The sequence below is a fragment of the Myodes glareolus genome, chromosome 2 (assembly GCF_982192425.1).
Source record: "Myodes glareolus chromosome 2, mMyoGla1.1, whole genome shotgun sequence".
NCBI classification, from domain to species: Eukaryota; Metazoa; Chordata; class Mammalia; order Rodentia; family Cricetidae; genus Myodes; species Myodes glareolus.
Window position 1 is genome coordinate 133,083,556 of NC_142027.1, and position 140,713 is coordinate 133,224,268.

General features: G+C 45.6%; 8 protein-coding genes and 1 long non-coding RNA gene across 16 annotated transcripts; 4 read left to right on the forward strand and 5 right to left on the reverse strand.

Moving 5' to 3' along the window:
* The first annotated feature begins 10,964 nt into the window (after positions 1-10,964).
* On the forward strand, positions 10,965-13,017 carry Pop5 (POP5 ribonuclease P/MRP subunit). The gene is made up of 5 exons (XM_048449471.3): positions 10,965-11,041; positions 11,118-11,260; positions 12,051-12,200; positions 12,371-12,454; positions 12,537-13,017. Exons 1-5 carry the CDS (start codon positions 11,022-11,024, stop codon positions 12,647-12,649), a joined length of 510 nt encoding a protein of 169 aa, XP_048305428.1. The 5' UTR covers positions 10,965-11,021; the 3' UTR covers positions 12,650-13,017.
* A 1,788-nt stretch (positions 13,018-14,805) lies between these two features.
* On the reverse strand, positions 14,806-52,038 carry Rnf10 (ring finger protein 10). Of its 4 annotated transcripts, none has more exons than XM_048449421.3 (17): positions 51,434-52,038; positions 35,668-35,864; positions 32,015-32,214; positions 30,149-30,239; positions 28,030-28,214; positions 27,812-27,948; positions 26,386-26,546; positions 25,819-25,944; positions 25,302-25,578; positions 24,968-25,101; positions 22,876-22,993; positions 22,606-22,707; positions 21,330-21,485; positions 19,219-19,319; positions 15,666-15,723; positions 15,420-15,581; positions 14,806-15,094 (listed from the first exon to the last, which is right to left on the reverse strand). In XM_048449421.3, exons 1-17 carry the CDS (start codon positions 51,588-51,590, stop codon positions 15,021-15,023), a joined length of 2,436 nt encoding a protein of 811 aa, XP_048305378.3. In that variant the 5' UTR covers positions 51,591-52,038; the 3' UTR covers positions 14,806-15,020. The 4 variants fall into 4 exon arrangements, with proteins under 4 accessions (XP_048305378.3, XP_048305385.3, XP_048305362.3 ...); XM_048449428.3 differs by having other exon boundaries at positions 25,302-25,575; positions 51,434-52,037; XM_048449405.3 differs by having other exon boundaries at positions 14,806-15,097; positions 51,434-52,037.
* Positions 52,039-52,810: 772 nt separating this feature from the next.
* LOC146895412 (uncharacterized) lies at positions 52,811-57,069 on the reverse strand. Its single transcript, XR_014998541.2, has 3 exons — positions 56,976-57,069; positions 56,535-56,608; positions 52,811-53,348 (listed from the first exon to the last, which is right to left on the reverse strand). It is a non-coding gene; the product is annotated as an uncharacterized LOC146895412 (long non-coding RNA).
* Coq5 (coenzyme Q5, methyltransferase) lies at positions 57,070-76,330 on the forward strand. Its single transcript, XM_048449457.3, has 7 exons — positions 57,070-57,300; positions 60,786-60,935; positions 63,748-63,969; positions 68,450-68,556; positions 73,932-74,020; positions 75,410-75,521; positions 75,600-76,330. The coding sequence occupies exons 1-7, from the start codon at positions 57,099-57,101 to the stop codon at positions 75,699-75,701; spliced, it is 984 nt and encodes a 327-aa protein (XP_048305414.2). The 5' UTR covers positions 57,070-57,098; the 3' UTR covers positions 75,702-76,330.
* A 2,548-nt stretch (positions 76,331-78,878) lies between these two features.
* Dynll1 (dynein light chain LC8-type 1) lies at positions 78,879-81,284 on the reverse strand. The gene is made up of 3 exons (XM_087903739.1): positions 81,142-81,284; positions 80,847-80,984; positions 78,879-79,297 (listed from the first exon to the last, which is right to left on the reverse strand). Exons 2-3 carry the CDS (start codon positions 80,976-80,978, stop codon positions 79,160-79,162), a joined length of 270 nt encoding a protein of 89 aa, XP_087759865.1. The 5' UTR covers positions 80,979-80,984; positions 81,142-81,284; the 3' UTR covers positions 78,879-79,159.
* Positions 81,285-102,391: 21,107 nt separating this feature from the next.
* Positions 102,392-109,504, forward strand: Srsf9 (serine and arginine rich splicing factor 9). Its single transcript, XM_048449316.3, has 4 exons — positions 102,392-102,678; positions 106,704-106,864; positions 108,356-108,528; positions 108,989-109,504. The coding sequence occupies exons 1-4, from the start codon at positions 102,491-102,493 to the stop codon at positions 109,130-109,132; spliced, it is 666 nt and encodes a 221-aa protein (XP_048305273.1). The 5' UTR covers positions 102,392-102,490; the 3' UTR covers positions 109,133-109,504.
* A 730-nt stretch (positions 109,505-110,234) lies between these two features.
* On the reverse strand, positions 110,235-117,426 carry Gatc (glutamyl-tRNA amidotransferase subunit C). Its single transcript, XM_087903740.1, has 3 exons — positions 117,096-117,426; positions 112,034-112,137; positions 110,235-110,915 (listed from the first exon to the last, which is right to left on the reverse strand). Exons 1-3 carry the CDS (start codon positions 117,401-117,403, stop codon positions 110,860-110,862), a joined length of 468 nt encoding a protein of 155 aa, XP_087759866.1. The 5' UTR covers positions 117,404-117,426; the 3' UTR covers positions 110,235-110,859.
* A 30-nt stretch (positions 117,427-117,456) lies between these two features.
* Triap1 (TP53 regulated inhibitor of apoptosis 1) lies at positions 117,457-119,495 on the forward strand. 4 transcript variants are annotated; one of them, XM_048449363.3, is made up of 3 exons: positions 117,457-117,653; positions 118,642-118,750; positions 118,920-119,495. In XM_048449363.3, the coding sequence occupies exons 1-2, from the start codon at positions 117,507-117,509 to the stop codon at positions 118,723-118,725; spliced, it is 231 nt and encodes a 76-aa protein (XP_048305320.3). In that variant the 5' UTR covers positions 117,457-117,506; the 3' UTR covers positions 118,726-118,750; positions 118,920-119,495. The 4 variants fall into 4 exon arrangements, with proteins under 4 accessions (XP_048305320.3, XP_048305332.3, XP_048305310.3 ...); XM_048449375.3 differs by having other exon boundaries at positions 119,034-119,495; XM_048449353.3 differs by having other exon boundaries at positions 118,642-118,746.
* Positions 119,496-123,005: 3,510 nt separating this feature from the next.
* On the reverse strand, positions 123,006-125,835 carry Cox6a1 (cytochrome c oxidase subunit 6A1). Of its 2 annotated transcripts, XM_087903742.1 has the most exons (3): positions 125,679-125,835; positions 125,414-125,556; positions 123,006-123,268 (listed from the first exon to the last, which is right to left on the reverse strand). In XM_087903742.1, the coding sequence occupies exons 1-3, from the start codon at positions 125,782-125,784 to the stop codon at positions 123,185-123,187; spliced, it is 333 nt and encodes a 110-aa protein (XP_087759868.1). In that variant the 5' UTR covers positions 125,785-125,835; the 3' UTR covers positions 123,006-123,184. The 2 variants fall into 2 exon arrangements, with proteins under 2 accessions (XP_087759868.1, XP_087759867.1); XM_087903741.1 differs by lacking the exon at positions 123,006-123,268 and having other exon boundaries at positions 125,255-125,556.
* Between the last annotated feature and the right edge of the window lie 14,878 nt (positions 125,836-140,713).

Sequence of the window (140,713 nt, forward strand, 5' to 3'; positions counted from 1 at the left end):
AGTCTAGCCTAATCTACATAGCAAGCTCCAGGACAGTCAGGGCTACATAATAGAGAGACCCTTTTTCAAAAAAATAAAATTAAAAAAGAAAGAAAATGAAAAAAAGATACTGTAGTCTACAGACATACAATGAAACATTATTCAACCTCCCTGCCCCCTGCTGTGGGATAATCCTTCTGCATGCTGTGAATGTATTCCTTTCATTGGTTGATAATAAAGCTGATTTGGCCTATAGCAAGGCAGAATAAAGCTAGATGGGAGGGGGGGGGAAACCAAATGGAAATTCAGGGAGAAAGAAGGGTTGAGTCAGGAGAGATGTGAGCCAGCCGCCAGAGGAACAAGACGTGCTAGGGGACAGATAAAGCCATGAAGCTGCATGGCAAAACGTAGAGGAATAGAAACGGGTTAATTTAAGCTGTAAGAGCTAGTGAGTAATCAGCCTGGGCAACAGGCCAAACATTTGTAATTAATATTAAGCTTCTGTGTGATTATTTGGGACTGCATGGTTGAGACAGAACCGCTTACACCTCCCCCAAAAAAGTAATAATAGGTCAGGTGGTGGTGGCGCACGTCTTTAATCCCAGCACTCGGGAGGCAGAGGCAGGTGGATCTCAGTAAGTTCCAGACCAGTGTGGTCTTCAGAGTGAGTTCCAGGCCAGTCAGGACTGTTACACAGAGAAACCCTGTCTCCAAAAACAAACAAACAAAGGTAATAATCGTATGCCTTATAGCGTGGTTGAACCTTGTGAACCCTGAAGATACTAAACTAAGCGAGAGATGCCAGACACAGAAGATCACATAAGATTTCTTTTATATGAAATATTCAAAATAGGTAAAGCCATGGAGGCAGAAACTGGATTAGTGGTTGTGAGGGCCTGAACAGAGTGAAACAGAGTGATTGCTTCACGTGCATGTTGTTTTGAAACCAGGAAGGTGGTTGCTTAATTCCCCAAACCATTGCAAATGTACCAAATGTCATTTAGTGGACACAGTGATCAATGGATACACAGAACAATCATAGCAGAGAGCGTTTATGTCCCCTGCCTTGAGCCAGGTTGCTTTGGGGACTGTTGCTGGTGATTAGGCTACAGCAGAAGTGGTCTTCTGAGACCAGATTGGAAAAGACATGGTAGTTGTTTCTGGTGTGTGAGTGTAGGGGTGCATGTTGTAATACATGTGAGTGTGTGTCCATGTACACATGCAGAGGCCAGACTAGGGTGTCTGGATATTCTTTCCCTGAACTGGAAGTTCTCAGCTTTGACTAGTGTGTCTGACTCGTGAGATCTGCCTGTTTCTATCCCAAACGCTGGGGTTGCAGGAATGCAAGGCATGCCCATCTTCCTATGGGAGTACCGTGGATTTGAACTCAGGTCTTCAGCCAATCTTCCTATGGGGGTGCTGTGGATTTGAACTCAGGTTTTCATGTTTGCAGGATAAGTGCTTAACCCCTGAGACATCCTCAGCCCCTGCTTTGTTTTTGGTTTGAGGCAGGGTCTTGCTATGTAGCACAGGTTGGCTTTGAACTCTTGATCCTCCAGCCTCCACCTCCCAAGTGCCAGGTTGGCCAGCATGTGCCACAGTGCAGGCCCCATTGCTTCTGGGTTGGAGAGCTCACATGGAGGTGTACTGAGGCTGAACTGTCCCAACCAAGGGTCCAGCTCACAGGATGACTCGCCCTGCGAAGGGAGCCATTCCAGCTAGCCCAGCGTCCCACGAGACCACTGTGCAGATCCGCACTCGGTACACGCAAGAGAAGTTGCTGTTTTAAGTCACAAAGTTTCTGGGTAACCTTTGGTGCTGCAACACAGCTGTGCTAGCTATCCAAAAATCACTTGTGAGCTGGGCATAGTGGCACACACCTTTGATCCCAGCACTTGGGGGGCAGAGGCAGGCAGGTCTCTGGGAGTTCAAGGCCAGCTTGATCTACAGAGTGAGTTCTAAGTCAGCCAGAACTACATTGTGAGACCCTGTCTAGGAAAAAAAAACACAATAAATTACTTGTGTGTGTGTGTGTGTGTGTGTATGGGTGTGTATATGCGTGTCTGTGTGCATGTGGGGGGAGGTGTGTATATGGGTGTCTGTGGGGGGGGTGTCTGTGGGGGGGGTGTGGTTGTGTATTTGGGTGTGTATGTATGCAGGTGTGTATATGGGTGTGGGGTGTGTGTATGTGGGTGTAGGTGTGTGTGCATGCATGTGTGTATATGGGTGTCTGTGGGGGGTGTGGTTGTGTATATGGGTGTGTGTGCATGTATGTGTGTATATGGGTGTCTGTGTGTATGTGTATGTGTGTGTATGTGCATGCATGTGTGTATATGGGTGTGGGGTATGTGGGTATGTGTGCATGTATGTGTGTATATGGGTGTGTGTGTGTATGCATGTGTTGATGGAGGAGGGTTATCTGTCTATTGTGTTATTTTCATTGGTCAATAAAGAGACTGCCTTGGCCCCTTGATAGGACAGAAAGTTAGGTAGGCGGAGTAAACAGAACAGAATGCTGGGAAGAGGGAATTGAGGCAGACGCCATGGAGCCAGCCACCAGGTCAGACATGTTGAATCTTTCCCGGTAAGCCACACCTCGTGGTGCTACCACGAGATTATTAGAAATGGGTTAATATCAAGATATGAGAGTTAGTCAGTAACTAACTCTCTAGAGATAATGGGCCAGGCAGTGCTTAAATGAATACAATTTGTGTGTTGTTATTTCTGGGTCTAAGCTAGCCGTGCGGGAGCCGGGTGAGGCGAAAAGCAGGCCTGCCCGCAGCCCCTTACTACAATGTGTGTATATGGGTATCTGTGTGTGCATGCATGTGTGTATATGGATGTCTGTGTGTATGTGGGTGGGTGTGTGTGTCCATGCATGTGGGTATATGTGTGTATGGACCACAATGTATATGTGGGGCTCAGTTCCAAGAGTTGGTTCTCTCCTTCCACCATGTGGGTCCCAAGGATTGAACTCAGGTCTTCACACTTGGCAGCACACACCTTTGCCCACTGAGCCATCTCACTGGCCCCACCAGTGTGACCTCCAAACACTTTTCAGAGCCCCTGTTCCTGTCCCTACTTCCCTGGTCTGTCTCTCTTCTCCCGGCAGGCTGATGAGCTTTGCCACCAGGGCCCCATTCCTAACGCAGCGTCCTGAGCTCCGCCCTTCCCTGCAACTGGATGGAAACATCTAGACCCGTTCTCAGTCCTGCAAGCAAGAAGCAAGCTCCTTAGTGTGGGCAGCAAGGTTCTGAAGGCCTAACCGCTGGCCATCTTTGCGGCCTAGATGCCCTTTCCCGCTTCCACCCTATTACTCGGTTTCTGGACCGCGGTCCTGACCCTGCCTAGCAGATGCTGTTCCGCTACCCATGCCGCTCCTACCACCTTTCCTCAGCTGAGACACTGCCAGCCCCAGGAAGCCCGCTCTGATGTCGTAGGCTGATCCAGTCTCCAGACTTCTCAGCAGCCAGTCTCTTCCGCCACAGATGGGGCAGGGACAGTCATGGAGGCACCCGAGGGAGGCAGAGACTGGAGCTTCTGGCTGGGGCTACCTCATCCAGGACGCTGTGAGAGATGCGAGACTGGAGCTTCCAAGAGACTGCAGAGCACACAGACTTGGGCAGAGGTCTGAGAAGGCAGGGCAGAGCAGCAACAAGTGCGAGCCCTTCTCCATGCACCTGACACCTACCGCGAACTAACAACACTGTAACAAAGGAGCCGCTTGTCTGTCTCCCCACAAAGAGCGCTGGACAGGAAGGCTTTCGCTGTGTGGCTTGAGGTAAGGATTTCAGCTCTCTGATCCTTTCTCCCCACTTGTGTAAAAGGGAACTGTGGTAATGGCTCCTCAGGGGTGAATGTGAAGAATAAAATGAGGGAATGTGTCTAAGGAAAACATTGAGGATCCACATGATAACACAGGCCTTTAATCCCAGTCCTCAGGAGGCAGAGGCAGGGGCATCTCTGTGAGTTCTGGGTCAGCCTTATCTACCCTGTCTCGAAACACATCTAGCATAGTAGCTGATTCAGAAGAGGCTTCTGTGTGAGCTACATTAATACAGGCTTGGCAGTGGTACTCAGCACATAATAGATGCTCACCCAATGCCTTAAGATTGAGAAGTGTGCTAAGAAAACACCAATCCTAATGACATTACATGTCAACTCATCCGGCCATCACAACCGCTCTAGCAGGTAGGTGTTTCTTATGCTCAATATTTTAATGTTGTTTGGTATGGAAGGGATCGGGTCGTCCAGGCTAGCCTTGAACTCCACAGTTCTCCTGTCTCAGCCTCCCATGTGCTGGGATTATAGCCATCCATCACCACATCCAGATAATTCTACTCACTTTACAGGTCAGGAAATTGAGGCCCAAGGGCATGCAGGACACAGGATGTGGAGGCTGGAGATAGACCAGGCAGGCTGACTTCTCAGTATTCCACCTCTCTAAAGCCAGGAGGCTACCTCACCATTACTCTGGCCTCTGCCTGACCATGTGACCTTACTCATGTGACCCTGCATGTCTGCTACAAGAGGACTGGAGGAGGCAGTGGTAAAGGGCACTTCGAACCCACCAGGCTACGGCTGAGCCGTTGTCCGGCCAGTGCTAGTGACTGACCAGTTGAGACAGAGGAACACCTCTGACGCTTGGACTGTCACAGACAGGTTACCACATACTATGCTAGGGGAGGGGTCTGGCCTCTGCCTATTCCCAGCCCCCAAAGGCCCTGAGGGAGGCTGAGGCAGCCACCCCCAGATGTCTATTCCTGTCTCTGGCCTAGCGCCGGGCTGGGGAAGCAACAGCTATTTTGAGGCCCTTCTCCCTCCAAGCGTGAGCGGTGGGAAGGTGCTGGGAACATCCCGAACCCGGAGGCTGTCCATCACAGACGTGTCCTGGATGTTGGCCACCCCAGGCTTCCGTGACTCTGCCGCTTTTTCCAGCTGAGGCGATGGACCAGCTCTGAACACAGCATCATGCTGGGGTAAACAGAGAGGACAGACTCCAAGGAGGTTCTGCTGGAGTCTGGAGCAGTGTGACTGGCCCTGCCCTCTGGAGCAAGAATGGGAGTCACCTAGACTTGAGGTCTCCAAGGGCTGCTCTGAGCTTACACTCAGAAAAGATGCGATGGTGAGTCAGGGGCCTTCTCAGGGATGACAGAGACAGTGTAATCATCATAAAGGGGAAAAAAAAAACTAAAACAGATTCAGGGAAGACAAGGGAGCAGCAGGGTGTCTTGGCTCTGCTGTAATCCCAGCATTCCCTTTGCCAAACCAGTCAGGTCACCTCAGCTGAGGTGAATATTAATGACACTGTACTTTGGGGGACTGGGTCCAGCGACTTCTTTAACTTAGGAAACTGACCGACACATGTGTCTAGCCATCTGTTTAGATCATTGTGGCAAAATAACACCTTGTGGTTTAAACAACGAGCATTTGGGGAGGGGAGAGGCAGGGAGGGGAGCAGAGAAAAATGGAGCGCTCAATAAAAATTAATAAAAAATTAATCAACAGAAAAAAAACAATGAGCGTTTTTTTGTTGTTGTTGTTCACAATTCTGGCAAGTCCTACTTGGTATCTGATTAGGACCCACTTCCTGGTTTGTATGCAGCTGTCTTCCTGGGGTGTCCCCCCCCCTCCCGCACGGTAGGAAGGGTGAGAGAGCTCTCTGGATTCCTCTCATAGAGACATTATTTCCATTCATGAGGACCCCAACCTATTCATTTCCCAGTCACCTGCAAAGTCCCCCCACTCCGCCAGGCATCCTGAGAGGTTAGGACTCTAACAAAGGGAGACAACGACCACACAGTGCCCAGCATCAAGATAAAATAGTACAGAAGGTCATGGAGTTGAAGGTCATGGCTCCTAGTTTGAGGAGTTCCAGACCAGCCAGGACTATGCAATGAGACTCTGTATTAAAACACATACAGGTCAGCCTGAGCTACAGAGTGAGACCCTGTTTCAATCTAAGAGGGAGTTGGGGGACGCGGATAGAGATGTAGCTCACTTGGCAGAGTTCAATCCCCAGCCCTGCACAATGTGTGTGTGATGTCATACACTGTGACTCCTTCACTCAAGTGAAGGCAGAAAGATCACCTTCTGCTGCACAGCAAGTCAAGGACAGCCTGGGCTACACGAGTCAAGGACAGCCTGGGCTACACAGCAAATCAAGGACAGCCTGGGCTACACAGCAAATCAAGGACAGCCTGGGCTACAGGAGACTTTAAAAACAAATCACAGGATAAAAAGCGAATCTCTCTTCCTACTTAACACTTCTAATTCCTCTCTCCAGAGGCAGTCACCATCAGCAGCTTCCTGTGTCACCTTCTGGAAATTTTCCATGCAGATAAAGACAGAAAAGCTGTATGGATTGTAGTTAAACATGCTATCTGGAGTTGGATATGTCCATCCAGGGCTTTGATCCCAGGACTGGGGAGGCAGAAGCAGGCAGGTTGAGACCAGCCAACCCCCGAGTTCCAGGCCCTTTTCAACCATTCCCTTAAAACAAAACAAAAACCAAGCACACCTTCCACCAGACTATCTGGATCCAGCGTTGCTCCTAAGCCTGCCTGTGAGCAGGCGGACAGGTCACTGTTCTCCCTGTGCCCAGCCTCACTAAGTAAACTAGGATTGGTAACACCAAGAGCACACCTTGAGACAGCTATGATGGTTGGTGACTCAACCTGTTCAAAGTCTTTAGCCCATCCCTGGCCCACGGCTGCCCAATCACACACACACACACACACACACACACACACACACACACACTGGCTTTCCAGTAGACACTGAGGTGCCTTTTGCCAGGTCAAATAAGGAGTATAATAATCACTGTGTGGGGGCTGGAGAGTCCCCACTTACTCAGCACTTAAGAGCCCTGGCTGCTTTTCCAGGGGACCTGGTTCTGTTCCCAGCACCCACACAGTGGCTCACAACCATCTGTACTCCAGTTCCAGGAGAGCTAATGCCCTCTTATGGCTTCCCAAAATACTGCATGCATGTGGTACTCATACTCACAAAGGCAAAACACTCAAACACTTAGAAAGAAAGGAAGAAAGAAAGAAAGAAAGAAAGAAGGGAGGGAGGGAGGGAGGGAGGGAAGGAAGGAAGGAAGGAAGGAAGGAAGGAAGGAAGGAAGGAAGAAACTCTGTGCTATAAATTCCTGGTGGAGAAAGAACCAAATGAGAGTTCTGCACTTGGGACTTTACATTAATTTGGGGAGTGACTTGAAGTCCCCAAAGCCAGGAACTGGAACAATGAACGTCCACAGGGCAGTGAGAACTGGTTCCTCAGGTCCCTGGCCAAGCAAATGGGAACTATCTAAACTGTCCTCACACCGTTGTCTTTTTGTTTGTTTTGTTTTGTTTTACAGAAAATTGGTTGATAGGCTTAGAGGCAGGAAGCAGGTTCAAGCCTCCTGGGTCACCATCCTCCATGGTTTCATCTAGACTCTAAAGGGACTCCCTCGATACCAAAAGCACCCAAGAGTAACACTGGGGCTGGGGATGTACCTTGGCAGTGCAGATTTGCCTGGCACCCACAATGCATTCCCCAGCACCTCAAAACAAAAGCACCCTAAAGCTGAGTATAGTGGAGCATGCACTCCTAGCACCCAGGAGGCTGAGCCAGGTGGACCTCTGTGAATGTGAGGCTGATGTGATCTACACAGTGCATTCCTGGCCAGCCAGGGTCACACACTGACACCCTGTCTCAAAGAGGAAAAGGAGTAAAGGCTAGGGGCATGTGCATGCGCGCGCGCGCGCGCGCGCGCGCGCGCACACACACACACACACACACACACACACACACACGAACACTCTCCACTCTCACCCCCACACCTTTGTAGCTGCCTCCTCGCCTCCATCTAACTGTGCGATTTTTAAATTTATTTAGGGGAGGCACGTGCACACATTTGGAGGTCAGAGGACAACTTTCGGGAGTCCATTCCAGGACTTCCACTATGTGAGTTCCTAGGATTCTTCAGGCTTGGCAGCAAGCTCCTTTCTCTACTAAACCATCTCACCTGACCCCTAACCATCATTTTAGCAACTACCCCAAACACTTCCTAGGGAATTCTCCAGACTCATTTATGGGTTATGTGAGTGGTTTCAAAACAGGCTTTTAAAATGCATTGCTGGAGCTAACCTTCCGTCCTGTCGTTGATCAAAAGGGCCAACTTGGGAGTGGGGACCGTCAGACCCGAACGGGAGGGAACCCAAGCTCCACTCACCCTGATCCGATCCGATCCACGCGCATCTGACCATCTGACCTGGCTTTGGGGCCGGTCTCTCCAGGACAACTGTAATAATAGTAAGCGCCAGCACCCCACGGATGCAGGCGGTGGGTGATGAATGGGCTCCGCGCACAGGTTTGGGCTCAGCGGGGATTAGGCTCCAACCCTGCGTGAGTCATGCCTGTGTGCGTCCGCCTCTAAGCCTCAGCCCCTTCCTCGGCCTGACGCCGTCCCACGACTCCCGCCCCCGCGCGGCGGGGACCCGGGTGATTGCAAACAGCCGCCGGCCTCATTAGGAGACGTGTAATTATCGGCTGGCTGATCCGAGAGCGGGGGCTAATTACTACCGGGAGAGGCTGCGCCGCCGGCGGCCCACCGGGGGTGTCTGGCCCGCACGGTCCCGGCTGGCCGGGATCGAGGTGTTTTCTCCTGGTGTCAGTCATTCATCGCTATTTACTAATTCACTAGGAACTCACTGTGCCGGCCCGTGCCAGTGACTCCTACCTACGCCTCCATCGTAATAATTCCTAATAATCGGGACTAGAAAGGGAAGCTGAGCTCTGGGGACTTGGTATCCTCCCTAACGGCACCTGGCAGTTGTACCAAGACCGGGGATCTGAACCCAGGCCTACGGTTATGTTACACTAAGTGGGCAATGAGCATAGGAGCTCACCAGAGCTGGGACTTTGGAGGTGAATGATTCCAAGGTTGAATTCTGGGCCTGTTCAGTATTTGGTAGGAGACACTGATCTGGGTGCAGGGTTAGGATTGAGACTGACACCAGAAAGTGTCAGGGACGCTATTTTTAGGGAGGCAGAAGGGTAGTGAGGCTGTTGTTCCCGGGCTAGGTTGAACTCTGGCACACTGCGGGTCTCTGGCACTCCCTACTGGCCAAGGAGGACGCTGAATCACGGTGGTTCTGGATAGTTGGTGATTGCAGTGGGCGAAGATGGAGTTCTTTGGTTCCCTAAACCTGTGGAAGATTGCGAATTTATCACGGATATTGCAAAGAGCTGTGAAAGGTGTCTTGCTTTATGTTACCACATCCGGTCAGACGAGGCTTGGACAGATATACAAATAACCAAGGTCATAAAGGGCTGAGGGCTTTAGCTGCCAAGTCTGACCACCTGTGTTTGATCCCTGGGATGCACAAGGAAGAAGGACAGAACCAACTCTTAAAACTCCAGCCGTGGCACGTACATACCTACACACTTATACAACAAATAAATAAATCTATTGAAAAAATGATCTCGCTACAAAGTCAGGCACCAAGAACCTCCTGACAACAAGAAAAATCAGTAAAAAATGCGTATGTGGTCCACCAAAGAATACTGGCCGACTTAGCGGTGCATTTAAACACTACAGTACTGGGCAGATGAGGAATCAGTTTGTAGCAGAACAGATAAAATGAAAATATAGTCAAGAAGCAGACTTATAGCAACGTTGCATGAAACAGGCATACTGTAAAATATATCCATCGAGGCCAAGGTCCAGCAGCACCTATCCCTGAAGAAGTGGGAGCGGTGGCAGTCTCCCTAAGGGCTTTGCGAGGGTCTAGGACCTGACAGAGTACAGAGCTAAGTCAGTCGCACCCGAAGAACACTCGCTTTGCCTTTAATCTCAGGGCTCACAAAGGCAAACAGTCTCTGTGAGTTCGAGGTTAAGCTGATCTACAGAGTGAGTTCCAGGTCAGTTAGGCCCCTTACACAGAGCAACTCTGTCTCAAAAAACAAAAATAACAACAAAAAGAATATGCACTTTACATACAAGACAGCGAAGTGAACCAAGCAAGCATGGTGGTGCACCCGGGTAACCCCCGCCCTTGGGAGGCTGAGGCACAAGTGCTCTGAACTCCAAGCCAAACTGAAGTTAAAGACCCCGATTTAAACACACACACACACACACACAAAGATATTCAAATGAATAATACCCATCCCCCTCCTTTTGTTTCTCTGTGTAACCTTGGCTGTCTTGAGGTCACAGTCCCTATTCTTTTTTTTTTTTTTTTTTTTTTTTTTTTTTGGTGTTTGGTTTTTCTAGACAGGGTTTCTCTGTGGCTTTGGAGCCTGTCCTGGAACTAGATCCACCCACCTCTGCCTCCCGAGTGACAATTCCTATTCTTAAAAAAACAAAGGGCCTGGGTGTGGTGGCACACGTTGGAATTTCCCCAGCGCTTGGTAGGAAGAGACGTGGAGATCAGAAATTTGGGGCCATCCTTGGCTACACAGTCAGTCTGGGGTTATCTTGGGCAATATGGGACAAAGAAATTAAAAAAGGAAGGGAGGAGATTGACAAACCAATTGATAAAAAACTCCACACAACTGTCCAGGGCCCCTAAAAGAATTAGCGTATTTGGCTGTATGGAAAAACTTCTACTCTGACTTCTTTAAAGAAGTTAGAGACTTCTGCCCCAATTCCCGCGACAGTCTCGGGTTTTTGTTGTTGTTGTTTGTTTGTTTTTCGAGACAGGGTTTCTCTGTAGCTTTGGAGCCTGTCATGGAACTCACTTTGTAGACCAGGTTGGCCTCGAACTCACAGAGTTCCGCCAGCATCCGCCTTCCGCGTGCTGAGATTAAAGGCGTGTGCCACCACTGCCCGGCTAGTCTTGGGCTTTAAGTGCAGGACTGGCCTCAAAGTTCACCGATCAACGTTGGGGAATATCAATTCATCCAGACCTTCTGTGAGAAATCCCCAGCTCCCGCCTGAGGCGGACGCATGCGCTCTTACCCTCTCCGAGGGAGGCGGGGCGTGGAGATTGACAGGGCACTAGGCCTGTCGGGCCAAGTCCCGCCTTCCTCCCGGATCCGGCACGGACGCCATGGTGCGGTTCAAGCACAGGTAAGCAGTGCCTTCCCTGCGCCCTAGCGGCAGGGCTGCGTGCCCGGGTTGCGCTCACCGCTGCCGCCCGCCGCAGGTACCTTCTGTGCGAGCTGGTGTCAGAGGACGCGCGCTGCCGCCTGAGCCTGGACGACCGCGTGCTCGGCGGCCTCGTCCGCGACACGATCGCCCGGGTGCATGGGACTTTCGGCGCCGCCGCCTGCTCGGTGGGCTTTGCAGGTACAGGGGCCCTACGGCCGGGGCGAGGGAGTTGGAGTTACTAGGCTAGGTGAAGATGTAGAATCCTTGTAAGAGCTGTGATTTGACAGGTCACGTTAGCACGTTTTAAAATGTCAGATTTATCCCTTTTTAAAAGTTTAAAGCGCCTCTGACGGACGAGTGCAAAGGAATTCTCATATGGAAAAGCGGGATTAACTCGAAAGCCGTTTTTCTACGAATGCCACATTTCAGCACCCTTTACCGTACGCTTAAACTTGAATTCTGCAGATTAAACACGGTGGAGCTTCTCTCTCACTCCATTCATTGACCTGAGTGGCTACTTGACATTGGAAGGGCTATCCTAAAATTCCCTTTCAAGCTGCGCACCGTGGCCATGACTTTATCGTAGCACTCGGGAGGCAGAGAGTGGTTCTAGTCCAGCCAGGATGACATAACGGTGCTGTATCGAAGGGGGGAAAAAAAAAACCTTTCAAGTATGTTTTTTAGTAGAACTGGTGAGAGTGGAGAGGGTTCAGCGGTTAAGAACATTTGAGGTTTTCAGTGGACCAGGATTCCATTCCCAGCACCACATGGTGACTAACTCTGGTCCCAGAAGATGACACTCGGCTCATACGTGGTGCATATACACACATGCAGGCAAAACATCCCAAAATTAAAAAAATATTACTCAGCGATGCATACTCCCATAGACTTTTGTTTAAAACAGTCCTTGGCACGTACTAGGGTTTTCCTGTTTTTGTTTTTAATTCTGTGAATGGGGAGTTTTTCGATTTGTTCCTTCCTACCGTAGTTCGCTACCTCAATGCCTACACTGGAGTAATGCTACTTCGATGCCGAAAGGAGTTCTACCAGCTTTTGTGGTCAGCTCTCCCTTTCATCACGCATTTGGAGAGCAAAGGGCACCGGTACTCTTGTTTTCTCAACACACTGCACGTGGGAGGTAAGAGTGGCGGTAGCTTGTGTATGGCGGCTGTTTTCATAAGAAACAGTTCAGAGCTCAGTAGGGACAGCGGCCGAGTCTCCTGCTGTCCCACTGAGAACAAGATGTCCTTCCATCGCCCCTGCCCCCAAAAGACAGCGACTGTTTCACAAAAGCTCTTCATGTGCCAGGTACAATTAGAACCTGTCAGAAATTCCTGATTCAGTACAACCGGAGACAGCTGTTGATGTTGTTGCAGAATTGCACTGATGAAGGTAAGCAACAGTCGGCCAAAGCAAGCAATGACTGAGGCTCAGCAGATAAGATGATGCCCAAGGACATCTTTCTCTCCTCTAGGGGAGCGGGAAGCCATTAAGAAGTCTGTCTCGAGAAGCTGTCTACTGGAGAAAGAGCCGGCCGAAGAACTCTCAGACATTGCTGGTGAGGACACTGTGGAAGCAATAGAATGACCCTGTTTCCAGACCTACTTGAGGGACCAGGAAGCTGTTGGAGTTGGCAGCAGCACCCCAGTTCTCCAAACGAGCCAAAGCGCAGGTGACCCGTCATCAATGGTCCCAGAGGCTCTGTATAGACGTTTCCTATGTAACTACTGAGCTGAGTGGGAGGAATAAATATTCTTGGCTTCCAAAGCAACATTCCTAAACTACAAAAAGTATTTATATATGTTATTCCTTTGCGGTGCCTTTAAGGACTAACCACGCTCACTCTCACTCTCTCTCCTGGCGTGTGCATACGTGTCTTTCTCTGTCCTCTTTTCCATTTCTGCCTTTCTTTCTCTCCTTCTTCTTTAAGTAATAAATGTTTACCCTTATTCTTAGCCTTATGTCTATTTACTATGTCCTATGAGCCTTTTATCCGCCCTACCCGCTCACCTGACTCGCCCGGCCACATGGTGCTGCCACCCTGGAGATCTTACAGGGACCCACAGCCATCCTTGTCGGACTAGCGGCTGCGCCAGGGAACACACCCGCCCTTTTAAAGAACAGTCATGCTTGGCCAGATCTCTGTCCTCTATCACATTGGCCTTGAACGTGCTCCTCCTGCATGGTACTAGATGAATTTTAAATATTCCTAGTCCCTTAATGTAAGAATTCATGCAAACCTGGGCATGGTGGTACACGCCTTTAATTCCAACACTAGGCTGGCTGAGGCAAGCAGATCTGTTTTAGGCCAGCCTTGTCGACAGTGAGTTCCAGTTGGGGGTGAGGAAGACTCATGTGAAGCAGAAATATTGGTGACTAACTACCAACTACAATTACATAATCTAGGGTCGGCTCGGTGTATTTTGGGAGTGCAGATACCAGGATACCCACCTGACCACTGATCAGGCAGCTTGATAAGAAACGTAGCTTTCAGCTGGCCCAGTGAGGCAGGATAGAGTCCCAGCACTTGGGAGGTTTGCTGGCTTGAATGAGGCTGGTTCCCAGATGGCAGGACTGTTTGGGAAGGATTGGGGGGTGACCTTGTTGGAAGAGCCTACACTATTCCCACTTAGCTCTCTGCCTCCTGCTAATGGATGAAATGTGAGATGCCAGCTACTTCTCTAGTACCATGTCTGCCTGTCTACTACCACGCTTTCCGTGATGATTATGGACTCACCACCCTTTATGGTGGTTTGAATAGGTATGGCCCCGTAAACTCATGTGTTTGAATGCTTGGCCATAGGGAGTGTCACTACTAGGAGTTGTGGCCTTGACGGAGGAAGTGTGTCACTGCAGCGTCAGGCTTTGAGGTTCCTATGCCTCAACCTATACCTAGTATGGCTCATAGTTGCTTCTACTGCCTGTGGATCAAAATATAAAATCCACAGCACCATGTTTGTTGAAGCATTGCACTGCCATGCTTCTCACCATGAAGATAATAATGATGGATAAAACCTCTGAAACTGTAAACCAGCCCCAATTAAATGTTTTCTTTATAAAAGCTGCTGTGGTCATGGTGTGCCTTCACAGCAATAGGAACCCTAAGACACCCTTTATGCCTCCATTAAACCACTGTCACTTAAAAGAAGCTTGGGGACAGAAGCTGAGAGTACTGATCATTCTTCTTGAGGACCTGAGTTCAATTCCCAGCACACACTCATGTGAGGTAACTAACTCCAGTTTCAGGGGATCCAACACACAGACATGCCCAACAGCAATTTTTTTTTTTTTTTAAAGCCATTAAGGGGTGTGACAGGGTCTAGAGCTTTCTGGATGAGGCTTTTCTTAAAGAACCACCAGGCAAAACTCAAGACATCTAAGTGCAAAGGCTAAGTTACCCTGGGGCTGGCTGCCAGCTGCAATCTGGCCAGAGTAGCCACTTCCTACAAGAGAAACTTCCAATTCTTTTGCTTTTTTTCTACTGTAGCCACCCAGCCTTGAGCTCACAGCAGTTCCTAAGCCTAGGTGTTAAACCAGATATCCTAATTCTGCTTAATCCTAGTCCTCTGGATCTTTGACAAGGAGAATTTAACATAGGAGAGATTCAACTATTTTAACCAACCACAGAATTGTGCTGGCAAGCCAGGAAGCCCAAACAAGACCACACAGACTTTGGGTTGAGAAAATTAACATCTGAATCAAAAAGACTAACCTATAGATGAACTAAGTTTGGCAGGAAGGTGTCTCTTGTGAGTGTCAATACTTTATTTTGGTGTAAAGACTGGAAGCTGGAAAATACACTGTATTTAAAATTTTCTTGGTTTCCCTCACATTGTGGAACCCCCCCCTCCCGCCCCAAGCTAATCAATCTGTTCAAACTCAAATACTTAAAAATTACAGCAGCAAAACAAAAGCACAGAAAAGAAACCAGATGGAGAAGGTGCCTGGGTAAGTAGTGTCACTTGGTGTGGACAACCGAGGTGCTGAATAGGAGCTTCTGTTTCTGCTTCTTCCGTTTCTTTCCTCCTCTGTCTTCTGAAAGAAACATCAGTCTTAGCTCACACCATCACCCCACCCTGCTTCACTCACAGCTGAGCGAATGCAGGCTTTGGAATCTGACTGCCACCCCATCCCTGCCTAGCAAGCACAGGTGTCAGGTGAGCACCGAGGTTAATGTCTGCAATCACCGTCAACCAATTCAAGTTTCTACAGCCTAGGGGCTGGAGGGATGGCCCAGTGGTTAGGAGCACTTGTTGTTCTTACAGAACACACAAGACACTCGAAGCCTCAATACTGGCAGGAACGGCAGCATATGTGGCTAAGCTTGAGCCCAGTGCTGAGTGAGTTTCCCCCTTACCAGATAGGGGGTCTGAAGTAGCTGGTGTGTCCAACTTCATGAAGGCTGCTTCAATAGCTTGACTGAAGGAATTCTGGAAACTGGGCACAGGAACACGGTCAGAGTTATCACTCTCCCCATCGCTGTCCACAGGGGCAGGAGGAACCAAGCTATTATTCTCATCTAAAAAACAAAAGTTAAAATTCTAGAGCTCTTTCTTGTTGAAAGGAGTTTGTCCTAACTTGCCCTTTCCTGCCCAGCACTCACCTTTCTTTGGAGCGTTTTTGGGCCACACGTCTGCTTTTGCTTTCCCGACCCTCAGCATCTGCCAAGTGGGGACAAAAGGGAGAACATAAACGTCCGACCAATACCCTTTCCCAGCATCAACCTCCCCAGACTTTCAGCCCCTCTCTAAATGTCTTCTCTGCCATGACTAAAGAGACAGTGGTGTACCCCAAGGGACAGGCCCAAGGGACTTTTACTCCTGAGGAAATAGGCAAAGAATACTAAGGATAGCACAAAAGGTGCTTCCTCAGTTTTAAATCAGGAATACTATTTCTGATGTTCTTTCCTGTCATTCTGAAGGCACTTCAAATATACCTGAGCTGGCATTGTGGTTTATACCTGTAACTCCAGTATTTGAGTGGGCTGAGGTAGGAAAACTACCTACAATTCAAAACCAGTCAGGGCTATATGAGTTTAAGGGTTTAAGGCTAGTATGGAGCCTAGAGACCCTCACTCAAAAAAACAAACAAATTAAAAAACAAAATTTAGGGGGCTGGAGAGATGGCTCAGAGGTTAAGAGCACTGGGCTGCTCTTCCAGAGTTAAATTCCTAGCAATCACATGGTGGCTCACAACCATCTATAGTGAGATCTGGTGCTCTCTTCCGTGCAGGCAGAACACTGTATATATAATAAATGGATAAATCTTTAAAACAAAACAAAACAAAATTTAGGGTAAGTAGCATATACAATACACCTTCCAATTTATTTTTATTTTTTGGAGGTGGGTGGCGGCAGGTCTCCCTACAGAGCCCTGGCTGTCCTGTTCTGGAACTCACCGTGTAAACCAGGCTATCCTTAAACTCACAGAAATCTGCCTGACTCTGCTGGGATTAAAGGCATTTGCTATCACACCCAGCCTACCATCCAATTTAATGCAGCTACATGGATAACAGCCTCCTACTCTGTAAAAGCCCAACAGTGCTTTTTTTTAACCCTTTGTTACTTTCCAAATATCTCAATTATCACCGTTTAGATGCAGCCACAGACCAGTTTTTTCCTGTAAGTATAGTAAGTCACAACAGTCCCTCTGCCCTTAAGGAACTGTCTTCATTTTACATGGTAAGGCCAGCTCTAACTGTGGTTACTGTATGTATCTCATCTCCCAAATACACCCTGCAGCTCCTACCAGTATTTGTTCTTGTTTTTATAGCCTGGGCTGAGCTGGAACTTGTACTGGGATTATAGGCATGGGCTTCTGCACAGAGAAAACTACAGAGGATCTCTCTACCCCACTCCACCCACACCTGGCATAGGGTTCAAGCGAGCCTGCCTTAAGTTAAAGCTTGTGTCCCAAAGCGTGACACGAATATTCAGGATAAGCTGTGCTCTGCTAGCAGGTGCTGGTTTCCCTGGGTAATGTTTCTTGTTGTTGAGGGTCTTCTATACCCCAGGCTGGTCTTGAACCCTTGATCCTCCTGTCTACCTCCTAAGTGCTGGGATTTCAGGCATGCACTTAAGTAATCTTTTATCTTTTACTGTGGTGATCTTCCTAGAGTTCTATGATTTTTAAGTCTGAATATTATGGCATCTGATTCCATCTTTTTAAAAAATGGTTCGAAATGGGGTTCGAACCCAGGGCTGGACTCTTATTTTTAAAAGACAATTTGAATGCATCACCAATATTTATTCTCCAAGAAATATTTATGTGTTTAATCTTAAACTAGTCATGAGTAAACAGACAAATCCAAACTATAGGCCAGGAGTGGTGGTGCACACCTGCAATGCCAGCACTCAGAAGGCTGAGGCTTGAGAATCCAAAGTTCAAAGCCAGCCTGAGTTAGATGGCAAAACTACACAACTGGTCTGGATGTTTCAAAACCACTCATTCAAGGGGAACAAGACTATAATGGCCCAAAAGAGGCTAAAGATGCTTAAAAACTAGATGTGAGGAATCTCTGAGAGCATCCTGAACTGAGAATGAGGAAGGACACTGGAACAAGTGGGGAGAGAGAAATACCCTGGAGTATTAGACATGGTAACAACTGCATTTACTGGATGTGACATTGGTTGTTCAGAGAAAATACTATTGTCCTCAATATGCCTCTTCTGGGTATGGAATGAAATGCCACTGTGGTATCTGCAACACTCTACACAGAAAAGAGAAAGCGTCCTGGCTTAGGATCACTCAGAGACTGACCGGTAACCTGAGCTATGCTGTGAGTTACAGAATAGCCTGCGCTCCTATGTGAGACCTTTGCCAAACAAAACAAAAAACCCACAACCACAGGGGGAGAAAAAGGGGAAAAAGAAGAAAAAAAAAAAAAAAGAAGAAGAAGAAAAACCACAATTTGTGACTCCAGGTAAAATGTTTGTGATACTATTCTATCAACTTTTCAAAAGAAAGAAGAAAGAAGTAGAGTCAGTAAAACAGGTTCAACAACTTAGCTGGCTCACTAATAACCCCTCTGAGGCAGAAGGATTCAAAGTTCAAGGTCACTCTTGCTATGCTGAGCTAGTTTGAATGAGATCCCAGCTAAAGGAAGCATATAAAATAAAGGAAATGCCTATAATCCCAGTACCAAAGAGGTCATGATAGGAAAATACAAATTCAAACCTCAGTCTGGCTTACCACACCGTTTAATTCTGGCCTATGCCTCAGCACAGACTACCATTATCAAGCAGACAGTCTCCATCTTTTTCCTTTCAAAGCTGTACTCATAACCATCCTCCTCTTTACACCAATGCAGCAGCCAATGGCACGAGGCATTTACCATCCAATCTATCTTTTACTTACTTTCAACTTAGGAGTTTACCAGATGTAGCCTCATTGTGAACTGAGAAGCATCTAGACCAGTGGGTCCCAACCTTCCTAATGCTTCAACTCTTTAACACAGTTCCTCATGGTGTGGTGACCTCCAACCATAACATTATTTTTGCTGCTACTTCATAACCGTAATTTTGCTACTGTTGTGAATTATACTATAAATATCTGATCTGCAACCCCCAGGCTAAGAACTAATAATCTAGACTAAAGCATTATTATTAAAGATTGTAAGGTCTGGCTTCCTGTGACGCTGTCTACCCACCTATCTCAATTACCTGAGCACAGACAACGTGTTTACTTGTTGTCTTCCTACCTGACCACCAAGGGATGTGGTGGTGGCTAGTTACAGGGTAACCAGGATGACCTTTCCCTCTCAAGATGTAGAGGATTTAGTCCACATTATATAAATACTACTTACATCCAAGGTCCTAGAACCAGTTGAAATTAACTGATGCAGCCCCTCACTTAGGACACTGTCCACTTTCTAAGAATTTAATAATCTTAAATAATTAAAACTTGGATTCTCAATAACTAGTAAGAACTCTGTTCTTGAGAAAGTCCCCCACCACAGTGCATCTGACAAGCAATCCAACTGGTGGTTGGCTGCCCTCTCCATGCATCTGCCCTCAGCTACTTCTTGCTGCTTACACTAGGCAACAAGTTCTCACCCAGCAGGTGGCTCTCTGTCCACCTGTACTAGGCTGAGGCGCAACAATCCCTGGATGAGGTTCCCAGACAAGCAGCAGAGCTCATGTAGGCAAAAGATTTACCTGGGCAAAGGAAAGGAAGGGAGAGTCTTCTTCCAGACTCCCAACGCAGAAGGAGGGACTGCCCTGACTGGTAGTGGGTGACAAAGGGGTCAGCAGAAAGTCTGAAAGGGAATCAGAGACCTCATTACATGAGTTATGTTCCAAAGAATGAACAATAGCCTCTTAACAATAGCCATGAAAGCCAGGAATGGTGGCACATGCTTGTAACCCCACAACCCTGAAGGCTAAGGCAGGAGGGTGTTTGATGTCAGCTCCAACAATGTAGTGAGTTCCAGATCAGCCTGGCTTGAGGGCGCAACCTTATCTCAGAAAGGGAGGGAAAGAGAGAGAGAAGGAAAGATTAAGTAAGTCAGGGCTGGATAACGAAAGGTAATCCTTGATTCAAGTGGTTTTTTTTTTTAAATATTATTTATTATGTATAAGATCTTGTCTGCACATATGCCTGCAGGCCAGAAGACGGCACCAGATCTCATTACAGATGGTTGTGAGCCACCATGTGGTTGCTAGGAATTGAACTCAGGACCTCTGGAAGAGTAGTCAGTGCTCTTAACCTCTGAGCCATCTCTCCATTCAAGTGTTTTAATTCTGACATGTTCTTACACAACAAAAACACTGTACATCAACCTACACCATGAATAGACAAGGGGTTTCTTTACATCACTGCAACACTGGGATGCAGTCCTTCCCCAGAAAGTGTTACACCTTCCACACAGGCTGGCTCTCAAGCTAGGGCTGCTCCTGACTGTAATTATAGCACTTGGTAAATTGAGGCAGGTGCATCATGAGTTCAAAGTCAGTCTGGGCTACATAGCAAGCCTGTCCCAAAATATAAAAACAAAAGGCTGGCCCTCAAAGATTAGTTGTTTGCTATGGACTGGTTTTATGTGGGCAGACAACTTCAAGAAAAAAAACCCATCCAGATCCTCCTTTATGCCCGGCCACCATGACATGGAAATACTCAGGATTTAAGACACACACCAAATTAGTCTTCCTCTAAAGAGTCCTAAGTAATATTCTGTCCTTTCTCACACATCAGTCTCTCCACTGGCCCGGGACTGCTAGGCAAGTGTGCCATGTCTCTCCTAGGCTTCCACACTAACCCAACATTAGTTGACAGTTTCACTCTGAGGACCAAACTATTCTTCCTTCCCAGAATTGCAAAACAAAACCTGTCAGATGAAAACATCCTTTACCCTTCAGCTAGTGTAACCGGTGAGTCACAGCATTCTTTCATGTAGCAATTTCCTTCCCAGTTAACTGGAAAAGCACCATAGTTAGACTGTCCTCAAGAACCAAGTTCTAGCCCCAGTTCCTACCACTAAAGTTCCTGTACATTATTAGTCTCAGGATCTATGCTGGCTAGTTTTTATGTCAACTTTACACACACTAAGATCACCTAGGAAGTAGGAATCTTAACTCCATTGAGGCAATAGCTTCCTAAAATGGCCTATAGGTAAGTCTGTAGGACACTGATGGCTGATGTGGAAAGGTCCAGTGTACCACAGCAGGTGGCCCACATACGGCCCGTAAACAAGTTTTTAAATGAACCATTTCCTACTGTGCATTTAGTAATCTTATTTTTCCCCTAATTACCATCAATACTACAACAGAGACAGTAACAAACATGCTCAAACATGAAAACTAGGAGAAGAGAAAAATAAAACAAACAAACAAAAAAACAAAACCCAGAACAGACGGGTCCGAGGAAACAAACTGCTCTGAGGTTTTGAGGTCTAAGCTAGTATAACCAACAGGCAAGGGCAATAAAATAAGAATCAGTGTAACTCAGGACTAACTATCAAGTTTTTCACTTAAATGTCACATTATGCCAAGTTGGTCAAAGTTGTAAATTCAGACACTAGTTTAAGGTCTAGGGCATGGAGAGTTGGCTCAGGGGTTAAGAAGACCTGGGTTTGGCTTCCGGTAACCACATGGTGACAGATAACCATCTGTAACCCCAGTTCCAGGAGATCGGACATCCTCTTCTGACCTTTAGGGGCACCAGGCATGGCACATGGAAAACACACACACACACACACGCACGCACTTAAAAATTAAATCAAATTAAAGCTCTAGCCAGTAGCAGAATTCACTAAATATCAACTCTTTACCTGCATGAGAACCTGGACTTCTGCTAAGAGGAGAAAGGGAGAGGGCCCCATGGCCCTCTGTGCTGGTGGGACCCAAAGCAGAATCAGAGGAGCAGGTATAGGAATTGAAGGCAGGAAACTGCTGAAGGTTCTCTAGGGGAATGTGGACTTCAGGATCTGCAAAGCAAGGGTTAAATAAGTCCATTACACAACTGTTTGGAATTTTTCTAGAGAGGGGCAATCTGGAGGGCCTAAAGGATGCAAACAATTATGAATCTATATCTTTGCTTTCATACAATAATCCATGCTATGTGTAATCCAGCATAAGGAGGCTGAAACAGTAAGAGCAAATTTAAGGCCATCCTAGGCTATATAAAAAAGAACCTTACCCCCACTTCCTCAAAGAGAAGACTAGCTATGGTGCAAGCCTATACAGCTTCAGCCCTCAAGAGACAGCTCAAGGTCAGTCAGGTCTACACAGTAAGTAGGTTCAGGCTAAACAATGAGCTGTTATTTCAAAAACAAAACACAACAAAAAACTTTAAATGAAATAAGAAAGAAGAGAAAAAAGACAATAAAACTTTTTTTTGGAGACATTTGTTTTCTTAAGGTTTAGGGTGTGTACTTGCTACAAGGTACTAAAAGCCCAAGCATACACTCACTCCACTCTACCAAGCTAACTTTTATTTGCCATACTGGATGGAACTGAGAGAGCTTAATCCTTTCCCCAGTCCTCAGCTTGTCTGCCCACCCCCCCTTTTCTCTGAGGCAGGTCTTCTCTGTGTAACAGTCCTGCCTGTCCTGGAACTGACTCTGTAGACCAGGCTAGCCTCGAACTCATAGAAACCCACCTGCCTCTACCTCCTGAGTACTGGGATTAAAGGCATTTGCCACCACACCCAGCGTTTTCTTTTTACTTTATCTCTGCATCTAAGTTTTCAGTCTAAGTCACCAGACCCAGCTCTAGAGCTTGTTTTCTAGTGGATAACTAGGCCCTCAAGTCACATTAATCCCCTGGATTTAGTGACTTATTCTAGAGTCAAATCAGAAGACTGCATCCTGATCAACAGAGCTCTCACGCCCAAATCCTGCACATTTTCCACAGGTCTCACAGTGAGCATTGCCTTTCAACTGTCATGTCTAAGCCCCAGCACTCTGAACAGCACTCCAATTCCCTACCATGGAATGGTCTAAGAAAACAAATGGCAGAGCATAAGCAAGCAGCCTGGCTTCTGCAAGGAGCCGCACAGACTCACACACAGCAAAGCTAAGCAAACACAAGAGCTCTTGAACTTACACCTGCCCTGTCTCTTGTTCTCCTCCATTTCAATTCTGCGCTCTCGGCGACGCTCCTCTCGAGCCTTCTTTTGGCGCTGACGCTTTCTTTTCTCAATGTCATCTGTGGGTTGGTCAAGTTGTAAGAAAGCCAGATCACCCATCATTAACTCTTCCTAGATGACTGGGTCATCTGGCCTAGATGAATGCATCTTGTTTCAGGATATAGCTTAAGCCCCTCCTCCCATGCTAGGTTCCCAGTACAAAGAGAAGCAAAACAGTTCTTTCTCACCTGAGAACATCTCGAGAGTTTCCTTAGAGACCACAGGAGGCTGCAGAGCCAGTTCACAGATGCTGAACTCACAGGTGAGTGGCAAGTGAGAGAGATACCTATGGCGCTGTCGAACATCCTACATTGGAAACAGAACCAATGCTCAACAGCTCTTAAGAGCAAAGGATCCCAACCCAGCATCCCAACAGTATACACACTCAGTGCTGTGACTCAGAAGAAGAATGCTACTATTACTGCTCTTTTGAAAGGCAGATACTATGGGCAACCTACAGGGGGCGGGGATGATAGAGAGAAGACTGAGTGGTTAAGAGCACTGGTTGCTCTTCCAGAGGTCCTGAGTTCAATTCCCAGCACCCACACGGTGGCTCATAACCATCTGTAATGGAATTTGGTGCCCTCTTCTGGCCTGCAGAGCACTCATGCCTCCCACGCGCGCAAAGAAAAAAAAGAACATTCATCAATTCATCAGACTCAGGGTTCCTTGGATTGAGCTATAAGTGAGTAAATTGAGCCTGGTAACAAACTGATCTAAAGCTGGCCATTGTTTCTGTCTAGGGTCCACTATCAGAGAGCAAATAGGAAAAAGCAAAGTGTACGGTACTCAATGATAATGAAACAAAAAACAGCCTGGAACTGAAAACCACTGATAGAGTCAATGACAATGGAAAGGAGGAAGGGTAAAGCAAGACCTACTGAGTGGAACACAAAACCAAGGCCTGTTCACTTAAGTTTCTATTCTTTTTCTGCATTTATTTCATGCAAAGTTGATGGCACCCAAGTTTGTTTGTTTGTTTGTTTGCTTGTTTTTTGAGACAGGGTTTCTCTGTAGCTTTGGAGCCTGTCCTGGAACTAGCACTTGTAGACCAGGCTGGCCTTGAACTCACAGAGATCCACCTGCCTCTGCCTCCCAAGCGCTGGAATTATAGGCATGGGCCATCACTGCCTGTCACCCAAGGATCTTTTATTTTATGTCTACAATTCTATAATCAACACAGGAATATTTACTGAATGACAAAAAATTCACATATGTAAACCAAATCGTAATTCAAAGGTACCTTTCAAAACTAAAAACACACTCCTGTCTGTGTGACCAAGCATAAAACATTGAAGGACTTTGGGGTTTTGAACAATTCTCTCAACTGTAAAAGGAGAGAAAAGGCGAGGGTGTGGTGGTGCACACTTGGCCAGCCTGGTCTACACAGCAAGGTCTAAAATAGCCAGAGAGCTGCATAACAAGATCTTGCCTCAAAAATTAAATAAAAATCAATTTAAGCTGGGCGGTGGTGGCTCACGCCTTTAATCCAAGCACTCAGGAGGCAGAGGCAGGTGGATCTCTGAGTTTGAGACCAACGTAGTCTACAAGGGCTAGTTCCAGGACATGCTCCAAAGCTACAAAGAAACCCTGTCTTGAAAAACAAAAACAAAAAATCAATTTAAAGGGGGGTGGGTGGACAAGAACAAATGCATATGGAATGAAAAAGAAGATACCAATACTCCAATCGCAGAAAATGATCCTGAGAAGCAGGGCAGTACATCTGACACAATCTTAAAAAAACATCTAACATTTAACACAATTCGCTGCACCATCACTAACAAAGAGATGTAAATCAGGTCGCAGGACAGAGCTGTAGCTCAGTGACAGAATGCGCCAGCACACACACACACACTGAGTTGTTACCCAGGACTACAATAAGCTTAAACAAACAAACAAAAAACAATTAAAACAAACCATAGCACTTCTGCGATAGAGGTAGGAGGGACAGAAGTTCAGATATCTTAGATAGAGCCTAGGCTTCATGAGACACCCTCTCAAACTAGAAACAGTCAAGTGTGGTGGCACACACCTTTAAACCCAGCACTTGGTAGACAGAGGCAGGTGAATTTGAGCATAAGGCCAGTCTGTTCTAAATAGCAAGTTTCAGGACAGCCAGAGATATAGAAGAGAGACCCTGCCCCAAAAATAAATAAACAAATAAACCACACCAAACTTATTAAGGGCCCCAAAGGTCTGTAGTCTTACTCTAGTTAGGCCTACCCCAAAGAGATTAGGCTAATGTCACATCCTGCTATTCCCCTCTACAGAAAGCCTTACCTCAGACATGGAATACCCAGCAATCTCTACCACCGTCGCGGAGATCTTCTCTGGGCTTTGCTCCAGGCTGCCATACTCCCGCACAAGGCAGCGCACATTGACAGGGTGCAGGAACATGTGTTGTCCATCCTCCGCTAAAGACAAGAGCTCTATCACACAAGCCCAGGCCAGCCTTCAGCAGGGACCTCTCCCAGCTAGGCCTGCCTACTTGCTGCTGGAAAGCAGTCAGTCAACCCCCAAGACCTGGTAAAGACGCCTCCCCCTGTTCAGAGTGCCAGGTCATCCCTTTCAAATACCTCTTAAGGAAACCCAGCCCTCCTCCTGGGGTCCTCACCTTGGTAGAAGTAGTAACAAGGAGAGCTGCTCAGCTGGGTGAAGCCTGGTGTAGTGATGGGTTCCTCCTGGCTTGACTCAGTACAAATGGTCCCCTCCCCAAGATTGTCATCTGCTACCTCTGACTCCTCACAGGCTTCTGGCAACCCCTCAGGTTCTGGCTCAGACACTGCTTCCTCTTCTTCTACCAAAGGGAGAGCAAGAGGACGAGGGGAATCCAGAGAACAAACTTCTGCAGTTTCTTCATCGAAAGCAGACAGATATTCTAGCACACCCTGCTGGAACAAACCGTAGGTCAACAGAAAGTACTATGCCTGTTCCATGAAATGATGTGGTTAAAGATAGGCCTAGGATCCCTGGATGCTCATCTGAGCGCTCATGGACATCCCCATCCCTGGAAAAAGCTGACAGACCTGGTCACAAGGACACAGCCAACAGTCACCATCTCTTCCTCACACTAGCCCCACAGCTCACAGCAGTCTTAAGAACAGCCACTCAGTTCTAACAGGCACACTAACCTTCCTGGGTTGGAAAACAGACTCCTTTGCCAGGGGAGCCATCAGCACCAGTTGTTCCAGAGCAGCCACAACACCAGTGACCTCCCCTCTGCCTCCAGCTACTCCAGACAGAGCCTCTTCCCGAATCTAAGAACACCAGAGAAAAGACCAGAAACATATTCATTTTGAAGGCCAAGTAAGTGAGTGATTCCCACGGCTCAAGTTTAAGAATCCCTGTTTTAGAGGATACAGGAGCTACTGAATTCTTTCTTTGGCTAATTCAACTTACTCCAAATCTTAACAAGTGTTGCCAAGACCTGGCAGGCAAACCATAATACACTCTCCACAGTGTCTCCCAAAACACCTTCATAGCTCTAAGTATTTTCCTAGACAAGGAAAAAACTAACTTGCTTATTAACTGAGAATACAGCTCAAAAAGACAGTGAGTCACAAAATCATTCTGAACAGTTACTTTTAAAAGAGTCTGAAAGCTCTCAAAGTCAATCCTTCTTTCCTCTTACCACTTAAATAACGTTTTCAGTCTCCTGGATCTGCGGGAACTTGGTTTTCCATTCCCAATGTACTTACCTTAACCTCCTGGATAGCAGCCTCGATAAAGCAGGACTCAGGAGTGTGCTTCTCCTCTGCAAGCTGCTGCTCCAGCGCTACTTTCTCTTCCAGAACTACTCGGTGCAGCACCTGCTCCTTAGAGGCCAGCAGCAACTTGGAGTACTGGCTGTGCTGTTCATCTGCAAGAAAGGCAATGGCCAAAAACACAGCTCTCAGAGAGGTGCTGTGACTGAATAGAAACTGTCTCACACATACTTTTTCTGACCTAGAAAAAAAAAATGAGACTAAGTATAACTTCCTGAAAACATTAACAATAATCCTGAACTAAGTTAATTCAAGAAGTCTAAGAAACCAGAAAAAAGGGCTGGGGAGATGGCTCAGCGGTTAAGAGCACTGGCTGCTCTTCCAGAAGACCCGGGTTCAATTCCCAGTACCCACATGGCAGCTCACAACTGTCTGTAACTCCAAGATCTGACACCCTCACACAGACATAAATGCAGGTAAAACACCAATATATATAAGAATAAATAATTTAAAAAAAATCAGTCTAATATCTACTAATTAGAACATTAAGTCTAACCATAAGGAAATGTTTAGAAAGATGTTTTCTAAGAATGAAGCACTAGTGATATGAACAAGCATTGTATCGTCCACCTACTGTATAAGGGCTGGAGACAGCTCAGCAGTTAAAAGCATTTAAATTATTTTAAAAATAAAACACAATCTCTGTGTTTGAGGACAGCCTGTTTTACACAGTTACTTCCAGGACAGCTGGAGCTACATAATGAGATCCTGTCTTGAAAAAGCAAAATCCTAGAGCCACACAATACAACACAACAGTTGTCAAACTAGCATAGTTAATCCCAATCTCAAAAGAATGAGTGAACTGAAGAAGCCTAACATTTTGGGGGTATATTTAGGAAAAAGACTCATGGATGACTTATTTCCTTACTTCCCCAATACTTTGGGGTTTTTTTTGTTTGTTTGTTTGTTTTTTTTTGAGACAGTGTCCCATGAAGCTCAGTGTGGCTCCAACTTGCTATGTAGCCAAGGGTGATCTTGAACAAGTTTTGGTCCTTCAGTCTCAGCCTCCTAAGTGCTAGGATTACAAGTGTGCATCACTCTGGCTAGCTCTTCCCTTGTATTTCTGCTCTGTCAGTGCCGGGAGTTGAACCTACAGACTTGTGCATGCTAGGCAACCACACTGCCCTTGTGCTACATCCCGTTTAGGGACAGGTTCTTATTATATGGCTAAAATTGGTTTAGCCAAAGGATGGATTTTTATTGATGCTGTTGTTTTTGAAACAGGATTTCTCTGTCTAGCCCTGTCTGTCCTAAAACTCACTCTGTAGGCCAGAATGGCCTTGAACTTAGAGATCCTCCTGCCTCTGCCACCTGAGTGCTGGGATAAAAGGTGTACACTCTCTAAATGACTCATGCTCACCTCCTAGATGAATAGGCTGGTCTACATTCATCCACTTGGATTTAGGCAAGGCCACCAACACTCCTTTCTCTCTCTTCATCAGCTGCATTGTAATGGTATCACCCACAGCATACTGGCGTGACTCTGTGGCAACAACACTGAGACAAAGACGTTTAGCAGAGTAAGATGAAGCAGAGTAAGAAGGCAGCAGGCTAGGGTCTAATGACTCTCAGTCTTACCTCTTGAGATCCTTCTTATGCACAGAACTGTAGCAGATGGGACATTTACTCCAGGCTTTCTCACTGAGTGAAAGATAGTGCAGGATGCATGCCCAGCAGAAAATGTGTCCACAGCGGGTTATCTTGGCTGCAGTAGGTGGATAGAGGCATATTGGGCAAGATGGCACTTCATGGCTACAGATGCGCTGAAACACAATGACAGCGTAACATCACTGCTTTCAGAACTGACTATGGAGAGGCTGAGAAAGTCAGAAGCCTCTCCTCTCGTTCTCTTATATCTCACCACTTCTTTACAAGACTGTTTAACAGAAAAGTCAGCTGGAGAGCCAGCTCTGCAATCAGAGCACTTGCTGCTTGTGTGGTCTGAATGAGAATGGCCTCCATGCCATTCCCAGTTAGCCCTGTCTCAGCTTGCTGGTTGTCGTTTCAACATGTAAATTCTCAGCTAATGCTCTAGCACCATGCCCGCTGCCACATTCCCCTCCAGGATAGTCATGGATGTACCCTCTGAAACTGTAAGCAAGTGCTCAATTAAACAATTTCTTCTATACCTCTGTAACTCCAGTTCCAGGAGATCTAATGCCCCTTTCTGGCCTATACAAGTACCAAGGCTGTACACGGTGTACTTACAAATACATAGGCTCCAGGCAGTGGTGGCACACGCCTATAGTCCCGGCACTGGGGAGGCAGAGGCAGATGAATCTCTGTGAGTTCGAGGCCAGCCTGGTCTACAAGAGCTAGTTCCAGGACAGGCTCCAAAGCTACAGAGAAACGCTGTCTCAAAAAAGAAAAAAAGAATAAATAAAACCTGTTTAATAGTACAAGTGTAAGGATGCACAACACACTTTAAACAAATTAAGAAAGCCACAATCATGGGCTAATCAAATAGGACAGTTAACCAGACACTTGGAGGGTCTATATTACAGGGAAAATGACATAAATTACATCATTCCATTTACTTTTTTAGTTTTTCAAGACAGGGTTTCCTGTCTCTACTTCCAAGTGCTGGAATTAAAGGTGTGCAACACCACTGCCCGGCTACAATAATTTATTTTTATTTATGAGCAGTGACTAGTGTTTTGCCTGCATATATGTCTGTGTAAAGAAGTCAGATCCCCTGGAACTGGAGTTACAGACAGTTGTAAGCTGCCATATGGGTGTTGGGAATTGAACCCTGGTCCTTTGGAGGACAGCCACTGCTATCAATCACTAAGCCACCTCTCTACCCCTGGCTACAATTTTTAAATATATATTTAGCAGAGGCATAAAAGTTCACATTTAATTTACTGATCAACTTCCAATAGAGTAGTGAAGACCTTCACTTTACATGTGTCTGTTTTTTAACCAATGTATATAAAATGTTTTTTCTTCTAAGACATTCTATGTCATTCTTAGATGATTGTATAAATTTTTAAAGTAACAGGAGTCCAAATTTGTCAGAATAACATACATAAAAAGTAATAGCACTTATTATTTTAAAGTAACTAGATCATATACCATTAGGATCATCAAGGAGACACAAGTTCATAACCTCACTAGAAAAAAAAAATGCAGGCGTGGCTTTGCAGAAAATGCAACCACCTGATAATCTGATACTACTTACAACAAGGGGCTGCCAGTAAAGAAAAGTCTGTGTAGCTGAGCTCAGCCTGGGTAGGAAGGTAACGAGAGCTCCTCTAACAGATTCCTGGTTACGACTTCCTCGGTGAGTGACTGATAGAAAGGAATGCTTACGTGCCCTTGGAGCAGAGCCTTCCATATCCCAAGTCCACTTGGTAACAAAATAAACTCCAAGAGGAACAAGAAACTGACCTCAGGAAAATAATGTGCCATAAGGCTAGTCAAAAAATGGTATCCAAGCTAGACGGTGGTGGTGCACACCTTTAATCCCAGCACTTGGGAGGCAGAGGCAGGCGGATCTCTGAGTTTGAGGCCAGCCTGGTCTACAGAGTGAGTTCTAGGATAGCTAGGGCTTAGGGCAACACAGAGAAACCCTGCCTCAAAAAAAAATCAAAAAAAAAAAAAAAAAAAGATATCCAAAGTTTAACACTGCTTGCTAACAGCTTTTTTTTACTTCCCCCGCTGATGATTGCAAACTTGGTGAAGCTGCTCTACTCACCACTTGTTCCACAAAGTCCCAGTTGACTAAGGTGTCAGGGTCAGCAAAATGAGCTGTGTAGTCCTGGTCTTCAGACACCACAAACTGGCAGCTAAAAAGAACAGGAAAGGCAGAGGGTACGGAGACTGTCAGAATCACCAGGGCCTCAGCAGAAACTCATCGCCTCTCAGAGGCCATCATGATGCTGGTCAAGGGCAGCTGAGGCTGCCAGGCTGTGGCAGCATGACCCTGGACATTAGCCACAGCTCTGAGCCTTGGCTCCATGAGGAGTCTAGACTCAGTGGGCAGATGCCCAAATCCATCAACTATTTCTTCTGCTTCCAAGTCCAGCCAAGTTCCCTGCTGTTCTCCCTTGAACTAAAATTAGCTCAGACTGAGACTTCCTCCCTCAACCCTTGGACCCTATGAATACAGCTCATCTTCCAGGCAGTAGAAAGCTATTCTCAATCATTTGAGAGCAGTCTGCATTTAAGTACACAATGATGCTTCAGTTTATATCCAAGAGCCAATCTTCTATCTAATGACTCACAAAAGCGGAAGGGAGGGTTAGGGGCAGCTTTCCTGCCTACTCCATCTTTATCAGTTCCTAGCAATGAGCTTTCCTAGAACTTCCTAGAACGTAACAGTTGGCCTCCACATGTGCACAAGAAACACACACACACACACACACACACATATATATGCTGGAGAGATGTCACTTTAAGAGAAAATACTGCTCTTGCAGAGAACCTGAGTTCAGTTCCTAGCACTCATGTCAGGAGGCTCAAAGCTGTCTATAACTCCAGTTCTGGGGGAACTGAAAGCCTGTTCCATTTTGAACATCATCATTCATGTGCACACACAGTTTAAAATAAAATCTCTGGAAAAACAGGGTGCATACTTTTTTTGTTTGCTTATGTTTATTTAATAAAAATAAAGGTTAACATAAATGTGTGTATAGGTGTTTTGCTAGCCTGTGCCTGTGCACCAGCTGAATGTAGTGCCCTCAGGGCCAAAAGAATGCCCTGGAACAAGTTACAGATGGCTGTGAGCTGCTATATGGGTGCTGGGAAAAGAACCTGGGTCCCCCCCTTTTGATAACAGCGAATGCCTTTAATCCTAGCACTTGGGAGGCAGAGGCAAGTTTAAGGCCAATCAGGGTTATACAGAAAAACCCTGTGTCAAAAAATTAAACAACAACACAGGAGTCTGGGTCCTCTAGAACAGAAGCTAGTACTCTTAACCTTGGAGCCACCTCTTCGGCCCCCAGAGTGCTAACTCTGTGCAACCATTTGATCAAAACTGCCTGATAACTACAGTTAAAACCTTGAGAGAAAAAGCCAAGGCATGTTTCCCACTCACAATGGTGGCCCCAGCTAGAATCCACAGCCTAAGAAACATTGTATGAACGGCATAAGGGAAAGAACCACAGCACTCAAAGTCAAGTGTGTCCTGCAAAGCAGAGGGTCTGTCCAATTAGAACTGAGGAAACACGTGCTAAACCACACTGGCCTGTCCAGGAGAGCTCACCGTGGAAGATCTTTGCTTGTACCTTAGTTCTTCCTCTACTAAGCTAAGAACACAAACACTTAAGTCAAAAAACTGTTCTTCTATGGTCCCCACCCTCCCTGGACCCATGATTTCTTCCCAGTCCACTGCACAGCAAGGCTCAGACCACACACCATTCCTAGTCCCAGAAGTAACACCAAGCACTATGTTCTCTAAGTACTGAGAACATTCACTCAGAAAACATGACAGGAAAAAAAAAGACAACATCAATTTCTTTTCTATTTTTTCCCCGTAATTGTTTAGAGAAGTTTCCTTCAAAGAGTTCAACCATCTAAGTAGGTTTAATTTCATTTTTGCCCTAGGAGTGGAAATACTCACTTGGCCTGTAAAAAAAGTTCCTTGTTAAAAGGCTTATGTCCCCACTTGTTTCTTTTTCCCCAGCTGCCATGTCCACTGCCTTCAAAGTGACCTGCCTGGCCACGGGGTTCAAAGGTGAAATTCAACAAGTGGTTCAGGTTGATCTTCTTAGGGCCAGAGAACTGGGCAGGGCTAAACTCTGCCCGTTGAGCCTCTGCTACCTAGAAAGAATGACAATATTTTAGATTGAAAGAATTGATTTACCAACTGATAGCAGAAATCAGCACAATCCTGCTTCCACATGGCTGAAAACAGTAGAACACTGGTTTAAATGCTTGCCTAAGATATGTATGGAAGTGAAAAGAGGAAAAAGCCTTTAGTATGATTTGGGAGCTGATTGGTGGTCCCAAAAGAAAAAGCTTGGTATAGCTTGTCTTTCCACCTTGCTAACTTGACAACTAGAAAATCATGCTGCTGAAGCTGGGGACACAGTTCAGTGGTAAAACACTGACTAGTATGTACAAGGCCCTGGATTTAATTACTAGATCTGCTAAAGAAAATAATTCCCCAGGTATGGTGATACGTGCTTTTAATACCACTACATGTATAGGTGGATCTCAGTTCAAAGGCCAGCTCCTGGTCTACAAATCTCTAGGCCAGCCAAAGCTATAGAATGAGACCGTTTAAAAAAATAGTACTTGTTTCTGATGCAGAGGTTCAATTTCTAGCCACCATATAGCATTTTACAACAGATTGTAACTCTAGTTCCAGAGGATCTGACACCTTCTTTTGGCCTTTTCCAGTATCTGGCACAAGTACTGCACAGACATACATGCAGGCAGAGCACTCACGCACACACACTCACACACACAAAGAATAATAAACAAAAACATGGCTTTGGGGAGGGGGCATGCAGGAGCACTGCATCTGAGGCAGTCTTGCTGTAGAGCCTTAGATCCATGCTCCTGTTTCCCAAACGCTGGACCACAGGCCTGCAGCTTGCTTTCCACTAAACAGCACCACTCTACAGTTCAGACCATGCTGTATCTCTTCACTGTCATACCTGAGCGTCACTTGAACCAGAAACTCGCTGTGCTCACAATTTTGTTTGTGGGTTGTTTATGTTTGAGACAAGTCTCACTATGTAGTCCTGACTTGCTTGGAACTCACGTTAAAGACCTCAGTCCACCACCCCCACCACCTCCACCCCGACAAATCAGAATCAGAATCAGAGGTATGTTTAATTCCTGCTTAATTCCAATTTTTTACCTCTACCCTCAGGTCACTAAACCAATGATCCAATCTCCCAAATTCCCTTTCCTTATCTGTCTTATTAGTTCCTAGGGTTCCTTCTATCTGCTGAATTTAAACAAAAAACCTCCCTACCTCTCACCCCCAGCAGCTCCACTGCAGAAACATGAAGAATACAGACACACAAGGAAGTCTCAATAAAGTAGCCCCTTACATTGCTAGCAGCCATACTGCAATTACACTTCAGCCCATTCATCCTACTCTCCCAAAAAAACCCTTCACCCCTCAAGCTCCCAAACCCTCTCTCAGATCACCTTACATTGAGAAAAAAAAGCACCATGAGTTGAGAACACCACAGCCTGCTGTCACGCCCTCTCGTTACTGTGGCTCAATCAGCAAGGCTCTCATTTATGCCAACCCTGTTGCTTCTTCCTACAAGACTAAGTCAAGGGCACTGTGAAGCCCCCAACCATTTTCCTTGAGTGATTTTTTGCTCTCATCAGCCACCCTGTTAGGAGAAATATATTGTCACTTCCCTATCCCTAACTAGAAAATCTCTCCTGCACTCATGCTTTTTTTTAAAAAAAAAAAAAAAATTAAGACGGTTTCACTAAGCCAGTTGTGGTAGTTTACATGCCCATAATCCCAAGTACTCAGGAGATAGAGGTAGGCAGATCTCTGAGAGTCTAAGCCTAGTCTACATATAAGTCCCAGACCAATCAGACAGCTATCCAGTGAGACCTTGCCTCAAAACAAACAAATGAATTCTAGCAGGTAGTTGAATCTATTTGAGTTCAAGCCAGTCTGGTCTACCCAGAGTTCCAGGACTACACAATGAGACCCTATCTCAAAACAAAACAAAAAAACAAGGTCTCAATAATATTTTTTAAAATTACGTGTATATGTGTGTAATCCCTGGAGTTACAGGGATTGTGAGCTAACAAAGACAGTCTTCTGCTACAACAGAGCGCTCTTTCTGCTAAGCCATTCTTCTCCAGCTCCTCTCACACTTAAACCACCACCTCACCACTCTACTTCCCTTTATAGCACAGAGAGCAAATTACTGACCACGCTGCCATTTCTTCTGCCCATCCTCCCACTGTTCCACACGACTCTAGGCCAAGCACATTTTTGTCATCATTCCACCCAAATGACTCAAGGCTAATGACCTACTGACCAACCTTCACATTTTCTAGTCTAGTCTTACTCAACAGCAGTACTTGAGCAAAGTGACAAGCATCTCTCACTGGCTCTCAGTTCTTTGTACCCCTTATTTGGCTTCTTCCTGTTCAGAAATCAGTGCTTGAGTCTGAGCAACTTACAACACCCTGTAATGCTCCCTAGAACACGCTGTAGAGCTCCCTACCACACCCTGCGGAGCTCCCTACCACACCCTGCGGTGCTCCCAGTTTTAAAGTCTAGCAGTGTTCCCTTGCTTCATTCAGCTCTCTCTCAGAATCTACCTCTGCAGCTTTACTGATGGCACAGGCCTGTGATCCACAGCAGACTAGGTCATACAATGATACCTCTCAAAAGACACTATGAAAAAAAAAGGAAGAAAAAATAAAGTACCTCACAGAACAAGAGTTCCTCCAGCACTTATTTTTTTCTTATTCTTTCCCCTTCTCTCCCATCTACAGTGTTTAAATTCATCAGGTATATAGCATACTTGTGACTGACATGCCAGACTAGAGAATTATCCCCTAGAGGACAAAGAGTGAATACTTTGTCTAATGCTGCACTTCAAACTCCTCAGTTGTTCTTGGCACAATTCCAATAAGTAAGTAATCCTTTTACAAGTACATCTACTAAATCTGTCTTGTTCTGTAATGGCTACACAGCAGAAACAGTCGAACAACAGGACACTGAGCAGTGTCTTCTAGATTAGTACTCATGCTGCTTCCTAAATCCAGCAGCTAGAACACCCTCCATATCAAGAATCTTTACTCTCAACAACAAATCTAAGGAACTCCTAAAGACAGGTGTCTGGGACTAAGGACATCAGCATTTACTCTGTAAAGCAAATATCACTACAGTGAATCATTTCTTAAGTAGTCCAAAGGAGACATAAACGCAACAGTGATAATAAAGGGACAATACACATCTGCTTTCTTTCTCAAACGTGACTGTGAATCCCCCCCTTACCCCCCCCCGCCCCAGGAGGTTTTCATAGCCCCTAGGGGAGGAAAAGAGGCAAGGTTCCAGGTCTGTCTAACCTTCAGCTTCCAAGGACAGCTTGGATACCTGCTCGTGCTCGCGCGTTCTCTCTCTCTCTCTCTCTCTCTCTCTCTCTCTCTCTCTCTCTCTCTCTCTCCCTCCCTCCCTCCCTCCCTCTCTCTCCCTCTCTCTCTGATTCTTTCCTTCTGCGGAAGGAAAAACCAAACCGAAACAAAGCTCTGTAAGGCCATTCTTGGGTTCCATACCTCATCTCGTCTTCCACCATTAGAAGAAGAGCTAAAGGGTTTGCTGCTGCCACCACCTCTCTGAGGAGGCATCTTGTTAAAAGTTTTGCTTTTCTGTGAATTGGAGCGACGGGACTGGTTGCTAAAATTTTCATTTTTGGGGTAGGAAGGTTCACGCTTGCGACTGTAACGCTTGGATCCATTTGAGTTCTTTCCATCTGAAAGCAAAAAGAAACAGTAATAAGTTTTTATGTTTTTCTACCTGCATGGCTGATTTATCTTCTAGCAAAGTTATATTTACTAATAAATAAGGAAAATGTGCCTTACCACAACCTCTAAAAAAAGCTAAGCTTAGTCCAGAGCCTTGGTGCTTTGAGAAAACCAACCACAGTGAGGCAGGGCTTTGTTTGGTTTCAGGACAGTCATTCTGTACTAGAGGAATGGATCTGTTCTGGAGGCCTGACAGGAAGAAGGCAGACACTGCCCTTGAGTTTACTATAGTATAGAATTCTGTACGAACTCTATAGAAGGATGACCTAGGCTTTAGCAGATATATTCAATAAGCATAAAAAAAAAAAAGCCAGGCACTGAAAACAGCCTGGTATTGGCATACGAACAGACAGGAGTCTGTTCTATGGAACCGAATAGAAGATCCGGATATCAATCCACACATCTTCAAACACCTGATTTTTGACAAAGAAGCAAAAAATATCAAATGGAAAAAAGAAAGCATATTTAACAAGTGGTGCTGGCATAATTGGATATCAACATGTAGAAAAATGAAAATAGACCCATATCTATTACCATGCACAAAACTCAAGTCCAAACGGATCAAAGACCTCAACATAAAGCCAGCCACACTGAACTTCATAGAAGAGAAAGTGGGAAGTACACTTGAACACATTGGCACAGGGAACCACTTTCTAAATAGAACCCCAACAGCACAGACACTTGAGAGAAACAATTAATAAATGGGACCTCCTGAAACTGAAAAGCTTCTGTAAAGCAAAGGACACAGTCAAAACAAGGCCAGGCATGGTGTATTATGCCTTTAATACTATCACTCAGTAGGCAGAGGTAGGGGGATCTTGAGGCCAACAAGGTCTACAGTAAATTACAGGACAGCCAAGGCAAGAGACAGTTCGTCACAAAACAAGTTGACAGAACAAAAGCTGAGCTCTAGGAGAACATCAGTTCAGCTCTAATTACTTCCTCTCTTTTAGTTTCTGGCTTTTTTTCTTCAATTACATAAAAGAATTACATATTCATTAACATCAGAAGAATATACACCAAATTATAAAAATATAAAACAATTGAGAGTACCCATGAATTACTACTTCATTAAATGCTCAAATTTCCTTTGTCCCCTTTTTGCTCCATGAGCCAGGGCTTTACTCTACAGTCCAGACTGTCCTAGAACTCAACTTTCCTCCTGCCTCAGCCCCTGAGCACTGAGCCTGCAGGTACACCCTCACCATACCTGGCTTCTTTTTATATACTTGCCACATGTCGCATACAAAATATTCTTTTGTTGCTTTATGAGCAATTTCATATATCTCTAGTCTTCAGTCAGTCATGGTGGCTCACACCTATTGATTTACACATTTGGGAGGCTGAGGTAGGAAGATCATCCAAAAACTTAAGATCAGCTTGTGCTAGATGGTTAATTCCAGGCAAATTTTGGTTATATAGTTATACAATGAGATTCTGGATTAAATTTTATTACATGCTATTTATTCTGCATGTCTATATGTCTCTATGCACATGCCACAGCATACATGTAGAGTGAAGAAGGACAACTGTGGGAATGGGTTCTCTCCTACCACTGTGCAGGCTCTAGAGAAAAAGAAGTACAGTCATCAGGCTTGGCACCAGGTTGTTTTAGTGAGCCATCTCCCTAGACCAAGAATCAAAAAGGGGCTGAGGAGGTGATTCAGTAGATAAGAAGTGCTTCACTGAAAGCTCAGAAGGAGTTCCAATCCCCAGAATTCATGTAAAAGCTAGGCAAGTAATGACAACACCTATAATCCCAGGGAGAAAATGGCTGGCTAGACTAACTAGAAATCAGTAAGTTCCAGACCCTGCCTCAATCCATAAGCAGTAAAATTTATAAATGAGAGCGATCAAGGACGACATTTGACATCAACTTCACACCTGTGCGCATACATACAAACAAGCTTATACACTTGTATACATCACACACATGGAAAAGTAAAGAACAAAATAAACAGCCAAGAGCTGCGGCACCCCTTATAACCCTAGCACTTAGGAAGTAAAGGCAGGAAACTGATGTTCAAAGCCAGTCTGAGCTATACGAGACTATGTCTCAAAAGAAAGTTGGGTCTGGAGAGATAGGTCAATGTTAAAAAAGCACTTGTTGCTCTTACAGAGGACCCAAGTTCAGTTCCTGAATTCACACGGTGGCTCACAATTGTTTATAACTTCAGTTCCAAGGGGATCTGATGCCCTTTTCTGACTTCTGTGGGCACCAATATGACACACACATATAAATGCAGGCAAACACCTCATACACTTAAACTTTTTTTGAAAGTCACCTACTATTCAAAATCACAGTGAATGGCTACTGAGTTGCTTGCCATGAATTAATGGTAAAATATAACCAATACATTTGGCAGTGTCTAACTTTCTGCTAGTTTAATAACAGTACTGGAGCTTTTTATAAAGAAGTCTATATGGTCATATCAAATATTCAAAGTGAAATTAGCTTATGAAATACAATCATAAAAGTCCTTTACATACCCTGAAGTTGCACTGTAGAAATTAAGAAATGATTTATACCATAACAGCATCATAAAAGAGAATGTCAGCTGGGTGGTGGTGCCTTAGGCCTTTAATCCAAGCACTTGGGAGGCAGAGACAGGTGGGATCTCTGTGAGTTCGAGGCCAGCCTGGTCTACAAGAGCTAGTTCTATGGTAGGCTCCAAAGCCACAGAGAAACCCTATCTCAAAAAAAAAAAAGAGGGGGGGGGAGGGAGAGAGAGAGAGAATGTCAAGCTCACTACATTCCTGTTAGTACAATAGCAACTTTAATAAACTTTGTTCAAATGCAAGGGTAAATGATTTCTAATTTTATTTTATTTGGATTCTGATTTCTAATTTTAAACTTGAACTTCTCTAATTAGCAACAATACTTTTTTCAGTCCATCTGCTGACCAACTATATTTTGGGAAAGAGCCTGCTTGGTTTGTTTTGGAGACAGGTCTCACATTGCTTCAGGCTGGCCTCAAACTCACTCCACAGGCAAGAATAACCTGGGACCCCCATTCTCCTGCCTCTTGCTAGAATTATAGGCGTGCAACACTCAGCCTGGCTGCCCTGTTTTGTGTTTTCCCTAACTAAGAGGATAAACCTCAGGAATTTTGTTGCCAATATCCACAAATTACTAATGGAATTAAACAAAAAAACCTGGGTCAGTATACTACACATGCCCATTTACCAGCTTAAAAGGGAAATGGGACAAGAGGCTCTGCGTGAGGACTCCAGTGCCCACATAAAGAGCTAGATGCACCAGTGCACAGCTATACCTGGAGGGGAGGCAGAGGTAGCTGGAGTCCAGGGGCTTGATGGATATCCAGTTTAGCCAAAAAGGCAACCTCTAAGTTCAGTGAGAGATACATTCTCCAAAGGAAAAAAAAAAAAAAAGGCAGAAACAATAAGGATTCTCAACACTAACTTCTGGTCTCCATATGTGCACACCCCCCACACACACACAAAAAAATTAAGGCAAAAGAAAACTTATTTAAGAACCATGAACATTGAACAGGTGAAATAGATCAGCATATTAAAGCCTACCACCACCAAGTCTGAGGGACGGAGTTCAACTCCCACGACCCACATGACGGAAGCAGAGAACCAACTCCTATAAGCTGTCTTCTGACCTACATATGCACACTGTGGCATGTGTATGAGCCCATCGACCTATCCGCCACACATGGCTAGGTATGATAGCACAACTTGAATCCCAGTGCGTGGGAGTCAGAGGCACGTGGATCTCTGTGAGGATAGCCAGTAAGACCTTGTCAAAAAATGAATGAATAAATGAATGAATGAGTGAAAGAAAAAGAACAATATACAACTAAATAGATCAAAATCAAACTGTAAAATTATAACACACACAGCACATACATACAAAACTACCTCACAAAAACAGAAAGGACCCAAATAACACTGTCATCCTACTGCAATGTGGAAACATAGTTTATTGACTTTAAACAGAAAAAGGAAAAACTTAGCTACACATGGTTGCACAGTCCTGGCACTCTGAAGAAAGATGCAGAGGCAGGCAGGTCCCCAAGCTGGAGGCCAACCTCATCTACACAGCCAGTTCTATGCTTACATCTGCTACACAGTAAGACCCTGACTCAAAGTGCGAAGTTTGTTTTTCTTTAAGACAGTTATGCGGGCTGGGCGGTAGTGGTACACGCCTTTAATCCCAACACTGGGGAGGCAGAGGCAGAGGCAGAGGCAGGTGGATCTCTGTGAGTTTGAGGCCAGCCTGGTCTACAAGAGCTAGTTTCAGGACAGGCTCCAAAGCTACAGAGAAACCCTGTCTTGAAAAAACAAAAAACAAACAAACAAAAAAACCCCAGGGACAGTTATACACAGACTCACTCTTGAGTCCCAGGCTTAGGCCTCCTGAGTAGTTAAGACTGCAGGTGCACAGCCTTTGGTCCCGCTAATGCTGGGGATGCTCAGACTCTGAGGGATTCCAGCATAAGCCTCAGAAACCAAGGATTTGGACTCCTTCCCTCCATATATAACTTCATTTTGTTTATATTAAAGCATAACTTAGGGTTGGAAAGAGAATTCAGAGGCTAAAGTGCTTGCTACTCTTAGAGAACCCAGTTTCTTTTCCGTTTGTCTGTTGCTGTAGGATGTCTTTCTGTATGCTGTGAATGTGTTTTATTACCACTAGTTAAAAAAGAAGCTGATTTGGCCAACAGCCAGGGAGAATAGAGCCAGGCAGGAAATCTAGGCAGAGATAAAGGGAGAAGTGCAGGGTCAGGGAGATGCCAGCAGCTGCAGGAAAAGCAAGATATGAGGTGACAAGTCGTGAGGCTAGTGGTAAGATACAGTCTTATAGAGAGGGTTAATTTAGTTGTACGAGCTAGTTAATAATAAACCTGGGCTAACAGGCCAAACAGTTTGTAAGTAATATTAAGCCTCTGAGTGATTATTTTAAAAGGGTTTCAGGACTGGGCAGGTCAGAAAAAGCCTCCATTTACTGTTTATTTTTGAGAAAGGGTCTCTCTGTGTAGCCCTGGCTGTGCCGGAACTAGCTCTGGCTGGCCTCGCACTCAAGAGAGATCCACCTGCCTCTGCCTCTCAAGTGTTAGAATTAAAAACATGCGTTATCACTGCCTGGCTAGGAACGCAGTTTCAATTCCCAGCACCCACATGGGATCAGAATCATTTGTAACTCCAGTTCAAGAGTGTCTGGCACCCTCCTCTGGCCCTCTTGAGCACCACGTATACATGTGGATCAAAGACATACATGCAAGAGAAACAACAAACACTCGTACACAGAAAATAAAAGAAAATAATAAATCATTTTTAAAATACATATAACTGAGCTGGGTGGTGGTAGCACATGCCTTTAATTCCAGAACTTGGGCAGATATCTGAGTCCAAGGCCAGCCTGGTTTTCAGAATGAATTCCAGGAAAGCCAGGTCTACACAGAGAAACCTGTCTCAGAAAAAAACAGGTTCAAGGGGCTGGAGAGATGGCTCAGTGATTAAGAGTACTGGCTGCTCTTCCAGAGGTCCTGAGTTCAATTCCCAGCAACCACATGGTGGCTCACAACCATTTGTAATGAGATCTGGCGCCCTCCTCTGGCCTGCAGGCATACAAGGAGGCTGAACACTGTGTACACAATAAATAAATAAATATTTTTTAAAAAAAGAAGTAAATCTTAAAAACAAAAATCTGGATTTGCCAGGCAGTGGTAGAGTAAGCTTTTAATCCCAGCATGGTAGGCAGAGGCAGGTGGATCTCTGTAAATTCAAGGCCAGCCTGGTCTACATATTGAGTTCCTGGACAGTCAGGGCTACACAGAAAAACCCTGTCCCCCCAAAAAAACCAAACCAAAACCAAAAAACATAATGTGGTACCGCACATGAGCAACCCTAGCACTAGCCTGTGATTCCAGCACTTGGGAAGTGGAGAATCAGAAGTTGAGGGGACAGCCTGGGCTAGAGTATGACACCTTGCCTCAAAACACACACAAACATACTCTTAAAAAGAAACATACTTGTGAAGAAAATATGTGAGGTTTTTCTTTCTTACAAACATCTGTAGTTTGTCTGCTTAGAGTAGTTTTAAAATAATAAATAAATACACTTGCATGTTTAGGACCCATACTAATCTTTATTATCATGGGGATTTTAGATCATACAAGCAACCTGACATAAGCTTTTAGGAGGTTCCTGCACACAAGACTCACCCTCAAAGGTTCTGACTCCAATACAAAAGTATTACTGTTTTAAAAGAGGGGGGCACTTTTTTTGTTTTGTTTTTTGAAACAGGATCTCACTCTATAGTTCAAGCTAGCCTAGAACTCACTATACTGTAGTAACTCAGGCTGGCCTCAAACCCAAGAAAACCCTCTGGATCAACAGATACAAGCAACCATACCCAGCTACAACCCGAGTAATTTTTTAACTTAAAAGAAACTTTCTACATAAGATCACAAGCTTATTGTACATCAGGCTAAATAAATCTAAGAAAAAAATATGAATTCTAATTTAACTATATTTATTTCTAGTGTGTGTACCAGTGTGCACGTGGAGGTCAAATGACAACTTGCAGAAATTGGTTCTCTCCTTCTATCATACAGTCCCAAGGATTATCAAATTTAGGTGGTCAGGCTTGGTGGTAAGCGCCTTTACCTACTAGCCATCTTGCCAGCCCATAAATTCTAATTTTGAAAGCAATCACACTTCATGGGAAGAATGACACACCAGGCGCTCCAACCCTAACCGGCTGCAGCCAAGGGCTCAAGACTACAAGCTCCAGGAGATGGCAGCAGTAAGAGTAAAGCAGGTGGTCACAGAAAACTGCCATGCCATTCATGCCTTAATTACACACAGTAACCAGAATTTAAAAGTTGGTATTGGGGCTGGAGTCTGGCTCAGTAATCCAGCACTTGTCTAGTAAGTGTATGACCCTCTACCGCTTCAGTTAACAACAGTTATTATCAAGAACAGCTGCAGTGATAGGTAGCAAGTAGAAATCAGAGCTAAGCCACCACCTATTGTGGCACACCTATAACCCCAGCACTTGAGAGGCAGAGGACTGAAATAAAACCAGTCTAGACTACAGAATGAGACTATCTCAGAAACAAGTATGTCTGTGTAGCACACGTATGCCTGGTGCCCAGGGAGGCCAGAGGAGGGTGATAGATCCAGAAACTGGAGTTACCAACAGATATGAGTTGGCATGTTGGTTCTGGGAAATAAACCTGAGTCCTCTGGAAGAATATCCAATGCTCTTAACTGCAGAGTCCTCTTTCCAGATTCAGAAGGGAAAAAAAAGAAAGAAAGAGAAACAAGGAAAACATATTCTCTAAACCTCCTTATCTGATGCTGACAGAGCATGACTCTGCTGCTTTCAAGAGACTATGTTCCCACCAAGCGTGGGTACATACAAGGCCCTAGGTTTGATCTCTGGCACATAAAATAGAGGAGGTAGGGATTCTATTTAAGAAAGATACCTGGGCTGAGCAGTGGTGGCGCTCACCTTTAATGTGAGTTCGAGGTCAGACTGGTACACAAACAAGTTCCAGGGCAGCCAGGATGGTTACACAGAGAAACAAAAGATATCTCATGGTATCTTCAAGAATGAAGTCAAATGCTACACTGAGAAGACTTAAATAAACTGGCACTTGGTAAGACTTGTTTGTCTCTTCATTTATTACCACACTCTCAGGGAAATGGTTTCCTAATACATAAAAACCACTCAGTGATGGACAGTGAACTGCTTATTTCTAAACCAGATTACAACAACTAACTGACCACATAAGAATTCAGGATTTCAGGCCCTAAAATCAACTCTCTTCTCTTGTCTTCCAAACATCTCAAAGCCTGAAGGGAGACATCTCAAGTTAGAAACTGGCTCTTATCTCTAAACCCAGGCAACAGGTAGCCGAGGATTGATGGTACTGTCCTGCCTGGGACTTGAAGATAAAACAAACGCACAGTGCTATTTTTGAGATATTTTGTAGACAGCTTCCAGGACATACTGGTGAACAACTCAGGGAGGAACTGTCTTCCTCTCTCTGAACAAACAAGAGGATTCACTTTAGATTCTGGAAAATAAGTCAAGTTCCTAGAAGAAACTTTTTTTTGTCTCCTCCATTTTTATTTTTATTTTTCCATTTCTGTTATTTTGCTTTCTGGTCAAGTTTTAAATCTCAGAATGGTGGTTCCCAATTCCAGCTGTACATCAGGGTCACGTCTAGAGTTTTAAAATTTATGAATGCTGCTAGCTAGGCATTACAGTTCTTAGGGGACTAAGGGCAAGAAGACAGAAAGACGAGAGTTCAAGCAAGCCTAAACAATGAAACAAGGCCAATACTAAGAAATTAAAAAAAGAGGTAGGAGTAGGAGGCCAAGCAGATAGGCCTGGCAGCAAAGGCCTGTGATCTCAGCTACTCGGGAGGTCAAAAGTCCAAGGCCTGCTTGCTTGGCCACAAACTCAGTTTTAGCCCATCTCAGTTAATTCTCAAATAAAATAAAATAAAATAAAATAAAATAGGCTGGAGATGAAACTCGATGGTCAAGTCCTTGCCTAACATGCATGAGATTTTAGGTTCTGTACCCAGTGCCAAGAATAAATACATAAGAGGGCTAAAGATGTAGTTAAGAGTCCCTCATGCTCTTGTTCCAGAGGACCCAAGTTCTGTTCCTAGCAACACTGAGTAACTCACAACCATCTCTGACTCTAGCTTCAAGTAATACAATGTCCTCTTTCAGCCTTCTTGCGCGTGCACACACCTACCCTTAAAATAAAACAAGGAGTCAGGTATAGAGGCACCTGACTAATCCTGGGAAGGGAGAGGCAGGCAGAGCTCTGTGAGTTCAAGTTCAAGGCCAGCCTGGTGTACTAGTGAGTTCCAGGTCATCCTGGGCTACCAGAGAGACCCTCTCTCAAAAAAACTAAAATAATTAAAAATAAATAATAAAATAAAAATAAATGAACAAAGAATGCCTAGGACCCAGGGGGCCCAAAATAGACTTAAGAGAATCAGAAAAGGTCAAGCAAGGTAGCTCACACCTTGAACCCTGGTCTTCCGGAGGTTGCAGAATTTGTGTGCATTTGAGGCTAGCTAAGATTAAATTGAAACGCTTAGAGGGGGTGGGGGTAAGAGGCACTGAAGAAACTGGAAGAAAAAGGCTGCACATCTTTACTCATGTAAAGCTCTTCAAGAGAGTCTGACATATAGCCAGAGCTGAGACCTACCAAGAAATACTATCGGGGGCTGGAGAGATGGCTCAGTGGTTAAGAGCATTGCCTGCTCTTCTAAAGGTCCTGAGTTCAATTCCCAGCAACCACACGGTGACTCACAACCATCTGCAGTGAGGTCTGGTGCCCTCTTCTGTCCTTCAGGCATACACACGGACAGAATCATGTATACATAATAAATAAATAAACATTAAAAAAAAAAAGAAGAAATACTATCAAGACATAGTCCCGAACTGACAAAACCATTAATTAGATGGTGCAAATCCAGAACCTAAGATCCAAGAATCAATAAACAAGAGACCTAAAACTTTAATTCAATGCCTTAATTGTTCCTTATTTTCCAAATGGGAAAGTCCCTGCCAAGGACAACAGACCATTCTCCATCTCCTCTGTCCCCTCACCAAACCAGGGTCAGTTTCTCACAAGTGGGGAAAATCATCAACATTTCCAGGTCCAGTTCTAACACGCAGCACTGCCTAGGTCAGAACAATAACCAGAAAGTTTCTGCGGCTGATTCATGCTGTAATTGCAAGTAAGTTGTTTCTCTACCATCCAAGCAGTTGACAAGCGTCTTCAGGAGCTGGCCTTAGTTACACACTCAACTGACAACAAACCAGATCCTGCTGGAATGAAATATTCTGAACGAAGGAAGAGAGCCGTATCAGTATCTGGGCCACAGCACATGCCAGCAAGCGACCTGCTATCACTGCAACACTTGCAACTCTTCATTTCTGTATGGATATAAACAGCTCATACTATACCCTACTTCCTCAGAGAATCTTAAGAATTGAGAAAAAAAACATCTAAAATATTCTCTTCTATAGCAGTGGCACATATGATTAGAAAAGTCTACTATACAAATAGCAGACACGATCATTCTCATCAACAGCACCCACTGGAGGCTCGAGAGCTTAAGAGGACTGGAGTTCAGATGCCAGTACCACCCAACAGGCTGGTGGGTCCTCACACCTTCAAGCCCAGTTCTGAGGGAGCTTTGAGGGGGGCAGAGACAGTCAAGTCAAATTACCTACTGACCCAGCTTCTGATCCCAGATAACAGAAGAATGCCAATCAGGACAGGATTTCACACTATCAACCTCAAAATAACTTCTTCAGAACACCTGACCTTCCCTTAACCTCCATGGCTGCACCTTCCACTTAAGGGGGAGGAACAAGAGCAGGCTTTCAGGACAGGGCCTACTGTTTGCCTGAATCCCTGACCTCTCTCCTTCTAAACTTTTACTTTCTACTATATGGCATCCCCTGCTCCCTAAACTTCCTCTCTCCTCTGGGCTGTATTGTTGGGACAGTCACTGGTAAACTGTTCTAACAACAGTCTGTCCTACTGAAATAAAGCTGAAGCAATTAGCCAAGGCTGTGAACAGAAAGACCAAGGAGCAGGATCCTGGTAAGTCAATTAGTATACTAGTGAAGAGCCCATGTAAGCTAGCTACAGGAGCACAGGAAAACATATTAAGTATATTCATGTAGTTAGAAAGAGGTGGCAGCTCACGCCTTTAATCCCAGCACCTGGGAGGCAGAGGCAGGATCTCTGTGAGTTCAAAGCCAGCCTGGTCTACAAGAGCAAGTTCTAGGATAGGCTCCAAAGCTACACAGAGAAACCTGTCTCAAAAAAAAAAAAAAAAGAAAAAAAAAAAAGGAAAGAGGGAAAGAGAGAGCGAGAGCAAATGCTACTTATATACTTATAACTTACACAGTTTATAGATACCAAGGGGTTCTTTTATATGGGACAAAAGAGAGACAAAAAAGGAACTGAATACGGAAAAACTAAGCTAGTGGTGGTGATGCCCTAGGTTCCAGTACTTGGAAGGTGAAAGCAGGAGGATCAGGGAGTTCAAGGCAGAATGGGATTCAGTTTTAGAGACATGACACTGTCTCTAGAAACCAAGTAAGTTTTGTGTGTGTGTGTGTGTGTGTGTGTGTGAAAGAGAGAGAGAGAGAGAGAGAGAGAGAGAGAGAGAGAGAGAGAGAGATTAGAGATTTACGCTGGCAAAAGAAAGTGAAACTGTATCTTCCATTTCACGCTTCTATTCCAAGTCGAGACTCTGAAATTCAAGAGGTCCTTTCAACAATGAGTCAGCCTCTGGAATACTCCTAAAACTAGCCTCTGGTCAGCACACATCTCAAAATCACTGCATCGGTTCTCAACACTCAGATGCAGTGTTTCTCATTTGGCTTGGTGAAGGATCTTATGTAACTAGGCTGCCCTGAAGCTTGTTCATTAGCCTAGTGTGGCCATCAAATTCATGGTGCTTCATGGTGTTGGAATTATACACTGTGCCCACTGCACTCGGCTTCATTTACAGTTTGCAATTTGTTCTATTTTCTTTCTGTAGCTTTGGAGCCTATCGCAGAACTCACTTTGTAGACAAGACTGTCCTAGAACACAGGTATCTGCCTGCCTCTGCCTGTCAAGTGCTGGGATTAAAGGCATCACCACCTTATTTTACTTTTAATGTGTATATGGGTGTTTTGCTTGCATGCATGGCTGTACACATGTATGTTTGTGACTATGGAGTCCAGAACATTGTGGGGCTGTATGGCCGGGCAATGATTAGCACACATCTTTAACCCCAGCACTCAGGAGACACAGGCAGGTAGACCTCCAAGTTTGAGGCCAACCTGGTTTACAGAGCAAGTTCCCTGAACTCCAAAGCTACACAGAGAAACAGTGAACAGTGTCTTGAGGAAAAAAAAAAAAAAGTCTTTTGTAGTCTCTCCAGTCTGGCAATCAAAACTAGGGCCAGTTTTAATTCCAGCTGGTCAAGGTGCTTGCCACCAAGCCTGACCACCTATCCCAAATAATACACGTAGGAAAAAAAAATTATTATGCCAGTGAGGTAGTTTAGTTATTAAAGGCACCCACTGAATATGCTTGAGGATCTGAGACCTGAGTTTGATCACTGGAACCCATATTTTAGAAAAGAAAAAGTTGAGCAGAGCCAAGTGGATCTCTGTGAATGATAGTAAATAAATGTCCCTCTCATACATGGCATAATAAAAAGGGAGACTAAAACAAGAGGATATTGACTCTCCAGCAAATATACATAACTAAATACTGCTTTTTTGTTGTTGTTGTTGTTTTGGTTTTTCGAGACAGGGTTTCGCTGTATTAGAGCCTGTTCTGGAACTAGCTCTTGTAGACCAGGCTGGCCTCAAACTCACAGAGATCCGCCTGCCTCTGCCTCCTGAGTGCTGGGATTAAAGGCATGAGCCACCACCGCCCGGCTAAAATTTAAAGTTAAACTATATAAAAACATTTCAGTTGGGCATGCTAAGTGTAAACTCAGCAATTCCGGGCTGAGGAAGGAGGAGGGTCTGAGGCCAACCTCAGCTGCACAGTACCATCCAGATTAAAACAAATAAGCAAGCAGGTGTGGTGTGGCACACACCTTTAATTCCAGCACTTCTGAGGCAGAGACAGGTAGCTCTCAGAGTCTGAGACCAGCCAAAGCTATGCAGGGAGACCTTGTTTCAAAGAAACAAGAGTTCTGACAGATTCTTGAGTTCAAGACCAGCCTGGTTTATTGAATGAGTTCTAGGACAGCCAGGGTTAAATAAATAAACTGTTGACACTCGAAGCAGAGACTGACTCTGTAGTCCTGGCAGTCTAGGACTTCCTGTTCAGCACAAACTGGCTTTGAATTTGAGGTGGTCCTTCTCCAGCAACTGAGCACTGGGATTACAGGTGTTAGCCACTAACTATATTTAGTTGAAATCTTAACTGTGTTTTAAGTGTGTTTTATATAAAGTATTTAACTACAAGAAAACAGAATGACATCAGCACCTGGGAGGCAGTCAAATGACTAGAGAGTTCTAGGCAAGCCTAGCCTACTTAGTGAGGCTTTTTAAAATTAAAAAATAAATAAATAAAATAAGAGAGACCGGCACTGGTGGCACATGCCTTTAATCCCAGCACTTGGGAGGCAGAGGCAGGGGGATCTCTTGAGTTCAAGGCCAGCCTGATCTACAGAGTGAATTCCAGGACAGCCAGTGCTGTTACAAAAAGAAACCCTGCCTCAAAAAACCAATTAATTAATTAATTAATTAATTTTAAAAAAGGACAAAGTCAGAATGTCCTGAACAACCATCACTCATCACACACAGCCCTGCTGAAATGCTACCACTGACAATTATTTGTTTTGGTCCAGCTACAACACTGAGTTGCATACTGCTGGGTAATTTCAACATTCTACTCTACAGGAACTAATGTCAAAGTCAAGGATGCGGTAAAATGTCTTAAGCACATCAGCTCTCTAGCTTTTTAATTTTAAAAAATATATTATAATCATGTATGTGCATTATGTACTCATGAGGGAGAACGTGGAGTTGGCTCCTTCCTTCCACCTGCACAGCAGTGAGCCCTCTTTGTGGCCCTCTGGTATTTGTTTGGTCTAACACAAGTTTTGGCCTATGGTTCACTAAACAACAAACAAAGCATTTACTTCAGCTGATTCATGCATGAATGCATTTTAGTGACTTAAATAGGGCCCTAAAAAGTTAGTTGAGAATTCTTGGATAATCAAAGCTTAATAACATTACAAAGCTTAACATTTTGCAGGGTGCAAAAGCTAAGGCCATCAATTTGAGATACATCCTAACAACAGCCACAAAAAAAGATTCGTGATAAAGCTCCATGTTGGCGGGAGACTCCAAAATTAGTTTATGGAATTCCTGACTTGGCCTGAAGTTACACTAATTCCTGCTTAGATATTTAAAACACTAGTATATCATAGATGGTGACAACTGGTCTCCGCAGGCAAATTCTGCTAGCCCTCAACTGGTAAAGGAGTTTGTCACACCCTGCAGAGAAACTCCCAAAGTCAGTGAACCTTAAAAATTTGGTGTGTGCTTTTTAATGTTCTTCCTTTTAATTTAAATTGGAGGGGCGGAAAGGATCAAACCCAGGCCCTTGTATACCTAGGCAAGTATACAAGTAACTCTACGACTGACTCACATCTCTGGCCTATGGATAGGTAAACTAGCCTTACAGCTTTTTGAATCAGACTGTTACCTCCAAAGGTCCCCTCTGTCACACACACCTACTCTGAGTCCATACAATGTTACTTGCACTTACATTTCCCAGGGCTGATTGTTTGGACACTGACAACCAATCAGTGTGCTTTTCCCTGGGGAAGATTACCTCTCCTACTCCTAGTTTTACTAAGTTGCCTGTAGGCCTTGTAGGCTTCCCCCATCTAGTTTGGCAGGTTCACTGATATATATACGCACACAAAAATATATACATACATACATACACAAAAATACATATATACACAAAATACATATATACACAAAAATGCAAGCAAAAACAATTAATGAAAAAAGAGGTCATGAATTTGAAGGAGAGGGGGCGGGTTATAAGGGAAGCTTTGGAGGGAGGAAAGGGAAGGAGAAACATTGGAATTAAATTACAATCTCAAAAACAAACAAAAACCCACAGCTAATATGATCAAAGTCTAAAAGAGAACAAGGATTTGTACATACTTCTGAAACATGATGGAGAAAGCTGGACTCAGGATTCTGCCAATTCCCAACAACCTACAGTCTCAATTTAGTCTCTAAAAGGAACAATTCTGCCTTGCTACCCTGGATAAACGATTAAAATAGGGATAACAGAAATAAAAGTTCAGCCCAGTACTTTCATTAACTTATCATTATGCTATGTTAATATTAAGCGTGACTACACACATGACATATTCCCCCGTGAAAGCAAAACACCTATAACCACACACAAATTGGTATAATATTTTTGGTGCAAGTAGTTGTCAAGTACTCTGCTCATTTACTTCTTACACTCTTTTACAGGTAAGGCAAACTCAAGGACTGAACCTAAAACGACTGAACACAGACTCTGCACGCTTTACCATTCCATGATAAGACCTCTTAAACGAGCAGATCTGAAGCCAGAAGTCTGAAAACCCTCGGGCCTCGGCCTCTCTTATTTAATCTGGAATGCAATCCAATGTTAATCCAACACAAACTCAGTGGTTTTGGAGCGTGGACTGATGAGTCACACAAACAACCTAGGTCTTAAAGCCAGCTGTGAGGTACTTGTTACCTGGATGACCTTAACCCTTTCCAAATCTCAGATTCCTCGTCTGCAAAATGGGGCTAAGAATAGCGCCTACTTCAGCCAGCTGTTCTGAATATGAATGCAAAGGACTAAATTAACCATGCGGTGCAGATCAGCTTAATAGTACGTACTGGACCTCAGGACGAGGGAAGGGAGGGTCGTTTGTCCCCAAGTGACCCCGCAGACCCGACCTCCGCCGGCTCTTACCGCTCTTGGGTTTAGACTCGCCGGCCGGCCCCGCCGAGGCGGAGCGGGGCGGCTGTTGCCCTTTGCTGCTGCCCGAGGAGGCGGAGGAGCTGTTGGAGCCGCTGTTCTTGTCCATGTCGGAGGCGGTGGCGGCGGCGCTGGGGGAGCTCTGCGGCATCAAAGGGGGCCTCGGCGGCGACGGCGGTCGGAGCGGAGCGGGCGCGGCGGGGACCCAGGCTCATGGCGTTCAGGGCCGGCGGGGGTCGGCGGCGGCAGCGGTTCTCGGCCTTCATGGCGACATTTTTCCTTGTTTCCTTCCTCAGCTTCTCAAAATGGAAGGAGAAGCGACAGGTGGGGCTTTGGGCCCAGCGGCGGCGGTGACTGGAGGAGGAGGAGGAGGCCGGGGCTCGGAGGTCCGGGCCGGGCCTGGCGGGGCGGAGGCTGCGGGGGAAGGGGAGGTGCGGAAGGGTCGCGAGCCCCGCCGGCCGGCCGGACACGCTCTCCCGCCGCGGGGCAGGAGAGAGGGCTGGCTGTCTCGGTGCCGGGGACCGGAGTCTCCGACACAGCGACCGACACTCGCCTCTGGGCCGAGGCCGAGGTGCTCCGGGAATGGCGACGAGTCGCCAAACAGCATCTCAAAGAACCCGGATGGACTATTTATATAGTCGCCGTGTGCGCGTGGTGCATTCCGGGAAATGTAGTTTTCGCCAACATCCGGGTCCAGTAATGGGTCCCCGGGGAGGGACTGCTGTAAGACTTGTTCTTACCATTGATTTTTCTCTCTTCCCTTTTTTCCCTTTCTTCCTTCACTTCCTCCCTCATTCCTGTTTTTTAGACAGTGTTTCACCAGGTAGCCCTAACTGTACCAGAACTCATTATGTGGACCAGGCTTCAAACTCACAAATTTTCCAGCCTTTGCCTGCCAAATTTGTGTATGGGTGTCTGTCTGGTACCAAACAAAACTAACACATAGTGCACAGATATACATACAAGTAAAACAAAAAATTTTAAAAAACCAAGTGGAGTGTGATGCCTCGCCTACAATTCCAGCGCACAGGAGGCAGAGATGGGGAAATCTCCAGAGCAGGCTGGCTAGCCAGATTAGCTGAAATGGCGAGTCCACCTAGAGACCCTCATTCAGTAAAGAATGTGGAGAGTCATGGAGGAAGACACTCAGAGTCAGCTCAGAACTCCATACACACGTGCATATGTGTGAAAACATTCATAAGGCATGCAAGCTGCATCATATGTAAAAATCAGTAAGAAAGAAATGACGTGGTATAGTTAAGTGAGGATATGCTAGTTATGCAGAGGACTTCTTTAGAATGCTGTCAAGTGGAGGACACACGACACACAGAAGAACTCTATTTTTAATTTTTTTTTAAATGGTGTTATGGGTCAAATCCAGGGCCCTATACACACAATCAACTTTTCAACTTGTGAGCTACTCCCTCAGAAGACTAGTGGTGCCTGCCTGTAGTCTTAACACCCAAGAAACCAAAACAGAAAACATAGAATGTAAGGGTAGCCTGTGCTATATGGTAAGATAAGTCACATATAGGATAGAGAGACAGTATAGCTTAGTGGGAGGGCACTTGCATGGGCAAAGCTTTGAGTTTGATTCCCAGTATCATGGGGCGGGAGTGGGAAGGGGAGAATAATAATGCTTGTCTGGAGAGATGGCTCAGTGGCTAAGAGACTGTGCTCTTCTTCAAGAGGACCTGAGCTCTGTTGAGTTAGGCAGCTCCCAGCCACCTGGAATTGCAGTTCCAGGAGATCCAATAACTTCTAGTCTGTAGAGGCACCTGCACATATGTGCACAGATCCACACACAGGTACACATACACATAATTTATAAGTAGTAAAAATCCATCTTTAGGCAGAGGCAGACAGTTCTCTCTAGGTCTCAGGCCAGCTGGGGATACATGGTGAGACTCTGTGTCAAAAAGAAAGAAAAAAAAAGTAGGAATCAAACTCTAATTTGAAACTCTCTGGTTCTTTATTATCATATAGTATATGAACTATCATATAGTATGGGAGAAATCACAGTTAAAGTGGAATGCAGACCAAGAGGAGCATACTTTTCAGTTTTCATTTATTTCATTTTTAAGTGTATGTCTGCACACCGTGCCTGTGCCTAGCACCTCTAGAGGCCAGAAGAGGCATTGGATCTCCTGGCACTGGAGCTACAGCAGCATGTGGGTGCTAGGAATCAAACCCAGGTCCTCTAGAAGAGCAGCTAATGCTCTTAATTGCTGAGCTATCTCACCAGTCTCCTAGGCTTCTGCGTTTTGTTTTTTTGTTTTTGTTTTTTTTTTTGTTTTTTTTTTTGAGCCAGGGTCTCACTTTGTAGTCCTGTGGCCTGAAACTTTCTCTATAAGCCGTCCCACTTGCTTGTGTTCCCTGAGTACTGGAACCAAAGGTGTATGTACACCACCATAGTCAATCTTTAAAGATCACTGCATTTATTTATGCTGTGTGTGTGAATGTATGGAGCATGTGTCATAGTTCACATGTCCAGTAAGAGGGCAACTTGTGGGAATCATTTCTCTTACCAGGATGGAATTCAGGGAGCACCTTTAGGCTCTGAACCATTTCATTGGCCTACAAGCATCGTTCAGAAAGGTTCTCCTGTAATGGGCTGGAGAGATGGCTCAGTGGTTAAGAGCATTTGCTACTCTCGCAGCTGAGATTTGGTTACTGGGTGCCTTGCAACCATCCCTAGTTCCAGTTTCACGTGTCGGATACCCCTCTGAGGGAACCAGACACGCATGAAGTAAACTTAATATCACTTAAATACATGCAGGCCAAATATTCATACACATCAAATAAACCTTTCTGCCCTGCAATGCCCGTCAGCTCTATTTATTGTCATGTCCTGATCCTGGAACTTGCTCTGTAGATAAGGCTGGCCTGAACTTACAAGAATCCTCCTGCTTCTGGCCCTGGAATGCTGGGATCAAAGGTGTGTGACACCATGACTCGCTTGACCTCACACTCTTTCTTTTTTTTAAAGTTCTCCCTGTAGGCTAGAAGGGGGCACCAGATGTCACTATAGACGGTTGTGAGTCACCATGTGGTTGCTAGGACTTGAACTCAGGACCTTTTGGAAGAGCAGCCAGAGATCTTAACCTCTGAGCCACCTCTCCAGCCCCTGACCTCACACTCTTAATATTCCTGCCTTGGCCTCACAAGCAATGATCTCCCAGTTTTTGTTTGGCTTTGCTCTTTTGTTTGTACGGGCAAGAGATCCTCGGTACTGAACTTAGGGCCTTGGACATGCTGAGCAAGGACTTTACCTCAGTCTTTTTCTGCTTTTTACTTCGAGATAAGGTCTCACTGAGTCCTCAATACTGAGCTTGAGTTAGGATTCTTCTACCTCAGCATCCCATCAAGTATCTGTGATTACAGAGCTTCACCATCAGGTCCTGCTTTCTTTACACTTTATAGTCTCTCTCTCTCTCTCTCTCTCTCTCTCTCTCTCTCTCTCTCTCTCTCACACACACACACACACACACACACACACACACACACACACGCACACACACACACACACAGAGCTTCAGTTAGAAAGTGTAATGTGATGTCCAGAAGAAACAGCCCCAAATCCTGAGATCCATTCTTACATGTAAGTAGCTGTGCTGGAAATACTAAAATTCTGTGATGAAATTTTATTGCATGTAGCAAAGACACGAGAATTCTAAGTGTATGGATGAATAGTTTCTTCCTTCTGTCATTCATAAAAATGGAAGAGAGAGGCAGAGAATCCCAATGCAGTAGGTGTCCATCTGTTGGGCTATATTAAACCAAGAAGAGACTTTTCATTTCAAATTAGTTTCTTAGGATCCTTGGCACTTTCTCCTTGTGAAATATTTACAGAAAATATACATTTGAAAGGGGAATTAAAACAAAAACAGAAATTCAAGAAAGACTTCATAGCCTCTATGTTCACTTTTGTACAAGATGGTCTGTAATGCTTTATCCTTTCCATTAACAAAGAGATAAAAATAAAAGGAAGCCATGCCTAGTGATGCAGGCCTTTAATTCCTCCTGACAGGAAGGTCTAAAGTTCAAAGCCTGTAGGGTGACAAAGTGAGCTCAAGGCCTTGCCAACTTAGTGAAATCTATCTCAAAATAAAAGATAAAGACTGGCAAGGTGATTCCGCAGGTTGAAGTGATTGCTATGTAAGCCCAAGGTTCTGAGTTCAAGTCCCAGAGCTCATGGAGAGCTGACTTCTGAAAATCATCTCTTGACCTCCAGACATGGGCCTTGGCATGTGTGTGCCTGTGCATGTGAGACACAAATAATGAAATTTTAAAGATCAGGTACACTGGATGGTGGTGGTGCATGCCTTTAATCTTAGCACACAGAGGCAGGCAGATCCCTGAGTTCAAAGCTACAGAGCAAGTTACAGAACAGCCAGGGCTGCACAGAGAAACCTTGTCCCAGAAAACAACAACAACAACAACGACAACAAATTAAATGCATTTAAAAAGCACTAGGATGTAGTTCAGTGGCACAACCTTGGCCAAGCATGCACCGGGCCTGGGTCCAATTCCAAAGACACTAGAAAGGATGGGAGTAGCACGGGCTTGTGTTCTCAGCCCTCAGGATGAAACTGAACCAGGGATACTATGAGTTCAGGTCCACTCTGGACTATGTAAGATAGTTTCAGATTTAAAAACAAAAAATCAAAACCAGGGGGCTGGAGAGATGGCTCAGAGGTTAAGAGCACTGGCTGCTCTTCCAGAGGTCCTGAGTTCAATTCCCAGCAACCACATGTTGCTCATAAACCATCTATAGTGAGATCTGGTGGTGCCCTATTCAGTCGTGCAGGCATGCATGCAGGCAGAACACTGTATATATAATAAATAAATGAATAAATCTTAAAAAGAAACTTAAGAAAATCAAAACCAGGGGCTGGAGAGATGGCTCAGCGGTTAAGAGCATTGCCTGCTCTTCCAAAGGTCCTGAGTTCAATTCCCGGCAACCACATGGTGGCTCACAGCCATCTGAAATGAGATCTGAAACAGACAGAATATTGTATACATAATAAATAAATATTTTAAAAAAAAAAGAAAATCAAAACCAAAACACATAGACACTGGAGAGATGACTCACCTGTTACGATACATATCACTCAGGCAAAGCGCCGGAATTTCATCACCAGCACCCAGATCAGTAGGCTCATCTGCCTAGAAATACACCATCAAGAAATCAGATGCCTGTGGGCTCCACAGGCACCTACACTCACATACACATACCCTCATAGACACAAGTAATATGTGTGTTTGTGTGTGTGTGTATGTGTATACATATAATTAAAGCATTTTGATCACGTAATCTTGGTCTTTTAACAACAACATGCCTCAATTTCAGCCAGATTTTGCACCAGAAAACATGTTAAGTGGAGCACTCTAGCACGCTGGAGGCAGAGCTACTGGTTGGCAGCAGACACAACTAAGGCCTCACTCCGAGCTCTCCTCATTCTTGGTGAATTCTAAATTCTGTTAGGAAACACCTGTTGTACACTTGTTCAAGTTTTCAAATCCTAAACCAAACCTGACGTCTTTACAACAGGCGTTTTCGGGTGCGTTCTACTAATACTGACTCCTGCCGGTTGCCGTCACCCAGCTGGTGACGCAACCCAACGTGCTCTCCGCCCGCAGTCGCCGGGATATCAAGATGGCGGCTCCCAGAAGCTGTGGTTTATGGCGCTACTCCTGTCGCGGGTGGTCGCGGGCAGCGGGAGACTGCAGATTTCCCGGGTTTCAAAGATTCTGGCCCGGAGCCACGCCGAGTGCGCGGTCCTTGTCCCAAACGAAGCGAGCCGCAGAAACGCACTTCGGGTTTGAGACTGTGTCGGAGGAGGAGAAAGGGGGCAAAGGTGACCGGGCGAGAGGGCGGATGGAGGGACCTGTCTGTCATCGATTTGGTTTCCTTCACCCATCTGCGGGCTGATTTAACGTCCTGTTAGCCCTAGAGCTGTGGTCCTTACAGTCCTACAGTCCTGACTTCCGAGCAGTACCCACCTCCCAGACTCAACTTCCCACTATTGGAGTCTCATTTTCTGTAACTGGGGAGTGTTTCTTTTATTTTTTGTTCTCGTGGAACCTGTCCTGGAACTGCCGCTTGTAGACCAGGCTGGCCTCGAACTCACAGAGATACACTGGGAATGCAGGCAGTACACCACGCTACACCACGCCACACGCCCTCTTGTGTCCCTCTGTGTAATCTCGAGCTTGACGTGTAGAGATCACCTGCCTTTTGAGTGCTGGGCCTGTGCCACCAAACCCGACTTGCCCCCTCTTTTAAGCACAGCATGATCCTTAACTGTCATCAGTTTTGAGGTTATATGCCTGGCGCTTTGTGGACATCCCCTCACCCCCATTTCTCACTTCAGTTTCCCACTAGTGACTAATGTTAATCCCTTTCTTAGGAAACAGAGTTAAGCAAGAACTTGCAGAATTTAAGATGGTAGTCAGGCGGGGAACGGAGCTCAGTCGGTAGAGTGCTTGCCTCTCCCTTGCGCGGCTCAGTTCTATCCACGGAGCCACATAAATTGCGTGTGGTGGTGTAAACTTGTGATCCCAGGATCCCAGGGAGGTGGATGAAGGAGGTTTAGAAGTCCAAGGTAATTCTCCACTATACCTCGAATTTGAAGCCAGCCTCAGATAGTGAGAGCCTGTCTCTGCAGAGACAAATATAAAATTGCTAATAAGTGGAAGAACTACTATCTTAACACCATTTGGTTTTCTGGCTACAGAGTCCACATTCTTAGTTTCTTACTAAAGAAAGACACCATTCCCTCCCCTTAAAAATACACACATAAGGTGGGCCTTGGTGGTGCATGCCTTTAGCCCCAGCATTCTGGGAGGCAGAGGCAGGCAGATCTCTGTGAGTTCAAGGCCAACCTGGCCTACAGAGTAAGTTCCAGGACAGGCTTCAGAACTACACAGATAAACCCTGTCTCAAAAAATCAAAACACACACCATACACACAAACACACACACACACACGAGCTAGAGGCAAGTGGATTTCTGTGAGTTCTAGGATAGCTAGAGCTACATAGTGAGAGACCCTGTCTCAAAAAAAAAAAAAAAAAGAGAGAGAGAAAAGAAAAGAAATTGAATGTAGTGCCCATACTTATAATTCCAGCATTCAGGAGGCTTGTGGTAGTATCACAAGTTCAAGGCATCCTGGACCACATATCAAGACCCTTCTTCAAAAATAAATAAATCAGAAAAAGGGCTAGAGATAGATAGATAAATAAATAAATACATATATCAAGGCCCTAGAGAGATGGCTTAGCAGTAAAAGCTTTTGAGGACCCAGTTTAGTTCCCCGCGCTCACATGATGGCTCACAACTGTCCATAACAACATAACAACACATGTGGGTTGCTATGACCCCTTTGAGGGTGGAACAGCCCTTTCAAAAGTATCACCTAAGGCCATCAGAAAACACAGATATTTACCTTATGATTCTTAGCAGTATTGAAATTACAGTTATGAAATAGCAATGAGATAACTTTTGTTTTTGGGGTCACCACAGCATGAGAAGTTGTAAGAGGTCACAGTGTTAGGAAGATTGAGAACAACTGGTCTATATCCAGTCCCAAGGGATCGTAGGTACCCTCTTCTGGCCTCCATGAACACCAGGCACTCATGTGGCACATAGACATATACGTGCAGGCAGATATACACATAAAATAAAAATTAATATATTTTGAGGGTCAGATGTCCTAGCCTTTAATCCTAGCATTCGGGAGGCAGAGGCAGGCGGATCTCTGAGTTTGAGACCATCCTGGTCTACAAAGTGAATTTCAGGACAGCCAGGGATATTACATAGAGAAACTCTGTCTTGATAAAAATCATTATATCATACACACACACACACACACACACACACACACACACATCTCCAAATGGGATTTAGCTCATATTTTAAAGGTTTTTAAAGTTTGGCTTGAAACGTTTAAATCCTAAGAAAAATTCCAAACACTGAGAATAAAATTGTTTTAGTTTTATTTAAAAATGCACCAGGAGCAATTTGAACACTTTGCCCCCTTGTCATGGTGCTTACAATAGGGATTAAGCATGGGTCCTATGACTTGGCAAATTGCCATTAACCCCTTTCTTAACTTTCTGTTGGGGATGGAGAGGTGACTTGTGCTCTCACCAGCGTGAAATACCTCTAAGAACCCCTTTCATGGAAATTGTAAAACAAATCTATTGTATCTGTATTGATTTTGTGTGTGTGTGCGTGTCTGTGGGCTCCAGGGAGGTCAGAGGACAAATTGCAGGAGTCAGTTCTCTCCTTTGCCATGTGGGTCCTGTGGGTCAAACTCATATCTTCAGACTTGGAGGCAGGTGCTCCACCCGCTGAGCCATCTCCCTGACCCTGTGGCAGGTGTTCCACCCGCTGAGCCCTCTCCCTGACCTTCTAATTTTTATTTTCTACCACTTCTTCTGAGTCATCTTGAACCTGGTTACCACAATCCTTATACCTCACCCAGGTTAGAAAGTTTACCCTTACAAAGTTCCTCTGCTGTGGATCTAGAGGCTCTTGGGCCACATCAGTGTCTGTGTCCCCACAGTCACCCCTTCTGCTTGTGACTGCACTGATACGCATTCTGCTCCACCATTTCTGTGATGTACTCTTTGTTGTTGCTATTGTTGTTTGTTTGCTTTTTTTTTTTCGGTGCTGGAGATTAAATTCAGGGCTTTAGTCATACTCACTAATCTTTACCCTTATTCCCCTGCTCATTCATCTTTGTTGCTTAATATCCTCTCCCATTTATTTAAGTACACCAAATGGGTTTGTCACCAAGAGACAAGGAAACAGTAGACGTATTGTGGTCTGACGTGAATGAGTGTATGCCGATTAACTGATCCGTGATGACACACTTCAGCCTGCAGTCTATAAAGTAGATGACATAACTGGTTACTGATTATGACATACACCTCTTATTTTCATAATGAGTCATGGAATAAAAACTGTTCGAAGCTTGTATTTCATGCTCATACTCACAGTTAATCCAGCACTGAGTTTGAATGGGAGTGCTAGACGTTAGGAAATAGGTTTGTTTCTCTTGTGAACCTTTAAGCATTTGATGTAGGGTGGTGTTGGGGTCTGCGGAAATCATTCGCTGATGGGCTTCTTACCTAGCAAGTGCTAGACCCTGGGTTCAATCCCCAGCACCATGAGAAGGGAAACAATGTTAAGGTGCATCTTAGGTTTAATGTTAAGCATTGTGGCTTAGCATCACCTTGCAAAGACAGGCACTTTCAGGAGGGAAAGCATCCCTTTGTTTCTTCCTTTAGATTTCCCCTCATCAGTCCCGTTGATAACTGTGTCTGTCTCATGCCAGTCTATCAGGTGTTTGAGAGTGTGGCCAAGAAGTATGACCTGATGAACGACATGATGAGTCTCGGCATCCATCGTGCTTGGAAGGATTTGCTGATCAGGAAAATGCACCCATTGCCCGGAACCCAACTGCTTGATGTGGCTGGAGGCACAGGTAATACCTTGCTTGGTATCCTTGGGAAGGCTGAGTATCCTGTGAGACTTCTCTGCTGGTGAAGTGGGCTACCGCACCTGCCATTAGGCTGGCAGTGGTGACTGCAAGGTCAGTGTGCAGCTGACTTCTGATAGAGGCAAAACATGTCGGTCCAGGGCAGCTTCATGCCTGGTGCTTTTCTAAGGAAAGATTTCATCAACTAAAAAGTGATCTGTGAAATTTCATTATCTGAATGACTGCTTTATCTCTTTGGATTTTTGTTTTTGGGTATTTGAGACAGCTCGGGCTGACCTTAAACTCACTTCGTAATGCTGTGGGAGTACCTTCCGCTGCTTCAGCCAATAGTCGCTGAAGCACGAGCCCAAAGTGCTGCGGAAATGCCTTCAGCCTTCCGCTCCATCAGCCAATAGCCACTGAAATACCAGCCCACTGGGGCGTGGTATATTTCTCTTTCAAAGAAGAGCGGCAAGCTTGGCTTGGCTCTGCTCGGCTTGCTTGGTTCCGGCTCCTGCTCCGGGCTCCTGCTTCAGCGACTAGGCTCCCTTCCTGACGGTTTATGGTGTATGTAAGTTTTACCCCCCCAAAATAAATAACCCCTTAAAACATAACTGGTGTGGGATTGATTCGCCATTATCGTAACAACCCAAGCTGACTTTGAAACTCCTTGCCATCTGTGATCTTCCTGCTTCTGCCTCCCCAGTGCTGGGCTTACAGGCCCAGGGCACCATGCCCAGCTTGTTTTTTGTTTTGTTTTGCTTTGTATTGGTTTTCCTCCTCAATGCTTGGGAGTAAACCATGGCTTCACAAATACTGTAGAAAATTTTGTGTCATAGAGCTTTGCTCCAGCCTGTTTATCTTCCATTTGGCCTTTAATCTCCTTTCCTTGCGTTTGGAGAATGGCCTTTTCTCACACGACATAAGCTGTTCAGGACATAAGCTATTTAGGCCACCTTCCTGCCTTATCCACTCCCATATCAGGCATCAAAGCATATTGTAGGCCTTTGTTCCTTATTGCACACTGAGCACCGGGGGAGAAAAATGCTAAGAAAGTGTACATCAGAGAGCATTTGGGAGGCTGAGGCAGGAGAATCCAAGCCAGCCTGAATTCCATAGTGAATGTGAGGCCGGCCTGGGCTACAGATAAAGACCCTATCTCAAAAACCAAACAGATAGGGGCTGGAGAAATGGTTCAATGGTTAAGAGTAAATACTGCTCTTGTGGAGAGCACTGGTTCAGTTCCCAGCACCCATGTCAAGTGGCTCACAACTGTCTGTAACTTTAGCTCCAGGGGTCCAGCACCCTCTTCTAGACTCCACCGGCACTGCACTATGTGCACAAACCCACATACGGATGCAAAAACACACATAATTAAAAACAAAATCTTAAATTAATAAACCGGCGGGTGGTGGCACACACCTTTAATCCCAGCACTTGGGAGGCAAGGGCAGGCAGATCTCTTGAGTACAAGGCCAGCCTGGTCTACAGATTGAGTTCCAGGACAGATAGGGTTACTCAGAGAGACCCTTTCTCAAAAAAAAGAACAAACAAACCTAATAATACAAACCAAACAATTAAGAGCTGGAGATGTGACTTAGTTGGTAGAGAGCTTGCTTAGCATGCATGAAACTCTGGATTCAGTTCCCAGTACCACAGAAACCAGGATTGGCCATACACACTTACAGTCCTATCCTTCAGAAGGTGGAGGCCAAGGGAACAGAAATTGTCACCCTCTGCCACATAGCAAACTTGAGGACAACCTAGACAACTGTCTAAAACAAAGCAGCAATGATAACATTGACAGAATGTGTGCTGGGTTGAGGTCTTGCTTAGGCTCAGGCTTCAGACCCTTGGTTGAGCACAGTGCCACATGGCAGCTACAGGTGCCAGGTGAGCTGCTGTTTCCCTGTGTTGTTAGGGAATGATGACAAAGTCTGTGGGTTTGGTAGGTCTCACTGCTCAGTGGTCCATAGTCAGATCTGTAGATTGGAACCTTTAGATGCAGAGAGCCATCTTATACTACTTATATTACTTTTGTAAAGTCTTTGTTTTTGTTTTTTAGAGAGGGTCTTACTATGTTGCCATGGCTGACCTGGAACTTGCTATGTAGATTAGGCAGGCCTTTTAACACAAAGGTCCACATGCCTCTCAAGAACTGGGCATGTGCCGTCATAGTGGCTTTTTTGTTTTTTTTGAGACAGGTCTCATGTACCACAGGCTAAATTTAAACTCATTACATAGCTGTGCTGACCTAATCGTCTTTCCTCCACCTCCCAAGTGCTGGGATTGCAGGCATACACAGCCATGTTTAGTTGGTTATTTGGTGTATGCTCTGCTAGGTGTGGAGCCCCTTAATTTGTGCATGCTAGGCAAGCACTCTCCCCACTGAGCCACACCTGCAGCCCTTAATATGAAAATTATTTTAAACCCCAGTTGTGTGATGTATACATATAATCCCAGCACCCAGGAAGTGGAGGCATGAGTACCAGGACTTCAAAATCATCCTTAGCTATTTAGTGAACTCATGGCCAGACTGGGCTACATAAATCAGTTTCAAAAAAAGAAATGGAAGAAAGAAGAAAGGAGGGAATGGAAGGAAGAAAGGAAGGAAAAAGGTTTAGTGTAACTGAGGCGTGGTAGCATGCATCTCTGATCCCAGCTCAGGAGGCTGTATCAGGAGGATCAGGAGTTGAAGGCCAGCCTAGACAACACAGACACATCCTTTTGGGGGTGGAGGGAGGAACGGTTGCCTTGTGGCTTGGGATACTTTTTGCTTGGTTTCATTCTTATCTTTCCTTCTGTTGGCTTCCCGCAGGTGACATTGCATTCCGGTTCCTTCGTTATGTTCAGGCACAGCATCAGAGGAAGCAGCGGAGACAATTACGAGCTCAGCAAAATTTATCCTGGGAAGAAATTGCCAAAAAGTACCAGAATGAAGAGGACCCCTTGGGTGGTTCACTCGTCACGGTCTGTGACATCAACAGGGAGATGCTAAAGGTTGGGAAGCAGAAAGCCGTGGACCAAGGACACAGAGCTGGTGAGTCCCTCAGCAGACGCAGCATTGTTTCAGGCTTAGGAAGTAAGGCGATGCACATCAATTCTCAAGTGTTTATGATCCAGCCACTGGATGTGTAACCAGTCAGCAGGGACTGAAGATAGTGGCTGAGCCCACCTTATAGGTATGTTCCAGAATTGGAGCAATGGGCTAAGCTTGGTGAGCGGTGCTGTGTGGCCCAAAGTGTTTAAGGATCTTCTTTTTTGTTGTTGTTGTTTTTTTTTAAATCTGTATAGTGTTTAAATTGCATATATGTCTCTGCAGCACATGGGTGCCTGGTGCCTGCAGAGGGCAGAAGAGGGCATCAGATCTAGAACTGGAGTTTCAGATGCTGGGAATCAAACTCAGGCCCTCTGGAAGAACAGCCGGTGCTCTTAACTGCTGAGCCATCTCTCCAGCCATTGTTACTTTTTAAAATTATGGTTTTTATTTATGGGGGCTAGAGGAGATTATACTGGTGCCATAGCACTTGTGTGGAGGTCAGAAGACAATTTGTGGGAGTTGGTTCTCTCCTTCCACCACATGGGTCCTGGGAACTGGGCTATGTCATCAGGGTTGGCAGCAAGCACCTCTACCCACTGAACCGTCTCACACCCTAAAAATCTTCTTCAAGTTTTTGGTTTTGTTGTTGCTTTTTTTGAGACAGGGTCTTAACTATATAGCCTTGGCTAGCCTGAAGCTCACTCTGTAGACCATGCTGGCCTTGAATTCATACCAGGAGCTTCTTAAGTCACACAATTTTCTTTTTCTTCCTTTTTTCTTTCTTTTTAAATACCTTTTTCAGTACTGAAGATTGAACCCAGGCTCTTGCACATGCTGACTATGCTACTCTGCCACTGATTTTACATCTGACCGTTGAATATTTCAAAATACTTGTCCTAGCCAACCAAGCTATGTACCTTTGGAGCCCATCCTGGAACTCGCTCTGTAGAGCAGGCTGGCCTTGAACTCAGAGATCTGCCTGCCTTTGCCTCCTGAACCCTGGGATTAAAGGTGTGCGCCACCACTGACCACTTTTAATACATACTTTTTTTTTTTTCTAGACAGTCTTTCTCTGTAGCTTTGGAGCCTTTCCTGGGAACTAGCTCTTGTAGACCAGGCTGGCCTCGAACTCACAGAGATCCACCTACCTCTGCCTCCTGAGTGATGGGATTAAAAGCGAGCACCACCACCTCCCAGCTGCAGTACATACTTTTAATTCCAGAATTTGGAAGGCAAAAGCAGGTAGACCTTTGTGAGAGCTCTATGTAGTGAGTTCCCAACCAGTTGAGGCTATGCAGTGAAACCATCTCAAACAACAAAGCTTTCCCTCTTGACTTAGCTCTCCGGGACTGCCAGACTGCCCTCTTCCCTGCCATCAAGGCAGTGCAGGCAGCCAGAGAGACAAGGGCACGTCACAAAGAAGGTCCTCTGTCAACACTCTGGGCAATGTCAGCATTTCTCTGTCCCCCCCTCCCACTTGAATGTCTGGTTATTTTAGGCCAATTATTCTCTTCCTCCTCCTCACACATCAAGAAGAAGCTGCCCAGACGAACTGCAGCCCACTTGGCTTTCATGATGAAGGGCTTCTTTGTTTGCTAGCCACGCTCGCCAGAAGGCAGTCTCTGGACAAAGACACTACGTGTCTCACTCCTACTGATAAAAGGATTTCCTTTGTCTGGTGCTCGGCCATAGAGAATGGAGGACAAACAGTGAAATGATAGGTAATGTTCCACTTCTGGAGCCATTTCCTCCACAGTGTAGCTATGAACCTGCTTAGGAATTCACTGTTGTTGTCACATTATCCAGACTAGCAGCTAGGGCTGCTTCTGAGCCCCTGATAGTCAGTTCTACCTCTACCTGCCTGATTATGCAATGAAAAGTAAAGCCACTTACAGTCTTTAAGCTAGAGGCTGGAGAGATGGCTCTCTAGGTGACTGAGAGAGGGGACTGTTCTTGCAGTGGGTTCCCAGCATCCAAATGACAGCTTACAACTGCTAAGACTCGAGTTCCAGGGCTCCAGCACCCTCTTCTGACTTCTGTGGGCTCTTGTACATGTGTGGTGCACTTACATACACTCAGTCACACATACACACAAAAACAACAAAAATCCTTTGAGCTAAATGGTTGGAATCTGTCCTTTGCTGACATTATTCCAGAGATAGTCAATTAGGCGTAAACTCTCCTGGGAGGCAACAGCCAGCACAGGTTGGTCTGAGTTCAAGGCCAGCCTGCTCCACGGAGGGAGTTCCAGGATGCAAAATGTTTTGATGACCAAACAAAGAGGTTGGTTTTATGAAAAGATAAAGACTAGAGAAAACAAAGGGGAAGAATCAAAAGCCAATTGGCTGCTTCAGAGTCTCTGTTTTTGTAAATGAGTCCAGAAGGGCATGAGTGGTTATCAGGGAGTGTTTCTAGTTGTTTCTTTCTTTTTGTAGGAGTAGAGTCGGAGGAGCCGTGCGAGTCCTCAAGTTTCACAGCTCATTTTCCACATGGATGAGGGAGCTTGAGCACAAGCCATCCACTATGATTTTCAGTTTGGTCTATTGGGGCCTAGTGCAAGAGCATAGTTCAAAATAGTGGCCTCCCATAATGTTTATTTGACAATGTTGGAGTTTTTAACATTAATTTACTTCATGTGCCTGTATGTGTGTGTGCATAAGCGTATTTTTGTGGAGGTCAAAGAACAATTTGTAAGAAATAGTTCTCTCCTTCCCCCATGTAGTTTCTAAGAATCAAACTCAGGTGTCAATCTTGGCAACAGCACCTTTTCCTCGGAGCCGCCCTGCTGGTCCTTAGTAAACTGTGAATCGAAATCCCTGTCCTTCAGGACACAGTTATACTGATGAGGATCTACTGTTGTTTGAATTTAGAACCAGACCAATCACTCAGACCTATAACCCCAGATATTTGGGAGGCTGACTCAGGAGAATCAAAAATTCAAGGTCAGCCTGGTCTTGAGTGAATTCATTTTATGGTCAGCCTTGGACAATTTAGTTAATAAAAAGTTAAAAGAAAGTTGGAGCTGGGTGGTGGTTGTAGGTGAATCTCTGTGAGTTTGAGGCCAACCTGGTCTAAATAGTGAGTTCCAGGACAGCCAGGGCTACCCAGACAAACCCTGTCTTGAAAACTATTAAAAAAAAAAAAGTAGTAAGTAAAACCTTAAGGCCATAACTCTTTACCACAGTGCTAACTATGAAGCACTTGGTTGGAAAAACATTTCTTTAGGGTTTAGGGTAGGGCTAGACATGCAGTTCAATGCAACATTTGCCCAGCACACAAAATGTCCAGGGTTTGATCTCTAGCGCTGAAACAGAAATGCTGCTGGGTAGCTGTCCCCAAATAAGTTAGTGGGGTTTTTGTTTGTTTGTTTGTTTATTCATGACAGGGTTTCTCTGCTTAGCTTTGGAGTCTGTTCTGGAACTCTCTCTGTAGACCAGGCTGGCCTTGAACTCACAGAGACCTGCCTGCCTCTGCCTCCCTAGTGCTGGGATTAAAGGCATACACCATCACTGCCCTGCTATAAGTTAGGTTTTTAAAATTGGAGGACACCAGTGAAGGCAGCCAGGAGTACAGTGGAGAAGGCAGGTGTTTTTTGACACCAAATCTATAGTCTCCACGACACCAAATGTAGCAGACTTTCTCAGACTGCTAGCCTCCAAATCATGACATGGAGACTTATTATTAGTTATGAATGCTTGGCCTTTCATGACTTATGTTTGTCCCACTAGCTCTTATAACTTAGTTTAACCTGTTTCTATTCATCTACGTTTTGCCTTGGTACTTTTTACCTTTCTTTCATTCTGTATGTCCTACTCCGTGTCTGGCTGGTGTCTCCCTCATTTCCTTTCTCAATCTCTCTCTCTTTACTTCTCCCTTCTACTTATTCTCTCTGCCTACCAACCCTGCTTATTCCTCTACTGCCTGGCTGTTGGCCATTCAACTTTTTATTAGACCAATCAGGTGCCTTAGGCAGGCAAACCAACACATCTTTACATTGTTAAACAAATGTAACACACCTTTACATAATTAAAGTAATATTACACAACAACCAAACAGTTCTTGAATTCTCTCACTTCAATTCTGGCATTACCCAGACTTTGCATCATGGGCGCTATGCCACTGGACCCCACCACCACCACCACCATAAGGTCACACACATTGATGTCTAGGGCACTTAGACTTTTTTTTTTTAAAGATTTATTTATTTATTTCTTATGTATACAAGATTCTGCCTCCATGTATGCCCGTGCGCCAGAAGAGGGCGCCAGATCTCATTACAGATGGGTGTGAGCCACCATGTGGTTGCTGGGAATTGAACTCAGAACCTCTGGAAGAGCAGCTGGTGCTCTTAACCACTGAGCCACCTCTCCAGCCTGGGCACTTACACTTTTATTTGGCTTTCTACAGAATCCTCAGATTCACTACTTCTCTGGTGTGGTGGGAAACAGCCACCTAGACTTATACTGGTTTTGTCTTCCAGGACTTGCATGGGTACTGGGAGATGCTGAAGAACTGCCCTTTGATGATGACAAATTTGATGTTTACACCATTGCTTTTGGGATCCGGAATGTCACACACATTGACCGGGTATGAATAGATGCATCCTCGTGATGCATGTGCTTTTCAGGATAGCAGTTCCCCTGGAGTGGATCTATCCCAAGTGAAGACAGGGAAGATTCTTTTCTGGGCTCAGTAGTTAAGAGGAGTGACTATTTAAACTTAGAGGTTTCTTCCTCCTCTTTCTCGTGTGTGTGTGTGTGTGTGTGTGTGTGTGTGTGGTGTGTGTGTATGCTGGTATACTGGCCCTGAGAAGTATGGCTTTTACATTGGTGCTGAGGATTTGAACTTAGGTCCTCTTACTTCCACAACAAGTGCTCTTACCCACTGAGCTATCTCCATAGCTCTTCTCTTAAAAAAAAAAAAAGATATATATATGCATATATGTATGTATATATATATTCTTTATTGATGTATATATGTATGTATATATATATATATTCTTTATTGATGTATATATGTATGTATATATATTCTTTATTGATGTATATATGTATGTGTATATATATATATTCTTTATTGATGTATATATGTATGTACCTGTGTGTGAGTTGTTGTGCACTGTGTCATGCAAGTGCCCTTGGAGACCAGAGAACGTTGGGTCTTCTGGTGCTGGAGTTACAGGAAGTTAGAAGCCACCCGATATGGGTACTGCAAACTTTAACCTGGGTCCTCTGTGTGAGCAGTAAGTGCTCTTAACCACTGAGCCATCTCTCCAGCCCCAGGGCTTTTTTGTTTCTTAGTTGCCACGATGTTAAGCCAGAACCAGTTCTTGGTTGCTCAGGTTGGCACTTACATTCTCTTCATGGTTGGACCTGCCATGGCATTTCCTGTTTCCTTTTGTGAAGCTGTGTGAGGTTGCAGGTCAGAGGCATGGTCAGACACAGAAAGAGGCATTTGGATGCTGTACAGGCAGGAGGGAATATCATGGTTCCAGTACAGCGGGAAGAGAATGCTCATAGCTCAATAGGATTCAGCTCTTCATTTCCTCCTGAACATTCAAACATTTAAAGACCATATGCAAGAAACTGGCTTCTTTTCTGTATTGTGGGCCCCCACTGTCTGACTCCTCTATTTCTAGGCAAGACTTTCTTTGTAGTGGTTGCTCTGGTCTGAATATAGGTAGTACTCTCCGAGAGACCTGAGGATAACGCTGTTGGGAGGTGCTGTGGACCTTTAGATGGGGCCTTGTGGAAACCCCGTAGGTCAGTTGAGTATGCTCATGCCTCCTGGTGGTTAGGGGCCTTGAGCTGTCTAGCATTTCTCTAAGCCTTCTTCCTTTCCTGCCCTTCTCTCCCAGTCATTTTTATTTTTCTTTCTCTCCCTTACTTTCCCCTCTGATACCTCTATCCCTTTCTCTATTTTATTACTTGGAAACCAAGATCAAAAGTGCCAGGTAAATGCACTTGCTACCAGACCTTATGGGTTGAGTTCAGTCCAGGAAATACACGGTAGAAGAATCAACTCCTGCAAGTTGTTTTCCACGTGCATGCTCATGTGTGCATACACACATGCACGCACATACTAGATATATCTATATAGGTGTAGGTATAGATATATAAATATATATATATATATAGAGAGAGTGTGTGTGTGTGTGTGTGTGTGTGTGTGTGTATGTGTGTGTGGTTTGTTTTTGAGACAAGGTTTCCATATGTAGTCCTGACATAGAACTTATTGTCTGTGACTTCATGTGTAGACCAGGCTGCCCTTGAATTCAGAGCTTCACCTGCCTCTGCCTTCCAAGTGTTGGGGTTAAAGGTGTGTATCAACACACCCAGCTATATTTTTTAATTTAAAAAAAAAAGCACTTCGTAGGCAGGTGTGGTAGCATATGGCTATATTCTCAACACTCTTGCAAAGGCAGGAGAATTGCTTTAAGTTTGAGGCCTCTTCTACATAGTGAATTCCAGGCCAGCAAGACCCATGTAACAATATCATGTCTTGAAAAAACAAATCCTCATTTTGTTCTTTTGAAGCAGGGTCTCACTCTATAGCCAGGCTGACCTAGAACTCACTGTGTAGCCCAGGCTGTCTTTGAACTTGCAGCAATCCTGTCCCAGTTTCCCAAATGCTAGAACTACAGACATGAACTACTACATCCAGCTTAAAAACAAAAATAAAATAAACAAAAAACCCTCTCTTGGGCTGGAGAGATGCTCAGAGGTTAAAAGCACTGGCTTCTCTTTCTGAGGTCCTGTGTTCAATTCCCAGCAAACACATGGTGGCTCACACCCATCTGTAATGAGACCTGGTGCTCAGAACACTGTACATATAATAAATACATCTTTAAAAGATAAAAGAAAAGAAATGCAAACATAGGGAGCTGGAGAGATGGCTCAGTGATTAAGAGCACTGGCTCCTCTTCCAGAGGACCTGGGTTCAATTCCCAGCAACCACACGGCAGCTCACAATTGTCTGTAACTCCAGTTCCAGGGGATCTAACACCTTCACACTAATGCACATAAAGTTAAATAAATTAAAAAAACTCTCCTTGAAGAGACAAATTAATCCTGTAAATAATTACTTTGCTACTATGAAGGGAAGTTTTTCTGTCTTTTCCACATTCTGCACTATTTGTGACACAGTCATGTGGACACATAAGCCTCTGCAAACGGCCACTTGAGTGCCCTCCAGTTTAGTTATGATACTAGCTACTGGAACGTCCACAGATTCCTCCAGGCCAAGGGTTCGGTCCACTAGACTGCACTCCAGGTCAGATATGGTTTCTCCCTGGCTACAGGCCAGAGGGTCTTTACCACCCTCTCTCTGGGTTTGATAATTTGCTAGAATGTAGTTTCCTAAGCCAGGCATGTCAACATATACAGCAATTACAGGACCTGGGAGGCTGAGATAGAGTTGCAAGGAAGTCTTGGCTGTATAGCTAAAGCCTATCTTTGTTGCCATTGTTTTGGTTTTTGTGGGCTTGTTTTGTCTGTTTTGGAGAAAAGGTCTCATGTTGTTACCCTGGCTGGCCTTAGACTCATTATGTATGCTTCTGGCTGTAGTGTGCTAGGATTAAAGAAAGGCACATGTCTCCTGGCCTGATAGATCCTATTTAAAACAACCAAGGTCAGGTATTACTGCTTCTTGTATGAGAATCTGTCTCAAAAAAAATAAAACACAAGCTGTCCTTATTTGTAGTTGGAGGCTGCCCAGACCCAAAATAATCACACAGAAACTGTATTAATTAAAACACTGCTTGCCCATTCACTTAGGCGTATTGCTAGCTAGCTCTTACATCTTAAATTAACCCATCTTTATTAATCTATGTATCACCATGAGGTCGTGTGTAGAAATAACCAGGCTAGTTAAGGATAAAACAATTATATTTTATTTATTATAAGGGGGAAACTCACGAAATAGGAAACGAGAAATCCAAGCACAGTCCTGCGGGGAAAGGTGCAGGGAGCACGCACACAGAGGTGCACACCTTTTACCCTGGGTCCCAGCAAAGCCACGCCTTAACTAAGACCCACCTCTTAAAGATGGTTGGCTAGCAAGGTTCTCCATTAGTCGTGGCCTACTGGCAAAGTTCCACCAGGCTCTGGAGGGCATCTTTCTCCTGTAGCTACATGGCTTCTCTCTGATGCCGCCTACTTTCTCCCAGCATTTAGTTTAGTTTTCCTGCCTAGCTCTATACTGCACTGCCTTTGCCCAAGTAGCTTCTTTATTCATTAACCAATAAACACAAAACATATACAGAAGGACTTCCCACATCACTTCTTCGTTGCTTCTTGACTTCAAGGTGAAGGTGAGCAGTTTGCCATCCTGTGCCTCTTCACCAGAGTCTGCAGGCAAAGGTCTACCCTGTCCCAGCCTGGAACCTACCAGATTGTAAGCGGAAACGAGCCCTTCTCTATGCTGCTCTGTGCAGTTCGTTGTGGTGCTAGGCAGCCAGCACCCACTCTGTAGCTTGGTTTTTATGGCCATCCCTTTATCTATAAAAGGTTTACTATATTCTCTGATTGAAACGTGTTTTTGCCAGTTGTTGTGGCTCACACTTGTGATACGGCACTCAGGAGTCAGAAGCAGGAGCATCATTGCAAGTTTAAGGCCACAAGAGACTTATGTGATGAGTTCTTATCCTGTAACCAGACCCAGTAACAACTGTATCTCACGAAACCAAAAAAGTAAGATTAAAACAAACTACTTTTGAATAGGATCAAAGTTGAAGATTGCATCAGTGAGAACCTCACACTCATCTCCCAGCATTCGGTGCCTCTACTCCCACACAGTCTCCAATTCCTTGAGTATATTTGTAAAGATGTTTTGTGTCTTTTAAGTGTGTCTATTACAGTTGTGTGTGCTGGCAGTGCCTATAACCCCAGTGCTTAGGAAAGGCTGGGGAGATGGTTCATCCAGTAAAGTGCTGGCTACACAAGCAGGAGGAGCTAACTGTGGGGCACACATTTTCAGTCTGCACTCAGGAGGCAGAGGCAGGCGGATCCCTGATTTTGAGACCAGCCTGGTCCATAGAGCAAGTTCCAGGGAAAAGGCCAGGTGTGTACTGGGGTTGCAGAGAATTTGTCTAGCATGTGCAAGGCCCTGAGTTCAGTCTTCAGCATTCTAAAGAAACACATGTGCGCACATGTACACACACACACACACATAAATCAGTGATTTTATATGTGTCTGTGTTGCTTAAGAGCTTTTTATAGATACTCACTAAGTCTTATTAAGTTAAACTGGCCTTAAAGTCATCCTATAGCCTAGGCCGGCCTTGTGCAGTCTCCCAAGTAGCTGGGGTTATAGGCCTGGGCCATTGGTTGGGCTTATGTGGTGATTTTTCTCCATGTTATCACATAAAACTCTTAGTTCTTCCTTTGACAATAGCTAAGTAGGTTGTATTTGTGCAGATTTCCCATGATGTTCACCAGGTTCTTGATGGGTAAAGTTGTGTTGCATTCTGTGCTTTATAAAATGAATGATCCACATATGTGTCATTTTCTGTCATATTCCTTTAATTAAAATTGTTATATTAGAGTCTGGAAAGATAGCTCAATGGCTTCTCTCCCAGAGGACCCAGGTTTCATTCCCAGCATCCACATGACAGCTCACATCTGTGTCTGACTTTAGTTCCAGAGGATATGATGCCCTCTTCTGGCCTCTGCAAGCACCGGCACACAAGTGGTGCACAGATCCACACGCACTGTGGCTCTAATGCATGTTTCTAAGCTTCATCTTCATGGAGCTGTGCCCGTCTGCCTGCATCAGCAACTTCCTCTAGTCACGGGGCAGCAAGTACCTGAACATGGGGTAATTTCTGCATTATAAATCCTAAGGATATAAAAGGGAATTTATGGGGAATGTTTCATTCAGTGCACATAGAAACTAAACCAGCCTCTGACCCTTGGAATTGTGGAGAGGTCTGCTGAGGATTTTCTTCTCACTCTTTCTCTCAGGCACTCCAGGAAGCCCATCGGGTCCTAAAGCCAGGAGGACGGTTTCTCTGTCTGGAGTTTAGCCAAGTGAATGATCCCCTCATATCCAGGTTAGCATTGATAGCAGAGCTTTATAAACTTGTCTAGAAAAGGTTCCCCACCCCCAAATAGAAAATAACCAGTAATCCTACAGGCATCTGACTTTGTAAGTTCAGAGGCACCAAGGGGCAGGGATTATTTTTTTTTCCTTTTCCTTTTTTTTTTTTTTCCTCTTTTAGTTTCTCTGTGTAGCTTTAGAGCCTGTCCTAGAACTAGCTAATGTAGACCATGCTGGCCTCAAACTCTCAGAGATCCTCCTGCCTCTGCCTCCTGAGTGCTGGAATTTAAAGACGTGCGCCACCACCCGGCTAAAGGGGCAGGGATTCTTGAAGAGGTCAGTGAGTTCTTAGTGAAAATGCTTGGGCCAGGAGCCTCAGCAAACACCCAGAGGCCGTGCTAGCCCACACGGTTTGGTTTGTTTGACTCATATGGTATTTTAAGAAATTTAATCCTAGGTGTGCTGGCTTATACCTGTAATTCTAACACTCAGGAAGCTGAGGCAGGGGATCACTTCAAGTTCAACCCTTGCTTGGGTCAGTATAATGAGTTCAGGCCAGACTAGTCTACAGAATGAATAAGAATATCTCAAACCCACCAGCCAGCTAAAAATGTAAAATCAAGAATTTAACATGAGAGGGGGCTGGAGACATGGCTCAGTGGTTAAGAGCATTGCCTGCTCTTCCAAAGGTCCTGAGTTCAATTCCCAGCAACCATATGGTGGCTCACAACCATCTGTAATGAGGTCTGATGCCCTCTTCTGGCCTGCAGGCATACACACAGACAGAATATTGTATACATAATAAATAAATAAATATTTAAAAAAAAAGAATTTAACATGAGAACCTGGATTTCCAGCTTCACTGGAAAAATCGGATGTATCACAGCTTGGTAGGGCGAACTCCTCCACACAGGATCAGAGGCAGAGTTAACTGCTTTTCGTCCAGTTTTCCACAGCCGTCACTCGCTGTAGGCCTCTTGGCCGTGCTCTTGGTCTGCTTGCCTTGTTTCAGTCACTGGCCTGACCCCTGTAGACATCTGAGTCAGTGACTCCGGGCTTGCACTGTCCCACTTACTATTAAGGGATCGATCCAAGCACATTTTTGTAAAGATTTGTTTGTTTGTTTGTTTGTTTTGAGACAGGGTCTCACTATGTAGCCCTGGCTGGCTGTCCTGGAACTCTCTATAGACCAGGCTACCCTTAAACTCAAAGAGATCTGCCTGCCTCTGCCTTCCAAGTGCTGAGATTAAGTGTGTGCACTACCATGCCTGGCTATAGAGAGCATTCTTAACCACTGGGCCATCTCTCCTAGCCCTACACTTTTCTTTGTTATTGGTACAGGGAATACACCCAGAATCTACTCTAATCTTAATCTTTGCCTTTGTCACTCTTGTTTTTTTAGGCTTTATGACCTGTACAGTTTCCAGGTCATCCCTGTCATTGGGGAGGTCATTGCAGGAGACTGGAAGTCCTATCAGTACCTTGTGGAAAGTATTCGGAAGTTCCCAAATCAGGTACAGAGCTTTTGTAATTTATAGCCAACACCCTGAGATTGAAACCCAAGCATTCCATGTGCTTCTCTTGTGTTTCAGGAAGAGTTCAAGGAGATGATTGAAGATGCAGGCTTTCAGAAGGTGACCTATGAAAGCCTGACAACAGGAATCGTGGCCATTCATTCTGGCTTCAAACTTTAGCTCCTTTCTGTGTGCAGCACAAACCAGTCGTTTCAGCAGAGGTCTGGAACTGGAAGATAATCTCCCTGATGAGACAGTAGCTGAGCATCTCTCTTCTCTTGAAGGCTATCAAACCTTGGATTCATATTCTGCATTGACCAGTCTCAAAAAGGAAGAAACAAACCCCTGCTGGTTTTTGCAGCTCTCATTAGTAGCTGCCCAGGCCACCAAGGCCTCCCAGAAGGGTTTGGTCTGGTTTTGCTGCACTCCTGCTAACACTTGGCTGTGCAGTGTGGAGTCAGGTAAAACCAGCACTCACACAGTGCTGAAACTTCCTCATAGCTTGTCTGTCACAGATGCCTTCCAGAGGGATAATGGATCACTGGAACCCAAGGATGGTTTGAGCTAACCCTTCAGACTAGTGTTGAATCTAGGGCCAAAAGCCCATGTCCAAGTCAGAACGCTGGCAATATTAGAATCCTGGGCTGGTGAGGTGCTCAGCAGTGAGCACATATTAGAACCATGGGCTGAAGGTGCAGTTCAGTGGGAGAGCACATGCTTAACCTGTTGAGGCCTTGGGTTTGGTTCTCATCACCAGAAGCAAACAAACAAAAGTAGAATTTTGCAAAGCAGTAAAGTTTACATTGTTGGTGCTATTTGTCCGTTTTTCTTGGGGGAGGTGATACAAATGCAGTGCACGTCAGCATCCTGTCAGTCTTGTCCTCGTGTCCATGGTCAGGAAGGCAGTCTTAGTAAAGGGGCTTGTCAGAATACATCTATACATGTTTATAGTAAAAAGAAAGGAGAGAGTGGGGAAGGAAATGATTTATAACAGGGTTGGGGGATGACTCAGTGGGTAAGTGCACTTGCTATGCTTGCAAATTGAAGTTTGGTTCCCAGCACCCATGTGGTGGTTCACAACCATCTATAACTTATGCTAGGGGACCCAATGCCTCTTTTGACCTCTGTGGGCACTGTGCACACACATACGTGCAAACAGTGATACACATAAACAAACAGATAAATCTAAAGAATACTTGTACTTATGAGCCTTGAATGATGGCACAAAACTGCAGCCTCAGCACCCAGGTGGCAGGAGGACTGCTGCAGGCTGAGGCCAAGTCTGCACAGCCCGCTCCAGGCCAGCTAGGGCTGCACACTGAGCTCATGCTTACCTCAAAAAACTTCAACAACAACAGACCATTACTACAGGCTACCCCCTTGGGTATTCCAGAACGGGTCTAGGCAGAGCATGCACTGTACAGCCCAGTGTGATGCTAAGAGGCTTCACGTGTATTTTGAACATGAAATTTAGTGTCAAGTCTTGCTAAGAAACTGCAGAAGCTGGGCGGTGGTGGTGCATGCCTTTCATCCCAGCACTTGGGAGGCAGAGGTAGATGGATCTCTGTGAGTTCAAGGCCAGCCTGGTCTTTAGAGTTCCAGGACAGCCAGGCTACACAGAGAAACCCTGTCTTCAAAAACAAAAGCAAGGGCTGGAGAGATGGCTCAGAGGTTAAGAGCATTGCCTGCTGTTTCAAAGGTCCTGAGTTCAATTCCCAGCAACCACATGGTGGCTCACAACCATCTGTAATGGGGTCTGGTGCCCTCTTCTGGCCTGCAGGCATACACACAGACAGAATACTGTATACATAATAAATAAATAAATATCAAAACAAAACAAAAAGCAAGACAACAAAATAAATAGGGTTACAGCACACTAGGAGTCACTAACAGATCACATAAGACCTTGTCTGTCTCTGAACAGCTCCCAGACAGCCAACTGCAGATGCCTCAGAATGGCAGTAAAGAGCAGTTGACATGCTTTAATGACATTTTTTTTTAAAGCCAGCTGGAGATTACTGACTTTTACATTAACAGGAAGGAACAGGCACTGATAATCCATAAACCATCCAGCCAATTTTATTTCTATACCAACATGTCTTCTCACATCTGAACCTGAAAATGAAAGTTAAAAGTTACCAGTCTATTGACAGAAAGCTTGGGCCAGATCAAATAGATCAAAACCCTCAATGTTCAGTCTAAGGACATCAACTACTGTTGATGGAGACCATCGTCTGCTTGGCGAACTACAGCTTTGATGGTCAGTTCCAGTTGGGTTTCAAATAATATACAGCTGGTCATAAAGAGGGAAAGGGACTCAATTTATGGAAACATTTCTACCTGTCCAAATAGATACAAATCTGAAATACCCTAACTGTAGTCTCCAAAATACCCCATCTTTTCTGCAGATAGTAGGGGACACATGCCAACTATCAGAGCAGTGAAACGACCTAGAGATGGTATACATCTGCAACCCCAGGGCTTGGCAAGTTCGAGGTTAGCCTCAGCTATAGAGCAAGTGAAGTCAGTCTGGGCTTCATAAGATAGTCACAAAAAGCCAACAGGCCTGCAAGATGGATTATGGAATAGACTTGCTGTTGAGCCTAAGTCTTGGCACCCACATGGTAGAACCTACTGCCCAGCTGCCCTCCACAGACATACATCAACAGTAAAGCAGTTTCACATGCCTCGAGCTCCTGCCGACAAGACACCATGTCTAACAGCTTCAGGTGCAAAAAGTGTTTTAAAGCTGTAACTGACCTGATGCTACCCATAAGATTGTGGTCAGTTCAAGTCTGCATTCTATTCTGTGAAGCAGCTTTCTGGCTGCTTAATGTCAATTACATCTAAAGCAAAAAGGCTTTATCTTATGAAAATGGAAACAGGCAGCCCTATTGGGACCCTTGTACTTCCATAAGGTAAGTGTGGGTTGGTTCTCAGCCTATAAGGAGTCTCTTACATGTGCGTTTCTCTGAAATTGTCAACAGGAAGCTCTTGACCAAACCCACAGCTTTAATCAGGTTGTTCCATGAAACTGATTCATTTACTATTTCTGAGCACAGCCCAGTAGCCCAGTGAGCTAAGTCCCAAGGCACTGTCACTCTGATCTAGGCCCACCAGGAATCTACAGAGCTGCTTTAGCCTCCTGAGTGCTGGGGTGACAGGGGTGGGTCATCAGACCTATGGCAATAGCCCAAATAATCTGGAGAAACCAGTGTGGCCAGTCAAGCATTACATTTCAAGAGCACTAAAATGTCTAATCCCACACACAGAGCCCTCAACCCTACAGTCCTGGTGATTTATCACCTGGTAAGCTGCTCCAACCCTATCTTACTTGAACAAACTAACACACACACATACATCTCAAACAGATTTATTTTTAAAGGAATGGCCTAAGGGAGGAAAAAAAAAAAAAGGTACAGAAGTATGGCCTAGAAAATAAATACAAATGTAAGCTGTTTTACTAATTATTTTATAACCACAAACTCGTACAGAGGATGATGCTCCGCACAAAACACAACAGATTCAAACGAGGTGTTCCCTTAGCAAAGCTAAAGAGGCAGTCTCTGGTATTTGGAATTTAGGATGCAGTCCTTGTTTTTGGATGGATCACTGGGTGTTTGGCACAGTCCATGCTTTTAACCAGATTTGAACAGAAGAATGGCCACCTGACCCAGGTAGAAGTAGATGAAGTGTTTGGTTTCATGTGTCACATAACTACCGAAGTTCCGCCCCACAATGCAGTGCCAGGTGGGGTTGTACTTCTTGTCAAACTCCTGGGAAAGAATAAAACAGAATTTTAGTGGTGTACCCAGAGAATTCACTTTCTAGAAAAACCAGAGCCTGTAGGACCAGAAAGGGCAAACACTGGCATCTTCAATTGTTTTCACGCTTCCCTGAATTCTAGGACCTTGGGCATGCTAGGAAAGCACCCTACCACCGAGCTATACTCACAACCCTAGCAAATTCATAGGGTAAAAGTCATCCATAGAGAACAGAACTGCAAACATGCTTGCAGTTTGAGGTAAGATGGAATGGGATCGGAGATCAAAGGCAGAAGGGTCATTTTCCAAGACATTTCTGTTTCATTGATTGCACCTGACTTCTTGGGGTGAGGGTGTCTTTGTACATAGCCCTGACTGTTCTGGAAGCCCACATGTAGACCAATTTAGCCTCTAAGTCAGAGAGATCTGCCTGCCTCTGCTGGGATTAAATGTGTGCACCACCATGCCTAGTGCACATGACTTCACATATTCAACGGAGGTAGATGACATCAGCGCTTATAGTGTATCAGGTTATTCCTGATAACTATCCTACCATCTACGCGAAATCCAGGATGACCAGAAAGACCTTAATGACACTTGTAGAAAGACCAAAGGACAAAGCCTCAATTATCTAAATCGAGCTGGACCGAAAATAAAAATGCTAGCAACAGAATCTGACAGCTAGCTAGGCCAGACTCTAGCCTTTAGAATTGCTCTCCTCTCTGCAGCTACTACCAGGTCTTAAAGATTAGCAAGTTATAGAGCATCTGCTCCCTGCTTTCCCCATCCCAATGGGCACTAGAACTAGGAACGTTAATTTCTTCACTAGTTAGATCGAACCATGGCCAAAGACGATGTAAAATTCTTTAAGGCTCCTCATATCTCATTCTGCATGCAGTATGAAAACCTCGTCTGTTAAGCCGAATGCCTTTCTTACAATCTAGATGCATATACTGCTGCGTTTGTCAAAAAAGGTATTCATTTTTGTTCCATATGAAGCCTTTCATCTTCCCATTCCCCACTGGAACCCTCCCACGGCTTCAGCTTCCAGTTTCCTTTCCTTCCAGCAAACACAGCTTGAGAAGTTGGCAGTCTTGCCAGTTTTCTACAAACTGCCATTTACCAAGCCTCCACTCATGCCCCCAACCACCACTGCCACCCACTTTCCCTGAACTGCCGACTAACTCCCGGCTGGAAGGCTGGCAAAAAATCTCCTCCTAGCCCGGCTGGAAACACCCACGCAGCGGACCCCCCCCCCCAGCACCCAGATGGATCCTCGGAGCAGGAATCCTACAGTAGGGGGAACTGCTCGCTGCTCCCTAGTCTTGGAAACCGTTGCTAGGTGGCGCTTTCCCTCAAGGAGCTGGGATATTAAAAAAAAAAAAAAAAAAACAACTTCGGGCGTTGAGGGTCTGGTCTTCCCAAGAGAAACGCAAAATCCATTTACGTCCTTTCTAGAACTGTCTACATTGAGCCACCCTGCGTGCCATAGGAAAACTCTGCCAAGCGCCCAGGGAACGCGGAACAGGGGAAAAGGAGCTGTGCGGTGCCAGGTCCTCACCTTCTTGATATGGGCCGCAATATCCTTTTCTATGTTGTACTTCTCCAACGCCTGAGTAGCGCACTCCACCGAGTCCTGTTGCATCTCTTCCGACATGTCTGCATTTTTGATCACCGCCTTCCGGTCGCACATGGTTGCCTGTGGGACGAGGCGCGGGAGAGGGAAGGGTCAGGGAGCAGGCCGCGTTGCCCTCCGGGCCGGCCCCTGAGGACGACGCCCCCACCCGCTTCCAAGGTGTAGCTCCCACGGCCCACACCGCAGTCCCGGAGCCGGGGGACCCCGAGCCCTTTCTCACCGTGGAGCAGGGGCCAGCCGGCTGCTGCAAGCTCCTGAGGAAGGTGCTGGCGCCTCTCAGGCAGCAAAGGAGAGCCGGTCGCTACCGAAGCCGTGGCGCATCTAAGGAGCCCCACGCCAGCCGCCGCCGCCTAATCCCTAGCCCCGCCCTGCGCCCGCGGCCCCGCCCCCGACACAAGCCGCTATTGGCTGAGCGAAGCCAATGACCTTCTACTATTGGCTCATGCATTCAATGGTTCCTTCAGGATCTTTCCCCTGCATTTTGTTGCAGACCACAATGCACCGCGCACAGCGTCGGTTGCCCAGGCGATGCGCCGCACGCGGGCTGGCCCTCACACCCTGAAGGCGGAGCCCTGGTAGAGAGGCCCGCTCTCGGACCACCCAGCTGTCTGGAAGGGTGCGAGGGCCGCCCTGCCCGGGACCACCGAGGGTAGCCTAGGGTGTGTTCTTGAACCGCAGTTTCTAGAAGACGGGGAATCGCCACCCCAGGTGCTGTCAACTTCCACCCCACCCAGGGTCAGCACACTTTACGGCTTTTGACAAGGGGCCTCTGGCCTCGAGAGATTCTCCAAAGCACGGCCGAGCCACTGATTTAGTTGCACTAAGGGTCGTGACTCTGCTGTCTCATTCTTGAAGTTTGTGCGCGCGTGCGTGCCTGCCTGAGGAGGCCTTGGCTTGCTTGAGAGCGAGTGCGACGATCTCCCACTGAACCCTGTTTTCTTTTTTCGGTTTTTCTGTTCGTGTCCTCCCCACCCCCACCATAGCATGGTCTCCCTAGGTAGCTCAGTCTGGCCTGAAATTCACAGCAGTTCTGTCTAGGTCTCCCCATGCGCTATCATACCAGTGTAAATTCCTAATTTTTTTTTTCTTGGTTTTTTTCGAGACAGGATTTCTCTGTGTAGCCCTGGCTGCCCTGGAACTCGCTCTTTAGACCGGCCTGGCCTCGAACTCAAAATGATCTGCCTGCTCTGCCTCCAGAGTTCTGGGATTAAAGGCACGCACCACCACCGCCCGGCTGTAAATTCCTAATATATAACATAGCACTACATGTCTATTTCATACTATAGTCCCTGTGTAGGAGCGTTTCGGGAAGGAAATCATCTTCAGCAGGTAGAATCTGTGTGCCAGCCAGTACAGACCTCAGGAGTTGGAATGTGGGTGGCTATAGGGTGTGTACAGATAGGCTTTTTCTCAGATATGTTGTCCATTTTTGGGAAAACGTCTTAATTTAAGATTTATTTCTAGAAAGAAAGAACTAGCCAGGCAGTGGTGGCGCACACCTTTAATCCCAGCACTCCGGAGGCAGAGGCAGGTGGATTTCTGTGAGTTCGAGGCCAGCCTGGTCTACAAGAGCTAGTTCCAGGATAGGCTCCAAAGCTACAAAGAAACGCTGTCTGGAAAAACCACAAAAAAAAAAAAAAAAAAAAAAGAAAAAGAAAGGAAGAACTATCTTAATAGACAAGAAAGTGATCCTCAAAGATATCTTCTCTGGCATAGGTACATTTTTGACTAATGCTACTTAAATAAGTAAATTGATAAATAAGTAGATAAATAAATAAGGTCTCTCTCATAGGCTGATGGCAGAGCTCTTACCTAACATGCACCATAACCTGACTTTGATACCCAGTGTCTCAGAACAAAACAAAAAGATAGTCAAAAGCAAGGTGTTAGGGAGTGGAGTCATCCTGGCACTATTTATACCTGTTTTCTTTTTATTTGCCATGGGGGACTAAGTATAAAACGAAAGCTCTTGATAGATGTGTGGGAGCACTAAATGAACGAATGCTTGTAGATTCTCAGCACAGTTATATATGGCTTATAGTGCTGAATGAATCTTACTGGTTACTAGTGTTGAACCATCAAACCTTAAATGCCTGTAGCAGATTTTTGAAACTCCTTAAATAATTTTCAGGTTGTAGAATTTCAAGTTTTCTGCTTCCATTTCTGCATTTTTCTCATCACCCACACTCATTAACCTAGAACCTTTGTTTTGTTTTGTTTAGAGAGTGTCTTTCTGTCATGTAGCTCTGGGCCTCAAACCACAGAGATCCACTTGTCTCTGTCTCCAGAGTGCTGGGATTAAGGGCATTCACCATCACACAGGGCTAACCTAGAACCCTTTTACACTAAACTGTCCAGAGGCACACCGTTCCAAAGAGAAAAGGATGAGAGTAATGGACACTGCCTTATCTGAAATGTCTGTGTATCAATCAAAAGCTTTTCCAGCTCCTCCTTGATCTTAGCTGAAAGGCCATGGAGTCATTCCAGCTCCGTGTTTCTAATGGCAGGACTGGAGGCTTGAGGAGCTAATATTGAGACAGAATATTTGACAGGTTTGTCAAATGAGACTGGTCAGGGTATTTTCTGCCTTTGACCTCCCACTCAGCACTGTGGCATTACTGACAACCCCAGAACCTGAGCTGCTCTGCCGATACATTCATACTTTTCTCGGTTCTATGGCTGATTTTGTTTACGCTAAAGAGCTGGGTATCTAAGGCAGACAAAGTAGGACGGGGGGAGGGGGGGATAGGTAGTGGCAGTGTTTGCCTAGTATGCGTGAGCCCTTATCTTCAGTCTTGACCACTGCAAATCAAATAAACAACAGAGAACGGGTTATTGCTACAGCACTTGCCTTGTATGAGTCAGGTCAGAGGCCATATAAATGATTCCTAGCAGGCTAAGGGAAGGGAGTCAGGCACATGTAATCTCAGAGCGCTTGGGAGACGGGAAAAGGAGGATCAGAAATTCAAGGTCAACTTTGAATAGATGGTTCCAGGGCTAGCCTGGGCTAGATGGACCCTGTCTCAATACACCCCCAAAAAATAAATAAATAAACAAACAAAGTAGAGGAGGTGGGAATAAGAGCGGCAGTGAGTGACTGCAAGGCTCAACACTTGGAGTCACTGTCTCAGTAGCCCTTATGCTGCTGTGTTTGAGACCCTCTCCTTCTTTCTCTTTCTCTCTTTAAAATGTTTATGGGTGTTCTGGTCGTTTGTGTACATGTGTATCACATTTGTGCCTCGTGCCCACTGAGGTCAGAAGTGGGCATTGGATCCCCTGGGTCTGAAATCCAGACAGTTGTAAACTGCTGTGTGGGTGCTGAGAGCTGAACCTGGGTTCTCAGAAAAACAGCGAGTGCTCTTCACTGCTGAGCCATCTTTCCAGCCCCAAGGGGACCCTCTTTACTTATCGACTTAGCAAAGCTATGTAGCCAAGGACGACCTTGAATTTCTGATCTTCCTGTTCCCACATCTCAAGTGCTGGGATTTTAGTCAGGTGCCACCATACCCAGTTTTTGTTGTTGTTTTGTTTTGTTTTTCAAGACAGGGTTTCTCTGTCTAGCTTTGAAGCCTGTCCTGGAACTTGCTCTGTAGACCATGCTGGCCTCGAACTCACCACACCCAGTTTTATGGGATACAAGGAGTTCAAGCCAGGACCTTGTCATGCTAGATGAGCACTCTACCAAGTGAGCCATCACCCCAGCTCATATCGCCCTGTCTCATTGGATATCAGCTCAAGTGTCCTCCTCCCCTAAACTCTTGTTTGCCTCTGTGGCCATCATACCATTAAGTTCTGTGACACTTAGACTCCCTTTATGATATCTGCCTCATGTATTCCTTCAGAGGGATTATTAGCTCACGTATTGCCCTTCTTACCTAATGTCTCTGTGTTCATCCCTCTTTGGTTCCCTGTTCCATCTTCAGCATCAAGTCACTACCTAGGGTTAGGGATGCAGCTCAGTGGTAGAGTCATTGCCCAGCATAAGCAAGGCCGTAGGTTTTCCTCTGTCCCAGGAAAGAGAATGTACTTAGTAAATATTGCTGAAATTTTAAAACCACTAGGTCTTACACCCGCTTCCACCTTACAAGATCAGGAGATTTAAGAGGGGCCAGCAAGATGGCTCAAGGATGGAAGTACTTGCTTTGGGAACAGCACTTGGGAGACAGAGGCAGATGAATCTCTGAGTTGGAGGCCAGCCTGGTTTACAAAGTGAGCTCCAGGACAGTCAGGGCTATAGAGAGCAACCCTGTCTCAAAAAAAAAAAAAAACAAAAAAACAAAAAAACAAAAAACAGAAAAAAACAAAAAAAACCCCCCACAACTCCTGCAAACTGTCCTCTGACCTATATGAATACATGCACACACAAAAAGAAAAAGGGAAAAAATGGATTTTCTCTCTTTGAGACAGGGCCTCACTATGCACCTCTGGATGTTCTGAACTATGTAGGCCATGCTGGTCTTGAACTCACAAAGACCTGCATGCCTCTGCCATCTGGGTGCTGGGATTAAAGGTATGCTCCACTATGTGTGGCTAGAGAGAAGGTCTTAAAGCCAGGTTTGGTGGCAGCATGACTGGGATGTTAGCACTGAAGCAGTGGAGACAGGAAGATCAGGAGTTCAAAGTCAGCCTGGGCTATGTGAACCTTGTCTCAAGTCGCTTCACACACGCGGACTGAGGCTGCACGTTCCTGACTGTCACAGAACTCACACCCTCTGTCCCCATGCACAGGCCACAGAGCAGGCAGACGGCTCTAGTTTCCCTTCTGTTGCTGTGATTAGTAAGTAGTTATCAGGAAAAGGGTTTCTTCTCTGCCCAGCTCCAGGAAAGTCAAGTCAGAACATGGAGTGGCCACATCACACCTGCAGCCTGCTTGGTGACTGTGTTCAGTTCGATCCCTCCACCTCAGCTTAGAACCCCTGCGTAGAGAATGGTGTTGTGTAGCCCAGAATAGGCTGAGTCTTTTCACTCAGACATTGTTAAGTCTTTCATTTCATTGTTCAGTCTTTTCATTGTTAAGACAATGCCCGCAGATCACGTTAACCCCAGCACTGACTATGGGACGAACCTGTAGTCTATGGTAGGAGTTTAGGGGCCCAGATGACTTAATAGGTGACCTCAGTATTACTCTCTAATTATATGCAAAGTGATCCTCAGTCAGCCTAATTATTCTAGGATTCTAAACAAAAGAATAAGTACTTGGCCTCTGATTCTGTTATCTCTATTCTGATTCACCAGAAGAAAATCTGATTCTAAAATAGTTCCTAAGACCTTCAATCAGGATGCCTGGGAGGTGTCTAAAGAAGCTTGGTACCAGGTACTCTTCTCTGTGCTACAGAAATCAAGAGAACTGCTGGACACAGTGGCTCATGCCTTTAACACAGCACCTGGCAAGCTGGAGCAGAGAGAGTAACCATAAATCTGAGGTAAGCTTGGGCCACAGGGGAAGACCCTTCAGACAACAAAAGAGTAAGAAATCTAAGGCCAGAGCGTATTTCCACGGCAGAGCATATATGTGAGGCCCCGGGAAGCAAAAATCTCTTTCCTCCAACTTGTATTATTGCAGAAGAATATAGAAACTAAAAATATACAGACTCAGGGCTGGAGAGATGGCTTGGGGTTAAAAGCACATATCCCTCTTGTAGAGGGTCTGAGATTCATTCCCAGCACATCAGGCAGCTCACAATTGCCTGTATCTCCCAACTCCAGGGGATCTGATGCCCTCTTGGAACATCTGTAGGTGTACATGACATCCTGTACATGACATACCCCCCAACACACACACACACACACACACACACACACACACACACACACACACACACACGTTGGTTCTTTGAGACAGGGTTTCTCTGTATAGCTTTGGAGCCTGTCCTGGAACTCGCTCTGTAGACCAGGCTGGCCTCGAACTCAGAGATCCACCTGCCTCTGTCTCCTGAGTGCTGGGATTAAAGGTGTACATCACCACTGCCTGACCACACATATATAATTAAAAAAAACCTTTAAAAGTAAACAAACGAGTGAATATAATGAGTAAAAATAAAGTAGAAAAAGTGAAGACTCACTGTGAGAGGCATGCTTATGTTTGTAATTCTAGCTTTCAAGAAGTGGAGGCAGGAGTTCAGGGTCACAGTTTTGGGGGCCAGACTGAGCTAAGTGACACTTTCGTGCCTTGGACCAGGACAGCAGTGATGGGTGGGATGAGAGAAGGAGAGGAAGAGAGATTCTGGCTGTACCTGAGGGTGGAGTTGATTTGCTGTTGAGCTGTAGGGTGTGCATAAGGGAGACAAAGCCCTCAGAGATGACTCTAGCTGGGCACGCGGGTCACACCTGTAGTCCAAGCTGCTGCTGCTGAGAGCATGGGATCGCTTGTGCCCACGAGGAGTTTAAGACTAGCATGGGTCACATGGTAAGACCCTAACTAAATAAGACAGCTTCAGCTACATGGCTTGAACAGTAAGAAGGAACTGAGGTAAGGAGGGCTGGCAGAGAAAGCAAGTTCTGTTTTACAGTGTGTAGCTGGAGATGCTTCATAGACCTTCACGAGAAGTGCCAGTGTGCAGCTGGATGTGTGAGTTCCGGGGAGAGGTCCAGACCAGAGCTGTAATCTGGGGAGTCACCAGCTTATCATAGACATTTAAAGCCGTGGGCCTGGATGAGGTCACCTCTAAGGGAGGAGTTCGTGTAGATGGAACAAGTGCAGGATACAGCTGAACTTCATTTGGCTCCTGACCAAAACAAATTCCATTACTTTCTGATTTGTTTCCCCTGCGTAAGTGCCTGCTGTATTTAGATGATGGGCCTCCAGTGTTTACCCGGCCACTTAGTCTTCCACCCCTTTAATTTTGGGTGGTGCTGGACACTGAACTCAAGGCCTCCTGCATGGTAGGCAAGCGTTGGACCCCTGGGCTCTAGTCATAGCTCTTCGTCCTTTATTTTTGCTTTGTTTTTTTTTGTTTGAGATAGGATCCCAAATAACTCAAATTGGCCTGAACTCTGTGAATCCTCTATATAGCTGACACTGGCCTTTAACTCTTTAATTTTTATTATTTATCTTGTTTTTTCTAATTATTTTTATTTTATTGGTGTTTTGCCTGCATTTGTGTCTGTGTAAGGGAGTCAGAGCCTCTGGGACTGGAGTTACAGGCTTGTGTGCTGGCAGGAATTAATCCCAAGGTCCTCCGGAAGAGCAACCAGTACTCTTAACCACAGGCCGTTTCTCCAGCTCCTTACTTTGGTTTTTTGGGACAGAGTTTTAGTAGGTAGCTCTGGCTGGTCTGGAACTGTGTGGACAAGGCTGGCCTCGAACTCACAGAGATTCTCCTGCCTCTCTGCCTCCTGAGTGCTGGGATTAAAGGCGTGTTTCAGTACACCCAGCGGAACTCTCTTTTTTAAAAAGAAGCGTGATGATTGGGTGCGTGTGTGTATTTGTGCACTGTGTGTGTGTGTGTGTGTGTGTGTCCCCAGACACATGTACATAGCGTGGGTGTGTACAGTGCACATCTAGAGGTTAGACAGCTTGGGTGATGTGGTTCTTTCCTGGGGATGGAACTCGCCATCAGGCCTGATAACAAGGACCTTTACAGTGGACCTTTACATCTCATCAGCCTCCAACCCTTTATCTTCCTGCCTCCACCTCCTAACTGCTGCAATTACATGGATGTGACACCACACCCAGCTTTATTAATTCTTTTCAACATCTCTTAAGCACCTACTTGGTATACGCTTCCCACTGAGGCATCCAGAACGTGAAAGGACAAGACCGAACAGTCCCTTCCTTGGGGAGGGAGCAGCAACCGAACCCGGGTGTGCGATGGATGTGGTCACCGACAGAGACAATGAAGGAGAGGACAGGCTAGTGTGGAGGCCTCCAGTGAGGGTTCTGCTCTACCATGGGAGGCAAGGAAAGCTGCTCTAGGAAGTCTGTAGCACCTGCACTACAGGACGGTACACGAGCCAGGAACTAGGCTGGAGATTTAACACATAAAGACACACAGACAGAGACACAGGGACACGGGTCATCCTTGATACAAGAATGCCAACTTTGTTGTGTTCCAAGGAAGCTTATATAGGGATCCTTAACTGATAGCCACATACCAGCTCTTGGGATCTTTCAGCTGCAGGCCTCACCAGAACCCACTCCTCTGCCATCAGAGCAGCGGCAGGCACAGGAAAACAAGTTGTTTGTTTACTCCACTCACTCCAGCAGGCAAAGGGTTTGAGGCAGGCGAAGAAAGTCAAGGGGCCAGGGGTCTGCAGCCCCCAACAGAAGTCTTCCTAGAGAAGCAATCAGAGCAGGAAACCAGGCTGAGGGGTAGTCCAGAGACCCTTCTGGATGGAACAGCATATCCAAAGGCCTGAAGGGGAAAGGAGAGGATGACGGATAAACCACAACAACTCCTCCCATTGTGTGTGCGGTGGGGGAGAGATGAGGACAGAGGGCTGGACATCCACGACACTTGGGGTCTTGGGAGTCTGAATAAGATATGTGGCCTCCAACTTCAACTACCAATGATTCTAAAAGGCCACATGAGCAATTCAGAAGAGAGTGGGCCACCAGAGCCCAAGAGGGCAGCCAGTATGTTACGGAGGCTCTTGTCTCATTCTCTCAGTTCCCTGATTATATTTCTTTTTACTTAATTTTTTTCTTTTTTCTTTTTGGTTTTTTGAAACAAGGTTTCTCAGTAGCTTTGGAGCCTTTCCTGGAATTAGCTCTTGTAGACCAGGCCTGCCTCTTGCCTCCGGAGTGCTGGGATAAAAGGCATGTGCCACCACTGCCCGGCTTTTACTTAAAATTTTTTAAACAGCCTTGCTAAGGCCCAGACTCCCCTGGTATTGGGTGGCAATTAGGTCTTTAAGACAAGATTCCTAATGGGAGGTAGAATACTCCATCCTACAGGGAACCCCTTAAACTTAGCAAGAAACAACTCAAAGTTTGAGGAAGTCCTTGAGACTGACAAGACTCACTGGTTCTCTTCCTCCTGAGCCTACAGAAGCGGTGAGAAGTGCTGAAAGGTATTCTAGGAGGAGCAGAGCTGTGTGGAACAAGCTGGAAGAAGGTAGCCCAACTTGCCAGGCTGCTTGCAGGCTGCACACATACCAGGTCCCCAGCTCTGATGAGCGATCTCACCCCTGCTCAGTGGACTTTGGTGATGCAGCTGTCTGTACGTCATTTCTGTTCCCGTGAATAACCCTCACCTGTACTGCTCTAAGTAACCCCAAGAAAGCGCAGTAGGTCACCAAGCGGGCTTCAGTGGCGTTCTCGCTTAGGTCTGCGGTAGGTTCCCTGTGTGGGGCGATCCGTCTGTAGTCGGTTCCCTGTGGGGCGTGTTGACGCTTGCTCACATCTCCTCACGCTTGAGGTTCTCCTGCCTGAGTCTCCCAAGTGCTGGGACTACAAGTGCATGCTGTTGTGCCCAGCTACATCCTCCATTTTAAACATCTATGTGGAGAGTCCCAGTTCTCTCCGAAGGCAAGGAAGGGGGTGCACGAGGTTCTCGGGTAAGGTTAGAACTACTGCACCCTCAAACTTGTCATCTGGCCAGACTGAACTACCCTTACTGCACTGCTTACCCCGCTGAAGTGGCGGAGATGCAGTATTACTTCCTTAGCAGGTGCCAAGGAGTTATGAACAGAACCTCTGTGACCCCGTTCTAGCTGGATTGATATAAATCAGCCTCCCAGGTTACAGACCCTCCACTGGCAGGCCATAAAGCAAAATAATGTGATCAGCACAGCCAACTGGGGTCATTCTCAGATTCAATGTCATGACCGCTTTATACATGGAATATTTATTGGGGTTTTAACCAGTTTTCTTTCCTGAAATCTATTTTTTTTCATTAAAAATTATAAAAGTAGCGGCTGGAGAGCTGGGTCAGTGGTTGAAAGTACTGGAAATTCTTGCAGAAGATGTGGGTTTGATTCCCAGCACCTATGTGGCAGCTCACAGCTTCTGAAACTCCAGTTCCAAGGGATCTGATGCCCTCTTCTGATCTCCTCAGGCACCAGGAATGTACGTGGTGTAGAGACATATATTCAGGCAAAACATTCAGACACATAAAATAAAAAGACTGGAGAGATGACTCCTCTTGCACAGGATTGGGGTTCAGTGCCCAGCACCCACACAGTGGCTCAGAATTATCCATAACTCTAGTTCCAGGGATGGACCTGGAGAGATGGCTCAGTGGTTAAGAGCATTGCCTGCTCTTCCAAAGGTCCTGAGTTCAATTCCCAACAACCACATGGTAGCTCACAACCATCTGTAATGGGGTCTGGTGCCCTCTTCTGGCCTCAGGCATACACACAGACAGAATATTGTATACATAATTTTAAAAAAACCCAAAAAACCTCTAGTTCCAGGGAATTATGCCCTATGTGGCACTAGATATACACACACAACACAGACATACACGCAGGCAAAACACTCATATGCATAAAACAACATTTTTAAAAAAACCTAAATTGTTATAAATTTTTTCTTTTGAGAACACAATGGCACATAGTACCAAGGACACAGGGCCAGATGTTGCAAAGAAAAATTTCAGTCTCAAGTTTCAGGTTTTGCGTGTGTGCATGAATATACATGCACATCTGTGTTCACGTGTGTGGGTGCCTGTGTGCACCTAGTGTGTGGAGGTCAGAGGACGATCTTGGGTGCTGTTCTCAGGCTCTCCAACCTTTTGAAGAAAGTTACCTTCCACAAGCAGGCTGGGCTAGCCAGAGAGCATCAGGGTCTCACCTGTCTTCTCTCCTCAGGCAGGAGTTACAGCACAAGCTATAGCACCTGGCTTTTTAAAGCCTATGGTTTATTTGTAACTATGTGTTTTGTAGCTGTGAGTGCAGGCTATCCATGGAGGCCAGAGGCATTGGATTCACTGGCCTTGGAGGCAGTTGAGAACTCCTGATGTGGGTGCTAGAAACTGAACTCAGGCTCTCTGGGAAAGTGGTAGGGGTACTTAACCACTGAGCCATCTCTTTAGCCTTATCTTCTGGCTTTTCTGTTTGTTTTTAAAGACAGGGTTTCTTTGTGTAGCCTTGGTAGACCAGGCTGACTTCAAACTCACAGAGATCTGCCTGCCTCTGCCTCCCAAGTGCTGGGATTAAAGGTGCCACCCATCACAATTCAACTCTTCTGGTTTATTATTAATCTGGGTTCTGGAGATCCTGGGAAGTACTGATTGAGTCATCTTAGCAGCCTATAATTCACAGAGTGCTTGTTAGTTTCTGCTGTGTTGGGTATTGAACCATGGCTTTGGGTGTGCTGAGCAAACCCTCTATATTGAGCTATGTCTCCTGCTCTAATTTAACATAGGTTCTCATCTAGCCCAGGTCACACAATCAAGGCTGGCTTCAAAATCCTGATCCTCTGGCCTCCAAAGTGCTGGGATTACAAGCTTATGTCCCTACACCCAGATTTCTGGCTTTTGTTTTGTGTTTAGAGACAGGGTTTTGCCTAGACCTCATGATTGTCCTGTCACAGCCTCTAAAGTGATGGGATTACTGCCCTTCACCACTATGCCCAACTTCCAATTTATATGTTTAATATCATTTAATATCAACAAAATGTCGCAGAGTACTAGGTAAGATGATTGTGTTAGATAGGAAGCATTTAGAGAAATCAACAGGCAAAAGTGCTCAGGATAATAAAGGAACGAGACCTTCAGAGATACAAACTTGGAGGACAGCTTTCAGAGGGGGCCATACAGGTCTGGCCACTGGGTCCAGGACCTAAAGACCGAAGAGAGCTTGGTCGGGCAAATACTGGGGAGACAGAGGTGCAGACTAGGAAAGCAGCTGGGAAAGACTGGGAAAGCAGAGATGTGTCCAGCACAGTCACTCAAAGAAGCTGGAAGGGAGGGGCAGGCAACGGGGAAAAGCTGCTGGGGGCGACTTATGAATGCTAAGGCAAGCATGTGGAGACCGATCGATGGGGTCCTCTCCAGGGAACAGGCACTCACTCCTCTGCTCTGCTGGGTCCCTAGCATCTAGCAGTGCAAAGAGACTCCCACAAATATATTGGACATCTTTTACATATGCATATATGGCCACGGTCTTTCTGAGGTCCACACACTTCCCATTTGCCAAGGGTCCTCAGGGTCCTCTCCAGATGGATCCTAAGGTTTCTTCCAGTTTGGGGTGGATCACAGTTCTTAATACGCATCATTAATAGCATTGAGCTCTCACTGCCCTAGACTTGGTCAGTTTGATTTTGCTCTCCTCTGGCTTCTTCTAAACAAGTACCCTTTTGCTATTCACTGCTCCCTTTGCAGGCTTCTTCCACCCCCACACCTCCAGCCTAGGCCTCAAGTCCCCTTTACAATCATCCTATTCAGAGATACACAATAAACATTTGTATGCTAAAGGCAACTCACGCTGACTTCTACTGAGTAGCTGAAATACTTAAGACTTACGTGTGTAATCTACCCCAGCTGGGTTCTCATTTGCATTAGGGAGTTCACCATAAAACCCGTGTGTCTCTAAGACTGATCACCCCCCTCCATTTAGGGACCGTTTAGTGTCCTCGGGCACCAGGCTATCCTCCGTGTCTCAGCTTTCCTTCATGGACATTTTCTTTCTATCTGCAAAGCTTTCCCTCTGCCCTCATTTCCTGCTTAATACCATCTGGTTGTTCTGGTCTCCAGGAGAAGCCACTCCCTCCAAAAAGTCTTTCTTCCCCGTCACTTCCCTGCAGCCAGGGTGAAGACCTATATACTCTGTTTCTTGTCATGACTACTTGTTCTAACTGACTTTCTAGTTACCTGTGAACGGGGTGAGGACAGACGTTGGGCCTTAGCCACTGCTGTATCCCCAGCATGCAGCACCCGGCCAGGTGTGATGCGGGGGCTCAATAAATGTTGCGTGAATGTTGAACGGGCAAGGGTGGAAGAACCACTGATGTCCCAGATGCCATAATCATACCTTGGCCTCCTGGAGCTGGGGCCACAGCATGCTAGGGGAGAAATTTCTCCTGTGCTTGCCATACCTTCAAGTAATGTTGCCATAGCAAGAGAAACCTAAAACCACAGAGGACAGAATAACAATAAAAAACCAAGGTCTCTAGCTACCTAATTCCAGGGAATGTTTGTTAGTGTGACAATCACAGAAGCCCTGCACACATGTCATGTGTCTGCGGAAGAGGAAAGTTAGCCAGTTAGTCTCAGCTAGACAGGAGCCAATTCAGCCACTATTCATATGTTCCTGCCCTCCGACCCCTGCCACCTCTGTGTGTATGTGTGTGTGTGTGTGTGTGCACGCACGCATGTGTGTTCACCCATGTTAAGTTTGGGTGCATGCATGTGTGTTTTCTAAAATTTTAGCTTCGGGTTAACTTTTTTCTTAAAAAAAAAATCTTAAAAGATATCCCAGCTGGTAAAGCAACCTGCCACCAAGCCTGAGCATGTGAGCTTGTCCTCTGACCTCCTCATTCGCGCCATGTCATGCCCAGAGATGAACACACACAATAAATTAATTTTTAAAAATGTAATTTTATACTATTGTTTGTTACTATTTTATTATTTTGTTTTTCAAGACAGGGTTTCTCTGTGTAGTCCTGGCTGTTCTGGAACTTACTCTGTAGACCTGACTGGCCTAGAATTTATAGATTCACCTGCCTCTGCCTCAGTGCTGGGATTAAAGCGCTGCCACCACCACCAGCATTGTGCAACAAAAATGTAATTCTAAAACAGTCTTCAGAGTAGCTGGAGACACAGCTCACCAGGTGGAGCATTCATCCACAAAGTCCCAACTTCGATCCCCATCACAGAGTAAAACAGGTACGGTGGCCCAGGCTGAATCCCTAGGACTTGGGAGGTAAAGGAAGAAGGATCAGAAGTTCAAGGTCTACAGGAAATTCAAAGCCAGCCTAGGTTAATGATCTAGTTTCAAGTCAGGTGGGGCTACAAAGTGAACTCTATCTCAAAAAACTAAAAAAAAACCACATAAACGAAACATGCTGGAGAGAGGAGCGCAGTGAAGAGCATGGCTGTTCTTCAGGGGACACGGTTCTGCTTCCAGTATCCAGGTGGCAGTTCACAAGCATCTGTGACTCCAGGGGACCTGAATGACCTCTGACCTTGACACTGGCACAAGTATACATGCAGACAAAACACACACACACACACACACACACACACACACACACACACACACATATATATTATTATAATTATATATATTATAAAATTATAAAATAAAACCTCAAATTAGTTAAGTACAATTAGGTATAATATAAAAACTCAGTTTCTCAATACCAGTAGCCTCACTTTGTGTGTGCACACGTGTGGGTGAGTGTGCACGCATACAGAGGCTAATGGTTGACTTCAGATGCCTTCCTTAGTCATTCTCCACTTGAGTTTTTTTTTAAAGACTTATTTATTGGGCTGAAGAGATGGCTCAGTGGTTAAGAGCACTGGCTGCTCTTCCAGAGGTCCTGAGTTCAATTCCCAGCAACCACATGGTGGCTCACAGCCATCTGTAATGAGACCTGGCGCCCTCTTCTGGCATGCATGGAGGCAGAATGTTGTATACATAATAAATAAATATTTAAAAAAAGACTTATTTATTTATTATGTATACAATGGTCTGCCTGCATGTATCCCTGCAGACAGAAGTTCTAGGCTGGGGATATAACTCAGTGGGTAGAGTGTTTGCCTAGCAGGCCCAAAGCCCTGGGCCAATCCCCAGTATGGTATAAATTAGGTATGGTGGCAGCATGCCTGTAATCCCAGCACTTGGGATCAGGAGTTCAAATTCAACCTCAAGGGCCTATGGAGTTGGAGGCCAGACCGGGTTATAAGAGAGCCTGTATCAGAAATAAATAATTGAACCAGTGCCCTGGCTCAGCAGACGAGGTCTCCAAAGGTTCCCACTGCACAGATGCACAGACATGGGGACATGAGTTCAATCCTCGGAACCCACAGAAAGGTGGAAGGAGAGAACCAACTGCATAAAGTTGTCCTCTGACTGCTACATGTGTTTATTATTTAAATAACAAATACAATTTAAAACAAAAGACCGGGCATGGTGGCACATGCCTTTAAACCCCAGTACTTGGGAGTCAGATGAATCTCTGTAAGTGAGGCTGGTTACATATTGTCTATATCTGATCTATGTAATGAGTTCCAGGTCAGCCAGAGTTACATAGTGGGTCTCTGTCTAAAAAGTAAATGGAAGTCAGGTGTGGTGGCCCTTGCACTTCAGAGGCAGAGGCCAGCAAGTTTCTGTGAGTTACAAACCAGTTTGGTCTACATGTCAAATTCTAGGCCAGCCAAGGCTACATAGTGAGACCCTGTCTCAAATTAAATGAATAATAAATAATTGAGGTTTCTGTCTACTCATAACAAGCTAGCAAAAACAAGGCAACAGCTGTTACAAATTCAGTATGCTCCTTGCTTTAAATAACCTCGTATAAAACCGGGCTCTCCTCTTTCCACCTGTTCGGCCACATTTAAAGAAACAGCCGGTCCTTCATTATCCCATAATAACTGAAACCATGTTAAATTTTTTTCTGCTGTCTCTTTAGAAAACACCAGAGAATTATGTTCACAACAGACTGCGAACCTTCTTGAATTTTCTTTCCCTTCTGTCTTCTCGTCCTCCCACACTTGGCACTTACATTCCTCAAACTCTCTGCTCCCCGATTCTAAACCTCCTAATTTAGCTGCTGGTTCTTCCCAGCACCCCTTCTGCGTGGCTCATGGCTCATTAGTATGTAGTTCTCCAGAGACCAACCATTCCATCCGTCCGTCTCTCCTTCCTTAATCAACCCGGTGCTTCCCGTGTGCTGGGCAAGTGCTCTAGCACAGAGCTATTGTTCCAGACGCATCTCACACATACCCTGGGATATGACAGACAGCAAGCTCCATGACCAACAGCACATTCCAGTGACCCAGCCCACAACCTTCATGCCAGCCAAGACCCATTTCTCCAAGATGACTCATTTTTCCTACTGGCTGCCTCCTTCTCGCTCCCCCTTCTGCCTGCTGAGAGAAGTTCATGACTGAGCTTCACATCTAGGGAGACATTTCACTGAGATGCCAGAGGGGACTGACGTCACAGGGAAAGGGAGAAAACCAGAAGAACAGGTTTGAAGACATGTCTTTTTTGTTTTGTTTTATTTAATTGGACACTGCCCTACTTTCTGAAAGAAAATGGCTTGCTGTGAGAAGGGCACTCATCCTCTCGCTAAGGTAGGATCTCTGCATGTGGCTGGCTTCAAACTCAAGCTCCTCCTGCCTCAGTTTCCTAAGTACTAGGATCACAGGCGGTCACCACTATGCCCAGCTCATTACATTCAACTCCTAACAGTCTCTGAAGGCCAAGAAATGCCTCAGTCTGAGGACAAGCCCACTGGTATCTAATGTGTGTTGTATGTGTGCGTGTGTGCACCTGTGCTTCTCTCTCCAGGGTTTCCCAGGGGTCAGCCTGGTCTACAGCTTCCCATACAATCACAAATGACCTTAACCTTCTCATCATCCAGTCCCCATCTCCAGAGATTACATTTTTGAGGCACCACACCTGGTTTCTCTGGTGCTGGGACTTAAACTCAGGATCTCGTATATGCTGATAAGCACTGTGCCATCTCAGCTACCTCCCTAGCTCCTCCATCCGTTTTTTTGAGACAAGACTCATCAATTGGCTAAGACTGGCAACTCAGCAAGCCCCAGGGATCCTGCGCTGGGACATATCTCCTACCCGGCTTGCACATGGGTCCTGGGGATCTTAAGTCAGGCTTTTGTGGCAAGCACTTTACTCATTTGAGCGGCCTCCCCAGTTCTGTTTGCGTGTTTGTTTGGAGACAGGATCTCATGTATCCTGAGCTGGGCTCCGGCTAGCTACTTAACTGAGCATAACTTTAAAACTCTGATCCTGCCACATGCTGGGGCTGCAGGAGAGTGCTACTACACCTAGCTTATGCAGTGCTAGGGACTGAACCCGGGTTCCTGCATGCCAGGCACGTGCCCCACCAACCAACGGAGTTACATTCCCCACCCACTTTTTTTTCCCCCCCAGACCAGGTCTCAGTGGGCCCGGAACTCGTTATGTATCCAAGTTGGCCTCAAACTAGAGATCTTGCCTTGCATCCTAAGTGCTGGGATTACAGGCTTGTGCCACCATACCCAATGCTTCCATAAATCCCCTGCATGAAGGACAGTCTGTTTGAAGTGCCATTGGGTCCTGTATGTATCACCCTCTTTTCAGCTAGAGGGCACATATTGCCCATGACCCTTCTGCTCCTTATCTTTCCATTCTTGTGTCCTCCATGTTTCTGAACTAACATCATTCATGCCTCTCGGATCAGTTCTTTTCTCTGCAGATCAATTCTGTCTTGCAATGACACCACTGCCCAACAATTTCCCCAAGCCAGGAACCTGACCTGAGTGTCAACCCAGACTTTTCTTCCATCAGCCCTCATCCCTCCTATGATTTCTTGTCCTTGAGGTTTCTTATCCAGTTGTGGTGCCATGGGTCATCTTCCAGCTTCTTGGGAGGAATCCCATGTTCAAGGGTAGCCTGAGCAACTTAGTGAGACGCTGTCTCCAAATAAAAACTAAATGATGGTCAGGGGTCCAGAAAAATGTTTCACAGTGGGCAAAGGTGCTTGCTGCCAAGCCCGATGACCTGAGTTTGATTTTTGGGACCTATGTGGGAGGAGAGAATCAACAGCCTGGAGTTGTCCTCTAACCTCCACATGTGTGCCTTTCACGTATGTTCCCCTCTTACCACAAATAAACACTTGTAATAAAAATAGAGTCATGCGTATAGTACAGTGGTCAAACTCTTGTCTTGCATGTACAAGGCCCTAGGTCCAATCCTTAATATTAAAAAAACAAAACCAAACCTCTGGGCTGGAGAGATGGCTCAGTGGTTAAGAGCACTGGCTGCTCTTCCAGAGGATCCGGGTTTGGTAACCAGCAATGGGAGATGAGGGTGGAGAGCAACCAATCCCTAGAGCTCACTGGTCAGCTAGTGTGGTCAAATCAATGAGCTCCAGGTTCAAAACACAAGATGCAGACTGAAGAAGACACCCAACTTCATCCTTGCTCTCCATGTGTGCACACATGCAAACACCCTTTTAATGTCAATACCCTTGGCAGAACTCCAATTCTGAACCCCATTGGCCTATGGATCAGGTGCTCTTTCCTCTGACCTGCTGAACTTCTTGGCTCACTCCTCCCAGTCATTCAGGCCTACGGCTAGAGTTCCCTCCTGGAAACAGCTTTAGGATAGTTTGCTTCTTCCACTTTTAATTTCTTTTAGTGTGTTTATATGCGTGGATGTGGCTGTGTGCTTGCTTTGGTGCACATGTGTAAGTCAGGAGACAGCTGGTGGGAGATGGTTCTCTCCTTCTACCATGTTGGTCCTAGGGATCAAACTCAGGTCGTCAGACTTGGCAGCGAGCACCCTACCCACAAGTCTCCAGCCCAGAACTTTTCATCATTTTTTAATTAATTTTTTTTTTTTGAGACAGGGTTTCTCTGTGTAGCCCTGGCTGTCCTGGAACTCACTCTGTATACCAGGCTGGCCTCTAACTCACAGAGATCCACCTGCCTCTGCCTTCCAAGTACTGGGATTAAAGGCGTGTGCCACCAGCACTGGGCAATAAGCACATTAATACATTGAAGTACACCCCTGAAATTAAGAAGCCATTTAGGCTTTTTTACCATGCCATCCTGGGAAAGCCCTTAAAAATTCAAGATCCTATCTGGCCAAAAATCTTTTCTGCTCACCTTCTGGGCCTGACAAGAGCAGTCAGAAGCTCTGTATATTCCACACGCAAATACACTTTTATTTGAGATACCATTTATTAGGTTTTATTCCACTTATAAAACTCGTACAGGCTAATTACAGTTTGATAAACACAGGGAAGTATAAAAATAGAGAAATCATTGCCACCAACAGATGTCTGTACAAATATAGGAAAAGAAAACACCAGGGGTAGTGCCGCAGACATTTGGAAGGTTTTCTTTAACTCTTAAATTTCAATATTTAATTAGGGTTATTGTTGTTGTTGTTTGAGTCAGGGTTTTGATGTAGCCTAGGCTGGCTTCCAACTCATTAAAGTGCTGAGGATAACCCTTCTGCTACCCACATTCCCAATGTTAGGAACACAGGTAGGTTAGTGCCATTACATTCTCTTGAAAAGTTTCTACACATACATACATACATACATACATACGCATATTAATTATATGAATGCATATGCACAGAACTGGAAAATTACATACATTTTATTTATTCAGTATATGAAAATAAATAAGATTGTAACAATCTCCAATTCTATAGAAATGATTTTACCAAGTGTAATTTGTACTCTGTCATTTGTCCCGGCAGTGCTGGAGATTGAACCTGGAGCCTCAGCTGTGGTGTGCAGTCACTCTACTGCTAAGCTACAAAGATGAAGGACATCTAAAATGACATTTCCAGTGCTGTACTTTTCACAGATAAGTGGTTAACAGATCCCTTTAGCAGACCAATAAAAGAGATTAACAGCCTAATAGATTCCCTTCAGAGTGCATATGTGGATTATATATATATATATATATATATTAGCATGTAAATTTACTTCAATTATAACTAAGTTATTATGACATAATCAGAAACATGAATAAATAATTGTGTAACAGTCAATGCTATTGTGATAATTCACTTTCTTGTTACCAGGAATTTAGTGAAAAAAAGTAATTTTATGTGTATAAGTGCTTTGCCTGAATGTATGTAAGTGTACCATGTTCATGCCTGGAATCCAGGGAGGTCAGAAGAGGCTGCTGGATCCCCTGAACTGGAGTTAGGATGGTTGTGAGCCACCAGATGGGTGCTGGGAGCAGAATCCAGGTGTTTTCTGCAAGAAAATTAAGTGCTCTTCGTCGCTTCACCTAATCTTCAGCCCATAATTACTCATTATTTTTAATTGATTTATTAATTTTTTTTGAGACAGGGTTTCTCTGTGCATCCCTGGCTGTCCTGGAACTCGCTGTGTAGACCAGGCTGGCCTTGAGCTCAGAGATCCACCACCTGCCTCTGCTTCCCAAGGACGGGAATTAAAGGTGTATGCCTGCCACTACCGCCTGACAGCCACAACATTTTTCTTTTCAAATTTATTTTTATTTTATGTGTATTGGTGTTTTGCCTGTAAGAATGTCTGGGAAGATGCCAGATCTCCTGGAATTGGAGCTACAGCCATTTGTGAGCTGCCATGTGGGTGCTGGGACTTGAACCTGGGTCCTCTGGAAGAGCAGTCAGTGCTCTTAGTCACTGAGCCATCTCTCCAGCTCCCAGAACTTTTTTTAATTGTACAGAATACAAAATAAACCGGGCGGTGGTGGCGCACGCCTTTAATCCCAGCACTCGGGAGACAGAGGCAGGCGGGTCTCTGTGAGTTCGAGGCCAGCCTGGTCTACAAGAGCTAGCTCCAGGACAAGCTCCAAAGCTACAGAGAAACCCTGTCTCAAAAAAACAAAACAAAACAACCAGAATACAAAATAAACGTAAACATACATAATTTGAGAATTTTTTTGTTTAGGAGATATTATTTTATGGTGTAGCCCAGTCTAGACTCCCAATACTCAATGCTCCTCAGCCTCCAGAATACCAGGATCCCTAAAATGTTACTATGGAAACATTTCAGACAGAGAACAGTAGAGATAATGGCACAGTGAACACATGCACACCGTCTAGAGTTACAGCTAACATTCTGCTGTTTTTGTCTTATACTGTCCCTCCAGCCATTTAGGTTTGGACGGTTTTCCGAGGCAGGGTCTCAGTATGTAGCCCAGGCGAGCCTAGAATTTTTGAGTCTCTCGCTTTAGCATCCTGAGTTTGAGATTACCAGGATGTATCGCCACTCACAGCCTTTCTTTTCTTTTTTGAGGTTCTTCTCAAAGTCGCTATGTAACCCAGACTCTACAGTGATGGCTTTGGTGATACTCGGGAATATTTAATATGACGCAGTCTTTACACTCTTATCCTCACAAATGCCCCCGACAGGGTTGCAAAAAGAGCTTTGGCTGACCTGGAACTCTCTCTAGAGACCAGGCTGGTCTTGAACTCACAGAGATCTTTCTGCGCCTGCCCCCACGTGGAGTGCTGGAATGAATGGCGTGCACGACCATGCTCGGTTCTCCATTACTCGACAGCCAAGCTCTGGAGACCACCTCAGGCCTGGGACTAAGGGTCACAACAGCCCAGCGCTGGGAAGTCTGGAGACTTCTGCGGGGTCAGCGTCCCTTCCTCAGGCGCCCCGCTCGCAGAATGACAGTCACACGCCCAGAACCCTGCGAGCATAGGTGGCGCTGCAGAGCGAGTCCCACGGTTCGGGTCTCGCTACCCCAACCTTCCCCTGGCACCTCTCGGGGCACTGGCGCCCACGCACGCGCACTTCGCTGCCGCTTTCCCTTTAAGATTACTTTAGTCTCCTCCGACCCCTACGGCTTCCGCGCAGCGTTCCCACAATGCAGTGCGGCTGAGCGCCTCAGAGCCTGCGGGGGAGCTGCGGCGGGGATCCGGGCTGAGGCGGCGGCGGCAGCGGCAGCGGGAAGTGGGCTGCGGCGGGCCCGCGGCGTCGGGCCGTGCGGATGTCGGGCTGGGCGGATGAGCGCGGCGGCGAGGGCGACGGGCGCATCTACGTGGGGAACCTTCCGACCGACGTGCGAGAGAAGGACCTGGAGGACCTGTTTTACAAGTACGGCCGCATCCGCGAGATCGAGCTCAAGAACCGGCACGGCCTCGTGCCCTTCGCCTTCGTCCGCTTCGAGGATCCGCGGTGAGGAGCCCGCGGCTCGCCCTCCTGCAGGCTGGCGCCCGGCCCTCCTTTCTCCCCACCCTCCCTTCCCCCTCCCCCGCGGCGCCGACCCCTCGCGGCACTCCCCGGAGGGGGCGGCCACTTCTCCCCTCAGCTTTCCCTGTTGTTCAGTATTTCACGTCAAAACCCCAGATGGGCTCTGGGGGGCCTGGGCCCGCCAAGCTTGCCTCGAGGAGAGTAAGAGCCTGCACTCTTTCCCAGGAGGCTGGGCAGGCAGCCTAACGGGAAGCTCCCCTAAAGGGCAGCGGCCCAGGGCTTGGAAGCCTCGGGTCCCCGAACCGGCTCTGCAGAGGACAAAGTAGGCAGTCGCCACCCCGCCCCCGGGGCCCTCGCCGTTATGGGGGAACACACGGCGGGGACAGGTTGCCTTTGGCGGCCATAAAGCGGTGTCTGGAAACTATCCCCATTCTGGCTCCCCACCGCGCCTAGTTCTTGTAAAAAGAGTGGGATTAAACCAGCGGGGCAAGGGGGCGGCGGCTATGATTTCACTCCTGTCTGATGAGGGAGGCCCGCCCCAAGTTAATAGTACCAGGGTTGAGGAAAAGCTAGGATCTGTGGCTTTGCAAGTGTTAGCCCTCGGACCGGAAAAGGCCCGGGAACTTTTAAGTGCGCTTTAGAAGTCACAGCACTCCAGTGGTCACAGCACTGGGAGGACCGATCAGTAAGGGCCTCTTCCTCTCTTGTCATCATCGCTGGGAGGAAGGCTCTGTCTCCGCCTGCCTACCCGGTGTCCCGCCGGCCTGGGTTGGAGATACGGAATACCAGTAGAAGTACCCTGGACTTCGATGATTGAAAACTAACGGCTTATTCCTGAGTGTCTTGCCATTTGCCTCAAAAGTAGACTGAAGCATTTTTTTTTTAATATGGTCGTGAGACAGTCATGTTAATTAGTTAACAGTGCCTTTGTGTATTTTGAAGTCATTCCGTGTCAGGTGCCATGCTTTGTATGTAGTTAGCATTTCCAGCAACCCACGAGGGAGAGATTGTTGACCGTATCTCACAGATGAGGAAATTTAAGCATTGGTTAATGCAAGAGGTTAGTGAGGGGATAACACTTGTTTCATAAGGGATCTAGGTAGGATCTAAACCTCCTGTTAGACTTGACAGTTACTGTATGTTGTTACATGGTCATGTTCTTCCTTTAGTCTTAGCAGAAGAAATTAAATTCTACTCTATTTGAGAAGTTTCAAACAAAGCACTTAAAATATTAGCATCTTAGTCTTTTTGAATAACCCAGTGAGATGATAGGCCTATTTCTCAATTAGAGGTATAAAAAGTTTAAATAGGTAACTCAAGTCCTTTACATACAAATTCTGATTTTAATCCCTAATATGCCTGCCCCTTCCAGGCTCCGTTAGGGATACATTCTGGCAGTCAACGTTGTCCGTCATGTGTTTGTTCCTTGATGCCTTTTTGTTCGTTTGCTTTAGACAGGGTATTATACTATAGCCCTGACTGGCCTGGAACTTTGATAGACCACTTGGCCTCAAACTCAGAGATCTGTCTGCCTCTGGCTCCCACTGCTGCTATTAAAGATCTGAGTCACCATATCCACCCCTCACTTATCTTTTGAAGAAGATTCATTTGTGTGTGTGTGTCTTTTCTGTATGTATCTGTCTGTTCCACATGCATGCCTCTTGTCCAAGGAAGTCAGAAGAGACTTTTGGATCCTTGAAACTGGAATTACTGATGGTTGTGAGCCACCATATGGTTGCTTGGACCAGCATCCTCAGGCCCTCATCTGTCTTTAATCTTCTTTCAAGACAGGGTGTTTTTTTTTTTCTTATTTATTTTTTTTTAAGATTTATTTATTTATCGTGTACACAGTGTTCAGTCTCCATGTATGCCTGCAGGCCAGAAGAGGGCACCAGATCTCATTACAGATGGTTGTGAGCCACCATGTGGTTGCTGGGAATTGAACTCAGGACCTCCAGAAGAGCAGTCAGTGCTCTTAACCTCTGAGCCAGCTCTCCAGCCCCTTTTCTTTTTTTAAATTGATATTTATTGAGCTCTACATTTTCCTCTGCTCCCCTCCCTGTTTCTCCTCCCCTCCCTTCAGTCCTCCCCCAAAGTCCCCATGCTCCCAATTTACTCAGGAGATCATGTCTTTTTTCTACTTTCTACTTCCCATGTAGATTATGTCTATGTAAGTATCTCTTAGTGTCTGCATTGTTGTCTCAGTTCTCTGGGATTGTGGTTTGTAGGCTGGCTTTCTTCGCTTTATGTTTAAAAACCATTTATGAGTGAGTACATGTGGTAATTGTCTGTGTCTGGGTCACTTCACTCAAAATGTTTTCTAGCTCCATCCATTTTCCTGCAAAATTCAAGATGTTATTTTTTTCTGCTGTGTAGTACTCCATTATGTAAATGTACCACATTTTTCTTATCCATTCTTCAATCGAGGGGCATTTAGGTTGTTTCTAGGTTCTGGCTATGACAAACAAAGCTGCTGTGAACATAGTTGAGCACATGTCCTTGGGGCATGATTGAGCATCCTTTGGATATATACCCAAAGTGGTATTACTGGGTCTTGAGGAAGGTTGTTTCCTAATTTTCTGAGAAATCGCCACACTGACATCCAAGGGGTTGTACCAGCTTGCATTCCCACCAGCAATGCAGAAGTGTTCCCTTTTCCCCACAACCTCTCCAGCATAAGTTGTCATTAGTATTTTTGATTTTGGACATTCTTACAGGTGTAAGATGGAATCTCAGTTGTTTTGATTTGCATTTCTCTGATGACTAAGGATGCTGAACATTTCCTTAAGTGTCTTTCAGCCATTTTAGATTCCTCTGTTGAGAGTTCTGTTTAGGTCTGTACTCAAGACAGGGTTTCTTATGTAACAGCTCTGGCTGTCCTGGAACTCAATTTGTAGACCATGCTGGCCTTCAGTTCACCTGCATTTGCCTCCTGAGTGCTAGGATTAAAGGCATGTGCTGCCACCACCAGTACTGGGCTCCTTTTTAAACTTTTTAATGTGTCTTCCCTATAATTTTTGTGCCATTAGGCCTTCTAGAAGAATATTAAGGGGCCTAATATAGGATAAGCCTTTAGAGCAGTGGTTCTCAACCTTCCTAACGCTGCAAACCTTAATACAGTTCCTCATGGTGTGGTGACCCCCAGCCATAAAATTATTTTCATTGCTACTTAATAACTATGATTTTGCTACTGTTAAGAATCATAATGTAGGGGGCTGGAGAGGTGGCTTAGAGGTTAAGAGCATTGCCTGCTCTTCCAAATGTCCTGAGTTCAATTCCCAGCAACCACATGGTGGCTTATAACCATCTGTAGTGGGGGTCTGGTGCCCATTACATACACACAGACAGAATATTATATACATAATAAATAAATTAAAAAGAATCATAATGTAAATATTTCTGGAGATAGAAGTTGTCAGAGGGGTCTGACCACAGGTTGAGCACTGCTGCTTTAGAAGAAAATGCTTGCCATGTTCTGATAAATTGGCTTATTGGCAAAATCAGTTATCAACAATTACTTTTTCTTTTGAGACAGGGTTTCCCTGGCTGTTCTGAAACTCATGTTGTAGACCAGGCTGGCCTTGAATTCACAGAGATCTACCTGCTTCTGCCTCCTGAGTGCCGGGATTAAAGTCACCACGCCTGGTTATCCTTCCATGCCCTTGACAGCTGTAGTCCTGTTTTAGTTTGTACATCCAGAATCATGAGTTTTGTTAGTATGTTTTCACAAATATGTAGCACATCTTTTGTTCATATTCAAACCCCTTCATTACTCTAAAGTTTTTTTTTCTAGTTTCTGAGTGTTTTGCACTTGAGAATGTGTGCATGCCATGGTTGAGCCATCTTGCTGGCCCAGCTGTAAAGTTTCTGAGTAACCTGAAAAGGTCCTCAACTAAAGCACAGTACATTAAGATTTTGTTTTGGGGTCTATCCTCCTATTCCCACAGGCTGATTTCATTGGGAAGTCATTCAGCCTATTGGGCAGCACTAACTTAAAGCTTCATTTGCAGGGATGCTGAAGATGCAATTTATGGAAGAAATGGTTATGATTATGGCCAGTGTCGACTTCGTGTGGAATTCCCCAGGACTTTCGGAGGTCGGGGTGGGTGGCCCCGTGGCGCAAGGAATGGGCCTCCTACAAGACGATCTGATTTCCGAGTTCTTGTTTCAGGTATGTTCTTATCACAATGAGTGAAATGGTGCATGCATGCTACCTCTAAGAAAAATTAGCTATTATTCAGTACATGGTATATGTTAGCTTTTTAGTACTCAGTGCACATGGACAGTCTAAAGCTTTGTTCTAGTTTTTTCAGGGAGGCAGGTACCATACAAATGAAATTGTATAAATAATGCAGCCTTGTAGGACAGAAACTGTTTCTTTTTTGTTTTCAGACAAGGTCCCTATGTAGTCTTGGCTATCCTGGAACTCACAAGACCAGGTTGGCCTTGAATTCACAGAGATCCGCCTGCCTCTGCCTCCCGAGTGCACAGCATGATAAACATGTTTCTTTTAAAGTGGTTTCTTACTGGTGAGGGGCAAAATGATGACAAAACCTTTGACCTATAATTCTAAAAATGTTTATCTTTGGGAATATTCCTTGGTATCTGGCTTTATAGACATCACAGGAGCCAGATTCAAACAACTTAAAATTTGGGGGATTGTACTGGAAAACACAGAACATTTGTAATTGGTGTCAGCGAATGATGGATGAAATGCTAAGCTCAGAAGTTTATGTGTCTTTAAAATACCAATGCAGTGTTAAGGTCTGGGGCCCTCTGCATATTGCAGGGAAGTCTGGTGGCCCTAGTGGAGTGAAATGCATTGAGCCCGCTGCCTTTTAAAGTGTGAATGTCCCACAATCACGGTAGTGCATAGAGTGATGGTATCTGTCTATCTTGTGTCCCTTTGTAATTTTTTAACCCTAGGACTCTATTCCCTCCTTCAAGATGTCATACATTATCTTTTTTTCTCTCCATGCTGCTCTGAAATCCTGCTTAGAAAACTATTAGGAAATGGCTGCAGTCCTGAGCTGTGCGCGGTAAACACAGCCTTTGAGAGCAAGAGCACATTTCCCTTTCATGACATCAGGTAGGGTTGTATGACTCCCAACTAGTTTTAGCGTCTGAGTGTTACCTTTCCCCAACTGTAGTGAGGCATGTTGGTGCTCTCTTACGAGGTACTTTGTGGTCTGTCAACCGTTCATGATAATAGAAAACAAACTTTGGTTTCTGTTGATGGCTGTTCCCTTAGCTGCACTTGATTTGTTTCAAACGTCTCATATCATGGGAAAATAAGTTCAGCAAGAAATACTTGGTACTAATAAATCTTATAAGGAAAAAAAAAACAATTCAATTTGGGGAGTGTCACATTGATTGTGAAGGACAGAATGGTAAATTCTCAGAGGTTGTAAGCCTGTAATAGGATGCTTTTGTTGGGAAACGTTGGTCTCTGGACAGTTAACCTAGCTTTTCACAGTGGTTTACCATATATACTTCAAGTAATTTTTCTGGTTTTGTGCCCCTTTAAAGGATTTGTGACTTGGGAACCCTTAAAAATAAAGTGATCCACAGAGTATAGATCATCATAGGTATTGCTAGTGCCTAACAGGGCAGTTAATGTGGCTGACGGGTGTGGCTCTTCTCTTACATTGTCTGTACCTAGGACTTCCTCCATCAGGCAGCTGGCAGGACCTGAAAGATCACATGCGTGAAGCTGGGGATGTCTGTTATGCAGATGTACAAAAAGATGGAATGGGGATGGTTGAATATCTGAGAAAAGAAGACATGGAATACGCTCTGCGTAAATTGGATGACACAAAATTCCGCTCTCACGAGGTGGGTTCTTACCTTCTATTAAGTCTAATTTAGCAATATTAGCCTTTGCCATTTGATGACTTCACAGTACCATAAAGATCTATTTACAGGGGCTGGAGAGATGGCTCCAGCCCTCACAACTAACTCTAACACCAGTTCCAGAGTACCTGTATGACACCCTCATATAGACACATGCAAGCAAAACACCAATACACATAAATTAAAAATTAAAGGGGGTGTTTGCTATTCCTAAGTCTTGCAAGGTCAGAGCAGGGAGAAGTATGCATTTGTTTATCTTGATTTTTTTCCTTTTTGAAATGGAAGAGTAAGGGTACTTACCTCCAAATAGCATTGTGCAGGTGTAGTAACATCACAGGATCAGGCATGCAGTACGTGGGGCTGTGAGCCAGGTTAGAGGTCATCAGCTTTGCTTACTATTCTTATACTTTACTCTTTTCTTTTCTGTTTGTTCCAATTTCAGGGGGAAACTTCATACATCCGAGTTTATCCTGAGAGGAGCACCAGCTATGGCTACTCACGGTCCCGGTCTGGGTCCAGGGGCCGTGATTCTCCGTACCAAAGCAGGGGCTCTCCACACTACTTCTCTCCTTTCAGGCCTTACTGAGGAAGGGAGTGGGAAGTTTTTCTATTTTTTAGCTGCCCTGAGCTGCTTTGTGCTCAGAATCTACATTCCAAATTGATAATTTAGTGTCTTAGAAGATTTTCTAATTTCTTTCTTTCTTTCTTTTTTATTTTCTTTTTCTTTTTTAAGGAACTACATAATTTCAACCAGGGCCACCATACTAGCAGTGAAATGTTTTAGACTGCAGAAATAGAAATTGTGGCTCTGGTTCAGAACAAGTTGTATATTTTTCACCCCTGATTATGGGATAGAAATCAGTGCTGCATCTTTGTGGGCTGCTCTGCTCTAGAGATCAGCAGTTACGACGACTGAGTCGCTCATTTTGTTGAGAAATATATTTTAAATGTTTAGTAATTGGTGTGTGGTTATCTCTGAGTAAGCACATAGGTTTCCCCTAACAGGTCCTCTGCGTTGTCACAGCAGTTTGTCAGGAGCAGAAACGATACATTGCTGGGGTAATGGTGATGGTCTCAAAATTTCAACATCAAGGGCAGATTCTGTATTTTTTTAAGATTGATACTTATGTGTATACTACATGTGTGTTCATGCTCACTGAGGCCGCAGAGGCCTTGTAGACCTGGAACTGGAGTCACAGGGGGTTGTTGGGTCACCCTGAGTTGACTCCAGTCAGACAGGAGACTAGGGAGGGCTGCGGTTTTTTGTTTTTGTTTTTTTAAATTTTAAAGTCAGGATTTCTTTGTGTAATCCTGGCTGTTCTGGATCTCACTCTGTAGATCAGGCTGACCTCAAACTCAGAGAGATCCATCTGCCTCTGCCTCTCAAGTGCTGGATTTAAAGACCTATGCCACAACACTGATGTAGGAAGAAGTTCTCTTAACCACTGAGCCATCTCTAACCCAAATTCAGAGTTTTTATAATTCAGAGCCGACATTGTAAATGAAACTGCCTGTAAAAGAGGTTCACTGAGGTGATTCATGCCTCTAATCCCTGTACTCGAGAGAGACCGTGGAAGAAGGCTGTGTGTTCAAGGCCACCCTATCTGAACAACACAAAAGGTGTCTGTATCAGCATGTGAGAACATCACAGATAAAGGGAAGAGGAAGAATGAAAACAAGCCCAAGGCTATTTTTAACAAGTTCTTTTTTCAGAAAGGAACTCTTTGGCTGGTGTTCATAGATACTGTGTGTGGGGAGGGGGTCAGGTGTTCATAGACACATTGTGGGAAGGGGGTCAGGTGTTCATAGACACAGTGTGGGGAGGGGTATTGCCACTTTCTGAGAAAGGAAGATGGTTCTAAATCAGGAGTTCCCAGGCTGTAGCTTACTTTGACACTACTCAAACATTTCTATAAAACGAGTCTTCTGGTAGGAATAAAGTGGGTACAGAGGAACACATGAAGATGGTTGGCTGCTCAAGTCAGTGGAAAAGCAACTAAAAATAACTTTTGTCACCTGGTCACGGGTAATCTATCTTCTAAGTATAAACAGAAAAATTCACATACATACATTTTGATAGTGTTTTTTAGGAGATGAAGGAAGATGTTTTCCATATAGAACAGGCCTGTGAGTACTTGATCCATATCCTTGGAAGCAGGCTTGTGGTGCCTGCTATTAGCTGGCTATTTTCCAGTTCTGTCCTCAGAACAGTTACCAAGAAATCATAAATGTCCGGTTTACACAAGATTTCAGAGTAGCAATGACCACCCTGTGAGTACACCATCTTGATAGGGTTCCCCTTCCCCAGAATAGCTATTCTGCTGTGGGAGAAGGGATCCTGTTTACCATGTCTGGCAAAGAAATATTACCTGTTTGAAAACAAGAAAGAATATTTTAGTTGAACCTGCTGTTCCTCTGGCCCTCCTAAACTAATGGTCACTTGGTTTTCATGGGAAACAATGGAAGTAGGTGTTAATGCCATCCTTTTCCACAGCTCTCAGGTTTCAGTAACAGTTCAAAGTGAAGCCAAACCCACACCTTCCAGTGCACAGAGGCAAGCTGTATATAACCAGGCACATATACGCAGGTAGAAATGGAAGACTAAGAATGAACCATTGCCTAGAATCCAAGTCTGGAGCAAGGTTCTATCTGTGTAATATGATCATAGATATATCTGATGAAGTAGTATATAAAAGTCTTTTCTCTTTAGCTAGCTGAGGCAAATATGGCACAGTTAAGAGTTTAATCCACAGGCAGGGGTGCACACCTTTGATCCCAGCACTTAGGCAGAGGCAGGTGGATTTCTGTGAGTTCCAAGGCTAGCCTGGTCTAAAAATTGAGTTCCAGGACAGCCAGAGCTGTTATATAGAGAAACCCTGTCTCAAAAAACCAAGAGAAAAAAATTGAACTCATAAATATGTTAGCTTCATTAGCCAGAGCTTTACTTGTTAGCTGCCTGGTGTTTGCGTCTGCTTTGGAGGCTGAAAACTCAACATAGGAGACAAAAGGTCATGCTGCCCGAGCTTCCATTTTAAGTGTGTATAGTGAAGTTGGAAACGCAGTTGCTACAACAGGGATTACAAACCACGGCTGAGATACATATAGCTTATAGGTATGTTTCAGCTGGCCTACGTGACATGTTAATTTTTCTTATTTGAAATGGTTACCAATACAAGTTGAGGAAATATCAGACAAAAAGTTTTCCAAGCAAATTGGCTCAGGTTCCTCTGGCACCAGAGCACCAGAAAATGCCAGCTGTTCCTAAAGACAGGGCCCAGGCCCAGGGAAATACGCTGTCTGTTGCACATACGCCTTAGTCCTTTCTGCATTGCGCTTTCATTACTGACTGGCCCTGAAAGGTAAGTGTGACTCCTGGGCTACTGTCATCACAGCACCGCTTGTGTGCAGTTTATCCTTTTGTGTTCAGATAGTGTTTATCTTCATGAGCATGTCTGAACCACTCTGTTCTACCCTGGGTAACACATACCTGGGGGGGCCACAAAATACTCCTCCACAACGTGATTGGAGTTCTGTAGTAGTTCTTCAGCACAATTGCCTTCTGCTACATTGTCAGATCTCAGGTACAGACATCTGCAAAACCCAAAGGTTGGAGTTACATTTTGAGGGAATTGAGGCTTCTAGAGCACAGAGAGGATCAATAAGGAGGGTAAAGGGGAGCAAAACAGTCTGCTGTAATTACCATCCCCAGGTAGGGGTGCTGCCTGCAGTTTGTAGGTGCTCATGGTTACTGAACTGTAATTATTCCCTGGTTTGATTAACAAATCTTGGATAATTAATATGAGTAGGTTAATTTTGGTGAAGTAAATGAAAGGGCAATTATGATACAATTGTATTAAATCTGGGCTGGAGATATGTCTCAGTGGTTAGATGCACTGACTAATCTTCCCGAGGACTCATGTTTGGTTCCTAGCACCTACATGGTGACTCACAACCACTTATAACTCCAGTTCCAGGGGATCTGATGCACTGCACACACGTGTGCATATTCAGGCACACACATACACAAAATATTTTAAAACAAGCAAAATATGTCAAAGGACTAACAAATGTCCCAAACCCTGCTTCAGTGAGAAGCATGTACTCAAGAATCCGTGATGTCACCGCCAAAGACTTAGCAGATGCAGCATGAATCCCATACAAGAGAACACAACTAATTCAGTGGCAGTAAGTTAGCAGTACCCCTGAGGTGAATGCTTTTTTTTTTAAACTACAGCCACCTAGGGAGATGCCTGTCACTAAGCAAGATGCACTGAACAGTCACATTAGGTGGTACATGCCAATAATCCTTGCACTTAAGTAGTTTAAGGCTAGTGCCTACACAGGCTTTGCCTCTAAGATACATCACAAAGAGATTATGAATCTCTTGTTCTCTAGACATAGCAGCTTCTCTAAAATACGTGTATATAGTGCCTCTAAAGTATGTAGACTGCTTAGTGGGTCAAAGCACTTGCCACCTAGCTGGAAAGAGAACGGACTCCTGGATTCCCATAGGTTGTCCTCTGTCCTCCTCCACTTGTACACGGTGGTGCACAGCTTTAATTACAGCATTCAGGGGGCAGACACACGTGTGAGTTCGAGGCCAGTCTACATACTAAGTGCAAGGTCAGCCAGGGCTATACACTAAGATTCTGTCTTAAAAAAATTCAAGTAAAACATCTGCATTACAAACCAGTGAAATTAAACAGCGATACAATCAAGCAGTTTCGCACTGATTTCAAAACAAAGTGCTTTATAAGAGCCAGCCTGTTTCTAGATACTCATTAAAAATGAAGGAGTCTCTAATACCTTTAAGATGGGAGGCAGAGGCTGGTGGACCTCTGAGTTCAAGGTCAGCCTGGTCTACAGAACAGCTACCTGAGAAATCCCGTCTCATAACAGTAAAAAGGACTCTGAAATCACTGGCAAAGGGGAGTTAACCCTAGGAGAAGCACCAACATAAAATGAGACATTGTCATTCACGTTAAGAGAATGGAGGGTTGGAATTGGCTCTAGGATCCACACTTGTCTGGCTGGTTGTGGTTTTTCCACACTATATATTCTAGGCTGGCCTCAAAACTCTTCATCCTTCTGCCTCTGCCTCCTGAATGAATGTGTTACTATAACACCCCACCTCACCCCAGAAGCCCAAAGTATGTTAACTGTGGCCTTAAAATGGAGTAATCTTCCAAGACCTTAGTTTCTTTACACAAAGTGAAGGTTGCACTTCCATGGCCTTTGTCTTTGCTTGAGACAGGGCCTCACCATGCAGTCCTGGCTAGCAAGAACTCATTATGTAGATTAGGCTGGCCTCAAATTTACCGAGATCTTCCTACACTAGCCTCCTGAGTGCTGGGAATAAAAGCATGAGACACCATGCCCAGCTAACTCTGTTTTGGTTATTTTGTTTGTTTGTTTTGAGACAGGGTTTCTCTAAATAACAGCCCTGGAACTTACTTTATAGACCAGGCTGGTGGCCTTGAACTCATAGAGATCCACCTACCCCTGGCTCCCGAGTGCTGGAATCACACATGTGTGACCACTACATGGCTTGTGTGTTTTTTAGACGGTTTCTCTGTGTAGTCTTAGCTGTCCTGGAAATTGCTGTGTAGAGTAGCCTGGTCTACATAATGAGTAAATCTACATAACTCAGAGATCTCCCTGCCTCTGCTTCCTGAGTGCTGGGATTGTATTTTTAGGGGAAAAAAAAATAGGTGCTGGGGTTGTATGTCAGTGGTATAGTGATAGCTTCGTATGTGTGAGGCACACTCCTTTAATTCCAGCACCTGAGAGATAGAGACAAGCAGATCTCTGAGTTTGAGGCCAACCTGGTCTACAGAGAGAGTTCCAGGATGGCCAGGACTACACAGAGAAACCCTGTCTCAGAAAAACAAAAAAAACAAACAAACAAAAAAAGAAAACAAAGGTGGGAGGGTAGTGAAAATGGCTCAGGTAAAAGTTCTCTTTGATCCCTTGGACCCAAATGGAAGAAACCAACTCCCCTCCACACATGTGCTACGACACGGACGGACATGACAGCAGTGGACCCTTATTCTTAAGCAGCTCCAGAATTTGAAACACTAAACAGGCCTGGATGACTTTGAGGAAGAGTTTTATTTTATTTGATTTTGGTAGTGGTGAGGAATCTACCAAGGACTTCATTCTTACTGGCTTTTGGAGCATTTGTTTAGAAGTCTTTAAAAATTATTTTTAATTACGTATATGTGAGGGGTCTGTGTATGTGAATACCAGTGCCTTCGGAGACCTTGGAGCTGGAGTTATGCGTGGCTGTAAGCCACCTGGTATGGGTGTTGGGGCTCAGCTTGGGTCCTTTGCAGGAGCAACAGCAGATATTCTTAACTGCTAAGCCAACTCTTGGCCCCTATTTGTATTTTAGAAGCAGGGTCTTCTTCAATATCACAGGCTGAACTCAAACTTGTGTTAGTCCTGCCTGAGCATCCCAAGCCCTACAATTTATGGTTGTAAGTCACCATGACCAGTTTCAGGCCAACTATTACTAAGTATCTACCTCACCTGTCTTCCTGCACCAGGCGTCTACAGGATGAGTGAGTTTCAATGCTCCAAGACACTCACTTCTATAACCAGTCTTTCCTCAGCAGCCAGGCCAGTGGTTCTCAACCTGTGGGCCACAGCCCCTACAGAGGTCGCATATCAGATGTTTACGATTCATAACAGCAGCAAAATTACAGCTACAAAATAGTAATGAAAATAATTTTATGGTTGGGGTTTACCACAACATGAGGAACTGTATTCAAGGGTTGCGGCATTAGTAAGGTTGAGAACCACTGATCTAAGCAGAGAAATGAGATTCAAGTAGTATATTGTGATTAATAACTCCTTTGAATACCACTAGAACCGTAAAGAATGTAATTGTATAAAGGAATGGACATTTAATGGCAGGTGACAGCTTGAGAAGAAAGGGAAATAAATAGGAGAAAAGCAGGTGGGATATAGAGCCAGTTAAAGCAAGAGCTGAGAATTGTGAGGGAAAAAGTAACAGAGAGAGAGAACTCAAGAAGCTGAGAGAACATGACAGTGCTGGTGAAATGGGCCATGAAGAAACTTCCTTTTGGCTTCATTAGAAGCAGTGGCACATGGGATCAGGTTTCTGTTGTGAAGTGCTGGGTAACACTAGGCATATGGTGTAAACCTCTTTGGACCTGAGCTTCAGATCAAAGACCTGAAGGAACCAAAGACTGGAAGGTAAGAAGAACAGGAGACTAACAAGGCTCAAATTCTGCAGAAGCACTTCACATAAAGGTCATGGTTTCAGATATGGCTCTCTGTTGTTACTGAGGGGACTAGAAAGATTGCCCAGTGGTTAGCACTGCTCAGTCTTCCAGGGCATACCCACATGGTGGCTTACAATCACCTGTAACTCGAGTTCCAATGACTCCCACACCCTGTTCTGTACCAGATATGTGGCGTATGGCGTACAAGAAACCCAAACATTCATACACGCAGATTAGTAAAAGGAAACAAATAAAAAAACCCAAAACACTTTTAAGCCAAGAATGATAACTCATACCTATAAGCCCAAAATTTGAGAAACCGGGCAAGGACTGCCGCCAAGTTTGAGGCCAGCCTGGGATACGTAAGCATGATGGTTGCTCAACAACCTATAATCCCAGCACTTGGAAGATGGAGGTCTGACGAGGATCAGTAATTCAAGGTCATCCTCAGCTTGCCTAGTTTATATAAAACCCTGTCTCAAAAGAAGTAAATAATGAAACAAATGCTGGGTGCGGTGATACAGACCTACAGACATTAGTACTGAGGAGGCAGCCAATCTTGGTTAAAGCTAGCTCGTGCCTGTATACCCAGACTCTTGTTCCAAATATAGATGACAGGGGCTGGAGAGATGGCTCAGTGGTTAAGAGCACTGGCTGCTCTTCCAGAGGTCCTGAGTTCAATTCCCAGCAACCACATGGTGGCTCACAGCCATCTGTAATGAGATCTGGTGCCCTCTTCTGGCGTGTGGGTATACATGGAGGCAGAATGTTGTATACATAATAAATAAATAAATAATCTTTAAAAAATTAGATGACACAGCTTATATGTTATTTGGATATGCCATATTAGTACATAAACTGATTGGAGAAGGTCTCCAAAATATATAATAGTATTTAATTCTTTCAGATATTTAATCTGATGCGCAGGTCGACAAGTGCAAACACTTTTGCAGGAAATGAGCTTAGCTTGCTGAGAAAAAGTTATGGAAGCCAATACAAGCTGGAGGGTACTGAGGGAACAGTACATCCGAGTGGATGAGCAGGGGCTCCAAGGAGCAGGGATTCGAAAGCGATGACTAACAAGCAGCTCGAATTTTGTTTCTATTTACACCGAGACTAGAAAGGCTAGAGGATTCTAAACGGGAATAACATGATATATAATGAACTAGGGGAAGGGAGAAGACGTCCTTGTGACTGGGCAAATTCCCAATCATGCAAAGGACACTGAAAGGACCTGAAACAGCCTCGAAGGTGCCCTGGGTCTCCTGGAAGACCTCTAGGCCGCAAACGGGAGTTTACCTGTTCTCCAGTACTGACTCCAGGGGTTCCACCCCGTCGGTGTCCACGGCCTGCAGCTGCTCAGCGAAGGCGATGGCTTTCTCCAACCGGGCCACTGCCTCGCGGCTGCCGAAGTTTACCAGCGCCAGACGCTCCAGATGCTCTATTTTCTCGGTGGGCACGCGGCCACTGCCCTGCAGGGCAAGGGATGGAGTGCCGGTCCCCTGCCCCGCCGCCTGGACCTGTCCCTGTGGGCTCGCTTTGGAAGCAAAGCCTCGGCCCCGATCCGGCGCAGCCCGAAAACGTACCCACATCGCCCGTGCCCACATTTCTTTGCTTCTCGACCGCCGTAGTGACGAAGACGTAGCGACGCGCACTCTAATGACGACATTAGAGTGTGCCGCGGTCGCCGTCGCAGCAGCCGCCATCGCCATGAACAGCGTCGGAGAGGCTTGCACTGATATGAAGCGCGAGTACGACCAATGCTTCAATCGCTGGTTTGCCGAGAAGTTCCTCAAAGGGGAAGGCTCCGGGGACCCGTGCACCGACCTCTTCAAACGCTACCAACAGTGTGTCCAGGTGAGTCTCGCCGCAGACCCGCCGCAGACGCTGCTGCAACCATCCCACCGACTGGCCCGGGTGTCTCTCCATTTGACACACGGGGATGTTTTTGCGGTGCTTTGCTTTCTACGGAGTACGGTAGCATCTCCTGGTTCATTTATTTGGTGCTTATTCTAAACTTGCAAAGTAGCCGTAGTTATTCGTATCTTAAAAAATGTGTGTCTGGGTGCGCGATCAGGACAACTTACCGGAGTCAGTTTTCTCCTTCCACATTTGTATGGGCTCTGGGGATCGAGTTCGAGTTCCCAGGCTTGGCGCAAGACCTTCTATTATCTGTGTCTTACAGATGGAAAACTAGCACACTGAAGTAGTAACTGGTTCAAATGTACTAGCGTCTGGTGACCTTGATTATTTTGTTGGGGGCTCAGCCTTTCATTGTTTTTATAAGTGGATGATCACTGTTTTCTAGACGGTTGCATTGAGGTGGCCCCCATTGTTTGGTTATGATCTCTTTAGCCCTATTTTTCTCCACCAGTTTACAGTTGCAGCTAGTTAGATTTGATTCCAGATCAGTAGGTACACTTTCACTAACTTAACCTAAAACATCCTCTCAATTTCAGGAACGATTTTTAGCCGATTCTCAGGCAGCAAAGGTGACTCAGAGTCACGTACCTACTGGTACTGAAATAGATTTGAACACTGTCGCTAAGATAAAGCAGTGGCCTCTGCCTCCCAAGAGCAGGTGTGCACTCCACATAGGCCCTACCCTCTTTACAGTGTTACTTCTTTGTTGAAACAGTACTGGGTGTGGTGGTCCACACCTTTACCCAGGAGTGTGAATCCGAGGCTAGCCAGGGCTACACACTGACACCACATCTCAGAGAGTGCTCCTTAAATTATGGGTTTCAAGGCTTTCTAGTTCACTTTGGTGCCATTACACTGCAGCTACAAAACATTGACTTCAAGCTTTCATAGACTTCTCTAATTCATTTTGTTCTTCTCTCAGAAAGCAATAAAGGAGAAAGAGATTCCTATAGAAGGACTGGAGTTCATGGGCCATGGCAAAGAAAAGTCTGAAAACTCCTCTTGACCTGCCTGTCACTTGGAAGATGTAGGTAAATTGAGAGGCCTCTGGGTTTTGTCAGCTAAGGCAGTGAAGCCAGCCATGGGATTCAAGGAGTTTAAGAGGAGATTTTGCTTCTTCTTGGTATTCTCCTCTCACTTCTAAAAGAGCAGCTCTCACTTTTGCTTTGAGACAATCTCACTTTTGCTGGCATCTTACAGGATCTCCGTGTGCTACATTGAAACAGCTTCTTGGGGTTTTGGTTACAATACATGGTTTGGAATCAGCTTTAACTAATCTTGAATGTAAATAATGATAAACTGGTCATGATCAAGGTTGCTGGACAGCTTTGCTGCAGAGGACTACCCGGGAGTCACTGTTCGTGAGTACAGTTGGTCCAGACCGCCTTTCCCTCTCGGGAGCTACTGCCCTGACTGCCCTGAAAGGGATCGGACACAACAGCTTCAGTCCCTGCTGCTGGCGGCCTGGGCTAGCCAAGAAGACAGCTTTACTCAGCTCCTGCCTTAACAAGGTGTCAGAACAACAAGTGAAAGCTTCAGAAATGACATAAACGTCACTTTGGAGCTCACAGCCCCACTCATAGCTCCAGCACCTGGAGTGGCTGTGGAAGAATTGCAGCTTTGCTATTGCCAACTTTCAACTCCATGAATTAATGTCAGTCTGCACATCATATAAAAGGCATCTGGCTAAGTTAGGGAAAGGTGCTTACTTGTTTGCCTACCGTGCCGTAAGTCTGTAATCATGAAAATGGAATAAATTCTAAAATTCAGATTTAACTCATTGTCCCCGAAACTGTGTACTTTTTAGAACACTTACTACCCCGTTGCCCAGTGTATCTCATTATGTTGCAGAGAGCAGGCTCTGCTTCATAACTTGATGATTTGTTTAAGCCTAGGTGGTTGATGCAGCACATGGGTCAGGGATCTGACATCCAGCCTGTCCTCTTGCCTGTCCTCAGCTTGCTGAGATTGCACATATGCACTGTGATACCCACCTTATATAAATAACTTCTTTAAATTAGTATGCATTGTAGTTCCAAAACAATTCCATGTAGTCCTCACACCTCCCTAAACTCAGAATTTAGTATATCCCTAAAGACAGAATGAAAGCTGATTTAGAGGGCTGACATCTGTTTTCTGTGTTACTAATTATTACTTCATTTTAATTTGACAGACCCTAATGCCATTTCAGACATTTTACACTTACATTTTAAAAAAGATATGGATGTAAAAAATATTCATATTTTTCAACTGGTTAAGGGTCATTGCCCAAAAGATCACAGGAGTTTTTTGAGGCCTGTATGAGGGAAACAAGGAGGCTGAAGATTATTACATGTAGTCTAAACTCAAACTGCACAACAGTGCTGTAAGGACTCAGTGCAGCCAGTAGATGGCAAAGAAAAGATTTTTTTTTTGCGGGGGGGGGGGAGCAGTCTCATGTATTCCAGGCTGGCTTCAAACTTGATAATCCTTCCTCCTTCCTCTACCTTTTGAGTGCTGGAATTTCAAGTGTATTCCAACACATTCACATTTAAGATTTTTTTAAATATTTTTTTATATGCATTGGTGTTTTGGTTTCATGTATGACTGTGTAAGGGTGTCAGATCCCTGGAACTGGAGTTACAGTTGTGAACTGGTGTGTGGGTGCTAGGAATTGAACCTGGGTCCTCTGGAGAGCAGCCAGTGCTCTTAACCTGAGCCATCTCTCCAGCTCTGATTTACAAACCTTATAAAAGAAACTTTTCCCTGTACTTTTACTGCATTTTGTGTGTGCAAGTGTGCATGGATAGAGTCATTTCTTTCTACCATGTGGGTCCTGGGAATCCAGCTCAGGCCATGTCTTGCCTTTACCAGCTGAGCCTTTTTTCTTCCTTGACATAGTTTCACCTAGTCCAGGCTGGCCTTGAGTTCAGTGGATAACTGGGTATGACCTTGAACTTCTGAGCCTCCTGCCTCTATCTCACACATACTGGGATTTAGTTAAGATCACATTTGATTTTACTGTGGGGGGGTCAAACCCAAGCCTTCATGCATGCAAGTATTTATCAACTGAGCTACATCCCCAGACCATTTTTTGTTGTTTTGTCCCCCTAATTTTATTTTGTGTATGAATGTTTTGTTTCATACGCATATATGTGCTTGTTGGTTGTGAAACATTATGTGTGCGCTGAGAACCCAGGTCCTTTGCAAGAACAACAAACACTCTTAACCACTCTCCAGCACCCCACCCCCTTTGTTTCTTTAAGGCAAGGTTTCCTGTAGCCCAGGCTGGTTTCAAACTTCCCAAGTAGATGAACTCATGATCCTCCTGCCTCCACCTCCCAAGTATAGGGATTACAGATGTGTACCACCATCCTGGTGCCTTGGCTACCTTTCTGCTGTTGTGAAGAGATGCCATGTTTTTATGGGACTCAGTTCCAGAGGTTGACTTATAAGATTTATTTATTATGTACATAGTGATCTGCCTGCATGCCAGAAGAGGGCACCAGAGCTCATTACAGATGCTTGTATGTAAGCCACCATGTGTCTTGGGAATTGAACTCAGGACCGCTGGAAGAACAGTCAACACTCTTAATCTTTGAGCCAACCCTAGTTCCAGATCGTCATGTCAGGAAGCATGGCAGCAGATAGGCAGGCATGAAGCTGGAGTAGAAGCTGAGAACTTAGATCCTGATCCACAGGCAGAAGGTAGAAAGCTAACTGGGAATGGAGTGGGTTTTTGAAAACTCAGAGCCTGCCTGTCCCCAGTGACACACCTCCTCCAAGACCATGCCCCCTGTTCCTTTCCAAACAGTTTCAACTAACTGGGGACCAAGGATTTAAGCATATGAGTCCATGGAGCCATTCTCTTCCAACATCCACACTGGGGCAGCATTGTTTTATAGTTGACTCATGTATGCATGTGGATGTAGGTCAACTTTAGGAGTCAGTTCCCTCCTCCCCGTGCGTGGGTCCTGGGATGGAACTCAGTCATCAGGCTTGGCAAGACCTCTACTGCTGAACCGTCTCATTAGTTTTTGTTTTGTTTTTCTTCTTAAGACGAGTCTTGGACTGCAGCTTAGGCTAGCTTTGAGCTATGGCAGTCCTTTGGCATCAAACTCCTCTTCCTGAAGTCCTAGAGGTTATAAGCATGCACCACCATGGCTTTTTAAAGTCTTGTTATTTTTTTTGGAGGGGTGTGATAGTGATCATTTTCATCTTAGGTGAGAAAGACATTCAAATTCCTTAACTTTTACAAAAGACTTAAGAATCTTTGAGATAGACAGGTGGTGGTGACACACCTTTAATCCCAGCACTCAAAAGGCAGAGGCAGGTGGATGTCAGCAAATGTGAGGCCCAGCTTGGTCAGCAGAGTGAGTTCCAGGAGAGACAAGGGCCAGGGCTACACAGAGAAACCGTCTCTAAATATAAACAAAAAAGAGTCCTTGAAATAATAGCATGGTGGTGCACACCTTAATCTAGCTACTCATGATGGAAAGCCTAGGAGTTCAAGACTGCCTAGGCAATATAACAAGACCGTGCCTTAAAAAGGGCAGCTAATAGCTTCCTTGATTTATACCACAATCTAACAGGAGCATCTTAAACCAAGAAAATAATAGACTATCCATCTTACCTGACTTCATCTTCTCCAGAAAACGACTCCAGATGTTTTAAAGGTCTTCACTTTGACAAGCAATTAATGGCTATGTCAGTCATTTTGTAACTACTGCTACTGCTGTTTTTGTCTTTCTTTCTTTTTTCCCCCGAGACAGGGTTCTCTGTGTAGCTGTCCTGGAACTCACTCTGTAGATCAGGCTGTCTTGGAACTCAGAGAAATCCACCTGCTTCTGTCTCCTGAATGCTGGGATTAAAGGTGTGTGTGCCACCATGCCTGACTGAGTAAAGAATCTTTACCCGAAGGTAGGAACTTGATTTCTTTGGTAGACTCGAACAGGAGGACACTAAGACCCAGGAGAGCTTGCAGAAGCACAAGGGCTTTATTGGGCTGTGCAGCCTGAGCTGACCTGGAACTTGCTATTTTGCCCACAGTCTTTTCAGTTGTCACAGGCACCTGTTATAGGTGGTAAGCAGCAGCCATTCTACTGATCGCCAGTGTCTGTTGCAGAGTCCATCCCAATAGGTAGCTGCTCTTGGCTTTACCTACCCTAAAAGCACAAGCACCCAACACAGAACCAATTTTAAAAAGTATTCGGTAGGCTAAACCAGATCTGAAGCACTGTAAAATAGCAAAGTAGTGTCCATTTCTGGGAATAAACAAAGACTGCGACATTCAGCTCATGAACAACGTAACTTTAAGTTATTTATTTAGGCCATCTCTTATAAGCAAAGGGATGGAAGATCAGTGTAATGGTCACTGTTGGATGCAAGGAAAGATGAGCTTAGCGCCCCATGCGCTTTCATGGTCCACAAGGAGTAATGGTCCAAACCAGTGCTGTGGTCCCTTGTTGCCTGGGGGAAGGTCCTCTTTACTCATCTTCATAGCCAGTCGGAAGTGGGTTCACATGAGGGTTGTGGAAGAGGGTATGGTTACCATCTCCCCAGGGGAAGGGCTGTGGAATGAAGACGTCAATTAGATAATTCCAGAAAATGCTTATAAATACCTTGGCCATGAACTGCTTGAAACAGATGATACACAAAATCAAAATGAAAATCTGCCCCTTACTGGCACAGTTTCAATGTCCCATAGCTTTTCCCCCTTAAACTTTATTTATGACTGCTCTGTCTTCATGCACACAGAAGAATCAGATTACAGATGGCTGTGAGCTGCCATGTGGTGCTGGGAATTGAGCTCGGGACCTCTGGAGGAGCAGCCAGTGCTCTTAACCTGTGCTATCTCTCCAGCCCCCAATTATCCCACAGCTATTATTAGTGTGCTCTAGCGAACAACTAGGAGGGAGGCCCCTGAAGTAGATGGTAAGAAAAGCAAGGAGAGACGGCTCAGCAGCATGTACTGTGCTACGCTTGAACAGGCCCAAGCTTGGTTCCTAGCACCCAGTTAGGCAGCTAATAACAGTCTGGGCTCTAACCCCAGGGGATCTGAAGCACTCTCTGGCTTCCCTGGGCCTCCACATGCGCATACACATAATTTAAAATAAAATTTTTCTTTTTTTTTTTTTGAGACAGTTTCTCTGTTTAACAGCCCTAGCTGTCCTGGAACTATGTTTTGTAGACCAGGCTGGCGTCGACGTCACAGAGCTCCGCCTGCCTCTGCCTTCTGAGTGCTGGGATTAAAGGTGTGCACCACCACATCCAGCTAACCTACTACTTTCTTTTAAAAACCAATTTATTTGTTTTGTGTATGTAAGGCCATTGTCAGAAGGCAACTTGCAGGCGTAGGTTCTCGCCTTCTACAGAATGGGTCCCAGGACTGAACTTGTGTCCTCAAGCTTGGTAGCCTTTACCTGCTGAGCCATCCTTGGAGCACCAATTTAAACAAACAAAAACAAAAACAAACCAAACCCAGGGTTTCCTTATTACCTAACCTGGAACTCTATATAGAACAGGTTGGCCAAAAACCTACAATGATCCTCCTATCCTCCTGCCTCTGCCTCCTGAGTGCTGTGATTATCAGCATGTATGATTATACCTATCTTTTTTTTTTTTTTGAGACAAGGTCTCTCATGTGGCCCTGGCTGTCCTGGAAGTTGCTTGTAGACCAGAGATCTGCCTACTTCTGCCTCCCAAGTGCTGGGATTAAAGCCACTTTTAATTACTACCGAGTCATCTCTCCAGCCCCTTCCCATTATGTCTTGCTCTAGGTCAGTGGCTCACAACAATATTTTGGTTTTTTGAAACAGTCCTACTTAGCCCAAACTAATCTCATTTTACAATGAAGCAGAGAATGACTATGAGCTACTGATACTTCCCAGGGACGTGGATTACAGACCTGAGCTACCACCCCAGCGAAGGGGGCAGGATATGGAGAGGGGGCAGGATATGGAGAGGGGGCGGTACCGCCATCTAGTGGCAGAGTCCAAGGCAGGATGCTGTCAGATTCCCTCCCACTCCCCACCAAGGTCTTAGTAAATAGCTCTGGCTGTCCTGAGCTGACTAGGTAGATCAGACTGGAACTCAAGAGATCCATCTGCTTCTGCTCCCAATGCTGATACTGTGCGAGAGTGAGATCGAGGCTCAGGTTCTAAAATCCAACTCTAGTATCAGTTTCTGCGAGGCTAGTCCCATGTGAATAAGGTGACACGGTTTTTAGGGAACAAGACGACACCCTTGTTACATCAGTGACGGAGGGCAGACAACCGAACTGTCTATACGAACAGCCAAGATAATGATAGGCACTGTGAGAGACAAACCGGCAGTCGGGTCGCGAAGCACCTAGCATCACCTGGCATGCCAAACGCCGAATCTCCAAACCCCTTCAGCGCTTGCCACTATCAAAGGACACCCCAAACCTCCACGCTTTCATACAAGAAACGGCTGCTTCTGAACTGCACCAAAACATGAGAGGTGCCATAAATCGGGGAAAATGAAAACCTAGAGGCATTTACTGTGTGACCTTTAAGAAAATTGAGACGTGATTCACACGCTGGCTTCCCTTAAGTAAAACAAGAACAAACAGGATGTTCTGTTTGCGCAAACAGACTTGTAGCCAAGATCCAGAACCCCAAGAGCTTGGGCTGGGGAGTGGGCAGTGAGATAACGGACGCTTGAAGGGCGGCAAAGGCGCAGGGCGTGCGTACCTTGGTCCTGATGCGGAGATGGGGGTAGGCGACGAACTCGGGTCTCTCGTGCTCTTCGTGCCGCGACTTCAGGAAGACGTTGAGCATGCTCACTCCCACCCCGGGCAGCGCCACGAAGTAGGTGAGGGCCTTCCACATGCGAGCTGCGGCGGGGCCACAAAGTCAGCCTCGGCCTCTCCCTCCCGCAAGGCCTCCCGCCAAGGTCACGGCCCCGCCACGTCGCCCGAGAGCCGCGGAGGCCTCATTCCCACCCGAGACCCTGTACCTGAACCCTCCTCGCCGTGGGCGCCACTCGACATGGGCCGCCCCACCCGTGGGAGGGCTCGGCCCAGCAGCCCCGACATCCGAGACCCGCACAGCGACGACACCATCTTGGAACTACACCAGCGCGCCGGAAGCGGAAGTAGGGAAAGGGCAAAGGGGGTGGGACAGAGTTTCCAAACGAAGTCTCCATTGGGCAACGCCTTCCCGACGCCGGCCAGGAACAGCAGTACCTGCGCACATCTGCCATCCTGCGCACTACGGCTTCCTGATCCAGAGTCTCCCGGCGGCCGGAGTGGGAAGGCGCATGCGCGCCGCACCTGCGCCCCGCCTTCCTCCTATCTGCTCCCGGCTGGACGTGTTCTCTGAATTGAGCTCCTGCGGAATTCGTGCGGCTTTATATATATATAATATTATATACATATATACATATATGTATATTATATATAATATGTAATATTATATACATATATACATATGTATATATTATACATATATATAATATTATATATATATAATATTAATCGCTACCTTCTTTGGAGTCTCTGGATAGGATCTGAAGTGCCGAAAACAAATCACATTGTCGGAAACACCATTTTCTTTCCTCGCTGCCTTCTTATTCTCCTTTCCCAAGGCACCCGACACCCTCGTCATTGTCTCTCTCACTCCTAAAGACAGTTATCACCGTCTTCTGTAACGCCCTATGTAGACTGTAAAGTCCGTGATGCTTAGGTTTAGCCAGCGTTGCAGTCTCAGAGTTACTTTCCTGGAATCGTGCCTAGGCAATTGTGCCTAGCAGGTGCTTAATACAATTTAATGAATGAATGTATGAATCCATGTTTTAATAAGTCATTGGATAGCTCCTGGAACTAGGAATCCTTAACCGTGGAATTGGTGCCCGGAAATCTGGATTCTAATTTCAACTCCATATCCTCAACGTTTGGCCTGTGGTTGTTGCTGTCATTCTCGCTCTCAAATTCCACCGACATCTGTTAGATTTTGTCTATATAATCTTTTTTTTTTGACAACTTTGATAGGGTTGCTTTGATAACTTAGGCTATCCTAGAACTCGCGGTCTAGACCAGGCAGGCTGGCCTTGAGCTCACAGAGATCTGCCTACCTCTGCCTCCGACTGCGCCATCAACGCCCAGTGTCTATACAACTTTTTAATTCCTCCTTTCTTCTTTCTTATATCTGTCTAAAAGCCTTCTTAAAGATAAAAGTTAAAAAAGAAAAACTGGTTGCCAGGTGCAGTGGTGCACACCTTTAATACCAGCAGCTGTGTGGAAGATGCATCTGGAATCCAATAGCCTTTCCTGGCCTCTGTACACAACTCGGGAAACACTCGTATAAATAAAATAAAATATTCGCAAAGTATAGTGTTACATTCTTTAAACCCCAATTGCTTGAGAGGCAGAGGCATACAGATCTCTGAGATCAAGGCCAGCCTGCTCTATCAAAGGAATTCTGGGCCAGCCTAGTCTATAAAGCAAGTTTCAGGCTAGCTAGGGATACATAATAGGACCTTGCTCAAATAAATAAAAAAATACATTTCAAAATGCATTCACAGTTTAACAGGCAATGTCAAGGAGGAAAGTGACTATACAGTATGTCTGGAGACACCCCCCCCCACACACACACGCAGGGTCCTTATACTTCAGATTAAGAACAGGCAGAGCTAGGCATGGTGGCTCACCCCTGTAATCCAGAAATCCAGGGGCTGAGCAGGGGCTCGTGTGTTCAGAGACTATTAGATAGTCTCCTCATTTGCAAAGCCTTGGATGACTAAATTTAGACAGCCAAGAAAAACAAAACTGTCAGTATAAAGATTGTGTAATCATTTGGTTTGTTCATTTGTTTGCTTTGGTTTTGAGATAGGGTTTCTCTGTGTAGCCTTGACTGTCCTGGAACTCTCTCTGTAGACCAGGATGCCCTAGAACTCACAGAAATCCATCTGCCTCTGCCTCCTAAATGCTGGGATTAAAGGTGCACCACAACCGGCTTTTTTTTTTTTTTAAGACAGTGTCTTACTACATAGCCCTGTCTGGCCTGGAACTTCTATTGTAGATCAGACTGGCCTCAAACTCACAGAGATCCAACTGCCTCTCCCTCCCAAGTGCTGGGGTTAAATGCATGCACCCCACGCTTATCAAATGTGTGATATTTTGAGCACTTATCTTGTACTTAAATGCATGTTAGGCGTTTTCTTTTTATCTAATCATGTTTTAAAATTTCATCTTGTTTTAGGCAGGATCTTATATACCCAAGGCTAGTCTCAAGTTTACGATGTAGCCAACCTTGAGCTTTGGTACTCTCAGTCCACCTACCTTGCCCTGCCAACCCAGATTTATTCAGTGCTGGGAATCAAACCCAGAATTTCAAGTGTGGTAGGCAAGCTCTCTACCAAGTGGATCCCATTCCAGCCCATGCTATGCATTTTAGATAAATTGCTTTTCCCACCTCAGGAAATGGTCACCCTTTTCCTGTCACCCTTACTGTAATCCTTAGACCTTCTCTCTAATATTCCATCACCACCCATCTATTTAAAACTTAGTGTGTGTGTGTCTGCTTATCTATGTGTGCACCATGTGTGTGCAGTGCCCACAGAGGCCAGAAGAGGGCATCAGATACTCTGGAACTGCAGTTACAGGCTACTGTAATCCACCCAATGTAAGTGCTAGTAACAGAACCTGGATCCCCTGCAAGAGCAGCAAGTGCTCTAAACTGCTGACCCATATTCTCAACCCTTTATTTTGGTTTAGATAGGTCAGTTTTGGTTTGGTTTGGTTTGGTTGAGTTTTTTAGACAGTGTGTCATTCTGTAATCCAGGCTGACATGGAGCCCCTGGTGTGGCCAGGATGTCCTGGAACTAACTATGTAGCTCAGGTTGATCTTGAACTCATGATAATGAGGCTTGCCTCAGCCTCTCAAGCGCTAGGACTACAGGTGAGAGGCCCTGCAGTAACCGGCTATGTGGGTTTGCTGTCTTTGTTTTTGAGACAGAGCCTCACTATGGAGCCTCTAACTCATAATGCCTTCCAGGGGCATGTGTGTGCCTCTCATCTTCCCTGTTCTGGCCACCATCTTCTCAGAGAGGCCTTCCTTGACCATCTTTAAGCAAAACAACTCCTCCCTACACCAACATTCTATCTGCCCTCCAGCACCTTATCTAGTCCATCACACTTACCGCCATCTGTTATATTAAATATTTATGGGATTAGTGTCTGCCTTCCTCCATTAAACTCCATGGGGGCAGGGACTTGGTTTTGCCTACTGATGTGACCCCAGCACTTGTCCCACGACAGGCCTTCACTGATTGATTGGATCCTGTTAGGTAGCTGCTGTCCTTCAGATCGTGAAACCGAGAGTCTGGGATGTTCAGGGAAACCATCCCAGATGGCACAGTCTTAGGTAAGCAGTGGACTCAGGGAGGCTGGGGCTCCACCTGTTCTCTTAGCCTCAGAGCTACACAGGCTTTGGATCTGGGATTCCCCTCTGTATGCTGAGAATACCATTAGTTAAAAAGAAGCTGTTTTGGGCCTGTGATAGGGTATAACAGAGCTAGGCTAGGGGGGGGGACTAAACTGAATGCTGGGAGAAAGGAGGCGGAGTCAGGAGAAGCCTTGGGCCCACCACCAGAGACAGAGATGTGGGAACCTTGCTTGTAGGCCACGAGCATCGTGGCAAAGTATAAAAATAGTGTGGGAGAGGGGCTGGAGAGATGGCTCAGTGGTTAAGAGCACTGCCTGCTCTTCCAAAGGTCCTGAGTTCAATTCCCGGCAACCACATGGTGGCTCACAACCATCTGTAATGAGGTCTGGTGCCCTCTTCTGGCCTGCAGACATACACACAGAATATTGTATACATAATAAATAAATAAAAAAAATAGTGTGGGAGAATTGTCTGTATTCTGTCAATCATATTTTAATAAGATGCTGATTGGCCAGGCAGGCAGTATAGGCGGGAAAGACAGACAGGAAGTAGGGGTGGAGCAAAGAGACTGGGAGTATTCTGGGAAGCAGGAAGCTCCCTCTGCATTCCTGCACAGACCACCGAAGAGGCAGCATGTAACTTGCCCAGCTGAGAAAGGTACTGAGCCATATGGCTAACATAGATCAGAATAATGGGTTAATATAAACTGCAAGAGTTAACAAGAAGCCTGAGCTAATGGGCCAATCAGTTTATAATCTTATGGAGTCCTGTGTGTGATTTTCCTTGGGAGTTGCTGGCTGTGGGGTACTGGGTGGGACAGAACCCCAACAAGCCGGCCCTCATGTTACATAAAATAATGAAAATGGGTTAAATTAAGATGTGAAAGCTAGCCAATAAGAAGTTAGAGCTAATAGGCTAAGCAGTGGTTTAATTATTAAAGTTTCTGTGTGGTTATTTCAGGGGTCTAGGCGGCGAGGAAACGAACACGCCACCTCCCTACTACAGGCTTTGCTTTAGGGGGCAGAATAACAACTCCCAGGTGCTAACTTGGCCAAGCGCCTGCTGAGCTGATGTGTACATCAGAACAGGGAAAGATTAGCCAAGTCAGTCATGGTTGCTTGTACCTATAGCCCCGGCACAGGGAGGCTGAGGCAGGAGGATGGACAGCTTAAGGGAAATATCAGTTAGTAGAGGCTAAAGAGGATGTGGGGGTCTCAGGGGAGGTGAGGGGGAGATAAAGAGAGGTTGATAGGTGCACACCGTGTTCTCCAGTGGAAATACCACACTGAACCCTCCTAATAGGTGCAGTTAATGTCAGTCAATCAAAAATAATCATTTCAAAATCTTCTGATCTCTGAAGAAATATTTCAGGTCATCTTTGAGAATTGACCAGGCCACTAAATGTCTTCTCGGGACACTTCTGCACATGCTGCCTCTCACTGCTTCCTACTCCCTAGGACCGACTAGCCCCTCTGTGCAGGGAGCCTTCCAAGGCCATTGCCAGGCAGGATGTCCTGGATCTGATGTCATCCTCTCTAGCAGCTGGTGATGTTTACACCCATGCTGGAGCCACTAAGTTGTCTCCTCTGTGCTGTTTGCTGGAACGAGGAGCTGGCAGGTGCACAGCTCCATAGTGGGACAGCTCATGACGGTGGAAGAGGGGTTCGGAGTGACCCTGGCTAAGAACAGAACTTGCTCAGGAGGAAACCATATCTGGGCATCCCGCCTGCTACTTCTACTTCAATTTCTCTCACCTAAGAGCACTTTTTATTCCTGGGCCAATATAATCTACCAAGAGACTAATTCTGGAAGGCATTGAGGCATCTTTCCAGCAGGTCTTCAGGGAAGCAAGGATGGTAGGACCGTCACGTTCATCCTTGTGTGACTGAACTGGGCACCGCGATTCCTTAGGGTCTCGATATCACCCTTTGGCTGGGGATCCCACAGTGGCCTGTCTAGAAGGAGGTGACATAACACATGTAAATGTGCCAGGTTCTATCGCACGGGACAACATGAATCACTGATGGCAAGTTCGAGTCTCATGTCTGCCACTTAGCCTTATAATCATCCTTAAGTCACCTGTGAAAGCCCCACTTGTGAGCCGGGGTTATTCTGTGGACTTGGGATAGTTGATTTACCTGGCGTTTATTAAACACTTACTATGTAGCAGGTTCTTCGCCTGTACCGATTTCTTTGTTACAACATGTTGATACAGGTGTTATGCTGATCCATTCTGTAGATGAGGCAACTGAGGCCCAATGTGGTTAAGTCATTGGCCTAATAAAGCCAGTGTTCAAATCCAGAAGTTTGGCTCCAAAGTTTTCACATTGGACCACTATGAAATGCTTCATTAAGGAGGTGGAGAGTTGCTGGCTCAGCCATTAAGAGCACTTGTGCAATCCAAAGGACTGGAGTTCTTAAATAACAAGCCTGGTGTCCACAAAAACCTGCAACTGCACATCCAAGCGAGCTGATGCCCCCTTTTACCTCCCAGCCAGCACATGTACATACACGAAAGCAGACACTTATACACACAGATAAGTAATCTTTTAAAAATTTAGGATGGCAAATGATTCAGGGGGTAAGACACTTTCTGCCAAGCCTGGTGACCTGAGTTTAATACTAGGCCTCACAGGGTGGAAGGAGAGAAATGATTTCTGAAGTTTGTCCTCTGATCGCCACATGCCTGCTGTGGATGCGTGTGCATGTGTGTGCACACAAATAAAAATGCGATTTTAGAGGCATCTTAAAGAAACACTACATCAGTCGGGCAGTGGTGGCACACACCTTTAATCCCAACACTCGGGAGGCAGAGACATGAGGATCTCTGTGAGTTCCAGGCCAGTCTGATCTGCAGTGTGAGTTCCAGGACAGCCAGGGCTACAACAGAGAAACCCTGTCTCGAAAAACAAAACAAAACAAAAAAAACTCTACATCAGTAACTCAGGGGATCTGCGCCTGGCTCAGAGTGAGAGCTCAGTTGGGCAGGGTGATGGAACACTTGTGTGAGTTTGAGGCCTACCTCGCCTATATAGCAAAAGAAAACAAAAAGATAAATAAAGTGAGAAGGGCGGTGGTGGCACACGCCTTTAATCCCAGCACTTGGGTGGCAGAGGCAGGTGGATCTCTGTGAGTTTGAGACCAGCCCTGTCTAGACAGCGAGTTTTAGGCCAGCCAAAGCAATATAGTGAGACCCTGTCATGCTCAAATATCTTTCTTTCCTCGTTGCTGTTAGGTTCCTCTTTTGTTGGTTTGTTTTGTTTTTGTTTTTCGAGACAGGGTTTCTCTGTTGTAGCCCTGGCTGTCCTGGAACTCACACTGCAGATCAGACTGGCCTGGAACTCACAGAGATCCACCTGCCTCTGCGTCCTGAGTGCTGGGCACTTAACTAAACCAGTCTTTTTTTTAAATATTTATTTATTTATTATGTATACAACATTCTGTCCACATGTGTGCCTGCAGGCCAGAAGAGGGCACCAGACATCATTATAGATGGTTGTGAGCCACCATGTGGTTGCTGTGAATTGAACTCAGGACCTTTGGAAGAGCAGGCAATGCTCTTAACCGCTGAACCATCTCTCCAGCCCACTGCTTAGCCTCTTATACTTGTCAATACTTCCTTCAGGCTGCTCTGCAAGTGCTCTTGATGCTCCACCCCTCTTCTCTGTTCTTCCTGCCAGGTCCCCAGCTCCCTGCCTTCCACAGGAAGTCTCTCTTGATTACGTCTTGCGCTCTGGCTTCTGGTCCCCAGTGATGTATTAGCTCTCTATCTCTTGCAGGAGAAGGTTCTGTATCCTCACCTCCACGGGGCGGGCCGGAAGCTCCTGCATTTTCCACCCCCTGAGTTCTGGGTGCTGGCATTAGCAGGCCCAGCACGCAGAAACTGGACTTAGATCCTGGTTCTGCTGCTTTTGTTCACCAAATCTCTTTATTTTTCTGGGCCTCAGTTGTTGTACATAATAAAAGCACCTGCTATTAGTGTTGTTCATAAGGCTCAATGTGATTTATGTAAAGCGTTTAGTGTCTTACTCAGCAAATAGCAGCCGTTGTTATTCATTTTCTTTGTCGTTGTTTAGGGAGTTTTTGTTTTTGTTTTGTCAGGAGCTCACTCTGTAGCTCTGGCTGTCCTGGAACTTGATATGTAAACCAGGCTGGCTTCAAATCCAGAGATGCCCCTGCCTCTGCCTCGCAAGTGCTGGGGCTAAATGCTTGTGATACCATGCCCCAATGGATACAGAAATCTCATTCTAGGCTGACCTAGAATTATTAAGAAATTCAGGTTGGTTTCTGATTTGCAGTGATCTTCCTGACTCAGCCTTCCTAGCAGCTGGAAATACAGACTCAAACTGTCAGTCTTAATTATCCACAGTTACATCCAGTTAAGACTAAATCAGTCCCAGGGATGTAGTTCAGTTGGTAGAGTGCTTGCCCAGCATATAGGAAGCGCTGAGTTTGACCCCATGCCTACTATAACTGGGCATCAGTTCACACCAGTCATCCCAGCACCAGGAGTGGATTCAGGAGGATCAGAAACTCAGTATCATCATGGGCTACCAGTTGGAGACCCGCCTAAAGTACATGAGAACCTGTCTCAAAAAGAAAAAAAAAGCAAATATATGGTACGTGGAGATACAGAATTCAGCTCTGAAGAGACGGCTTACCAGTGTAGAGCCCTTGCTGCTCCTACAGAGGGTGAGGACCTAGACCCCACGTGGTGAGTCAGAACCGTCCATAATTCCAGTTCCAGGGGATCCACTGGGCACCAGGCATGCACACAGTACATAGACATACATGCAGGCAAACATTCATACAGATAAAATTAACAATCACAAAAGTGTGGTATATTGAAATACATTGTATGCATCCCTACTGGATTGCATTTAAATGAAAATTTAAAAGATAAAGGCTGCCTACGAAATATCGTGAATGGCTGCTTTCATTTTAGTAAAACAGCGTAGCAGCTATGCACACCTGCAATGGAAGGTTACATCGGGGCTTTTCTTTTTATATATTTTGCCATATATACTATTTGTGTTGTAAAAAAGAATCCTTCCACCAAAAACAGGCTGTTAAGTTGCTACCAGGATTTCTGTTCCTATTTTCAGTCCCTTAGACTGTAAGTCACATGAGGACAAGAACCGAACCGCTTGAGCAAAGTAAAAACAGGAAAAGAACTGGGACTTGCGCACCTGCGTCTGCAGTACCGCTCTCTCCCAGTGGGTGGCAGGATCCTCATATGCGGGTGACGCCCAAAAGCCTGGCCCAGCGAAGTCCTGCCTTCGGCCTTCAACGTGACTGGTCTCATCTCAGGTTCCTGGAAGGAGGGTGAGAAGGAGGGAGGTAAAACCTGAGAAAGGAATAGAGGGAGGCCAGCCAGGACTCAACATCAGGAACTGTTTCCTCAGGCCTTCCTCCTGAGGCTTCTCATCTTCCCCACGCTGGAAGAAGAGAAATCTTCAAGGTAAACAGGGTAGTGCCCGTGTTATCCCAGCACCTGGGAAGCTAAAGGAGGAGAATCACAAATCCCAGGCCAAGATGAATGCGGTGGTGGCGCACACCTTTAATCCCCGAACTGGGGAGGCAGAAGCAGGAGAATCTCTGTGAGTTTGAGGCTAGCCTAGTCTACAGAGTGAATCCCTGGGTAGGTAGGGAGTGGGAATATTCAGTTGTTCTAGTCAGGTCTGCAATTTCTGCTACTCTGGAGGCTGGAGCATGTCCACGTGGCGATCCGCAGCTATTCCACCCTGGCTATGTCTGCCCTTGGAAGCTAAAATCATGTGCCACACCACTCCTAGATTTTACCGAGTTGTCCAGACTGGCCTGGAACTCGTTCTATACCGTGGGCTGGCCTTGAACTTGTGATCTTCTTGCTCCGGCCTCCAGAGTAGACAGTGCGCAGAGAGATCTGCTTCCCGAGTGCTGGGGCTACAGGCACCTGCTACTCTGGGTCATTTTCCCCCACATAAGATGTGAGGAAATGGAACTGCCACCAATGTGACTGGTCTCATCTCAGGTTCCTGGAAGGAGGGTGAGAAGGAGGGAGGTAAAACCTGAGAAAGGAATAGAGGGAGGCCAGCCAGGGCTCAACATCAGAAACTGTTTCCTCAGGCCTTCCCCGAACTGGGGAGGCAGAAACAGGAGAAGCACTGCAGATCCAGGTCTAGCTGGAGCTGCAAAGGCGAGGACCTGTTTCCAAAGGGGGCTGGGGCTACAGTTCAGTAACACAGCAATGGCCCAGCATGTGTGAGCCCTGGACTCGACCCCCAGCACAACAACCAAATCGTTAGGAAAGAAGAAAAGACAAGGGCTTGGGATGAAGGCCAGTTGAGAGACTGCTTGTCTAACTGTGCAAGGCTGCGTTCAGTCCCCGGCACTGCATAGAACTGGGGTGGTGACGGACACCTGTGATCCCAACATTCAGGAGGTGGGGGCAGGAGCATCAGGAATGCAAGGTCATTTATAGTTACATAGCAAATCCAAGGTCAGCCTGGGCTGCACAAGAGCCTGTCGGAGACTGGAGAGGGAGGGCTTTATTTCCCATACAGGTGGAAGGTAGACAGAAAACACTAGAAGACCCACCCTCTCCCTGGGCCTGGGACACTGAGCAAAAGGAGGGAACTCTTTTGAAAATCAGCATAACTCAGAACTCATTTGACAGTTTATTTAAGGCCCCTACTCAGCAGTTCCTTTCATGTTCCGGGTGGTTGTGAGTGGTCTGATCCTGGGGGTGGGGTGGGATTAAAACTCGGGTCCTCTGGAAGAGCAGCAAGCACTGAGACATCTCTTCAGCCTCTGGTGTGCTTTTAAGTCAGGGTCTCACTGTGTAGCTCAGGCTAGATAATCCTTCTGCCCCGGCCTCCAGAGCTTTCTCCCTCCTCCTCCTTTGAGTTTATTTTTTTTCTTTTATCTACTGTCTTTGCGTGTGTGTGGTGTGTAGTGTGTGTGTGTGTGTGTGTGTGTGTGTGTGTGTGTGTGTGTGTGTGGCGTTTTCAGTACCACAGTGCATGTGTGGAGATCAGAGGACAGTTTTCAGGAGTTGGTTCTCTCCTCCCACCACATGGGTCTTGAGGAATCGAATAAGGTTTTCAGACTTGGTGGCAAGCACCTTTAGTCAGTGAGCCCTCTCACCACCTCCTTCTCTCTTTTTAATTGGTCAGTGACCTGAGTCAGATGCTGTGGCATATCTGTAATCCTGGCATTCAGAAGTAGATCCCAGTAGTAGCTCAGGGTCTTCCTTGGCTATATAAAGAGTTTGAGCCGGGTGATGGTGCACGCCTTTAATCCCAGCACTTGGGAGTCAAAGGCAGGCAGATCTCTGTTTGAGGCCAGCCTGGTCTACAAGAGCTAGTTCCGGGACAGGCTCCAAAACTACAGAGAAATCCTGTCTCAAAAAACCAAAAGAAAACATCAACAACAAATCCAAAACCAAACCAAACAAAAATCCCCACAGAAATAGGAGGGCTGGAGATGGTTATTCCCAGCACCCACATGACTGCTCACAGCCTGGAGTTGCTTCCAGTTTCAGGGGATCCTAAGCCCTCTCTGACTTTCTCAGGTATGAGGTATGTAGGTGGCACACATACATACATGCAGGCAAAATATTTGTCCACATAAAAGAAATAACTCTAAAAATAATCCACAAAAATAAGACTAAATAGCAGCGGCAGGAGAGAGAGAGCGAGAGAGAGAGAGAGCGAGAGCGAGAGAGAGAGAGAGAGAGAGAGAGAGAAATGAGCACCGATTTTACTGCCTCCCACAGTCACTGCTGATCCTCTGGACAGGAAGGACCACAATTACATTGACTTCTGCAGGAACTAACTGTCATTTCTTTTCACTGATTCCGGAACTCGCAGGGCCACCGTCACCCACTCTGCGTCTCACCCACACGGCATCGTGCCGTCTTCCCAGCTCCTCTGTCTCCAGCGTCTCTGCATCTGCCTCATCTACTGAAATCTCCTTACCCCTTGATGACTCTCACCCAGAGCCTCTCCGCTCCTTCCCTGCCCCTAGAGCCACTGCCGACATCCGTCTTGCACATTCTGTAGTACTGCGTGAAATATGTGGCTGTCTCCACGCCTGCCTTTCTACTAGGTTAGTCATCTCCGGCATCTCTTGCCATTGGTTAGATGGTCTTATAACGGTGCCAGTGGCGTCCCAGCCCTCATTCCTAAAAACTGGGCATCAGTCTTTTTCATCATCTCTCTCGTCTGCATCGAATTAACCAAGTCCTGTGTGTTTTTTACCTTCATTGTGTCCCCCAGGTCCCCCCAGCCTGCCTCTGCCTTAGTCAGGCCCTTACTCCCTCTGCCTGAACCGGTACAGTAGTTTCCAGACTGGCCTCCCTCCTGAGAGCCTCGCCTCCCCCCCCCCCCCCCCCCCCCCCGCCCACATGCTCTCTAACAGTAGCCTCAGGGATCCATCTAAAATGCAGACCTGAGTCCCTGCTGAAATCCTTCAGCGGCTGCCTGTTGCCCTTACGATAAACCCCAAACTCTGTTGTCCAAGTCCTGAAGTATACAATCTCTCCAGGCCCCACCATGAGAGCAGTGTGTAAGATGGAGGCCTGGCTCCTGAAGTATGAGAGGAAAGTTTAAAGACTTTTGGGGCCATTTGCTATTTGACTACGGTTCCATGGTTCTGGTTAGCTGGGGTTGAAGAATTAGCTGTGGTTAACAAGATACCAGAATTATTAAAATGAAACCTTTGCTTGCTTTTCTGGGATGCTTGATGTTGGTCAGCGGGAGCTGAGAAATTAGTGGGAATTAAGAAGAGATCAGCATCACTGAGGTGAAGTCTTCTGGGAAGTGCGTCCTTAGGGTCAGCACACAGGAGCTGTGGTCCAGAGGCAGCCGAGGTTGTACCTCGTGCTGGCAACTGAACTTGGTAGTGCAAGAGTCACCCGGTGGTGCTGGCTTTGAAGGCCTGAAGGGGTCATGGAGAGCAGCTGAGGCTGGCACTGTGTGGCAGGGCTGGAGTCCCTGAGGAGAGCCCAGGAGAGGCCAGTGGTGAAAGAGCAGCCCAGTTGCAGGAGAGACCCCAGCATTTTGGAGACACCAGTACCATGGGATGGCCACCAAGAACAGCAGCAGTGGAGCAGAGCCAGCCTGAGCCTGGAAGACAAGCTGTGTGTGCTGCAGAGGGCAGAGCTGGAGAAGTGACCCAGACCCCTTGGCAGAACCCAGAAGATGGTGCATGAATCCTAGACATTGGATACTGAATTATTTACACAGTTGGAGTTTTGTTTTTGCTTTGATTTGATTGTAACTGTGCCCTGGTTCTACCCTCTTGAAGTAAGAACATATTTATTTATTTTTCAGGAGCCCACAGTTGAAAGCCTGAATTTTTAAAGAGATTTCAGATTCTAAAAGAGGCTTTGGGTTCTTAAATAGACTGAACTTTAAATGCTTGCATTCGTGAAGACCATGGGGCTTTAAAGACTTGGAATATTTAACGTTCTGATGCTTATGTTAATGTGTGCTCTTGGGGAAAGAACAAGAAAGAAAAGGTTATGGCCTAACAGTGATGCGTTTGTGTGTAAAGTTGATGAGGGATCACTTGTGCTGGTTAATTTTATGTCAGTTTGACATCGGAGAGTCATCAGAGAGGAGGGAGCTTCAGTGGGGGAAACACCTCCATAAGATTGGGCTGCAGGCAAGCTTGTAGAGCATTTTCTTAATTAATGGGAGGGCCTAGCCTATGGTGGGTGGAGCCATCCCTGGGCTGGTGGTCCTGGGTTCTATAAGAAAGCAGGCTGAGCAAGCCATGAGGAACAAGCCAGTGAGCAGCACCCATCCATGGCCTCTGCATCAGCTCCTGCCTCCAGGTTCCTGCCTGGTGTGAGTTCCCATACTGACTTTCTTTAGAGAAGGACTACAGTGCGGAAGTGTAAGGCAGATAAACCCTTTCCTCCCCAAGGTGCTTTTGTTCACAGTGTTCATCACAGCGATGGGAACCCTAACCACGACCCAGCAGGACATCTTTCTTTCATTTTGGTTTTTTAGACAGGAACTCATTATGTAGCCCTAAGTAGCTTGGCAACCACAGTGTAGACAGTGCACAGAGAGATCTGCTTCCCGAGTGCTGGGGCTACAAGCACCTGCTACTCTGGGTCATTTTCCCCCACATAAGATGTGAGGAAATGGGACTGCAAATGCAGATCTGTGATGGAGTGCTTGACTAACTTTCTCTCTCTCTCTCTCTCTCTCTCTCTCTCTCTCTCTCTCTCCTCTCCCTCCTTCTCTCTCCCTCTCTCTCCCCTCCTTCTCCTTCTCCCCCCTTCTTCTTCTCTCTCTCTCTCCTCTTTCTCCTCTTCTCTCCTCTCCCTTCCCTTCTCCTCCCTTCCCCTCCCCTTCTCTCTCTCTCCTCTCCTAACACCATTGGAAAATGCAGATACTTGCATCACAATCCATAGCAGTAGTAAAATTACAGTTATGAAGTAGCAACAAAAATAATTTTATGGGGCTGGAGAGATGGCTCAGTGGTTAAGAGCATTGCCTGCTCTTCCAAAGGTCCTGAGTTCAATTCCCAACAACCACATGGTAGCTCACAACCATCTGTCATGAGGTCTGGTCTGCAAGCATACACACAGAAAGAATATTGTATACATAATAAATAAATTTAAAAAATTGAGATCTACAGGTAAATGCAATCTTCAATGAAATTCCAATATATTCTTAAAAAAATAATTTATGGTCAGGAGTCACCACAACATGAGGAATTGTATTAAAGGGTTGCAGCATTAGCATTAGGAAGGTTGAGAGCTACTTTCCTAGAGGAACAGAAACAATAGAATGAATCTATCCATATTAAAAAGATATTTATTGGAGTGGTTTACAGGCTGCAGTCCCAGTATCCAACAATGGCTGCCTCCCAACAGAAAGTCCAAGGATCTGGGAGCTGTTCGGTCTAGGAGACCAGACGTCTCAGCAGGCCTAGTCTATGCGGGAGCCCCAGGGAATTCCTAGAGAGCTGCTGGTCTTCGGTCTACATTGGGATCCTGAAGAAGTCGGATCTAAAACCAGCAGAGGAATGCCTCAGCAACAAGATGTAGGAGTAACAGCAAGCAGGGGAAAGGTGACAGCTTCTTCCATGTCCATTTACGGGGACGGCCACCATCAGATGTGCCCCAGATTCAGGGTGGCACCTCAAACGATCCAGTCAAGAAAATCCTTCACAGGGGTGCCCGGCCATTTGACTTTAGTTGATTCTGAACAATAGTCAAGTTGACAACCAAGATCAGCTATCCAAGCCTGAGCATGGAAGAGAGCGCCTCCTCTCTTACGGGTTACAGGCACATGTGGCCACCCCTGGGTTTACATAGAGACTGAGGATCTGAATGGGTCACAGCAAACCCTCTTACCCATGGGGTCATCCTCTGATCTCCACAAAGCATCCAACTCCACTTACAGAGATGTTTGTTTTCTTTTCTGATCGTATCTCGTCAGTCTGTCACATACAATTGCCCGATTAGTGACTGAGAGCCACATCAGTTCATCTGATGACTGATAAACAAAAAGTCGCATCTAAAACCAGCAGCTGGTCACACTCCTGGGGCATCACATCATTCTGAAATTCGCAGTAGACAAGAAGGGTGCCCATTGATCAAGT

Bases quoted from the DNA above. Each gene is read 5' to 3' on its own strand.
- Pop5 (XM_048449471.3), top strand. From the start codon at position 11,022: ATGGTGCGGTTCAAGCACAG. The intron at 11,261-12,050 runs GTACAGGGGCCC...TTCCTACCGTAG, and splicing joins CTGCTCGGTGGGCTTTGCAG to TTCGCTACCTCAATGCCTAC. The intron at 12,201-12,370 runs GTAAGAGTGGCG...TTCATGTGCCAG, and splicing joins CAACACACTGCACGTGGGAG to GTACAATTAGAACCTGTCAG.
- Rnf10 (XM_048449405.3), bottom strand. From the start codon at position 51,590: ATGCCGCAGAGCTCCCCCAGCGCCGCCGCCACCGCCTCCGACATGGAC. The intron at 35,865-51,433 runs GTAAGAGCCGGC...TTTTGCTTTCAG, and splicing joins CGAGTCTAAACCCAAGAGCG to ATGGAAAGAACTCAAATGGA. The intron at 26,547-27,811 runs GTGAGCATGAGT...CCTTTCTTGCAG, and splicing joins CCAGCCTATTCATCTAGGAG to ATGAACAGCACAGCCAGTAC.
- Coq5 (XM_048449457.3), top strand. From the start codon at position 57,099: ATGGCGGCTCCCAGAAGCTGTGGTTTATGGCGCTACTCCTGTCGCGGG. The intron at 60,936-63,747 runs GTAATACCTTGC...GGCTTCCCGCAG, and splicing joins TGATGTGGCTGGAGGCACAG to GTGACATTGCATTCCGGTTC. The intron at 75,522-75,599 runs GTACAGAGCTTT...CTTGTGTTTCAG, and splicing joins TTCGGAAGTTCCCAAATCAG to GAAGAGTTCAAGGAGATGAT.
- Dynll1 (XM_087903739.1), bottom strand. From the start codon at position 80,978: ATGTGCGACCGGAAGGCGGTGATCAAAAATGCAGACATGTCGGAAGAG. The intron at 79,298-80,846 runs GTGAGGACCTGG...ATTCTTTCCCAG, and splicing joins TTGCGGCCCATATCAAGAAG to GAGTTTGACAAGAAGTACAA.
- Srsf9 (XM_048449316.3), top strand. From the start codon at position 102,491: ATGTCGGGCTGGGCGGATGAGCGCGGCGGCGAGGGCGACGGGCGCATC. The intron at 106,865-108,355 runs GTATGTTCTTAT...GTCTGTACCTAG, and splicing joins TTTCCGAGTTCTTGTTTCAG to GACTTCCTCCATCAGGCAGC. The intron at 108,529-108,988 runs GTGGGTTCTTAC...TTCCAATTTCAG, and splicing joins CAAAATTCCGCTCTCACGAG to GGGGAAACTTCATACATCCG.
- Gatc (XM_087903740.1), bottom strand. From the start codon at position 117,403: ATGTGGGCACGGGCGATGTGGGTACGTTTTCGGGCTGCGCCGGATCGG. The intron at 112,138-117,095 runs GTAAACTCCCGT...TGGGTTTTGCAG, and splicing joins GAGTCAGTACTGGAGAACAG to ATGTCTGTACCTGAGATCTG. The intron at 110,916-112,033 runs GTATGTGTTACC...GTTTTCAAACAG, and splicing joins GTATTTTGTGGCCCCCCCAG to GTAATATTTCTTTGCCAGAC.
- Triap1 (XM_048449363.3), top strand. From the start codon at position 117,507: ATGAACAGCGTCGGAGAGGCTTGCACTGATATGAAGCGCGAGTACGAC. The intron at 117,654-118,641 runs GTGAGTCTCGCC...TTCTTCTCTCAG, and splicing joins GCTACCAACAGTGTGTCCAG to AAAGCAATAAAGGAGAAAGA.
- Cox6a1 (XM_087903741.1), bottom strand. From the start codon at position 125,784: ATGGTGTCGTCGCTGTGCGGGTCTCGGATGTCGGGGCTGCTGGGCCGA. The intron at 125,557-125,678 runs GTACAGGGTCTC...GCCCCGCCGCAG, and splicing joins CCACGGCGAGGAGGGTTCAG to CTCGCATGTGGAAGGCCCTC.